General features: G+C 36.0%; 1 protein-coding gene across 2 annotated transcripts; it reads left to right on the forward strand.

The window, feature by feature from the left end:
* The first annotated feature begins 114,773 nt into the window (after positions 1 to 114,773).
* On the forward strand, positions 114,774 to 118,874 carry LOC131148126 (L-ascorbate peroxidase, cytosolic). 2 transcript variants are annotated; one of them, XM_058097867.1, is made up of 10 exons: positions 114,774 to 115,030; positions 115,347 to 115,477; positions 115,589 to 115,763; positions 115,912 to 115,977; positions 117,686 to 117,734; positions 117,843 to 117,925; positions 118,015 to 118,094; positions 118,231 to 118,333; positions 118,489 to 118,547; positions 118,639 to 118,874. In XM_058097867.1, exons 2-10 carry the CDS (start codon positions 115,359 to 115,361, stop codon positions 118,652 to 118,654), a joined length of 750 nt encoding a protein of 249 aa, XP_057953850.1. In that variant the 5' UTR covers positions 114,774 to 115,030; positions 115,347 to 115,358; the 3' UTR covers positions 118,655 to 118,874. The 2 variants fall into 2 exon arrangements, with proteins under 2 accessions (XP_057953850.1, XP_057953849.1); XM_058097866.1 differs by having other exon boundaries at positions 114,936 to 115,085.
* Positions 118,875 to 144,179: the final 25,305 nt, after the last annotated feature.

Here is a 144,179-nt window from a genome sequence, read left to right on the forward strand (position 1 = left end):
AGTGGGATAGTAGGAGTTATTTAGAATAGATCTTAAATTAGCTGTATTTTTAATGTTTTAGAATTTTACGGATGATAATACTCGATATTAGAGACATTGTTTTAATAAAAGGTTTTTAGTACTCTGTAAATATATTTGAGATCTTTCGCTGTGCAAATATTCGGGTCGTCACACTACCCCTCATCCGACAGAGCCTTCTACCATCATTGGTACACTTGAAGTTGTTAAAAAAGCCCCTCAAAATTTCCCCTTGCACCCAAAGCACGTCTATGGACTTCCACGTGAAACCCTAGTTTTTGCATATTATTGTCACACTGCCATGGACTTCCTCATTGCCACCAGGGGAAGCACCCACTCAATTTTTCCCTCTATCGACCACATCTACTATAGTGACAAGAACACCTTTGCTAGAAATCTCACACACAATCCTTGACCCTACTTATTCATCTTCAGTCGTACATACCCATTAAATATGTTTTAAAACGATGTTCTAACATCTCCTTGTATCCCAAGTATATATCAAATTCCTAGATGACTAAATTAATCTACCTTGACCTTCTTTAATCTAGAAACCAAACCATAAGTTTCATTATCCATAGAGGCTAATTTGACAACTTAGGTGGTTGGCCGTGGTTGCTAGTCACATGAACTTTTATGCCTATGATGAGCAAAGTGTTATGCAAACCCTTATATGTAAATAACAAACCCTTGTTAAATAAATCCTTATATGTAATTGACAAAGAACAAGTATGAACATGTCATATAATACCTCTAGGGATGTTCACATCTATTTCTTCTATTTATGCAAACCGAAGTTACAAATCAGTTATAAACAATTAAAGATCGTGCCTTGGAAAGCTTTTCAAGGAAATCCAATAAGAATACCAATGTAAACTTATGAAGACCATGAATACCCCCCAGAAAACCAATAAGTTTTCTCCCAACTCAAACACATGCAACTCCTCCAAGCAATTGAATATGTATATGTCTTTGATGAACTCAATGTGAGCCTCCTTTTTTCCTTGGATGTGAAGCCTCTCTTTTTTCTTTAACATGAATCTTCTTTTGACTAAATGTGTATAGACTTTGTATGCCTCTCCCTCCAATTCAATTTGAATACGCCCCCCTTCCTCCTAACTTAAACCTCCTTCTATAAGAAAAAGGCTAAGGTTTGAAGTTAAAATGTAATAACCCCAAAAATAGTTAAACAAGAATAGTGGAATGATAAAAAAAAAAAAAATTAGTAATAATAATAATAATAATAAATTAATTAAAATTTTAAAAAATAAATAAATAAATAAATAATAATTATTAATTAATATAATATAATATAATATTACAATATTATAATATTAATATATATATATATAAGTATAATATAATAATATTATTATATATTATATATATATAAAAGTGTAACCTGAAGCTTCAATTGAAGCTTTAGGATTTCTCTCTGAAATCCAGAGAGTTTCTGCGCCTCTCTCACTCTCATCTCTCCCTCGTCTCCTCTTTCAGGAATCAGATAAAGGGGTTAAGTTAAGTCAGTAATTTTATGAAATTTGAATCAATTTAATTGATATGTTTATATAAATATTTATTTGTTTATTTATTTATTCATTTGGGAATTTAAAGGCTATTTTGAAAACCAACCGTTCGAAATGGATTTTACAAACTTAGGATATATGGTATGGTATTTTTGAATAAAATGAACGGTGGAAAGCTTGTTTGTTATATGGATATTTTAAAATGTGGAAAATCGTGTGGCAGATGATTTAAGTGGTATGGATTATTGTATATCTGGATTTGAGATTTTAAAATACTAAATTGTTTGAGAAATACTAAAAATGCTTGTGAAAATACTGGAACTGTTTATGAAATGTAAGAGTTTGAACTAATGGCCAGTGGCCGGGTATTGTTTGATTGGCCAAGGGCTAGAATTATTATTTGACGGCTGGGGGCCGAGTTTTAATTGATGGCTATATGCCGGATTGTATTTTGTGGTCGAGGACCAGGTTTTTGGAATAACAGGAAATATATATGAATTAACGTTTTAAATGATGATTTCTATTATCTAAATTGCATGATATGCTTTAGGAACCCTGGGGACCAGTGTATTGTGAGCACGATGCCGTTGCTAGTTAGACCATGTGCACCCACACTGTTCTGGATAGAAGTGTAGAGGGTCCAACTGACTGCTTGCATGAGGTTGAAGTAGGGGCGTTGGACCTGTAGCTTTGCTGTGGATGCCTATAGATGTGTTTGCAGAGGATGTTATTTTTTTTTTGACTTTGTTGGGGCTGATCACCTAGGCTTAGTCGAGCCTTCGGACCGCACAACCTATGCTATGGGGAAGTAAATGACGTGTTTGTTACAGAGAGTATCTCATATGCATATCTGTTAATTTATGTGAATACAGTTAATTAATAAGATAACTTTGAGGGCTTACTGAGAAAGGTGAGTGCTCTGGTAATAATAATGGTACTAGAGCAGAGGGAAGCTACTTGTATGAGCAGGTAATCTTCCCTATCCTTGGCTAATTGTGTGTGTAAGTATAAAATAAGAATGATTTCATAAATGTGTTTATCTATTTAATGAATTGGTTATTTTTTATACACTAAATGCATGCTGGCCACACACTGACATTAACTTAATCTTTCCCTTACTGAGTTGTGCCTCACCCTTACTTTACAAACTATCTTTTCAGGAAATTTCGGGAAACGTTCTTAGCAGGCTAGAGGGGCTGAGACGGTAGTATAGTTTTTTGTATGTGGTGAGTGTAGTTTGAATTGACTTTTGTATAAGTATAGTACATTAGTTTGTATTAAGGATTGTGGAACCTTTTGTATATAAAGGTAGTATAGAACTCTGGTAATGGTTTGGAAATTGTACATTTTTTTTTATTTCCGCTGCATTTTATATGATGAGTTTGGTATTAGGTATACGGACGTCACTAAAGTAGCACCCCGAGCCCATATGGCGGGTCGGGGCATTACATAAAACCTAAGGGGCTGTTTGGTATCACTCTCAACAATTAGTGAAATGAAAACCAAAAACTCGAAACAAGAACTAAAAACTAGAAACTAGCAACCTATTTGGTTAACATTTATAAAACTAATACAAATTAAAAAATTGATTAAAAATGCTCATTTTCATCTTTAAATCAAAATATTATAAAAATATGATTAAAATAATAAAATTATTAATAATGCACATAAAAAAATTTACTATAATAAAAATAAAAAATATTATAATTATTTTACTTAATTGTTCTACTTTCAAAATTTATTTTATAATAAAATTGTTATTAGACATGACAATTGAAAAATAGTAAAAGTATTTTGTAATTGACTTCATTATTTTTTTTAAAAATGTATGTATATTTTTATTTTAATTATATTTAAATTTATATGATCATTTAAATTTTATTTAATTTAAAAATATATAAAGAGAATAATTTAATCCAAAAAAATTATTTGTGGATATTAAAATTTCTAATAATAGGTTGCCAAAACAACCGAAAACCATAAAATATGATTTTCAATTTTTTGCAAACAACCAAAAACTATCAACATAAATAGTTTACTAACAAAGAAACAAACGTGTTTTCATAATATGTTTTTTTACTGTGGAGAAATAGAAACAGAAACCAAAAACAACAATGATACCAAACAAATCATTATAGAAAGTAAAAAGTCAAATGATTGTCTTCCCGAACACAAATCATAACATAGGGATACAATTTAAGTCAATTGGTGCATTATAACCTAGTTGATTTAATAGATCCTGGATGCATAGGACACTTTAGGGCATGCAAGAATGTTTTTTATTTTTAAAATAATTATAATAACAAAAGAATAACTTACGGGAAAAGAATACTATTGACACCTTATTTTATCCAATATCAATTTAGCAAAAATTTGGATTAATTTTTAATCAATTGAGCAAATAAAAAGTGAAAAGCAAATTAGGAACAATAAATTAAGAGTGAGTTTGGACCCTTTTTTTTTATCCTAACTTCTCCTTAATTTTTTTTCAAATATTAAAAATCTATGAAAGCATTAAATATATTATCCATAGATAAATATCTAGTTTAGTCATTTTAAATACTTTTAGACACTATAATTTTTTTTTTATCAAATGCTCAAAGCCAACTTTTTCTTTCTAATAACTCCTTTTTTTCACATTGGCCCCAAACTTTTTTAAAACTATATCAATAAGTTTCTTTTCATTAGCTCCTTTTTAAAAGGTCTTTTTAAAAAGTTATAAAAAAAAAGGGGGGGGGGGATGGTTTTTTAGTGTTTTAGCATGTATATTATGAGTTTGGGGCATTTTTCGATCTTCAATTTCATGTTTTAGGGCCTTTTTGTAACGACCCGGAAAATATTGATATTTCAATATTAAAGAGAGAGGAAAATGGAAACATGAACAGAATGAGGCCGCAGACTTCATCGAAGAATGCTTCGCGTTCGTCGACGACATCGCATTTTGGAGATAATAATAATAATTTTAAAGAAATTTTCAGAATTCGTCGACAAATACAGGGGTTTGTCGACGAGTGCATGAAGGAATTCATCGAAGCATACAGGGGTTCGTCAACGAGAAAATACCAAGAGAGGTTCTGGGGCAACCTGAATTTCGTTGACGAATACAGGGAGTCGTTGACGAATTTACTGAAGGATTCGTCGACGAATCTGGCCCTATAAATAAGGAAAAATTGGATTTTTATCTCATTTTATTGCCCCTCTCTCTCTCCTACGACTCTCTCTCCTTCTCTCTTCGTTTTCGGGTTGTTTTTCACTGGATCGAAGATCTGAGGCTACCACGACGCTCCTGGCGAAGTTCTTTACAAGTCTGCCGGAGCTAATCGTTGGAAAAGTTGGGTTGGATTCCGTCCCAATCTTAGGGTAAGACATTTTATTCAGTATTTGTCTTTCCCTCAGTTAAGAAATGTTGTAGGTAAGAAAATACTGATATTTTGTTCTGGGGGATTGTGTTTTCAGGATGTTGAGTTAGGAATCCTACGGGTATATAGCCAGAGTTTTATAGGGGCTTTTTAGAGTTAAGGTAAGGAAAATATGCTATGTTAGGGTTTTTCATAATGCTATTAAAGATTTCATAGACACATATTTATACCAGTTTAATATACAGTATTTATAGAATATGAGTTTAAATGCTTGTGTGGCTTGAGTAGATTTTCATGTGATGAAGGAATTTATATAGTTTTTATAAAGTATCATACTATACTGAATACACAAATATAGATAGTATATACAATTTATATAGTTTTTCCAGTATATGAGATTACACAAAATATAAATATATAGATTTATATTCATAGAAAGTATACAGAGAAATGTACATGCATATATAGCTTTTATATGGATAGTTTCATGAAACAGATATACATATATATATATATATAGCATGCCATGTTTCCTATTACCATAACATACAGAGTATACAGACAAAGTATATAGACAGAGTATACAGACAGAGATATAGAGGTAGCATCAAGATGCTATAGATACAGTATACAGAGATTACAGTATTTACAGTATACAGAAAGATAGAGTTATGGTAATTTTGGAAATATGATGAAAACAGTAAAAGAGTATATATATTGTATCAGATCCCTGAGGAAAGATTATAGACAGATACAGATAAAGATTATAGAGCACGGTACGGTTGCTAGATACAGATAGAGTACAACCACATATCTCAGATAGTGTGTGGGTACCGTCAACTGTGTTCGGAGAGTATGCTGCTCCCCAGTTCGCTAGGTGGAGGGTGCCTGTTTGACGAGATAGTAGCCAGTCCCAAGCTTAGGAGTGGATGCAGTTTGGCCGGACTAAGGTAGTGTAGAGTATATTGACTTATCTGGAGGGCCGACCAGATGAAGTCTTGCCTACGGGCCGCACAACCTTATCATGAGGGGTCAAATCATGACGTATAGAGTCCCAAGGATAAAACACAGATATGTATATGTATACAGTTTTACAGTATATGATAAGTATAGTATGATATTAGCAATATGAAAAGTAGAAAATACAGATGATACATTTATATTTTAAATTGTGAAAAGAAAGATATGCTTTATAGATTGTTTATTGCATTACAGTTCAGTTGCTATTTAAAAAGTATTCTTAACTTAGTTGCCACACACTAGTAATAGTATATTTCCACTTACTGAGTGTCAACTCACCCCATTACTTTAACATTTTTCATGTGAGCCAACTAGGCGAGTAGATCAAGCTCGCGGATAAAGAGTAGTTTGATTACCCTGGTTATAGGGTGAGTTTTTGACAGAGTTGTGTATAGCTTTTAGTAGATGATGGTGGGGGGTATTTTTGTATGGCTATGGTATGTATATACTAGATTCTAGTATAGTATAGTATAGTATAGTATATATATATATATATATATATATATATGTGAATGGTTATATAATATGTGTTCCCGCTGCTTAGGTATGGATGTAGATGCACATGAAATAAAAAAAAATGGTAAGAATTTTGAGGATATTACACTTTTACTCATACCATCGGTATAGGAGAATGTCCTTAGCCTGTTATAAACTGAGAGGAGTGCCCAAACACTCTTTTTTGGGATACGGAAGGAAGTTGATTTGTTTTAAAATGGTATTTTAAGAAAATGGTATTGTAAGGCCAAACCCTAGCTCTCACTCCATTTAAAGAGGCTCAAAAGGCATTCAAGGTGAACATATATTTTGACATGCATTCAAAGAGAGAGGAGAGTGCACATTCAATTTTTTTTGGGGGGGGGGGGGGGGGGGGCGGAAGATAGAGGGGGAGGGGGGAGTGTTGACTTTTTGAGTCTGATCCCTGGTTTTGATAATGACAAACCGCATGTTACTAATATGTGTGCCTAAGTACTTGAACAAGTTAATCATTCATAACACACATATGAAAGTGAAGTAGATGCCAGAAAGACCTTAAAGAGCACATACTCCTAGCATATTCAATGGGAAAATGAAGAGCAAAAGAAGAAGACATGCTGTGCTCCATTGTATTGCATTTCAGTTTACTTTGGGTCTGTAATATTTATATGGTCTATAATAATGCACCTGCATGCATGATAGGGTTTAAATGCTCAAGAGGCCATAGACTGACTTTAGGTCCCAAGCACTTCATGGAATATCCCTTTTGACTCAAAAGTTGTAACTATGTGAATAAAGGTGGATTTTAATAAAAAAACAAAACCTAAATCTAACTTTGAAAGGGCTTCGGCCGACCAAACATAGAGTGTTTGAAACCTAAGGTGTAGTCCCAAGAAGGGGAGGTGAATTGGGTTATTTAAAAATCCTTAGAGTCTTTTTAAGAGTTCTTGACTTTCTTACAATCCTTTAAAGACTTATTTTGTTCTTATTGATTAGGCAATCCACACAAGCACTAACTTCTTCTATTCAATCCACAACCATCGTATACACAACCAATTAATTAACTGTTCAAGCAAAACAACCACAACACAAGTAATCAATTTTTGATTTGCAATATTCAAAAGCCCTTTATATGAAAGTGCAAATCCTGTAGTTGGCTTTTGAACTGAAAATTAAAATACCATCCAAACACTTTTTCAAGATCAGAATTTAAATAAACTTTTAGCTAATAGGTTTTGGGTTGTTAACCAATCAACGTACTCCCTTACGATTTCCGCAAAATATTGATTAACAAACGTACTTCCTTTCGGTTTCCGCAAGCCCAAGAACAAATTAGGCTTTGGTTTATTTAACTTCCAATTTGCATTGTTTTTATAATTGAAAGAATTACAACATCCACGCAGTTTATATTTTTGCTGGAATTTAAAGAGAGTAAGGGAAAGAAAGTGACACTGCTACTTTTACGAGGTTCATCTTACCCTAGACTATGTCATCGCCTTAGATCAACCACCAAAGGATTTCATTATATCTTGTTCCTTCTAGGTGGAACGAAAACCTTACAATAATCAACCTCTTTTTCAGGAAGAGAAACCTCTTCAAGCAACAACCAATGCTTGGTCCAATGATTCAACAATACCTTGAACCGTCAAAAGATCTCGTAGAAAGGAATGGATATCTGCATATAAAAACATTCTCAAACACAGAGCAAGTTATACAAGTTAAATCTCAAATCGTACTTCAAAACCAAAACTAAATAGAAAATATGAAGCTCAAGGTTTAGAAGTCACCAATGGTTCCTTCTTAAAGATTTTGATGCAACTCAGAACCAAATCCTTATTTTTATTCCAGCAATTTCGTAGAGTTTTCCCTCTAGCAAAGGTGTGAGCAAGAATGAGCTTTAGGAGAGTTTTAGCATAGAAATCGTATATTGCTTCGGTGTATTTCTTCATTGAGCAAGGGAGGTATTTATAGACTTCTTAAAGAGAAGTTTCCTCATTTAACATGGAGCATTTAAGTAAATTTTCAAAAAGATATTAAATCAGAGAGTTAATTTTAAAAATCTTCCCGTAGGTTTGAATTTTAAAAATTCCCCATAGAGTCAGTTGGCTGACTCACTCGACTGGCACTTTTTACACTAGTCAGTCAGCTGGACAGGCGGTTGACACCATTCTGTCTAACATGTGAACAATTACATCACCTAGAATCAAATAAAACTATCGTTTATCCCAAACATAAACACATTACTTGCGCCTCTAGCAATGTTTGCCTCAGTTGGGGTAAGTGTGTAGACATGTGCCGAGCCGCCGCGAGGTACCAAGTTGTTCCTCCGGTTTTGATCAGGAGCGGGTGCGTTGGTCAGTGGTCTTCAACAACTCGGGCTATATGGCCGTATTTGCCACACCGATAGCATACAGTATTCCCACCCCGAAATTCTCCCCAATGCCTCCTATTACATCTAGTACAGTGGGGGCGTGATGAATTTTTCCCGTAGTATCGATCAGCCCTATTTGACTTCTGACCCACAGTATCTCTATCTCTTCTCCATGGACCGTGTTTGGCGTCTGCATGGAAGCTGGGAGGCATGCATTTCTTCCTCTAGTCTGACATCTCTGCACCTCTCTACAGGCTCAACTCTGCTATAGTGGTTTTATCCACCAGCTCTGATAAGTTCTATACCAGAAAGACTTCCACTTGCTCGTGGATCCTCTGTTTCAGGCCCTTTTCAAACCTCCTCACCTTTTGGTAGTCATATGAGATCATAAAGGGGGCGAAGCAAGAAAGCTCCACGAACCTAGCAGCGTATTGCTGAACGGTGAGGTGCCCTTGGGTTAGGTTGAAAAATTCCTCCACCTTCGCATCCCTGGTTATGATGGGGAAGTATCGGTTGTAGAAGACCTCCTTGAAACAACTCCATGTCATAACCGTGGGTACTATCCGCTACTCTTCTAGCAGCTTCACTGCCAGCCACCACTGCTCGGCCTCTCCTATCAGCTTAAAGGTGGCAAAGAGAACCTTCTGCTCCTCAGTGCAAGTCAACACAGTCAGTATATTCTCCATCTCCTGTACCCAATTCTCAGCCATGATTGGGTAGACACCACCCACAAATATAAAGGGTTTTAGAAGAGTAAATTGCTTAATTGAACAACTCTAGTTCACAGATGGGCAGTTCTGTCCCTCGGGGTCTGCCTAATCTCTTTCTTGACCTACCGAGCTATACCTCGTAGCAGTCTAGAGGTTTTAATCTCATCTCCACTGGAAGTCCCTAAATCATTATCCCCTTCAGCGTCCACGTCTTTACCTCTAGGCTCTATCCTGGAGATAAGATAAAGGCAAGTTTAGAATTTCCATATCTTAACATAACTAGTACAGTTATATGGCAAAGAAACTAGTTTAACATTCAAATTCTCAATGTAAACATCAAACATCCAATTAACCTCAGTCATCAAATCAAAACACTTAAATTACCAAAATTCTTTTTCAAAGGCTTATTACTATAATTTAACCATCCTAATCTTCAAGTTCTAATTTCAAGTTCCAGTCTCTCTGCTTGGAAACATCACCGTCGATGGATTTACCATGATTTTTTGAAACTCACGACTGATTTAGAAAACCACAGAAGACCATCAAGGGGGTTTTACTTCCAAGCCACGAAACAAAACTCTAAATTTTCTATCGGTATCTTAGTCTACTCATTCCTATCCTCGTCCTAACTCAAACCTATACTTTGGTATTAATCCGTCCTAGAGTCTACATAACCTAACAACCTAAAGCTTCGATACCACTTTGTAACGTCCCGAACCCACTAAATGGGCTTGAGGTGTTATTGTAAGAACCCGAACCATGATAACTGGGTTTAAATAAATAAAGAGAGGGGCAAATTGGGAATTTGGTAGATTTCGTCGACGAAGCCAGATTTCGTCGACAAAGCCTTTGTTCTTCTCATCAACAAAACTCAGAGACTCGTCGACGAGGAGAAGCCGAGGAGTCTCAGAAAAATCGAAGATGCCAGATTCGTCGACGAGGCCACCGATTCGTCGACAAAGTCAGTGAAAGATTCATCGACGAAGGCACCATTTCGTCAACGAATTGGGCCGGGTCAAAGGGCTATAAATAGGAAATTTCATTACTTCTTCATTAAGAAACTTCAAATATCTCTCTCTCTCTCTAAACCTCTCCCTACACTCTCTCTCTCTAGATTTCTTCACCGATCGTTGATGGAATCGGGAATCTGAAGCTACCACAAGGATCGTGGAAGGATTTTCTACAACTTCTATGGAATGGAATCTCGTTTCGGAGGTTTTCGGGTTTTGGCGAAAAATCAAGGTAAGACTCAGTTTTCATTTCTGATCGAGTAGTTTTGTAGGAAACTGTCTTGTGAGTATATTCTGTACTGTGATTTGTAGGTTTTGGAACTCGGTTCGCTGTTTAGGGGCCTTGGAGTTTGGGATTGACTATTCGAGGAAAAGGTAAGGGGAACTATGTTTGTATTGGTTATTTTTGAAATCGGACTCTGTGGAACTGTGGTTCACGGTCCTATGTGTGTTTTGGCTACTCATTTGGGGGGATCTAACAGGGAAAACTATGAGTTTTTCATTATTATAGTTTTGGGAAAAAAGGGGGCGACGAGCTGCATCCCTGGTTTTGATGAAAACCTATGTATATGTTGATTTATACTTTGTTATTGGGATGGTCGTGCCTTGACTTTGTGTAAACTGTATTTGTTTGGAAAACCATGATTTAGATTACCAAATAGGTGTGGTTTGTTTGGTTATATGAGCATGCATGTGTGTGTGATATGTTGAAATGCTAGTAGGAACGGGGTTCCGAATTGTTCTAGGTACTGAGAGTGTCTAACTCTATATTCGAGGGCGTGTGTTTATCGCTTGCCACGTAGGCAAGAGTGTCCGGCTCTATATCCAAGGGCGTGAGCCTATACCGACAGATCAGGCCGAAGGGTGTGGATCCACCAGTTAGCACCGGTACGATGTCATGGGATTCGGGGACTAGCCATGTGCCGGTGGCGCCGTGCTTCGCAGGTTGGCTATGGGCCAACGCCGGATTGTCGCGGACTGGCTTCGGGCCAAAGGGTGTGATGACACCGAGATTGTTGATCATGTGTTGTGTGTTGTGTGTGCGTGTATGCACTGTGTAAATTAGTACTAGATTGCATTCAACTGCGTGTATGTTACATCATGATAACACTCAAATACCATACACCGATATAACCTGTATTCTTCCTTACTGAGAGGTGTCTCACCCTTGCTTTACGTAAATTTTTTACAGGTCCTTCGAGTAACTAGAACTAGCGTCCTAGTGTAGGGAGCATAGTGGCCGGTGTACTGCGTTTAGCGCTTGGGTAAGTGCTAGGACTGTATTTTTGGTAGGTTGCCATTTTGGGATGTGTTGGACACCCAGTTTGTACGTTTTGATAGAGCCATGTTTTGCTCTTGTATAGACTCTGGTATGGTACTGCATATGTGTATATAGATGATCTTTTCCGCTACGTATATGTTTGTGATTGGATGTGTTTAGGGTGCCTGGGAACCCCACGGGGTCGGACCCTCATCTATTTTACTGTATCTTTAGATGTTTGATTAGATACAGGGACATGTTAGTTACATTTTCACCCTTGGGTCCCATTTCGGGGTTCGGGGCGTGACAGTTATGTGATCCATTAACTAATCTCTGATACCATAAATACCATTCACGCAACAAAAAAATAATTAAACATTCTCAATTAAAATACCAGAGTTCTATACTATACATCCCAAAAAGTGTATTCATTCACTTTATATTACATAACCAGACATTTAAACATAACCTTTATATATTTAATATCTTACAACTACTCACAATATCAAATACTAAACCCCGCCCTAGAACTTGCTAAGCTCAATCACCTGAAGGACCTGAAAAGTTAATACTATGCTAGGGTGAGACACTTCTCAATAAGGGTGTAGTAAATTATAATAGTGTGTGGCAGGTGAGTTTTAGTGTATACAAAATAAATTTATTCGTTAATCAACAACAATATTAGCTAATACACTTATATATACTATAACCACATATACATAACCAATATTTATAGCGAAAGTTCCCGAGAATTGGGGAGATTACACGCCCATACATGTAACGTCCCTTTGCTCTGATACCGTTTGCAACTTTGCCCTTTTTAACTTGGGTGAGGCTACAACTGATACTTGTTAGGACACTCAACTTATTCAATAAGCCTTCGGGCGAAGAGTTTTACTTCGCCCTAAATATTCATACATTTAAATTCACATACATATATCCATACACACACACACACACATTCCAGTCACATCCACACAAGATACTGCATAAGTTCACATCCATACAGGATACCGCACAAGTTCACATCCACACAGGATAAATGCACAAGTTTCATCACAATCAACCTTCACTTTTTCATTTCCCAATGACCTATTCATAGTATATCCGTAAAACAAACTCCTTAGGCCTGCCAATGTTTTACCCCATTTATATAAATGACGATATAATGAACTCCTTAGGCCTGCCAACATTATATCATAATTTATACCTAGACAATATAACGAATTCCTCAGGCCTGCCAACGTTATATCATGATACATACGAATAACCACACCAAACAATTCATCCAAAACATATTGATTCATTCATCACAGTAATCACGACTAGTTTATTGTGAGAAGTTATTCTCATGCCACACAGTTTGGATGTTAATCATACTATTACATACTGTAAATAACTAACACACCCCACTCACATTGGTTTTTCCTTGAATATGAATTATAATCAAAACCATTGTTTTCAAATGCCTAATCCGTTCAAAAAACATACATATATATACATAGGCTTATATACTTAAAATTAACTGGTTCCAATTTAATAAAAAGTTGGTATAATTTATTCCCCTTACTTGTTCTTCGAAGTTTTGCCTAAAATGAACGGGAGATGAAAACCCTAACTTTACAAAATCGCCGCCAAAACTGATTCGGCAACCCGAGAAAGATGATCGGAGAGTGAGAGCAGCTTCGGGTAAGCGTAGATATGAGAGAGAGAGTCACATGAGCGATGAGAAAGAGAGAGATTCGGAACTTAGAGAGAGAGGAGTGAAAAAAATGACCTAACATCTATTTATAGGTAGGATGTCCCTACACGAAGCCGTTGACGGTATCTTGTAACCGTCGATGGTTTCCTATAACCGTTGATGGTTTGCCTTGTGTCCCCTTTTTTAAAAATTCTCGGTAGTTTAAACCGTTGATGATTTTATGAAAGGGCTTGAAACTGTCCATGGTTTGGTGCCAAACCAAACCATCTTCATCCTTTTTTTTTTATTTTCCCTTTCCTTTATTTATTTTCCTTTTTTTTATTTTTCTTTTATTTGCTGAGTTCGAGTTATTACAATACTGGTTGCTCATTTAAAACAAATTAATTAATATCTAGTATAGTTGTTCGAAAAGTTTTAAAATGATTGCTTATACTCTTGACATACTCAGTGAAATTTATCTTGATGAGTATTATTAACTTATTTCATCTAAGCTTGGATTCAAATTGAAAGGGGGAGCATATAAAATTAAGATTCTATCTTTTTATGCTCACCAACTTATTTAGCTTAGATCTATTTTGACTTCATTGTGGCTTGTGCTAAAATGTATTAATTTTATATGTTGTTTTAGCCACAATCATCTGTTTTTGCCATATGATCCCTGTTTTCAATTTTCTAATATTTTTGGGATTTATGTGGTTGGTTATTCTAGTTATATTTTTACATTGTGCTTAAATGTTTAACCAGAATAATGTTGTTTACTTGAGCCCTACAATAAAGTTTCTTTTTTCAGCAAGCAGATCCCCTACACTTTTTGGTAACACCATTAGGGGAAATAATTTTTATTTTGTCTGTTGTTTTATGGCAAGATATATTTTCAAAACTAAATATTTTATCTCTTGCCTTATTATTTATATTTATTTGTTTTTGAATTGCATAACTAGTTAGGTGATTATATGTGAAAATGCGTGTGAACTAGTTAGATTGAAATCATGCTCAAACCTTCTCTTCACGTCATATGTCGTGTGCTTTGCACTAAAACCTTTCACGAGTCTTATGATGTGTTTTAACTGAAGTGGTTTGCATATAATTCTGGTCTAACCTGGTTTATCGTGTCATTTCAATCCTTAATGACCAGTTATACTATTATGGGTGCTTGAAAGTTTTTTTTTGATCAACAATAAAATTCTTTATGCCCAAATGCTTTTATTTTCCTATGCCCAAATATTACATAAAATAGGGGGGTGTTTTGTAAAAGAGGATAATTTTTCTAAGCAAAATTAAAGTTATCTCAAAATGGGGAGTTCTCTTAAGCTATGTTTTTTTTTTAATGACCAAATTATTTTAAACTTAGCTTAACCCTTTTACTGATGCCAAAATGGGGCGAGGGAAAACAAAATGATTAAATTTTGAGATATATTGCGTGCTACATGTATGTGCCTAAACGTCAAAACTAAATGCATGATCTTAGTGTAATGTATTCTTTGGTATATATGCTTGTGCTATATTGTTTATCTTCAAATTATGCATACTCTTAGGGGGAGCCTTTTCAGGCTTAACCCATTTTGCTCTAATGCGCTTGTCATCATCAAAAGGGGGGAAGATTGTTGAATTTTTGAGTCTGATCCCTGATTTTGATAATGACAAACCGCATATTACTAATGTGTGTGCCTAAGTACTTGAATATGTTAATCATTTAGAACACACACATGAAAGTGAAGTGGATGCCAAAAATACCTTAAAGAGCATATACTCCTAACATATTCAATGGGAAAATGAAGAGCAAAAGAAGAAGAGATGCTATGCTCCATTGTATTGCATTTTAGTTTACTTTGGGTCTATAATATTTATATTGTATGTAATAATGCATCTGCATGCATGATAGGGTTTAAATGCTAAAGAGGCCATAGACTGACTTTAGGTCCCCAAGCACATTATGGAAAATCCCCTTTGACTCAAAAGTTATAACTATGCGAACAGGGGTGAATTTTAATCAAAAACAATACCTAAATCTAACTTTGAAAGGGCTTCGGCCGACCGAACATAGGGCATTAAAAATGCTTGGGTCGATCGAACTGGTAAAAAGTCAATACTTTGACTTGACTCGGGCGACCGGTCCAAATTTGAACTAAAAGTCCACGTTCGATTGAACCTTAATGCTAATACTTTTTACTAGCCCTGGCAGCCTGAACCTCTAGTTCAAAATGATCTCGGGCGACTGAATAGCAAGAACTAGAAATCCAAACCATGAACTGGGCGCTCGAACCTATGAAGATTTGGGAAATTGCCTTGGCCCAGCCAACCGATTCTCTCCATAGTCACTCGAACCCAGAATCAACTTTATGTCTGCTCGAGCGACCAACCCTATGAACCAGGCGACTGAACCTCTCGGGTTCACATATTTTTTACCGCGATAATTAGGGTTAATTTTTTATTAAATAAATTCTAAAATCCCTATTATATCCCTGACGATCTAATTCTCTCAGACTCTATATATACCCCTCCATTACACACTTTTAAACAAGAGATTAGATTGCAAATCTTCTGAAAATATTTTTGATTTTTTCATTCCTTTATACTCTCTCATACTTGTTACATTGAAAATCTTTTCAAGAATAAATTTATTTGGACATTTGTTTTTCATAACAAATATCATTTACTCTCATTTGCTATTATTTTTTAAAATCATTCATTGAGAGTATAAGTTGAGTTTCTCCACATATTTCTTTAATAAATATCTTGGGAGAAATATTTTTCTAGCTTGTGAATTTTTCGCAATTTCATTGCAAGATTCATAAAGCTTATCTAGCCTTTGTTGCAAGAATTCGTTTTTGGGCATAGCTCTAAAATCTCCTATATTTCATTTTGAAAAATATTTCTAGAGAGTGCTTTTAGAATTTGAAGATCTTTGAAGTATACTTTCACATTTTTTTTTCAAAGATCATTTATTATTATTTGGGCATAAATTAATTTGAGTGCAAAATTCTAAGTTCCTCTACACTTCATTTGAAAAATATTTTTGGGAGAAAATTTTTATTAAGGTTTGCATCTTTGAAGTGCTTTATCATACATACGTGAGTGTATTTTTGCTTATTTGTACATATATGCTTAGTGTAAGAAGCAATTTGTTTGTACGAAAAAACTATTTGATTATCTGTTATATTTCTGACGTGTGGTCGGAAGAGGGAGGCTAGCCTTGTGAATAGTTCCGAATTTACTCAGGCCCAGTTAGGAGAGCACTAGACTGGTTCTGGTTAGGAGAACTAGGTGCACTATTCTGGTAAGGTGTTGTAAACGGTGTCGCTCCACCCGTGAAATGAGCAACTAGTGGAATTTTTGAGCTGTGACTTAAGGCAGGGACGTAGGCAGTATTGGCCAAACCCCGATAACATATCCTCTGTCATTCTCTTTCCCTGCACTATTTAATTTTTCGCATTTATTTGTTTATATTTCAATTTCTGTGAATGCTTGGGAAATATTGAGATTACTTTAATTGTTTAAATATTTGCTTATTTAATTACCTGTGTGATTGAGATTGCATAGAAAGACCATAGGTTGCGTAATATTGTTGTCATCTAATTTAACCTAAATATAAATTTTTAAATACCCAATTCACCCCTCTCTTGGGAATACACAAATTCCAACAAGGAGAGAGGAGAAGAAGGTTTCACTCTATTGAGGACTTCATGTTGAAGCAAAAAGGGAAGAAAGCTTATTTATCTTTTGGTTCTTCTTGATACTTTAGGAGGTTTTCCATTGGTATTCTAATTCTTGGAAGGAATAAGACAAGTTATGACTCTTGACCCTATCTTTCATATTCTTAGCTTGATATTAATTATTAAGCATGATTAGATGAAGATTAAGGTATTCTTGGATGTTGATTGTATATTTGTTTCAATTTATGTTAAAGATGGAATCTTTCTTCCATGTGTATGTTATTTTGTTACATGGGTATGCTAAAGTTGAAAGATTTATTCCATGATTGCACTAAATTAATAATCTTCATGCCATGCTAGAGTTACAACCATGATCCTTTGTTCTTGTTAGCTTGAAAATTATAGTTTTAATTCCATGTGAAATGATTTTCATTCCTCCATGTTGAAAGCCCTAATTTTTATAGAAAATTCTGTTAATACTATTTTGATGTTCTATTGAAAAAATCAAAAGGGAGAAGAAATAAAAGGGGAGAGAGAGAGAAGAAAAAGGGAATGATAGAAAAAAAAGGAGGGAGAGAGAGTAAAATTTGTGTTTGTGACTGTGCGAGTAGATTCTAGGGATAGGAATTGGCAGTCGAGTAGTGCTCGGTGGCATAAGAGGTTGCAAGAAAGAAGTGCAGGGTGGCGGAAAACCATGGCTACCCATGAAAACAAAGGATCAGGAAGGTGGCTACAGGCATCTTGCAAGAATTTTTTGTTGGGGATATTGGTGTTTGCAGTAGTAGATAGGATCATCAAAGGGCATGGTTAGTCGGCAGACAACTGGGAAGGTCAGTGACAATGCATATTGTTGTGTTGTAGAAACTACCGTTTCAGCAAACCTTAGTGCACCTAAGACGAAGAAGGTAGCCTGTGAATGATTCTAAAGGTATTTGACCAGTCAACTAATTTTTTTGTATTTATTTAGTTTTCATTTCTTTGAAATTAGTTTTAAAATAGTTTTGAAATACATAAAAATTCAAAAAAAAAATGCAAGAAGGTTAGAAAAATTCAAGTTTTGTTTTGGAACTATCTTCATGTAATTTCTATTTTTATTTTTGTTTTAATGGTTGTTAGTATTATTATTGTTATTTTAATTATGATGCACCTTTAGATAATTAAAAAAATAAAAATAGAAATTAGCTTCATTTTTTAGAAGAAAATAAGGAAAAAATACATAAAAATTCAAAATATATATGTAAAAATTTCAAAAAAATATCCTAGTATATTCCTTAATTTTCTCAGGTTTTTTTAGCATCTAGGGTTTTTCTTTTGGTGGTAGATTAGCGTGTTCCATTTTTCAAGAATTATAAAAAAAGGAAACAAAATTGTGTTATGACATAAAAATAAGATTGGAGAAGCAAATGAAAAGTGAAAATCAAGGTTTTTCGCCATTAAGCCGAGATGAAATCTCCAAAGCAATTAACCTTCAATTATTACCATTAAACCAAGATGAAACCTTCGCGATTGAAAAAAATAGTGAATATGTGCCAAATTTAATAAAGGCATGCCATCCCCAACTATAAAAGGGATGCCCGAAGAGAAGGTAAGTATTTCATTCTCATCCACTCTTTCTTACTGTTACAATCTTATCCTCCCACAGTCCCTAGGGGTAGGAAAATGGATTCACAGGTCGAGTTCAGGCGGGGTGTTAATTGGTTTGGTTATAAACAGGTTGATATTAAACAAGTCACACATATGCCAACCCTAACCCACCCGTTTATGAAACAAGGTATTTGGTGAAATGCATTGCCAATTGCAAGATAATAATAACAGAGCATTGTCAGATCAAAGTAAATATGATATGAAAGAATTTATGCAATAGGTGTTATTCTTCTATTGATTTTAGTAGAGTAGAACATAGAATGCTGAACATTCTTTTCATGGATTCTGTCATTAGCACTAAAAACAAAAAAAGAAGGAAAGGGGGGATGGGAACTTAAAGTTAAAGTGATGAAGGGACAGGGTTCCTTTGATGCAGTATCCTCAATAGCCTCAACTTCCAGTCTTCCACTCTAAATTCTTTTTCAACTTGTCCTCTATGAGAAATTTTTTTTTTTTTTAAATAGCAGCTAGTAAGCATAGATTTTGATAGCATAAAAAAGAAATAATAAGATTTATAGCCAAAGAATAAATGTTGACCTTATAGGTCACACCCAGTTTTGATAATGACAAATACTCAGGTATTTGATGGCTTTCAAGTATATGTGCAGGTTCATTTTAGTCGATCAAGTAATGATACATGAAAGTAAAGCATGAAGACCCAAAAGATTATTTCTTGTTGTAATTTATATTATATGAGTATGTAATAGTAATTAGGATATATGGTCTATAATAATCTCTGCATGTCATGCTTGTAGGTGTGTAAGCTCAGAAATGCCATAGACTAACCATAAATACCGAATGACCTTAGGGCTCGGTCGACCGACGCCAGGTTTTTTGGTGTACTTGAAAAGACCCTAGGTCCCTACATAAAATGCACAAAATAGTCTCCATATCATTTAACATATTAGGGAAATTAATCAAAGTGAAAATGAACTTTATAGGCATAAAATGTGGGTGGTTAGGTGACTGAACCCTAGGTGAACAAATCACCTCGGGCACTCGAACTGTTGAGAAGTCAACAGTTTGACCCTTCTTCGGGCGACCGAACCTATGCTGTATACAGTGTCTTGGGCGATCAAACTGGTCAACATGTTCACTTGGTCTTCGGGCACTTGAACCTTTTTTGAACGTACCTTCCTCGGGCACCTGAATGCCTTTCAGGGCACTTTTTAACTACTTGGGCGACCGACTGTTTACATTCAAAAAGAGGTTCGGGTGACCGAACTTACTGGTTCGGTTAACCGAACTCAGCTTTGGGCACCCAAATCGAGGACAGAGAGTTTCTGTCTTTGGTTTAGCCAACCGAGCCCAAACTTGGGCACCCGAACCTTTAAGGGTGACTTTTCTGACTGAGTCTGTTCGGGCGACCGAATCGAGGTTCAGCCACCCGAACCTCGGCAAGTTAAGAATATTTTAATTGTGATAAATTGGGGTTAAGTTGGGTTAATTATGTTTAAGCTATTTGAAACTTTTCTAAGAATACCCAATAGGTCCCAAATGGTTATATTTTTAACTTTGTCTATAAATATGGATTCATTTGTGAGGATTAGAGGAGATTAGCATAAAATCATTAACAAAATCCTCTCTACTTCAAAATCCTATTCTTGCCCAAATACTCTCAAATTTCTATTCCCTTGATACATTTTAGTGTTGTGAGAGTATATTGGTTGTGCTAGTATTGCTAATACTCCCAGTGTGCTTATGTGATTAAGATAATGTTTTTGGGGAGTTTAGCTTAGGTTTATCCCACAGATTTTCATACTATAAATTTTGTGTTGGGATAACCTAGTAAGCTTAGGATATTTTAATTGTTATTGCAAGTGTCCAATAGCTTTGTTTTTGGTTGTGCAAAGATATTTTCAAACAAGCAAATATTTTCAAACTAGTAGTGTGTCTATTTCATTGAAGAAAATATCCTTGAACTAGTTTGAATATCTAATTGATATCTTTGGAATACTGATGTGCTATTGATTTGCGCTTTGCTTAAATTCCAAAGTATTGCTTGTTTAGAACACTCTTGAACATTATTGATATCATATCTTGTTGAGTGTTATTTGCACGTATATACACATAATTGAGCTTACATCTACCTACATTGTTGATGTGTATGTGATTGATTAAGTATACTGTGTGTATCTAGGTACACATCTGCTTTACATGAAAGCATAATCACTGTACCATTTCGTTGTATTTCATGTACTATTGTATTTCCAGGCACGGGTCTGAAGAGGGAGACTAGCCTTTTGGAATAGTCCCGGATTGGCTTAAACCTGGCTAGGAAAGTTAGGTGCGCCATCTTGGTAAGGCGTGTCAGTTAAGGTTAGCCCCTTAATTGACCTGGTTAAGGTTGAGGTCAGTCCTGTGGTAATTGACTTGGTTGTAATCGATGCCGCTCCACCCTTTAAGTAAGCATTAGTGAAATTCTCAGGCTTGCGAGTTAGAGGTGGGGATGTAGGCACAGTTTGCCGAACCCCGATAACATATCGTGTGCCTTATTTATATTTCTACTCTTTATATTTATTGCACATGTATGTTATAATTGGTGAATGTTGCACATGATTTTAATTTCCGTACGTTGTATCTATCTGCACATTTGGAACTACACAGACAAACCTTAGGTTGTTAATGTACTACTGCTAGATTAGTTTAACCTAGGCAATAAATTTTTAAATTCCAATTCAACTCCCCCTCTGGGGAATACACCAAAGCTAACAATAAACTACTTAGCAAACTTACAGATTATTAAGAAGTCTTTTAACAACAACGAGAGTTCCATTAATTAGATTATTGGAGAGTAGAGAGTGGTCTGTGGAGCTGGGGGGGGGGGGGCTTGACGAATGTGGAGGTGTGGAGGACATGATTAGATTCATCAGACGAGGACTCGAGCTCGGCCACTTAGGGAGTGGATCGCAGCAATGCACCAGCAGGAGGCAGCCAGAGCCGTGGCGCCACAGGAATAGGATTAGATGATTAGGGTTTTATGTTTGAATCTTTGATCTCTCACCACAATAGTTAGTAGACGGGTAGGGTTACTAGTTACCACTAATTTATAAGCCAAATAAACTAGGTGACCCAGCCAGAACCTAATTGGACCCGTTTATAAACAAGCGAGTCACGGGTTGATTTCATGTACCCGAACCCATCTTAATCGGGCGGGTCACGAGTGACCCGTCAGGTCATGACCCATTTTGCTAGGTCTAACAGTCCCTGGCTTAGGCATCAGAGTGATCCCCCTGTAGTACACCTTGGGTCCTCCAAGCCTTTCTTGTTCGATTCCTTGCAAGTGGTCATAGTCAAAGATTAGTCTATATAAACTAGCCAATTTTTGGTAGCAACAATTAACATCATCTGTAGAAAACAGGAGGATTTATATCTTCGACCATAACCACCTCACATAATTCCAAGTCGGAACTTGTTGTTAGGTGTCAATCACCTTAATCAATTCATTCTGATCTAGCAAATAACTCATCACTAAGCGTGCTTCTAAGTAAATTTTTGGCTTTTCAAAGGAGGGTGGAAAATATGTTCACTATGATTCTAAACCAAAAAAAAGGATTATATGGAACATGATCCAGAGGCTACTCAAGTAGAACCAGTACCCAATGGGAAGGCGACGATACCACAAGAAATCATTGTAAAGGTATCAGACCTAGCTAAAAAGGTAGAAGATGCTAACTGTGTAGGCATTTATGAGTAGTGATCCCAGGAGTTGGAGAAAAATTTCAGGAAAATTGACCAACTAGAGAAACTAGTGAAGGAGGTGCACAACTATCCCTCTATAGGGAGTCGTCAACCAAATCTTCAGACCCTCCTTTTACTAAAGAGATAATGGAAATTCCTTTGTTAAGGAAGTTTAAGATGCCAAGCATTGAAGAGTACAATGGACCATCAGATCTTTTACACCACCTTGACACCTTTAGAGCATTGATGCAATTGCGAGGTGCACTGACGCAATCATGTGTCGAGCATTTGCATAATATCTAAAGGAGAATTCTAGGGCAAGATATTGAACTCTAAAGCCCGACTTAATTGGATCCTTTTTCGAGATGGAGCAGCATTTTATATGTCATTTTGTCAACAGTCGGATAATGGTGAAAACTTGAGCCCATTTGATTAGTTTTCTCCAAGGGGATAAAGAAACATTAAAGGAGTTCATGCATCGCTTTGTCAATGCAACTTTATGAATCCGGAATTTTGATCAAAGGGTAGCAGTAGTAGCTTTGACAACAACTCTTCAATTAGGGGATTTCTTAAATTCATTAGGAAAGAAGCCCTTAACCAATATGGGTGAATTGATTACATGAGCCCAAAAATACATAAATTTAGAAGAGGTTATCACCACAAAGAGATGCAGGATTGATTTGAAAAGGAAGAGCTCAAGAGACATTGATGAAGTAGCTAAGGTAGATAAAAGGCAGGAGAATAATAAATAGTCTAGTAGTTCAAAGGAGGTGAGATTCACACCAAAGTTCTAGTCCTATACTCCTTTGAATGTCTCTCAAACACATGTGTTAATGCATATCAGGGAGAAAAAAATATGTCTCCTAGCTAGAACCCATGCAAACTCCATCATATAAAAGAAGCACCTCAAAGTTTTGCAAGTTCCATAGAGACCACGAGCACAATACAGAGGAATGTATCCATTTAAAAGATAAAATTGAAGCTCTGATACGATGGGGGCACTTGTTAAAGTTCATAAAAAGAAGTGATCATCGAACTAAAGCGCATAACCATCAAAAATCAGGAGTTGCATAAAAAGAAGAATAAGTTGTAGAAGAACTTGCCATGATTTCAAAGGGCCAACCAGTGGAGGAGATTGTAGAGGAGCAAGGAAAAGGTATGCAAAGTAAGTTTTCCTAGATGATAATCACGTGTAGAATCAAAAAAAGTTGAGGCAGGATAAGGTTATTACCTTTACAAAAGAAGATATGAAAGATGTTCAACAGCCACACGATGATGCTCTAGTAGTATCACTACTCATTGCCAACTATCGGTTAAGAAGGATATTGATAGATAATGGAAGTTCAACAGACATAATTTTTTGGTTGGTTCTACAAGAAATAAAGATAGGAAAAGAACATTTGAAGCCTATCTCAACACCCTTAGTAGAATTTGGAGGGGTATGTGGTTCATCCATTGGGCATAATCACACTCCCACAATGTAACGCCCTGTTTTTTTTTTTTTTTAACGGTCATAGACCTCTGATACCATAACAATAATAATAAAGTCCACTTGAACCCAAGGTGGGGTACTGGGGATACACCTATCCATATCCATATTTTATCTATGCAGCGGAAAATATAGCCTAATTAAACTTTAAGTACAATACTAGAGTACTACTGTCTCCAAAAAATATCCATACCAACCCTAAAAAATCATCAAATCCTCAAAGTCTATACAAACATATACCCAGTCCCAAAATGGAAACATACCCTAATCAACAGAAATCTACTCCTTTTCTATTTTGGAGCTCAGTCCGCCTGACACCCCGGATTTGCTAAAATGTTAAAATCTACAGGGTGAGTCATCTCTTAGTAAGCGGGAATAAATTATTATCAGTATGTGGCAATGAGTTTTAGTGTATCACATCATTTTCATAAAAATATTAATTTAAATGAGAAATCATGGAAATATGTTCTCATATCCATATATATATACATCTGTAACCATATATTATTCTCAAAATATAATCATGCTCAACAAATAATTCTGTGTACAAAGTAATATATCTATCAAAATAAAATCATATGAGTGTATCGCGTTTGTAATGAGGAAACCCATTCATATCATCGTCATGTAATAACTCCACATGATCGGGTTGTGTGCGAAGGCGGGACTCAACCCTGGTTGGCCTACCAGGTTAAGTCAAAATACCTTGGGTGTAGTACAATTGGCCCACCACAGCCTGGTCTGGATCTAAGGGTAGTCAACCTCTCTCTGAAGGCTCAATCGACTTCCATTACTAACATGCTCCTCGAGTTGTGTGGTTGCACTAATTTAATCACTAGCAACGGTACCATGCTTTCATATCACTAAACAACCGGGGTTCTCATTTCCATCACTTGTTATACATATAAGTTTATTTCCAAAAATTTCCATTTCTCATAATTATGCTCAAGCTCATGAGTATCCATTTGTATGTATCACATCTTGTCTGTAACTAATGACTCATTTCTTATAAATATGCACAAGCTCATGAGTATCCATGTGTATGTATCACATCTCGTCTGTAACTCATGGTTGTATATCATATCAAATAAAAACATGTTTGTGTAAAATCTCATTTCATCATGTCAGTGTAAAACATATCTATACATATCTCATATCAACATAACTGTTTGCATCATATTAGTTTATATCTCAACATAAACCCCATTTCATCAAATACAATATTCACAGATTTATTTCTCAATAATTGCCATCGTTTCTCATGCCACACAGATTTTCAATAATATTTAACCATATAATAATTATCCAGTAAAACATTGGATATTTCCAAAACAACCATTTCATATATATACTTGATAAGTCAGCAGATTCACATATAATATTTTCATATCATACTTCAATTTAATCAGTTAAATTTCCGAGAAGTCCTGACATAATTTATTTCACTCACCTATTTCCCAAGGAAACGCTCGCAGGGATCCAAAATCAACGCTTGTGGCTTTCGCAAAAAACCCTGTATTCCACAAATCCTAATTTAGTCAGCTCAACCCCAGCATACATACCATCCTACTATTCTTAAGTCCACACAGATCAAATAACTAATTAAGCTTAAAACCACTCCCTCACCCTAGTTTTGGAGTGGTGTCTGGGATCCTCAAAATATGAATCTGTCCTGGTTATCTTGGTGAGGATCGCCATTGCCTTAAAAATAGTGTCTGATCGTCAATCTGGGGCTTTTGGAGTGAGAAAATGAGGAGAGAGAGAGAGAGAGAGAGAGAGAGAGAGAGAGAGAGAGAGAGAGTTCGCAGCCAAGAGAAAGAGAGGGAGAGGGAGAGAGTTTTAAGTTTACAAATAAAAAATGACATGCAACCTTATATAGCTTTTTGTCCCAGAGTAAAACCGTCGATAGTTTTCTTAGGCTCTCTAAAACTATCAACGGTTTGGTATTTAACCCAACCAAATTTTAACCGTTTTACCTTTACCTGACTGTGGTAACATGAAACCGTCGATGGTTTTCTGAGCTCCCATCAAATTATCGACGATTTGGTCTACACAAAACCATTTTTCCTCTTTTCCTTATTTATATTTATTATTATTATTTTCTAGGTCACTACACACTGGCTATGGGGACACCCCCGCAATAGATCACTTTAATGACAAATTTCCTGGTGATGGACCGTCCTTTTGTCTACAATATACTATTGGGACATCTTGCACTCAATGCAACTTGGGTTGTCACTTCTATCTTTCACCTACGGGTCAAATTCCTAACCTTGAGCAGAGTAAAGGAGGTAAAGGGGGACTAGAAGGTGGCTCGCAATTGTTATATAATGGCCCTAAAGGGCATAATAGAAGGGCGAGAGGCTTTAACTATAGAAAAATCTAGACATGAGTGGTGTAAACCCACAAATCAGCTTACCAAATGAGGATTTAATCAACATCCCCTTAGAGGAATACAACAAAAAAAAAATGTTTCCAAGTAGGGATCCAAATGTCAAATTCATTGAAGAAAAAACTTATGAGGTTACTATGTGAGTATGCAAACATCTTTGCTTGGTTTGCTGATGATATGCTCATAATCAATCCGTAGTTATTGAATACAGGCTCCAAGTGAACCCGAACCATCGCTTGGTGAAGTAAAAAAGAGGAGCTTTGTTCTTGAACGAATCAAATTAATTAAATAGGAGATAATGAAGCTCTTGAAAGCTAATTGTATCGGGGAAATTAAGTACCCTGAATGACTTAGCAAGGTGGTACAAATAAAGAAGTCAAGTATCAAGTGACATGCATGTATTGATTTCACAAATTTGAACAAAGATGCCCTAAAGATAGTTTTCCCCTTCTATGAATTGATTAGTTAGTAGATTCCACATCTGGTTACGAGCTCCTTAGTTTCATGGATGTATACATAGGATATAATTAAATTTGCATGCATTTTGAGGATGAAGAAATGACTGCTTTTGTCACTGAAAGAGGACTCTATTGCTATAGGGTAATGCCATTCAGTTTGAAGAATGCAGGGGCAACTTACCAGCAGCTGGCGAATAATATTTTCAGAGATCACTTGGGAAGTACCATGGAGGCTTATGTTGATGAAATATTGGTAAAGAGTTTAAGATCTGATGATCATGGTAGGTATTTGAGAAGAACGTTTGAATTACTTCATAAATATGAAATGAAGTTAAATCCTACCAAATGCGCGTTTAGCATTTTAGGAGGGAAGTTTTTGGGGTTCATGGTGACCCATAGAGGGATAGAGGTAAATCCTGATAAAATTCGGGCCTTGATGGAGATGTGTGCTCCACATACGAAGAAAAAAGTGCAAATCCTAACCGGAAGGGTAGCATATTTGACCAAGTTTGTTTCTTGCTTAGGAGATAAATGTTTACCATTCTTCAAGGTGTTTCGCGAGGCAGGAAAGTTTGAATGGGGTGAAGAGTAGGATAAAGCCTTTACACAATTAAAACAGTACCTTGGCTCCCCACTTCTTTTGATCAAGGCAGTTATCGGAAAGAATGTGTATTTGTACGTAGCCTTTACTCATAATGCTGTAACCTCAATCTTAGTTTTGGGAAGAAGGCAAACAACACAAACCAATATACTACACAAGCAAGGTGCTACGGGGAGCAGAAATTAACTACTCACCAGTAGAGAAAGTTGCCTTCATGGTTCTGCGTGCAACTAGGAAGCTGAGGCCTTACTTCCAAGCATACAAAGTCATAATGTTGACTAATATGCCTTTGAGACAAGCCCTCTTGAGTCTGAAGTTGTCAGTAAAAATGATAAAGTGGTCAGTTGAATTGAGGGAATTTGACGTCCATTACAAGCCAAACCTGCAATCAAGGTGCAAGTTTTAGCTGATTTCATCATTACGAAAACTTTTGAAAACATGGAAAATGCGAAAGTCTGGACACTTCATGTAGATGGATCCTCAAATGGCATAGGAGGGGGAGCAGTGTTGATTCTTACAACACCAAACAGGTCTGAGGTGCAGTATGCATTGATATTGGAATTTATTACAACAAATAACGATGTATAATATGAAGCTTTATTGGCTAGGCTATAACTTTCTACATCCGTTGAGGTGAAGAAACTCCATGTTTTGAGTGATTCACAGTTAGTGGTGGAGCAAGTGAAAGAAGATTTTGAAGTTAGAAAACCAAAGATGAAAAATTATCTGGAAAAAGTGCTAAAGTATACCAAGGCATTTTCATAATTCAGCATTAAGCATATCCCCCAAATGGAGAACTCAAAAGCTGATGCACTCTTAAAATAAGCCTCGGCCTCAAAGCCAGACTAGGAGAGTGCAATCTACTTAGAGCGTGTGGGAAAATCAACATATGAAGAGGTCACTGTAGCAGCATTAACAGAAGAAATAGACAAGAGGACTTTGATTATAAAGTATCTCAAGGATGGGTGGTTACCCGATGACAAAACTGAATTATTGAGACTTAGTAAAATACACGTTAATAGATAAAGAGTTGTTTCAATGATCCCTCACGCTGCCATACTTGGGAAGGAGAGAAGCAGATTACATCATGAGAGAAATCCATGAAGGGGTGTGTGGTAACCATTTAAGGGAAGGGCATTGGCTTATAAAGCTCTACAATAGGGTTAATACTGGCCAACCATGAGAAAAGATGTGCTAGAGTTGGTAAAGTGATGTGACAAGTGCCAGAGGTGTGCCAATATATCTCACATTCCAACTAATGTACTATCCCCCTTAACCAGCCCATGTCCTTTTGCACAGGGGTGAGTGGCCTTTTGCTCCAAGCTGTTGGGCAACGAAAATTCTTGGTAAATGCCATAGACTACTTCACGAAGTAGGTAGAAGTAGAAGCACTATCCCACATCACAGAATAAAACATTACCAAGTTTATTTGGACCTATTGTCATATGTAGATGTGGGCTGTTCTATTCCATATTGGCAGATCATGGTAAGAAAATTCAATAACCACTGTTTTAAGGCTTTCTATTTTGATTTAGGTGTAAAATTTCTCTTCGCGTTAGTGGTGCATCCGGAAAGCAATAGATAAGTGGAAAATATGAACCGCACCATCCTATATGGGTTGAAGACTTGCTTAGAGTCGGCACAAGGTCGGTGGGTTGAAGAGTTTCCCTCAATGTATCACACCACTTGAAGGATAGCCACTGGGGAGACTCCTTTCTTGCTTGCCTTTGGAAGATAAGCAGTCATCCCGACTGAAGTTGGAGTTCTTTTGCGGTGAAGACAACACTTTGATGATGAAGGGAACAACAAAGAACTCTAGGCAAAGTTAGATCTATTGGAAGAAAAGCAGGACCATGCTCAAGTCAATATGACAGCATACTAGCAAAAAGTGGCTAAATACTACGATGCCCAGGTGAAGGTTCGAGTATTTAAACCAGAAGATTTAGTACTAAGGAAGGTTTAGATTAATCTTGGTGAACTAGGATCAAACAAACTAAAGTCCAATTGGAAAGGACCTTACTGGATAGCAACAAAAATCAAACTAAGGGCATACAAATTAAAAGACAGAGAGAGAAAGGAGACTCAAAACACATGGAACTCTAAAATTTTAAAGAAGTGTTATCAATGATTGTACGTTTTATTTAAAAAAAAAATCCATAAGAAATAGTTACATAATAAATAAAAAGAGCTCATAAGTCAAAGTCTTGCTCCCCATAATTGCCTGTATCTTCTACTTCATCTTCTTCCCCAATAAGGGGCTCACATTGCCATAACTAGTAGAACAAATATTGGAGACATCAATGTTGGGATATTTCATTTTAAACTGCTCCCGACATCTATGAAAGCCCCCACGATAAGACTTGATCCCAAACTTGTTTCTTTCATTTTGATACCATTTGGAGCTCTAATATTCAGCAATAGTAGAATTGATAGTAGTAGGGGTTTCAACATTACGAATCTAGGCAATCTCCTCATGAAGAGCCTTCTCTTGAGTTGCACTAACATTCAATTGCATCTGTAAGTCCACTATCTACTCCTTGGACTCTAAAGTCACCAGTGTTGGAATTGGTGTATTCCCAAGAGGGGGAGGGGGGGGTGAATTGGGTATTTAAAACTTTCCCATGTCAATTCAAATTCCACAAATAGTATTACACAAACCTAAGGTCTTTTTATGTATAGACACCCTATTTTTTATAACAAAGGGGTTACTATATTATTTTATTATTATTATTTTTGTATTATTATTATTATTGTTATAATTATATTATTATTATTTTTAGTATTATTTATTATCATCATCATCATCATTATTATTATTATTATTATTATTATTATTATTATTATTATTATTATTATTATTATTATGTTTAGTATTTTTATCATTATTATTATTATTATTATTATTATTTTTATTTTATTATTGTTACTTTACTATTATTTTTGTTATTTTATCACTCTTATTATTTCTATTTTATTATTACTTTACTATAATTATTTTTACTATTTCTATTTTTATTAGTATTATCATTATTTTCAAACCTTATTATTATTATTATTATTATTATTATTATTATTATTATTATTATTATTATTATTATTATTAGCAATATTAGTATCATTATTATTACTATATTTATTATTACCATAAAAGTATAAAAAGAAAAAGAAAAGAAAAGAAGTGTTTAGGGTTTTGGAAAATTTTTATAAAAGTAGGGGAGGGTGACTCGCACAGCACACATAGGGGCGGAGTGTAACAATCTGCTTAATGTTCATATATATTTTTTCATTATATAATAAAACTCGTTATAATAATTCTACCAAATCATAATCAACCTGAACTCGTGGGTACCAGGGATACAACAGAAATACAGCACGGAAACCTAAGCAGCAGGAAACATAAAATCATAAATATCTCATGATACCATATACAATACCATCCATCACAATACTAGAGTTACTATATCCACTATATTTACATATATACATCCCAAAAAGAAAATCATAGGGTCATTTCCCACAAAAATCCAATCGACCCTATCAAAACTTACCTTTTAGAGAGGGCAGATCAACTATACTATTTCAACGGAGATTTATCTGCTCTCCTATCAGGGGCTCCTGAAAAGTTCATATAATGTGGGGTGAGACACCTCTCAGTAAGGGAAATAAACTAATACTAGTGTGTGATAACATGAGTTTTCCGTGCTATTCATAAACCATATATAGAAATATTTAGCAAACCGTTATATCATATTTGGGAAAACATATATCATCAAAACATGGAAGAACATAATGGATTATCATAGCATGATTCATCTCATATAATAATAATACAAAAACATCTTTGGTAGGTTAACTGGCTATTGTCATATATTACCCCCACATGAATGGGTTGTGTGGCCCGAAGGTGGGACCTAAAAATGGTTGGCCGACCACTGCCAAGTCAAAAGTACAGTCTGTAAGTCCGATGGGTCTGCCAGACCTGGTCCGTACACCAGAGACGCTTACACTTCTTAAAATCACATCGGCTATCCGTCCTCACGCTACTCCGTACAGCAGCATTAACACAATATCATGATGATCATGAACACATAGCAACGGTACCGTGCAAGGGCTAGCCTAAACCAAACCAACTAGGTTCTGATAACATATAACATATAATCAAACTATGATACATGGATATTTCAAACTGATAGTTGCCAGATTAATATCATCACATCATTTTGCATATGTATACATATCATAAAAATCATCATCCCGTACATCGGCATTTCATATTTTATCATAGCTCGGCCCATACACAGGCAAATTACATCCATAGCTTGGCCCATATGTCAGCAAAAAATATCCATAGCTTGGCCCGTACGCTGGAAAATCATATACATATCTCAGCCCGTACGCTGGCAAATCATATACATAACTCGGCTTGTACACCGGCAAATCATATAAAATTCTCGGCCCATATGCCGGTTTTTCATTATAAAAATCTATATCATTATCATATTCCCAGAAAACAGTTATTTATAACAAATTCTACTCATGACACACAAAATGGGTATTTCGTATATTCCGAACATATCATTATTTTTAACAGTATTTTCCATCATAATGCATAAATATATACAAATACATATATTTCCTTGAAATCAAATGCTATAAAACCGTACTTATAATTTTCATAATCAACTAACTTAGTTTATCCCCTTACCTGATTCCTGAAAAAGCCCCTTAAACAATCCACTCAACACGCACTGGGTTCCCCAGTCAACACTCTGAAAACAACATCTCCTAAAACTAATCTTCAGTATTCCATCGTATATAACACTTCTTACAACTATAGTAAAGCCAAATATTGAATAAAAGACTTTACCCTGAATTTTGGATGAATTCCAAACTCGTCCCACCAATGATCCACTCTAGTAGATATGCAGAGAACTTCTTTAGGAGTGTCGTGGTAGCTTCAGATTGTCGATCTGGTGAAGAATGGACCTAGAAACTAAGAGAGAAGGATGAGAAACCGAAGAGGAGAGAGAAAATGCAAGTTGTGTGTGAGTTTTCGGCTAAAAATGAAGATTTGACCTATTTATACGCTAGCCTTCATCGATGAGGTCTAGAAGGCAACTCGTCGGCGAACTCTCCCCCTCGTTGAAGAAATTCAGAGCCGCCCAGATATCCTCTTGTTATCTTCTCGTCAATGAAGCGCGCCCTCATCAACGAGCCCAAAGTGCCACATCGTCGATGAACATGAAGCATTCATCGATGAGGACCTGCTATGTCCCCTTTTTTATTTCCTTTTTCCTTTTCCCCTTCTTTTATTATTTATATATATAATTTCTCTAGGTCACTACATTCTCCCCTCTTTATAAAATTTCGTCCTTGAAATTTACTGTTCATGTAACTCATCATCCCTTAAAAGAAAAAAGGGCCTACTTATTTTATTACTTACCCTCACTTATGGCGGAGGAATACTGTGATTACATTCCGAGTTCTGGGAGATTACATAATAAAAATTTTCGCCAAAACTAAAATATTACTTACTAACTAAATTATTACATGTACCTGCAAAAGAAACATTATATAATCATTTACATTTTCTTGATCAAGATCGAACCTTTTGGAACAACTGCGGGTATTTCTGTTTGATCAGTTCCTCGAGCTCTCAAAAAGCCTCTTCTACCTCATGATTCCTCCACAAAATTTATACCAGAGGAATCTTTTTGCTATGTAACTCCTATACTTTCTTATCCAGAAGCTGTACTGGCACCTCCTCATACACTAGTGAGTCACTAAGCTTTAATTCTCCATAACTAATTACATTAGAAGGGTCTGGGACGTACTTCCTTAGCACACATACATGGAATACATCGTGCATCCTAGATAAATAAGGCGGTAAAGCTAATCTGTAGGCAACCGATCCCACTTTCTCTAGAATCTTAAACGGACCAATGAACCTAGGGCTGAGTTTACCTTTCTTTCCAAATCACATAACCCCTTTTAACGGAGCTATTTTCAGAAATACATGATCACCAACATCAAATTCCAAATTCTTGCGGCGATTATCAGCATAACTCTTTTGTTGGCTTTGAGCTGCACTGATTCTGTCTTTGATAAGCCAAACCTTATCACGTGCTTGCTAAACAAGCTCTGGTACCACAATTCGCCGCTCACCAACTTCATCCAAAAATAAAGGAGAACGACATCTACTACCATACAATATTTCAAATGGTGCTATGCCAATGCTGGTTTGATAACTGTTATTATACGCAAACTCCACCAGTGGCATGAACTGAGTCCAACTACCCCCAAAATCTAGCACGCACGCTTGAAGCATATCCTCTAATATCTGTATTGTCCTCTCATTTTGCCCGTCAGACTGAGGATGGAATGTCGTGCTAAACGATAACTGAGACCCTATAGCGTCCTGCAAGCTCCTCCAAAAACGTGACATAAAGCGTGGGTCTTGATCTGACACAATAGATACTGGCACCCTGTGAGAATGAACTATCTCCTGAATGTAAATCTCTGCCAATCGATTGAAGGAATAGCTGATTTTGATAGGTAAATGTGGGCAGTCTTAGTCAAATGATCAACAACCACCCAAATGGCATTTTGACCGTGTAATGTCGTTGGTAGTCTTGACACAAAATCCATAGATATGTGATCTTACTTCCACTCTGGGATAAATAAAGGCTGCAACTGCCCCGCTGGCCTTTGGTGCTCAGCTTTTACCTACTGGCATGTCAAACACTGGTCTACACACTCAACAATCTCTTTCTTCATACCACTCCACCAATAAGACTCATGTAGATCTCTATACATCTTTGTATTGCCAGGATGAACTGTGTACAAAGATCTGTGAGCCTCCTCTAAAATAGTCTTCCTGATCTCAGCATCAGCAGGAACGCATAACCTGGAACAAAACCGCAAAGTTCCGCCATCTAATAAACAAAATTCCTCCCCCTGACCATTATGCACTCTGACTAATACCTCTGCTAATTTTGGATCTTCCTTCTGAGCAACTTTAATCCTTTCCTGTAGGGTAGGTTGCGCTACTAAACTAGAAATACATACCTGAGGATCACTCTTGACCAATTCGATGTCAAGTCTCTCCAGATCCATCATGATCGGACACTGGATCTCCATAGCCGCCAACGCTGATTCCCCAGACTTCCTACTCAAAGCATCAACTACCACATTTGCTTTTCCTGGGTGGTAACTAATAGTACAATCAAAGTCCTTAATAAGCTCCAACCACCTTCTCTGCCTCATATTCAATTCCTTCTAAGTGAAAAAGTACTTTAAACTTTTAAGGTTAGAGAAGATCTCACACCGCTCGTCATACAGATAATGCCTCCAAATCTTCAATGTGTGTACCATTGCAGCCAACTCAAGATCATGGGAAGGGTAGTTCTTTTCATACTCTTTCAACTGTCTGGAAGCATATGCCACCACCTTGCCATGCCGCATTAATACATAGCCAAGTCCTTTCAAGGATGCATCACTGTAAATGACTCAACCCTTACCCCCTATTGGGATGATCAGTACTGGTGCTATGACTAGCCTTTGCTTCACTTCCTGAAAACTCTGCTCATAGCTGTCGTCCCACTCAAATCTAACATTTTGCCTAGTCAGTTGTGTTAGAGGCCCTGATAGTGCTGAAAACCCCTCAACAAAATGATGGTAATATCCAGCTAACTCCAACAAACTACTAATCTCATGGACGTTCCTCAATCTAGCCCAATTCATTACCGCCTTAATCTTACTGGGATCTATAGAAATACCATCTCTAAATATAATGTTGACTCTACGAGTCCAATCCTGTTTATAATGACAAATCACTTGGTATTTGATATGTGCATTGAGGTTGTGAATAGGAACCATATTAAGTATGCACGGAAAGATAACGAGTCATGAAAGTCATAAAGTAAAGCTGACACATCTTGGCAAGATCCATGGAACTCAAAGAGTACGAGAATCAAGATGCAAGCGGCAAAGTTCAAGAACATCTTGGGAATGGGTATTTAGAACTCATGTACTTACATTTTCATATGATTTAATTTGAGGCTCAACATAATTTAGAATAATTTTAGGATTCATGCATTTCATGTATATCATTAGGGGACTTTCATGGACTTAGAAATATTCTTAAAACCTTGGAAAGTACCTTTATAAAAGAGCCAAGAAAGAAAGTAAAATAGATTTTTAAATTAAAAAAAACAAAGAAAGGAAAATTGAGAAAAAGGGGACTTCAGTATCCTGAACTCACCCTCAGTAGCCTGAAGAATTTTTTCAGGAGCCTGAAGATTAAATTCGGTAGTCTGAAAAATTAATGGGAAAACACAGCAAGAAGGTCAAGGTACTTCAGTTGCCTGACCTTGGAACTTCAGTTGCCTGAAGTCACTTTAGGAGCCTAAACTTCAACATTAGTAGCTTGAAGTCATGGGAAAGTTTAAAAATTAGATTTTTATTAATAGAACTCGAGAGCTTTTTCTTTGATCCAACGGTTAAGATCAATCCTAAGGGTAAGACACTATAAATACTAAATATTTAAACCCTAGAACCAAGCTAAGACACTCAAGAAAGAGAAGAATACATCTTGTTGAAAGAACATTGAAAACTTGCTCCTATTGCTATACGATTTCCTACACTTCAATCTCTAACCATCAAGCATGGGCAAATCAACTCAGAATCTCAAAGGGAACTTGTTTACTCATCTGAATTCTCATTCTAGTATTGAGGTTTGATCATTCAAGTTATTATCTTCAAGAACTTCTCATCTCATTACTTGTTCTTGATTATCTTTAGAAAAGTTTGATCTTGTGTGTGTTCATACATAAAAAAAAATTGTTTTTTGAAAAGATCATTACTTGAGAAAGTTGTTTAGCTATTAATTGATTGTTTTTGATTCAAGAGTATATATATAGTCTTTATAGAGCATATTATTGAAAAATCTATTTTTGATTAGGTATTAAAAGGTTGATCTTGAAATTGCTTATACATATACATATTTATTTTAAACAAGATCGTTACTTGATTAAGGTTGTGTTATTGATTTAATGGTTTGATTCAAGTGTGCATTCAGTTATAGGATTCATATTTTATATATATTAAAACACTTGAGAATATATCCTTGGTATTCAAAAATATCTATTTTATTAAGGAATATTTTGTTTGGAAAATCTTATACTCAGGATTTTGTTCTTTGAATTACATATCATATACATTTACATATTACAAAGATCGAGTTGTGATTAAATAGTTGATAGAAAGCTTTTTGATATAGATTGATAAAATATTCAAGATAAGGCTTTTATCAAGTTCACATTAGATATATGTGTGCATCTTTACAAAGTGAACTAGAACCCTAGTATACTCCAAAGCATTTTAAATATATCATTACGTGCGAGTTTTGGTTAAAGAGGGTTTGTGTGTTGAAGCATATCGTACATAAAACGATTGTATCGTTTTCATACATTCATGAGCTTCAAGTTTAATCATATGTTAATGTGTTAGGAATTTGATTTGTACTTACACGCTTTTGTTAGAAGCATTTTTGAGTGTTATTTTTCAAATTCTATTATATACACGGTTCGGTGTGTGAACCAGTGTGTGAGGAGAGAGCTGTATCTCTTGTAAGCAGCAAAGTAGGAGGGAGCTGTGTCTCTTGTAAGCAGTGGATTGTAAGGGAAGCTTTGTCCCAATTTAAGGAGCAGGGATTTAGTGAAATCCTTGAGTGGTTGCTCAAGGTGAGGACGTAGGCCAAGTCGGCTGAACCTCGTAAAAACCGTGTTTGTCTTCTCTCTTCCCTTTACTTTTTATTTGCAGCACTGCATTTAAATTGTGTATATTGCATGTATAAGTTGGATAGCCTTACACATAAGTAATTGAGTAACAAGAATTCATTGGTAAATATATAAGAAGGGTTTAAGCGGTAAATAAGTGTCAAAGAATTTTTTAAATACCCAATTCACCCCCCCTCTTGGGATTACACCTGATTCAACATATAACATTCCCAAAAAACACAACCTTCTCAAGCCAGAAGTCACATTTACTAAACTTAGCATACAACTTCTTTTCCCGTAACTTCTGCAGAACTTGCCTAAAGTGTGTCTCATGTTCCTCATAGCTCCTCGAATAGACCAGTACATTATCAATAAAAACAACAAAAAACTGATTTAAATATGGACAAAAAATTCCATTCATCAAATCCATAAATATAGCAGGAGCATTCATCTAACCAAATGGTATAACGAGGAATTCGTAATGCCCGTACCTGGTCCTGAAGGCTGTCTTCGAGACATCTTCTATTTTCACTTTCACCTGGTGATATCCTGATCTGAGGTCAATCTTCGAATAAACCCGTGTACCCTGGAGCTGGTCAAATAAATCATCTATACGGGGTGGAGGATATTTGTTCTTGATTGTTACTTTATTAATCTCCCTATAATCTATACACATCCTTATAGATTCGTCTTTCTTCTTCACAAATAAAACTGGAGCTCCCCACGGAGATACACTAGGTCGTATAAAGTCCTTATCAAGCAAATCTTGCAGCTGATTCTTCAATTCTGCCAACTCTACTAGCGCCATTCGATAAGGTACTTTAGAAATCGGCACTGTACTAGGAAGTAGATTAATAGGAAAATCTACCTTACGATCAGGTGGCAAGCTTGGTAACTCATTTGGGAACATATCTGAAAACTCTTTTACTACAGGCGTGCTAGCAAGTTTCAATTCATTCTCTGACATCTCCTTCATAACTACCACAAATCCTTGACAACCACTCAGCAGTAGTCTCCAGGCCTAGATAGCTGAAACTAGCTTAGGCAGGGATTTAACTCGCGACGCTACGAACTTGAATTCTGCTCATCCCGGAGTTTTGAATATCATTTCCATTGAATGGCACTCTATGCCGGAAAAGTTAGCTGCTAGCGAATCCATACCGAAGATCACATCGAACCTATGCATATCCAGCACTATTAGATCAACAGTTAATATTTTTCCCTGAATATCAACTAAACAACCCTGGAGCACTCTACCACACCTCACTGCTGCCCCAATCGGTGTAGATACCAAAAACTTAGTGTCTAACAACTTTGTTTCTGCCCCACATAGTCTAGTGCACTCCGAAGATACAGACGAGTGTGTAGATCTTGAATCAAACAATGCAATAACTTTTAAAGAAAGCACACTAACCATATCTTTCACCACGTCACTAATTGTCTCAGCATCACCCGGCGTCAGAGCGAACACTCTCTCTGGAGCCATATTCCTCTGCTAGCCCCCACATGGTGCCTAGTAACCTCCTCAGTATGGTTTGGGAGCAGGAGCTGCATCTGGTGGTGTAGGGCAGTCTCGCACCATATGTCCCGATCTGCCGCAGCGATAGTAGACCACTCCCCTTACTCAACACTCTCCCCCATGCCTCCTCCCACAAGTCTGGCAAATAGGAGGTCCCTGCACTGCCTGCACCTCACGTCCTCCAGTCTCCTGCCTCCGTCCTCTACCATGGTTTCCTGTTCTTCATTGATTCTGTTTAGGACCCTCCTGGTAGACCGAAGATGCAGATCTCTTCCTTTGTCCCTGCTCCTCTACATCCAAACGCTCACCAACCTCTGCCAAGGCTGCTCTATCAACTAACTCAACAAAATCCTAGATCCGTAGCACCACCACCTCCTTGAATATACTCTGCCTCAAGCCTCTTTCAAATTGTCTCACTTTCTTCACCTTATCAGTGACAATATACGGAGTGAAACGAGAGAGCTCAATTAAATGCGTTGCATACTGCTAGATTGATAACTGTCCCTATTTTAGACTCAGTAACTCTTCCACTTCAGCCTCCATGACAGTAGTTAGAAAATATCTATCAAAGAACAATTCCTTAAATCGATCCCAAGTCATGGCTATCAGCGTGGTTCTCTGCTGCTCCAAAAGCCTCACAGCAGTCCACCATCTTTCGGCCTCTCCTATCAGTTTATAGGTGGCGAAGAGAAACCTCTGTTCTTCGGTACATTGCAACACGACCAAGACTTTCTCGGTCTCCTGCATCCAGTTCTCAATGGTTGTAGGATCGACTCCTCCTGAAAATACCGGAGGATTCATCTTCGTAAACTTCTCTATAGTGCACCCATGGCCTGCAGATGGACCACTCTGCTCCCTGGAGCTCCTAACGATCTCAGCCATAACCTGCCAAGCCACACTTTATAAAACTACGTCAGAGTCAGTCCCACCTGCACCTAAAGGCCCTACCCAATCACCGCCGCTCACATGGGCACTACTTCCTCCTGGATCCATCTTGAAAAACAAAAAGCATAACTTAGAAATCCTATACTTTTAGCTTACACACCTAACATAGTTCCTCACTTAACTTCCTTTACTCATTCCTAACCCCAATCTTACATTCTAATAACACAACCCGACAATAGTTTACTATGGTTTTCTTGAAATCTTCACTCTAGGAAAAACACAGAAACCACCATGAAAGTCTTGCCTCTAGACTGTAGAACAACACCTTAAATCATTTCCTATCCTCTGGTACTGTTTTCACTGTACTCTAAAGTTTACAGAACCTAGCAACCTAGGCTTTGATACCAAACTATAACGACCTGCTTAATTTCCATATATATTTTTTTCATTATATAATAAAACCTGTTCTAATAATTCTAGCAGATCATAATCAACCTGAACCTGTGGGTACCAGGGATACAACAGAAATACAGCACGGAAGTCTAAGCAACAGGAAACATAAAATCATAAATATCTCATAATACCATATACAATACCATCCATCACAATACCAGAGTTATTATATCAACTATATTTACATATATACATTCCAAAAAGAAAATCATAGTGTCATTACCCATAAAAATCCAACTGAACCTATCAAAACTTACCCTTCATAAAGGGCAGATCAACTATACTATTTCAGCAGAGCTTTATTCGCTCTCCTATCAGGGGCTCCGAACCTTGGGGTTCGGTCGACCAAACACACTAAAAGTGTGCATTTAAGTCCTAATTGACATTAAAGTCACCCTTGTTCACATAATTGTAATTTTTAAGTTATAGGGGCCTTGTCATGTGATGTTTGGGGACCTAAAGTCAATCTATGGTCTTTGAGCTTTATAATTAGTCCCAAAAATTCGGCGTTGGTCGACCGAAGGGTGCTCCCTAAGGTTCCAAGGTTCCTTATGGTCAAGCTGTGGTCATTTGAGCTCATTCATATCATCCATGCGGATGCAAATATTACTGACCATAATATTACAGACCCAAATATAATAAATCCAATTACAAATGAAGCACAAACAAGTCTTCTTCTTTTGCTCTTCATTTTCTCATTGAATATGCTAGGAGTATAATCTTTAAGTTCCTTAGGCTTCCATAAATCCACTCTCATGTGTGTGCTGTATTGTAAACCTGCTCACAAACTAGATGCACATATAAGATCCTTGTGTTTTGTCAGCATCAAAACCAGAGATCGGACTCAAAAAGTCAACAACCAGCTGCATCTCGCTAATTTTGTCCTCTAGACTGAGATTGATTGCTGTAAAATAAAAAAAGGTAAGTAAAATATATACACAATATATATATATACGCACACAAATACACACACAAAAATGACATATCCTGCAGGTAGCATGGCAGGCAGTTGAGCTTATGGCTTCGGGGAGCATCATCTTTAACTCGTAAAAGCCTTCTAGAAGAATGGCATGTCGGAAGGAGACACCAGAAGCAACCGAATCATACAAGCCTGATCCCTCTGATACAGTAGCATCAGGTAGGGATAGGGGTGTACAAAAATTACCAAAAAATTGAAAAATGGACCGAAACCATAAACGGTTCGGTTTTTCAATTTTCGGTTTCGATTGCGATTTTAAAAAATAAAAAGGTTCGGTTTCGATTTCGGTTTTATGTTAAAACCGAACCAAAAAAATTGAAAAACCGATTTATATGAGATATATATATATATATATATATATAATATGGTTAGTAAAAATATAGCATGCAATATAGCCATATAGCCACTATAGAAAAAAAATCCTTAATAAATTTTTAAGAACTTTATGAAAAGTAAAGGTTATTTTTGTTAAAAGTGTCTAACATATTTTATTTTGTTAAACTTATGAGTCCCTATAAAAAATTAAAATGTTCAATAAATTTTCAACAACTTGATGAAAAATAAAGGTTTTTTTTTTTTTTTTTTGTAAAAAAAATTGATTTAAAATCGAAAAATCGCAACCAAACCGCCAAAATTTCAGTTTTCAATTAAAGCATAATTTCGGTTTCGTTTCGGTTTCAATTTCGGTTTGGAAATCCCAAAACTAAACCGAACCAAACAGTGTACACCCCTAGGTAGGGATAAAGAAGCCTCATCTTGGGCCTCAAGATTATTATGCATGTGAGATGATTCTCCCTGAGAAGCCTTCTTCTTAACACCACTCTTCCTTTTCTTCTTCTAGGCAATTATTTGTTCGAATTTAGCCTAGTCCATGTTTGCAAAAAGGAAAGATGGAAGTCAAAAATATTGAAAAAATGTGAATCCTAGTTTATGTAAACTAAGGTGCAAAACTAGGAGGAACTAGGCTAAATCCGCAGCAGACAATATTTTTTTCCCTCACCAATTCAGTGTAAGGAATGATTCCTTGATGGGCTACATGATAGAGGTCCTTGATAATTGCCTACTCTATTAGTGACATATAGGGGAGCAGGTGATGCTTGCAGGCTGCGCAAACTGGAGGAAGAAACGTTAAATAGAGGAACGAAATATAAGTGTTGGCCTAACAAGGCTTACGAATCTTATTTTGATGATGTTGGCCAAACTAGGCTTTTCAATCTTATTTTGATGATAACAAATGAAGATGTTTTAACATGTGTTGTTAAGTGACTTTATTTCAGGATTTAAGAAAGAGAATGTGTTAAAAGCTTATATTTCAAAAAAGGAAGATCATATGAAGCTTTAATGGCATGAATTCAAAGACTAAAACTTGAAAATCATGAGAGCATGGATATTAAAGAGAACTCGATGAAAAGCTCAAAGTATCTTAAAGCTTGAAGACAAGTAGCAGATCAAAGCATGAAGACTTAAGTGTTTAAAAATTACAAATAGCTTAGAAGTATTTATGTAAGTGCTTTAATATTTAAATATCTTTTGAAATATTCTTGAAGCTCTTTAGGGGATACATGGACTTAGAGACCTATTTTAAAACCTCGAAAAATGTTTTATGAAAGATCAAAGAAAGAGAGCAAAAGAAAATTTTAAAACTAAAAAAGAAAAACCAAAAAGAGGATTGGTCAGCCAACTGGCCAAAAAAACACTGGGTTTACTTAGTCTACTGACAGAAAATCAACAGCTAAGATAATTGTCCAGTCGATTGACATAATGAACTGAAATCACTTAACCGACTAACAGTGCCCAGTCGACTGACCCATTTTGAACTATGTTGAGCTAGCCAACTAACAATTATTCAGGATTAATTTCTAGAAGACAGAAGGGTGTCAGCTGCCTATCCAGTCAACTAACCTTGTGGAATATACTACCTAGTTGCCTGTCCAGCCGACTAACTCCATGAGATTTCAATTTTTTGAACTTAACGAAAAATTTCTAAAAATTGGTTTTTGAAATATAAACGTTATAAAAACTTGGAGGACACTCCAAGTAACTTGGGGAACAAGGAACAGTTGGTGAATTCTACACTTGAGTTTCAATTCTATTTCTTATTGGTATTTAAATTATTGAAGTACCTAGTGCTGAATTTGTACTAATCTACTCTTTTTTGAGAGTGTTTTTGTATGCAATGATTACTTCATATCTTTTTTAGTTCTTGGACGATTCGAGGTGTTCGGATTGTTGGTTAAACAAGGGGATATCGCTTAGGGAGGCAGACTTTAGCCTTATTGAAGGAGTGGCCGAACGAGGGTATATCGTTTGGAGAGGCGAGTTCTAGCCTACTAAAGGAGTGTGTAAACGGTGTTGTTCCGCCCGGAAAAGGAACTGATTTTAGTGAATTCTTTGGTGGTTTGCCAAAGGCAAGGACGTAGGTTGGATATAAGCCGAACCTCATAAAAATCATGGTCTCACTCTCTCTTTCCTTTACTCTCTTTACTTACAGTATATACGAATTGTGTGGATGTTTTAAATTCCTTAATCATAAACACCATGTGGATTTGATATTAAGTAAACTTAAGCTTAATTTGTTTTTGGGATTGTGAAAATCGAAAGGGAGTATGTTGGTTGATCCATTCTTTGCGGAAACCACAAGGAAGTACGTTGATTGGTGAAACACTCAAAGACTCTTTAAACTGAAAGTTTATTTAATGTCTAAGCTTTTGGAAAGAGTATTGGATTTTATATTGCACCTCATTTTAAGAAAGCAAATACATTAACTAGAGGGCCACAAACAAACACAAGCTGAATCTTCTATCTTAGTTTGAATATTGTGGATGATTGGAAAATTGATTGGTTGATTGATTGGTTAAGTACTTTGTTGGTTATGGATTGAATTTTGTTTTTAAGTATTTATTATTTGAATAAATCAACAAGAAGTTAAGAAATTATTAAAAGAAGAAAAAGAAGTTAAGGACTCTTGAAAAGAATTAAAAGAAAATTTTTAAATCCAATTCACCCCCCTCTTAGGACTACACCTTAGTTTTCAATTGATATCAGAGAGGGTTATAACAAATCCTAACAAGCAGTTAGATAAAGATCTTAATGGCACACTTAGGCGTAGCTCCCTTTGGAGAAGGACAATCCTCAACTCGACCACCCATCTTTTGTGGTTTAAACTACACATTTTGGAAACAAAAGATGAGAATATATCTTCAAACTATGAATTGGAAAGCTTGGGAGGTTGTCACGGATGGTGATTTAATTCCTACCAAACTAGTAGATGGAAAACAAGTCCCTAAGGAGAAAAAGGACATCACAAAATAGTGCAAGTTAATTCTAGTGTTATGAATGCTTTATATTGTGCTTTAGATATGAATGAATTCAATAGAGTCATGGCTTGCAAATCAGCCAAGGAAATATGGGACAAACTTGAGGTAACCTACGAAGGCACTAAAGATGCTAGGGATAATAGGATTGATATGCTTACAAGTGAATATGAAGCTTTTAAGATGAACCTAGATGAATCTATAACTAGCATGTACACTTGGTTCACTCACATAATAAATTCCCTAAATGCCTTAGGAAAAACCTACACTACCTATGAGATGATAAGAAAAATTCTTAGAGGGTTGCCACCTGTATGGGAACCAAAGGCCACTGCAATAATAGAAGGTAGGAACCTTAAAACCACCTCTTTAGATGAGCTTATAGGTTCTCTCCTCACATATGAAATGACAATAAATGAAAAAAGTGAACAAACCAAAGCCCAAGAATCAATAGCCTTCAAAGCCTCAAAAGAAAACTCTAGTAGTGAAGAAGAGATGGATGAAGATGAACTAGCCTTCATATCTAAGAAACTTGCAAAAATCCTTAGAAGGAAAAACAAATTCAAAAGAAGAAACCAAAACTCTGAATCAAAAGAAGAAGAAATTAGCAAAAAGAAATTTAAAAATAAAACTCCTATATGTTATAATTGCAACAAAGTTGGACATATAAAACCGGAATGTCCACTACTTAAGAAAGAGTCTAAGAAGAAAAACAAAAAGGCCATGAAAACCACTACTTGGGATAGTACAAGTAGTTCGGAATGTGAATCAAGTGACCAAAAGGTTGCTTACACTTGCTTTATGGCATGGGACGATGAGGGAAGCTCCTTATCCAAATCGGTTAATTATTATAGTAGTGATGAATCAAATGATAAGAGCATGTCATCTTTTGAAGAACTTTAAAATGATTTATTCAAAGTACATAAGATGCTAATCAAAGTAACTAAACAAAACATATCGTTGAAAAACAAGAATGATGGAATGATGAAAGAGTTAGAATCAATTAAGATCGCTGAAAATGATAAAGATTCAAAACTCAAGAAAATAGAAAATAAGTATAAAGCTGCAATAAAAGAATTAGAAGCTAAAAATCTTGCTGAAAAAGAAAAAGACTTGAAAATCAAGAAATTAGAAAGTAAGAATGAAAAGATGATAGAAGATCTTTGATCCCTATCCTCTATGGGATATGATAAAGACATATATATTTTTGAATTAGAGGATAAAATTAGAAAATTAACTCAAGAATTAAAGAAATTACAAAAGAAGGTTGATGACTAGTAAGATATTGAGATAAATGATCTCAAAAATCAAATTGAAGATAAAGAAAAAATCATTTACAACTTCACAAAAGGAAAGGAAAACTTTGACAAAATGATAGGTTCACAAAGGATAACCTTAAACAAAGAAGGCATTGGAATTAATGAGGTTGAAAATAAAAAGAAAAAGAATCTTTACATGGGTTATTTTTCAAAAGCATCCAAAGATTATGCTAGCACATCTTCTAATGCCTACACTAACACCATATGCTATCAATGTAAGAAAAAGGGACATATAAAGTTTGAATGTCCATTTAAGAGGAAATGTGTGAAAATAAAACAAGTTTAGAGAATTAAAGAAACATCTCTTGTTAAACCATCCGAAACCAAGAAAATATGGGTACCAAAAATAAAATACTAAACTCTTCAAATTCAATTGATATTAAATTAATGGAACATCATAAAAATATATTGAATAAATTGAAATAGAGAATAAGGATAAAATTACTCAAATTTATCTTATTGAAACTCATGAAAATTGTTGGCCTTAAAATCAATGAATGAATCATACAAGGCATAAAATAGAGAGTATAAGGATACATGAAGTTTGGATGTTTAAATGAAGTCAAAAGAAAAGAAAATATGAAGCAAATAGAGTTTATTGATAAAAAAAAAAAGAGCTTGGCCTATTGCACAGTAGAAAAATTGAGTAAAAAGACAAAATTTAAGAAGGATTAAATAGTCAGTCGACTTAGTACAGGTCTAGCTGTCTGACTGAACAAATAAATAGAAAGAAGCATTGCAGTCAGCTGCCTGATCCAAGACCCAGCTGACTGAGTGAGCTGTGGTCTCTGAAACAGAGAGTAGTAAGCCAACTGACCCTGTAATCAACCGACCGACTGACGGAAAAGCCCTAGCTTCGTTTATAAAAACACGAGTCATTCAAGTTGTCAGCCAACTAACCTAGGGTTTCTACTCTCCCTTACTCTCATCCTCTTCGTTTCCTCAACTCCTTATCCTCCAAAAATCACCAAACCCTATCTTCCATTTCCAAAATCCATCACTACCACCTTCATTTTTCCATAGAAAAGCTCCACAATGCTGAGGATCAAATCTGTTGGAAGTAAGAAGCCTTCCACCTCTTCTCAACCCACTAAAGATCCGTCAGCAATGGCTTGTAGCCCCACACGCCAAAAAAATTTATCACAATCATCTAAGTATGACGGAACCAATCCTAGGTAAAGTCCTTGATGCTTCCTTTTTCACATCTGATTTCCTGCAAATTATTTCTTTATTCGAAGCCCTAGGATGGAAAATATTTGTTCTTTATCAAGCTAGGGGACACTTCCTGAACCTTGTCAAAATTTTCTACGCCAATCTTGTTAGAGAAGAACACGGGCTTTCGACCAAAATGATGGGAAAAACTATCTCTCTCACTCTCGAATCCCTTGCCAAAATTTTTAAAATTACCAATGACGATTTTGAATGTCCTACTTTTGGTACGTCTTGGATTCTCGAACAGGACTTCACTTCGAAAGAATTTCTTCCTTTCATATTAGACCACGAACCCGTTTCTTTTGATAATCCTCCACTATATAAACATATGAATCTTCAAGCTCAAATTTTGCAAAAAATCATTACATATAATATACTCTCTCAAGCTGGATCCCATGCACATATCTCTCATACCGATTGCTTTGTCCTCTGGTGCTTGCTCAAAGGCAAGAAACTAGACTTACCAAGACTTATGCTTAAATGGATGCCATCACATGTAGAGGCACGGTGAGTTACCCTTCCTTATGGAGGCATCCTAAATATGCTTTTTGCAAAACTTCAAATATCCTCCTCTTCTGATTTCTTTGTAAAACGCACCCATTATGACATTTTCAGTTCTACAACTCTTAAATTAATGGGGTATGAAAAGTATGATGATGGATGGATTCTTAAGGAAAGCGGAAGTCCAGTATGTCGACCTTCTATTACCGCTCCTCCTCAATGGTTTAATCTATATTACCAGAAATTCACCAACTTCAGCCAAAACATGCAAACAAGGCTCTAATCCCTTCAAACCAACTTCTCACCTCTCTAAGCTAAATATTCTTCCCTTGATGACCGTTTGAGTCACATCGAGAAACACTTTACCAGTTCCTCTCGTCCCACTGATCCTATTGATATTAGTTCCGCTCTTGCTAGTGATGATGGAAGTGATGATGAGGACTCCAAAAATGGTGATGATTATGATAAGGAAGACACAGAAGAAGAACATGGTTCTGAAGAAGGTGAAGATGATGAATCAGGAGAAGAATAAGGGAATTCAGTTGACGAAGAACATCATTCTGATGATGAAAACTGATGTGTTTCTTAAAAATCTGACATTTGTAACTTTTTGATTGTATTTTGGCACATTGTATGATAAAAAACTTAGCTTGGTAGCTTTGCTTGTTTCTTTCCCTTTGTTTTTGAATAATGTCCAAAGGGGGAGAGGTTAAAAAGCAAAGATGGAAGTGTTATACTATGTGTATGGGATATGGAGTATTTATGATGATGTGTGTATGGAATATGAAATATTTATGACTTTAGCCATATTGATATCTTTGACTTTGAGCATATTGAACATTTCCACGTGATATACATATTTAATGTCACATGTTAAAGAATGCATATAGTAAGGGGGAGTTTGTTTTATCCTCATCTTCGCTCCTCATTTGTCATCTAAAAAAGAGGGAGATTGTTGGCCTAACTAGGCTTTTCAATATTGTTTTGATGATAACAAATGAAGATTTTTTAACATGTGTTGTTGAGTGACTTTATTTTAGGGTTTAAGAAAGAGAATGTGTTAAAAAATTATATTTCAAAGAAGGATGATCATATGAAGCTTCAATGGCATGAATTCAAAGACTAAAGCTTGAAGATCATGAGAGCATGGGTATTAAAGAGAATTTGATGAAAAGCTCAAAGTATCTTAAAGCTTGAAGACAAGTAGAAGATCAAAGCATGAAGACTTAAGTGTTTAAAAATGACAAATGACTTAAAAGTCTTTGTGTAAGTGTTTTAATATTTAAATATCTTTTGAAATATTGTTGAAACTCTTTAGGGGATAGATGGACTTGGAGTCCTATTTTAAAACCCCAAAAAATGTTTTATGAAAGATCAAAGCAAGAGAGCAAAACTAAATTTGAAAACTAAAAATGAAAAACCAAAAAGAGGACTAGTTAGCCGACTGACCAGAAAAACACTAGGTTTACTCAGCCAACTGATAGAAAATTAACAGCTAAGATAACTACCTAGTCAACTGACGCAATGAATTGAAATCACTCAACCGTCTGACAGTGCCCAGTCGACTAACCATTTTGAACCGTGTTAAGCTAGTCGACTAACAATTTTTCAGGATTAATTTCTGGCAGTCAGAAGGGTGTCAGCCACCTGTCTAGCCGATTGACCTTGTGGAAATATACTAACTAGTCACCTGTTTAGCTGATTGAATCCACGAGATTTCAATTTTTTGAACTTAACGAGGAATTTCTAAAAATTGGTTTTTGAAATATAAACGTTATAAAAACTTGAAGGACACTCCAAGTAACTTGGGGAACAAGGAAACCAATTCTAAAAAAGCCTATAAATAGTTCCTTAATCTCAAGAAATTATAACTAAGGCAATTACATAGCAGACTAGCATTCAATCTCTCAATCTCTCTCAAAGTTCCATATTGCTCATACTTTTGCTAGAGGGAAATCATCTGAATAGCTGCTAAAACGTCAACTAAGGTTCTCATACTAAGTTTTCTCAATCACAAGGAACACTTGGTGATTCTACACTTGAACTTCAATTCTATTTCTTATTGGTATTTAAATTGTTGAAGTACCTAGTGCTGAATTTGTACTAATCTACTCTATTTTGAGAGTGTTTTTGTACACAGTGATTACTTCATATCTTTTGTAGTTCTTGGATGATTCGAGGTGTTCAGATTGTTAGCTAAGCGAGGGAATATCACTTAGAGAGGCGGGCTCTAGCCTAATTGAAGGAGTGACCGAATGAGGGTATATCGTTTGGAGAGGCAGACTCTAACCTACTAAAGGAGTGTGTAAACGGTGTTATTCTGCCCGGAAAAGGAGCCAGTTTTAGTGAATCCTTTGGTGGTTTTCCAAAGGCGAGAACATAGGCTGGGTATAAGCCAAACCTCATAAAAATCGTGGTCTCACTCTCTCTTTCCCTTACTCTCTTTACTTACAGCATATACGAACTACATGGATGTTTTAAATTCCTTAATCATAAACACTACATGGATTTGATATTAAGTAAACTTAAGCTTAATTTGTTTTTGGGATTGAGAAAACTAAAAGAGAGTACATTGGTTGATCCATTCTTTACTGAAACCGTAAGGGAGTACGTTGATTGGTGAAACACTCAAAGACTCTTTAAACTGAAAATTTATTTAACGTCTAAGCTTTTGGAAAGAGTATTGGATTTTATATTGCATCTCATTTTAAGAAAGCAAATACATTAACTACAGGGCTACAAACAAACACAAGTTGAATCTTCTATCTTAGTTTGAATATTGTGGATGATTTGAAAATTAATTGGTTAAATACTTTGTTGGTTGTGGATTGAATTTTTTTTAAGTATTTATTATTTGAATAAATCAACAAGAAGTAAAGAATTCATTAAAAGAAGAAAAAGAAATTAAGGACTCTTGAAAAGAATTAAAAGAAAATTTTTAAATCGAATTCACGCCCCCTCTTGGGATTACACCTTAGTTTTCAGATGATAACAAATCAAGCGAATTTAACATGTTTTGGTTAAAGTGATGACATTTTAGGAAACATACATTAGGGTTCAAGATCAAGAGTGCATTGATAACCTACATTCAAAACATGTGATCAAAAGAAACCTTAACAGATCAAAGTTTGACAAATCTTATGAAAGCTTAAAGAATATTGAAGCTCAAGGTCAAGAAGGACTCAATAAAGGATATTCATGAAGATTTCACGCTTAGAGAGTTTTTAGTCTTAAGTAAGTCTTATGTAAGTACTTCAATTTAAAATCAATACGGATGCTTTGAAACTCTTTAGGAATGTTTATGGGCTTAGAGACCCATTTTTAAAACCTTGGGAAATATATTTTTCAAATTTCAAATCAAAGTTTCCAAGATTAAAAGCCAAAAGAGTTTTTGGGAACAAAACCTTAAAAACAGTGAAATTGCACTCCCAGGTGATTAACTAAATTCTATCAAGTGACTGACAGCTTATATGTTTTAAGAAAGGCAAATAGAACTGTGATAGGCGCCTTACAAATATTTCTCAGGCGATTGACAGAACACACTTAGGCGACTGACAGAGCACTAACTTTTGAAATACTCTAATTTTTAACATGATAGGTGACTGACATTCGTAATTTTTGAAATAAAGCAGCATTGAAAAGCCTTCAAAAATGTTTGCTTGGGGTCTAAACTTTGTATAAACTTGGGAAATACTCCAAGTAAACTTGGGCAACAAGGAATTACTTTTAGAACTCTATAAATACCTGGAAAACCAAAGGTTTTAATAACACAACTACTTACAATCAAACATTCAAAGTCTCTAATTCTCAACACTCTTCAAAAGCCCTCTTGCTCGCACATTCTTACTAAAGTTATACTGAATTCCTGCTGATACAACCACTCAGGTTTTGTGATCTTATTAAGCTTCTTTCAATCTAAAGAAGAACCAGGTGAATAATTTCTTGAGCTTCAAATTTATTATTTATTGATATTTAAATTTGAAGTATATTAGTGCTCTAACTTGTGCTAATCAGCTCTATTGTGAGAGTGTCGTTGTACACAAGAATTTGTTCTTATTTCTTGTTGTTTTTGACGGTTCAGGTTGTTGAATTGTTGTACCGAGCGTGGGGTATCGCTTGGAGAGGAAGGCTCTATCCTATTGAAAGAGTGTTGTAAAGGTTTGCTCTGCCCGTATAGGAGTGATATAGTGGAATCCTTAGGTGTGTTGCCTAAGGCGAGGATGTAGGTGGGTATAGCCGGAACCTCGTAAAAACCTGGTGTCATTCTCTTCCCTACTCTCTTTAAATTTTAGCACTTATAAACTGCGTGGTTGTGTACTTAATTTGCTAGATATTAATTTGCTTTTGGGAATTGTGGAAACCATAATGGAGTACATTGATTGATCAATATATTACGGAAACCATAAAGGGAGTACGTTGATTGATTAATACCAAAATTCGTTAATATATTTGTTGGTTACATACTTCAATTCAAGATACTTAGTTGATACTAATATCTGAAATTTGGAGGCTTGGTTGGATTTTCTATTGTATTTCATATTGCAATACCAAGCTTACTTCATTGATTAGTTTGAGTGTTGGTTGTTACAAATCAATTGTACTTATGAAGTTAATTGTTGTGATTACAAATTAACTCAAATTGAAAAAGGGGTCAATACTTAACTAAAAGAACTTCTAAAAAAATAATTTAAAAAGAAAGTTTTAAAAATCCAATTCACCCCCTTCTTGGGAGTACGAAAATAGGAAAAGGGATATAATCGGCAAGAGGTATTGGTTAGGTCTAAGGCCCATAAAAATTCAATACCTTAGAGGCGAAGAAGAATTTAGAAATTTCACTATTGAATGCAAGAAGCACCGGGGGTGAAAAATTTGTACTCTGGAAGGCAATTGAAATACAAATCATCCTTCTCAAAAGAATGTTTCTCATCTTATAACATGATCAAAGCAACTTGATTGTGGTTTGGTAACCCTTTTAGATGAGCAGAATGGCAAAGCACACTAGGGTAAGGTAAGAGTTGGGAGCTAGTTGGTTAGGTGATAGGTTGTAAAATCTTAAATTATCAAAGATAAAAGGGTGAAAGGATAGCCTAAGCCCAGTTTTACAATAATTAACATACAAGCAGACCTCATATGGACCTTGATGCAGAGCCGATTTAGAGCTGGAGGGCACTCAGAGGTGAATAGTGTTCGAAATAAAATATGAGGTGCACAAACAGGACCAATCATTTGAGGATAAACAAGATCTAACACTCATACTAATTACAATTGAAGATTGTACCTCAAAGTTTCCATTATACAAGGCAATAAGCTGCTAGAGAAAGAATAACGAAAAAATCAACATTTCTATCCACCAGGAAGATAAAAAAGAAGACTCTTTGACAATTTTGAAGAACATGTGATGAACACAAGAAGGACATGAAGAACATATATATCAATACATAAAACATATGAAGAACAACCAAGAACAATCAAAGGACATCCAAAAGAATTCAAGTGAATATTTTAACCTTCAAAGCAAATATTGCAAAGGAATGAAGAAAACAAAAGAGAGAAGAAAAGAGAGCATACCTTCAGTAAAGCTGCTTTCTTCTAAATGAGAAGAATGAGAAAGAGAAGGAGAAGAAGGTTATTAATAGAGAAGTAGTTGCACAAGTTACAATGCTTTGTGAAATCCTGCCTAATTGATGAGCACAACTCATGAGGCAACCTAAGAGTGAGCACGACTCACCAAGAATGACCCATATGATGAGCACCGCTTATGAGGCCCAACCTCTTACGCACGGCTCGAATTGAGCCGACGTCTCCCCCATATGGCTCGGATTGAGTCGGAACTCGATTGGAGGCTTGGGGGATTATGAAACGACTCGGATTGAGCTAAACATCACTACACGTGAACCTGGCAAAGAAGATCGGGTCAGATAATCTGTGGATGATTAGGCAGACTATCAGGTGAAAAAACATAATCCATATTCAACTTGTTTAAGTAGCAGATTGATGGCAGTTCAAGTCGAATAATTCATGGCGGATAATATGTCAATCTCCAATATAATTTTATTATCATTTTATTAATAATTTATTTTGTGTCATGATAATTTATTTCTAATCCTAGCAATGAACTGCAAAAATTGAGAAATGGGAAATCAAATGTAAGCATTGTTACTAACCAGACAAATAAAGGAAGAATGAACAAATAAGGTTAATGTTCGGAATTGCATACTATGCACCATTGTAAGTTGGAGAGAAAAAGAATTTAATGTTTAGAATTGCATAATCAATCCAACCATGCATAATATATAATTGATTGAGGATGCATGGGGACTATATCGAAAAAGATTAATCTAGAATAGACAAGGTAAGGAAAAAAAAAAAAAGAAAGGGAAAGGGCATGCCATAGGTAAACATAAAAAGAAAAACAAGGAGAATGTCAAACCTTCTCAAAAATATCAAAACCACAAACCTCCACAATTTCACTTTGAATTTTACCTCAATTTTAAAAATAGTTCATGAAAAATACAAAAAAATATAGTAGCCAACATAACTCTCTGAAGTCTCAAGTATCAACCAAAATGCCTCTCAAAAAATAAAATCAAAAGATACATAATGGTCTACATTTTTGAGAATTTTACTTAATTCTAAGAATTTATTTACACCCTAACATTGAGGTGCAAGTTTAATAACCCACCAATGGTGGTCATGTGACTCTTGTGCACAATGTCTCGTGTAGGAGTGCAGTGGGCCTATGTGGGGCGGTGAACACAATTATGCCGTGTGAAAGGGAAAAAGCGTGAGGTGGGTGGTGGTGCCATCAGCTGTGAGGAAGGTGAAGGGACTTGTAGAATTGCCCTAAGATCCGGCTGTAGTGCATATGAATAACAAAAAAAAAATGATCTGATCATGCAAACCCTAATTCCGTGATTAGGATTATACCTGCGAGATCTGTTTGGTTTGATCCCGAATCTACAAGTATGAAAACAAGCTCTTGAAGACGACTAAGAATCTTCTACTGTATTCCTTGAACACGCCTTGCTCCTGAGAGAGTGGACTTGTAAGCGGTTGCTAGGGTTTTCTTCTCTCACGAAAACATCTGCCTCTATGAGAAATCACTCGTCTTACCCTAACTGCTGAATGGAGCGCATGTATATAGGCTACAACAGGGACCTCTAGGCAAATATGACTAGGGCTTCCCACGAAATTTAGAATTCCTAATCTAACCCGAATTCATCCTTAATTATGTTAATTATAATTCATACCACTAAAGAATTATAATTGCACTCCCTGTTATATTCAAAATTAAATTTTGAGCTCCTATTATTAAATGCTTATTTATCTCCCCACGTAAAGATTACAGATACCCTTCTATTAAATTAAATTACTGACAAATTAATTAAATGACATATTAATTCCTTGAGACCTTCCACTTAACTTATTTGATGGGTCAGAATCAAAATCTACCTACAAAGTTTAACATAATCAAAACTTATAAGCTTCCTCAACGGGGTATCATCAATCCCGATACCGGGACGTGGATTCCATCAATAATTAATGTTCACCATACACATAATGTCATCACCCAAATCACTGAGTTTTTTGACCCATAAAGAATGTAGGAACCCAAACCAAGAAAAAGAAAAGAAAAGAGAAAGAAAAAGAAAAGAAAGAAATCAGTTTTCCATAGGACCAAACCGTCGACTGTTTCAAGAGCTTAGGGAAAACCGTTGACGATTTTCCTGAATAGCCGAGAGTGTATATATAAGAACACGGGGAAACTGGTTTGGTAACTAACCAAACCATCGACGGTTTTAGGAAAACCGTCGATAGTTTCCTGCGGGGTTGAGGCTTATAAGTTAAAATTTTTTTATTTCTATTTCATTTTAACTCTCACTCTCACTCTCACTCACTCTCTCACTCTCTCTCTCTCTCTCTATATATATATATATATATATATCTATATATATATATATCTATATATATATATATCTATATATCTCTCTCTCCCGCACGTCTTCTTACGGCCTCCCCGGGCTTCGACATGGTATCTGGTCATCTCTTTCTTTCTCCTCAGCTTGCCGGCGGCCTTCTCCTTGTCGTATTAAGGAACCTGAGTTCGTTCTAGGGAGCGTGGTAGTTGTATTTTTTAGAAACAGGTAAGGGGAATAGATTATGTTAGTTTTTTATTAAATTTGAATCGATTAAACTTGAGTAAATGGACTCGTGAATGTTGTATATGATTTTTTGAATGATTCAAGCATATGAAATTAACGGTTTTGATATTTATACGTATTTTGGGAAAACCAAAGTGAGTAGGTTAATCATCTCTGTTTCCCAAAAAATAGTTATATATTTGAGTTAAATAAAATTATTGAGATGATTTGACCCAGGTTTCAGCAAAAATATATGTTATCTCGGGGAGTTATTACGAATTAACATTCAAATTGTGTGGCATGAGTATGATTTATTTTTATTGCATAATTTAATCTGAGGATTTTCATGGTATTATACAATGAGAACGTGGTATTATAATGATTATGAAAATTTTGGGAATGCTGTGAAATGTGAAATGATGGTTTTATACCGGGCCATGAAATGTAAAATTATGATTTTATACCAAACTGTGAAATGTGAAATGGTAGTTTTATACTAGGTTTTGAATGTTTGGAAATACTGATGTGAGATGCATGTTGAGAAAATGAGATCAGGATATTGTTTTTATTACTTAAATTGCATTATATGGTTGAAGAACACTAAGGACCAGATGTAATGAGAGCACGATACCGTTGCTAGTGAATAAGTTAGTGCAGCCACACTGTACTGAGAAGTGTTGGTAATGGAAAGTCGATTTGGCCATGAAGAGTTGTTGTTCCCCCTTGGAGTTCGGACCAGGATGGGTAGGCAAATTAGACTTGCAGACAAGGTATTTTGACTTAGCTCGGTGGTAGGCCAGCCATGGTTAAGTCTAGTCTTCGAACTACACAACCCGATCATGAGGGGTTATTGCATGATGATGATGTTAGTCCAAAAGGGTGGTTCTTCTACGCATATATGTGAATTATTTAAATGGTGATGTTTATTGGGCCGATTTATGTTGCGAAGGAAAATATGTATTTTCAACTATATAAGTGTGAGTTATGTTTTACTAATGCCATGCTAATCAGATAATCAAATTAATGAATGTGTTGATTTCACTAGAACTCATGTTAGCCACACACTGGTAATAATATATCTTGTCTTACTAAGAAGTGTCTCACCCCAATAATTATATCAAATTTTCAAGGTCTACAGGAAATCGAGCCTAGGAGCTCTAGTGTGGGACTTAGATGATCTCGTTGAGGGTGAGTGTTGGTGGCACACTAGTCTGTTTGTATTAGATGTTTTGAGCTTTCTAGTTGTAATATGAATTTTGGGTATGATATATGTAAAGGTTGTGAGGTAGTACTCTGGTATGTATGGAATGGATGGTCTTTTTGCTTCTGCTGTATGTGTTAAAACTATGTTTTGAAAAGAATGCATCGAGGACCCCCTTTTTGGGTTCAGGTTGTCACAATGGTGGTATCAGAGGTATCGTATGATGATGTCATTTTTTTTCGTTTATTTTGGAATATTTTAAGGGGCATTACCACTTTGGTATTAGAGCCTAGGTTGCTAGGTTTTGTAGACTTTAGAGGATAATGCTACTAGAGTATAGGAATGAGTGGTGATGAGGGTAAGAATGGGTAGGCTAGGTGTTGTTAAGTGGGTCAGGCATAGGTTGGAGAGTGAAGCAGAGTACTTGAGATTTTGGGGTTTTTTCTTGTAGCCTAGAGGCAAAATTCCCTTGACGGCTTTCTATGATTTTCATGAGGCGACGGTTTCAGAAAAATCATGGCAAACCATCGACAGTTTTGTTTCTGAGCGGTAAGGCTGAACTTTAAATTGGGAGTTTGGAGATCAAATGGGTTATTCGTGCGAGAAAAATTCATTAGGGAAAGTCTAAGTATTTTAGTATGAGAATGTAGTGAATTCCATAGTCTTAGTTAATTAGTTGTACTAGTCATGTTCTGACAATAGGATTTTAAGAAATTATTCTTTGTCCTATTTTTAGGATGGACTCTAGAGATAAAAACGTGGGTGTTGGAGGGAGTAATAATATGGAGGCCTCCAGTGAGGATGACATTGATACCTCTACGGTGCTATGGGGTTTAGCACGACAGGTTATGATGGAGATTAGGTAGGATGCCAGAGGGTAGAATCACCCACCTGAAGACCAGGGCTACACCATAGAGCAGTTTACCCACCTGAATTCGCTGCCATTTGCAGGAGGAGCTGACTTGATCACAAAGGAGGATTGGGTTTAAGAGATAGAAGAGCTATTGGTTGTCTTGCATTGCACAGATGAATAGAAGGTTCAGTATGCCACTTTTAAGTTAATTGAGGAGGCTAAGCGATGATGGAGAGCGGTAAAGCTGATTGAGGAATAGAGGCCAGGACCCGTAGCTTTGACTTGGTGCCATTTTAAAGGAATCTTCTTTGATAGATACTTCCCTGCCCATCAGGGATGCTAAAGTAGAGGATTTCATGAATCTGACCCAGAGGCACTTGACCGTATGATAGTATGCGGCCAAATTTGTGGAGTTGTCTTGCTTTGCCCCATACATGGTCCCAAATGAGTTAAAAAAGGTGTAGAGGTTTGAGAGAGGTCTGAGACTGGGGATCTACAAGCAGGTAGTGGCATTTTAGGTCCAGGATTTCTCATAACTGGTGGATAAAGCCACAATATTGGAGATCAGTCTACAAAGGAGTGTGGGGATATTAAATCAGAGGAAGTGACCTATGCCTCCTAGTTTTCAAGCCAGTACCAACTAGGGTCAGTGGGGGAGAAACAATAATAATGCGGGCCAGTGACAAGAAGTGGGACACCAAGTTTCTCAGGGAAATCCATCACGCCCTCCTTGTCCCAGGTGTCATCAGAGGCATTGGGGTGAATTCTAGGCTAGAACAATTGTCTGTTACCGATGTGGTAGACCAGGCCACGTGGCACGAGACTATCGTGAGCTGCCTTGGGATGCACCCACACCTAATCAATTTTGTGGGCACAATTAGGTGCCCTGAGGTGACTACTAGAGGAACACTACCTAGGTGCGGGTGTATTCACTTATGCTAGGAGATGCAGAGGACGTCAGTGGCATGGTGATAGGTACTATTTTAATACTATCACATAAAGTTGTTGTGTTGTTTGATTCAGGGGCGACACATTCATTCATAACTCGAGAGTTTATCAAATTATGTGGAGTTGAAGCTCAACTATTGGATACCGATCTATTGGTGGCTACATCGATAAGAACCGTAGTAGTATGTAGGAGAGTACTTAAAGATTATTCAATCAGTATTGTTGGCCTAACAAGGCTTACAATTCTTATTTTAATGATAACAAATCACGATAAGTTTAATATGATTTGTTTTAAGTGAAATTGTTTCAGGAAGAAGGCAAAGCTTAAAGAAATTCCAAGCTCAAAAGGATGATAAAGCTCATGATCAATATACTATACAAAAGGTTCAAGAAAGAAAAATGATCAAAATCTCAAAGATGATATATAATCATGGAAGAACAAGGACTTACTTGAAGATAAAAAGAATAGAGTTTTAAGGATGTCTTTATGTAAGTACTTCATGTAAACTTCAATATAAACTGAATTGAAACTCTTATAAATCAAAAGAAACTAAGAAATACATTTTTATAAAAACCTTAAAATATGTTTTAAAATCAAAGTAAAAAAGATCTTAAAAGAAGAAAGTTTTTTCAAATAAATATAAATGAAAACTGAGAGTCATGCAACTGCCCATATAGGCAGTAAACTGCCAGATTTTAGAAGAAATAAACGTGGGAGGCGGTAGGGTGCTAGGCGACTACCTGAGCACTGGTAGGTGCCTGAGTGGTCAAGCCAGGTGACTGCTTGTGTTATGGCAGACGACTGTCAGCCTTCTAGGTTATTCAATTTTCTCTATGGCTAGCGATTGCCAGGTCGTGGCAGACGACTGCCACTCAACACAGTTTTTAAAATTCTTAACTGGAAGATTTTTTAAATAGATTTCTTAGGCACTACTCTTTTGGAAAACTTAAGGATTACTCCAAGTAAACTTGGGGGGGCAAGGAATTACCTTTTAAAAATCTATAAATAGCCCCAAACTTCAAAGATTTCAATACCTAAGAAATTTTTCAGCAATCAAAGTTCTCTAAAAGCTTCCAATCTCTCTTATGTTCATCCTACTTCCACCACTGAATTAGTGCTAATACAAATTCTGAAGTAAAGCCTTCAAAGTCTGAATCTTTCAACATTTGGAAGATATATTTGGTGATCTAAATTCAATTGAGCTTCAATCTTTTATATTGATTTACTTTGAAGTATATTTGTGTTGAATATTGTATTAATCAACTCTGTTGTGAGAGTGTCTCTTGTACACAAATCCTCCTCTATTTTGTTTCTTGTTTATAGATGATTCAAGGCTGTAGAATCATTGGACCGAACGAGGGTATATCATTTGGAGAGGCGAGCTCTAGCCTATCCAACGGAGTGGTTGTAAGCGGTATTGTTCCACCTGTCAATGGAACTGAACTAGTGAATCCTTTGGTGGTTTGCCAGGGGCAAGGATGTAGGCTGGGTATAAGTCAAACCTCGTAAAACCTTATGTCTCTCTTTCTTCCTTACTCTTTATTTTTTAGCAAAATTTACAACCTGCGTGGATGCTTTAAAATTGATAAATTCTGAGTGTATGGTTGTTAAATAGACTGGAAGATAATTCGCTTTGGCTTGATCAGCATTGATTGCGAAAACCGAAAGGGACTACATTGGTTGATCATCCTAAACTTATTAAACTAAAAGTTTATTTAAAAACTGAACACTAGGAAGAAGTGTGATTGTGAATTAACACAGGGCTTATATAAATCCAACGAGCTTTTCACTTTGCTACAGGGCTATTGATACAAGTATCAAGATATTGATTATTTTGTTTTTGGTTGTGGTTGATTTGATTTAATTTTGTGATTGTGTTGGAAGTGCGCTTATTGTTATAACATAGAAACATTTAAAAGAAAATAAATTTTTAAAACCCAATTCACCCCCCCCCCCCCTCTTGGGAAGCTATCCTAATTTCAAGTATTTAGGGAAGGACATTGTCTGCTAATTTGGTGGTCCTCGACATGCATGGATTTGAGGTGATTCTAGTGATGGATTGGTTAGCTTCCAGTTATGCTAGTATTAACTGCTACAAAAAAGAGGTGGTGTTCAGACGTCTAGGGGAGCAAGAGTACATATTTGTTGGGTCATGTGTGCGTGCCTCACCACAAATGCTGTCAGCCATGTAGGCTAAAAGGCTACTCTTGGAAGGATGTCAACCTAGCTTGTGTGAAGGAAGCACCAGAGGGAGAATTAAGAGTTGAGGAGATCCCGATAGTAAGGGAATTTCTTGACGTGTTTCTAGAGGATTTACTGGGATTACCTCCTGAGCGTGAGGTGGAGTTTGCTATCGACCTATCTCCGAGAACGGCACCGATCTCTAAGGCTCCATACATGATGGCTCCAACTGAATTAAAAGAATTAAAGGAACAGTTATATGAGTTATTGGACAAGGGATTCATTAGACCTAGCGTATCACCTTGGGGAGCTCTAGTATTGTTCGTGAAAAATAAAGACGGGTCGATGAGAATGTGCATTGACTACCGAAAAATCAATAAGGTAACGGTTAAGAACAAGTATTGGGATGGCACCGTATGAGGCGTTGTATAGTCAAAGGTACCGATCTCCACTGTATTGGGATGAGGTTGGCAAACAATAAATTTTGGGACCAAAAATTATTCAACAAACTTATAAGAAAATCAAGCTTATCCGGGATAGAATTAAAACAGTTTAGGATCGGCAAAAGAGTTATGCTGATACTCGCTGACGAGAGTTAGAATTTGATGTAGGGGCTATGATATTTTTGTGGATTGCTGCGGTGAAGGGAGTTATGAGATTTGGAAGGGAAGTCAAGTTGAGCCCTAGGTATATGGGGTCATTTGAGGTTCTAGAGAGGATTGGTCCAATTGCCTATAGAATAGTGTTAACCCCAACCCTATCTAGGATTCATAACATATTCCATGTGTTTATGCTAAGAAAATACATTCCAGAGCATGTGATAAGCTATAAGTTTTTGGAAGTGGGTGACACCTTATCATATGATGAAGTACCCATCCAGATCCTAGGCAGAAATGAGCAAGAATTGCATACCAAAAGGATACCGTTGGTAAAAGTACTTTGGAAAAATCATGCGGTTGAGGAAGTCTCATGGGAATTAGGAAAGGAAATACGTTGGAGGTACTCACAGTTATTCAACGAAGCCCAACGCTAATTAGGTAAGTGAAACGGTTTAGTTAATAATTTGATTGTGAATGTAATTTCTTTTGTGCAAGTTGTCCAGTTAAGTTTAAGTGATTGTAAATCTATGCGTTTTGGGTTTTGTGTTTTTAGTGGTCTTGGGAGATTTTAATTTGACTACTTGTAATCTCCCAAGGACCGTTATTGTAAACACGATATTCCTTTGCCAAAAGTGAGGGTAATTAATTAATTTGGGAAAACCAAAGTGAGTAGGTTAATCATCTTTTTTTTTTCCTGAAATATATATATATATATATATATGAGTTAAATAAAATTATTGAGATGATCTGACCTAGTTTTCAGCAAAAATATATGTTATCCTGGGTAGTTTATCGTATTATGAATTAACGTTCAAATCTTGTGTCATGAGTATGATTTATTTTTATTGCATAATTGAATCTGAGGATTTTCATGGTATTATACAATGAAAACGTGGTATTATACTGATTATGAAAATATTGGGAATGCTGTGAAATGTGAAATGATGGTTTTATATCGGGCTATGAAATGTGAAATGATGGTTTTTTACCGAGTTGTGAAATGTGAAATGATGATTTTATATCAGGTTTTGAATGTTTGGAAATACTGATGTGAGATGTATGTTGAGAAAATGAGATCAAGACACTGTTTTTATTACTTAAATTGCATTATATAGTTTAAGAACACTAAGGACTAGATGTAATGAGAGCACGGTATCGTTGCTAGTGAATAAGTTAGTGCACCCACACTGCACTGAGAAGTGTTGGTAATGGAAAATCGATTTGGCTGCAAGAAGTTGTTGTACTCCCCTAGAGTCCGGACCAGGCGGGGTAGGAAAATCGGACTTGTAGATAAGGTATTTTGACTTAGCTTGGTGGTAGGCCAGCCATGACTAAGTCTAGTCTTTGGACCGCATAACCTGATCATGTGGGGTTATTACATGATGACGTTGTTAGTCCAAAAGGGTGGTTCTTCTACGCATATATGTGAATTTATGTAAATGGTGATGTTTATTGAGTTGATTTATATTGTGAAGGAAAATATGTATTTTCAACTATATAAGTGTGAGTTATATTTTGCAAATGTCAGGCTGGTCAGATAAGAAAATTAATGAATGTGTTGATTTCACTGAAACTCATGTTAGCCACACACTGGTAATAATATATTTTGTTTTACTGAGAAGTGTCTCACCCCAATAAATATATCAACCTTTCTGGGCCTACAAGAAATCAAGCCTAGGAGCTCCAGAGCGGGACTTAGATGATATCGCTGAGGGAAAGTGTTTGTGGGACACTAGTCTATTTATATTATATGTTTTGAGCTTTCTGGGTTGTAATATGAATTTTGGGTATGGTAGATGTAAATGTTGTGAGGTAGTACTTTGGTACGTATGGAATGAATGGTCATTTTGCTTCTGCTGTGTGTATTAAAATTATGTTATGGAAAGAATGCACCTGGGAGCCCCTTTTGGGGTTTGGGTTGTCACAATGGTGGTATTAGAGATATCGTATGATGATGTCATTTTTTTTCGTTTATTTTGGAATATTTTTGGGGGCATTACAAAGAATCTCACTCTTCTATGAATTAAAGTAATAAACACTATATGCATGTGTCCAATAATCATATCAAGATTAAGAGCATAAGCACTCATAATAACCATGAGATATTAATTGTTTTATATAATTAGTATAAAAATAATTACCCCAAGACGATCCTATTGAATACACACAAAGTGTACTAGCACAAAGACTTGGAACTGCACCATTCCCAATAGTCAAGATAGACTAATTAAAACCTTGTGCTACAGGCCTGCCAATGGCGTGTCCAATTTCATTTAAGACTAAGAACAATAAACTTATATTCTATAAGAACTGATGATCTAATCTTCTATGTATCAGCTATAGTCTACACACTAGATCACCTACTATATAGAATAAAAGACACACATGCATAATCATTAAATAAATAATGTCAGGCAAACATTGCTTACAAAGATTCTCATTAAAATGGAATAACTGAAGTTATTAATAAATACTAAAACCAATTACATAAGCATGCCTTTTAGTATAAATTCCTAACAATCTCCCACTTAGACTCAAAGCCATGCTATTGTACATCTCATTCCCATTCCCTCTACATGACTATCAAAAGTCCTAACTAGTAAGCTCTTTGTAAACAAGTATGCTAGGTTGCTTTCTGATGCAATCTTGGTTCCCATCGCATCACCTCTCTATACGATATCTCGTATCAGGTGATACTTACACTCGATGTGTTTTGCCCTCTTATGGGTCCTGGGTTTCTTTTAGTTAGCAACTGCCCTGCTATTATCACAGTAAAGTGTAATAGGCGATTGTACCAAAAGAACCACTCCCAGATTCAATAGAAATTTCTTGAGCCAAACGGCCTCCTTGGCTGCCTTAGAGGCTGCCACATATTTGGCCTCCATAGTGGAATCAAAAATACATGATTGCTTGATATTCCTCCAACTAATGACTCTACCTCCTAGGGTAAATACATTTCCCGAGGTTGATTTTTTGGAATCCTTATCAGACTGAAAATCTGAGTCTATGTACCCAATGGGTACTAGACTATCTGCCTGATAAACCAACATATAATCTCTAGTATTTTTTAGGTACTTGATTATATGTTTTACCGCAACCTAGTGTTCCCTCCCTAGGTTAAACTGATATCTGCTGACCATGCCTAAGGAAAAATAGATGTCAGGTCTAGTGCAAAGCATAACATACATGAGGGTTCCTTCTGGCCGATGCATAAGGAGCTGCCTTAATGTTCTCTACCCCATCGGTTTTTTAGGACACTAATCCTTGGATAGAGAGATTCCACTTCTTAAAGGGAGTAACCCTTTCTTAGAACCTTGTGTACTAAAACGGGCAAGAATCATATTGACATAAGTAGCTTGTGATAAGCCTAATATCCTTTTCTTGCAATCTTGTAAAAGCTTGATCCCAAGGATGTGACCGGCTTCTCCCAAGTCCTTCATGTCGAACTGTCCAGATAACCATACCTTAACCAAAGATAATACCCCCACATCATTTCCGATGAGTAAGAGATCATCCACATATAGCACCAAGAATACCACCACGTTTCCATCATGCTTTTTGTATACACATGACTTATCAGGGCATTAATCAAAACCATGAGATTTAATGGCTTGATCAAAATGGATGTTCCAAGACCTAGATGTTTGCTTAAGTCCATAAATGGACTTCTTAAGGTTGCACAACATGTGTTGTTGGCCTACTACTACAAAACCATCTGGTTGCACCATACAGATGCACTCATCAAGACTTCCATTAAGGAAAGCTGTTTTGACATCCATTTTCTAAATTTCATAATTGAAATGAGTTGCAATGGATAATAGAATCTGGATAGACTTTAGCATGGCTATTGGTGAGAAAGTTTTCTCATAGTCGATTCCCTCTTTCTGAGTAAACCCTTTCGCAACAAGCCTAGCCTTGAAAGTTTCCACCCTCTCGTCTGCTCCTCTCGTCTTTTTATAGATCCACTTGCATCTGATGGATTTTATCCCTTTGGGTGGCTTTACGAGATCCCAAACTTGATTAGAGTACATGGACTCCATATATGATTTCATAGCCTTGTGGTAGAGTTTTGTATCTTTATCTTGAAGTGTCATAGTAGTTGTAGGGTTCGGTATCTAGTTCATCAGGGATCCTATCATAAGATTAGATCATATACCGATCAGGCTGGTGTACAACCCTCCCACTATGATAAGGCACGTTTTTCTATGTTGATCCTAATCCTTATGCACCATCATTCTGCCCTAGTTGTACAACTGGTGTTTTGATGGTAGCTGCATGTGATGGCTTAAACTCTGCTCAAGTTACAACATTCCTCCCACTATGACAAAGTAATGGGGTGTCAATAACTTTGTCATGTGGTGGTTCTTCTTGCACTATTGGTATAGCTAGTATATCTCCTCTCAACTCTTCTAGAATAATCATACTTCTGAGCCTTTGGTTTATTACATCGTCCTCTTCTAAAAATTGAGAATTGGTGCTAACAATGACCTTCTGATCCTTAGGACAATAAAATAAACCCCCTTTCATTCCTCTAGGGTAGCCAACAAATAAATAGACATCTATCCTTGATTCCAACTTATATGTTTTCCCTTTTAGCATGTGTGCTTGACTACCCCATATCTGAACATGCCACAGACTAGGTTTGTGCCTAGTCCAAAATTTTGTGGGTGTAGTAGGTATTGACTTAGATGGGATCAAGAATATAGGCTGTTGTTTCTAGTGTGTGCCCCCAAAACGAATTAGGCAAATCTGAATAACTCATCATAGATCTTACCATGTCCATAAGAGTCCTATTCCTTTTTTCTGCTACACCATTCTGTTGTGGCATACTAGGTGTAGACAACTACGATTCCATTCCCTCCTCAGATAAGTAATCCACAACTTCTCCTAAGAGGTACTCGCCACCACGATCAGATCGTAGTGTCTTGATACATTTACCCTGACACTTCTCCATTTCTACCTTAAATGTAACGACCTGCCTATTTTTGTAATATATTTTTTTTCCACATAACAACATTTATAATAACCCTGATAACCTACAAAAACTGAACTAATCATGATCAACCTGGACCCATGAGTACCAGGGATATACTTGTCATACATCTTTAATACCTAAGCAACAAAAAACATAAATTATATACATGCCATACCACATCAAATACAATACCAAAGTTTTATTGAGCATGTCATATATATACAATCATCAAAAAAAGTCCAAAAAGTATCCTAGGGTCTCAATCCATAAAAAAAAAAAAAAAAAAAACCATCTGACCCTAGCTCAACTACTTACCCTTCTGACAGGGTGGCTCGATCAACTTTTACTGCTATGGGACTCTATCCACCTTCCTATCTGAATTTCCTGAAATGTTTGTAATGCTGGAGTGAGACACCTCTCAGTAAGGGAGATAAATTAACATCAGTGTGTGGCAACATGAGTAATGATGTGCTTGAACATGAATTATACATAATATAGATCAGGTAAAATTGTTTATATAATTTCTAAATAAAAACATCATTAGTTGTAACATAGCATATCATATTATATTTCTATAACATATAAAACATCTTTTATAACTATACGGATAGCTAGTTGTTGTCATGTCTTGTCCCCCACATGACAGGATTGTATGGCCCGTAAGCGGGACCTAGCAATGGCTGGCCGACCGTGCTAAGTCAAACATAGGTGTGTAAGTACGATGGGTCTGTTCCACTTGTGCCGGTTTATCAGGGGAACTACAACACTCCTATAAATTCACATCGACTGCCATCTCCCACACTCTATTTAAGATGTGTGGTAGCATTAACATAAACATAATCGTGGACATATAGCTACAGTACTGTGCTTCGTGAAACTAAAGTAAGTCATCCTGGTTCTGATAACACATAATACATTTCATGATATTGAAATATAGCAGTTTCAAATTTCAGAGTAAAACATGACATGATAATATTTTCTTGAATCTTGACATAACATGTATAATTACAACATTTGCACGGTCATATCATAACATATAAATCATGGCATTGGTGCTGGCATATCATAATATATTAAACATGAAATTCTTGTACTATTAAACATAATATTCTTAAAACCATAGATCCTGTACTGTGTTTATGGTTTTTCCAAAAACTATTATATCATGCTTATCTTGGAAACATCATAATATTTTAATATAACATAATTTTCATGGAAATATTATACTCATGCCACACAAATGTAAGTAGCCTTCTAAACTCATAATTTGTTCTAAAATGATATTTTCTTATAAAATGTGTTAAAACCATTTCCCTGTTCAACAATAGTATTTCCAAACATAGTTCTATAACATACGTATTTTTCTAAAAATAAATACTGTATGACAATAAATAATTTCATGAAAAATGCTAACTTAATTTATTCCCTTACCTGACTTATTGAGAAGCCCACAAAATTAACCAAACTTGCTACTATGCGTGTTCCCAGCTCAACACCCTGAAATTCACATTTTTCCCACAAAACTCTAGTATTATCTCACCTAAAACATTTTTCTCAATCCAAAAATACCAAATACCTTATAAAACATAAAATAACCAACTTATCCAAATTTTGGGATGGCGCCCAAGTTGGCCTAACCAACAATCTACTCTAGCAGACTTATAGAGAATCTTTCCAGGAGTAGCGTGGCGGCTTCCGAGTGTTGTCCTCGTCGACGAGCCATGTCACCTCATCGACGAGACCAAGAAGGAGGTTCGTCAATGAACACTTCACCCTTGTCAACAAAATTTAGGCCCTGAGAAATAACACTCTCAGTAAACTCTCGTCGATGAGACATGCGTCCACATCGACATGCCCAAGAAGGCTTCTCATCGACGAACACTCTGCGCTTGTCGTCAAGACCCTGTTGAGTCCCCCTTGGAATTTTCCTTTTCTCTCCTTTCTTTTATTATTTAATTACTATAATTTTTAGGGTCTCTACATTCTCCCCTCCTCATAAAATTTCATCCTTGAAATTTACTATCTCTATTGAACACCATCCTTTGATGAAAATGTGCTACTTATTTTATTATTTACCCTCACTTGTGGCGGAGGAATACCGTGGTTACATTCAAGGTTCTGGGGGATATATATATAAAAGAAAAATTCTCCCAAAACCAAAATACTACCTACTAACAGAAAATTATTACATGTACTAACTAACCTGCACAAAAGAAACTTAACATACTTATTTGCATTTTTCTAGATTACTGCTAGTCCCTACTAAATAGGTGTGGGTATTTCTGTCATATTTCTTCTTCAAGCTCTCAAGAAGCTTCTTCCACTGCATGATTCCTCCACAAGACTTTTACTAATGGATTTTTATCACTGCGCAATTCCTATTCCTTCCTGTCTAAGATCTACACTAGTATCTCCTCATAAGCCAGTGAATCTATAAGTTCTATCTCTGCATAACTGACCACGTGGGAGGTATCTGGGACGTATTTCCTTAACATGGAAGCATGAAACACATCATGCGTCTTGGATAAAATTGGTGGTAAAGCTAGCCTGTAGGCAATTGACCCCACGCTTTTAAGTATCTTGAAAGGGCCAATAAACCTAAGGCTCAGCTTTCCCTTCCTCCTAAACCTCATAGTTCCTTTCAGTGACATTATTTTCATAAATACATTATCTTCTATACAAAATTCCAATTTCCGATGGCGAGTATTAGTATAACTTTTCTGCCGACTCTGAGTTGCACTGACTCTATCTCTGATAAGTCGGACTTTATCGTATTCTTCCTGCACTAACTATAATCCCAAAACTCACTTCTCACCCATCTCATCCCAGTATAGTGGAGAACGACATCTCCTACCGTATAATGCCTCAAAAGGTGTCATGCCGATGCTGACCTGATATAGTGGGTCCAACTACCCCCAAAATCCAACATGTTAGACCTAGTGGCTAAGGTCTTTCATTCCATCCTTGTTTTGATGACAACAACCCATTAGCATTTCTTTAAGGTTACAAACAGTTTTCCTCTAGTCCATTCTAGATGCACAGGACAGTTCCATAGCAAGCATAAGAGTTAAACAAGTCTCAAACGAGTAAAGAGCAGATGACCATCAACAAAGTCCAACATATGACATATCCGAAACTTAGCCACTCAACCAAAGCGTTTATGGATCTTGCATAGCAAGCACAAGCTCTGGGTTGTGTGTGTGAGTAAGGGAGATTGATATTGTAATCCTTTATGTATGGTGCGGTTCAAAAGTAGTGAGCAAGAGATGGGAAAATTACATATGCATTTAGCTCACAATAAACTAGAACATAGGCACTAGTCTAACACATACATAACAAGTCAAGTAAATTGCACAAGATGTCTATAACCCTCAAACATATTTTATTAAACCCAAGACATCTTAAAATAAATTAAAGACCATTTCTAAAAAAAAGATGAAAACCTTCTACTTCAACATAAACCAAAGTTTGAACAAATTTAGAAGGAAAAGTAAAGGGTTCATCGACGAATAGAAGGGGTTTGTCGACGAGAACAACACATCACCTCGTCAACGTACATAGGGTACTCGTCAACGAGAACATACAGAGACCACCTAAAAAGTTCAAACCACCTTCATTGACGAATACAAAGGATTCAGAGACGAAGTCTATGCAAAGGTTTGTTGACGTACATAGGGTACACATCGGCGAGAATATACTGAGACCACCTAAAAGTTCAGAGCACCTTCATCAATGAATACAGTGGATTCGGTGACGAAGTCTATGCAATGGTTCATCGACGTACACAGGGTACTCATTGACAAAAATAAATCGAGACCTATCTAAATTTAGAACCAATGGTTCATTGACGAACACAGGGCTTAATTGACGAAGGGACTCATGGGACTCGTCGACGAAGTCATGACCTCGTTGACGAATGTCAAGCTATAGACAGCATTAAATGCACCAAAAAGGCTAGTTTTCAATTTATCTTATGTCAATAAATGTCCAACGGCTCTCCAGTGCTCAGCTCGTCCCTTTGGCCTTTAAAATAGATCTTATGCATTTATTTCAAGTAGTTAAGTATATTGGTTGTTGAGAACAATTATTGTGCATTCATACTAGCGTTTCACTTTGTGCCATCTTACCCTCTTGCTCTTGCTTTTGTTTACACTCCATTGACAAAGAGGGAATAGTGTGAGGTTTGTATTCGGATATTCAGCTCAAAGAGGAGCATTTTACATTGTATCTACTTGTTTTCAAATTCTTTATATTGGAAGGCTCTTTGTGAGCCATTATAAGGAGACTCTAGGTGAGCACTATTGTAAGAGCTCGTTGTGAGTAGCTGGTTGTATAGGCTTTTCTGCCAGGAAGGAGGATCACATAGTGGATTATAGGAATCCTTGAGTTGGTCTCAAGGCATGGATGTAGGCTTGGTGCTGAACCATGTTAACATCGTTGCGTTAAGCTTCTATTTTCTTTTCTCTCTTGTGTTGCTCAGTTATTGCTATTTGCTTTATATATATACTGTGATATAATACTCTTGTTCTTGTCAAGAAATCTTTGTTATTGTAGAAAAAGTTGTATATCTGTGAAAGATGTCTATTCACCCCCCTCTAGATGCATATTCGAACCAACAAGTGGTATCAGAGTGCCAGTCGCTAGACATTCAGAGTAATTTAAAGGCACAAAGATCAAAATGGCGGATATGTTTGCCCAAGGTCAATCCGTGGATCGTCCTCCCAAGTTCTGCCGAATTAACTATCTAGCATGGAAAGATCATATGTCAATCTTCATCCAAGCTTATAACTACCGAATGTGGAATGTCATCACCAAAGGAGACTACATTTTCAAGAATGAGGAAGACAACCGATTGGGAAACTTCCCGAGGCTGATGCAAACCTAACACAACTAAATTTCAAGACTAAAAACTTCCTTTATTGTGCTGTAAACGATAAAGAATACAATCGAATCTGTGGATGCAACACGATAAAGGAGACGTGGGAAAAGCTTCAGGTAACGTATAAAGGAACAACCAAGCTAAAGAAACCAAAAATTTATATTTTAGTTAAAGTATACGAAATGTTTAAAATGGAAGAGGGTGAGTCAATTACTGCTATGTTTACTCGCTTTACATATATTACAAATGGACTAAAAGCCCTTAGTAGAGAATATTCTATGGAAGATAATGTGCAGAAAGTCCTTGGCTCTCTATCGGAATCTTGGCACACAAAGTCCACAGCAATTGACAAGGCAAAGGACCTATCAAAGGTTACTCTCGACGAGCTAATTGGGTCACTCATGACCTATGAAATCAAAAATAAAAACGCTACGGCAGAAGCTGAGGCACCAAAGAAGGCAACCGAAATTGCCCTAAAAGCTGGAAAACAAAAGAAGCTCATGGAGGAAGAAGAAAATGATGATGATAATGAAGTTGCTCTCCTTACAAGAAGATTTAGAAATTTTTTGATGAATAAACGAGGTGGCAAACAAAGGGAGAAAGGAGAATCGAGCATAAGGAGCTACAACTGCAAAAAGATCGGGCACCGCATAGCTGACTGCCCTCTCTTCAAAAATAAAGGCAACAATCAACAAGGAGACAAAAAGAAGTTCAAAGCCATGAACGCAACCGGATGAGATGTGTTAAATGGAACCTCAACTGATGAAGAAATCGAAGAAGAAGTTGCTAACTTGTGCTTTATAGCGGACGAACAAAATGAGGTAAATTTTGATGACGAATACCTTCCATCATATGAAGAATTAGAAGAAAACTGTAGGAAGCTTTACATTGAATTGATAGCTGCCAAAAAGAAAAACAAACTTTTAGAAGAAACTCACGCAAGATGTAAGCAAAAACAAATTTGCTTATGTGACACTTTAAAAGAGGAAAATGCATCTCTTAATTTTGAAAACGAAAAACTTATCAAGGAGTGTAAAAATTACAAGGAGTCCTCTCAAAAAGAAGTTGGAAGTTTGAAAAAACATATTATGAGAATTCTTCAAGAAAATTCAAAATTAAAAAAGAAGGTTGAAGATCAAAATAATACAATTTACAAATTTACAAATGGAAAAGAGAATTTTGATAAGCTACTTGGAGTCCAAAGATTTGGAAATTTTCAAAGAAAGATTAGGGTATGGCTTATCGTTATCCGAATCAATTGAATTCGCAAATTCTTTGTGCTAAAAGAAGCTCCTTGTCAAAGAAAATCCCTGCACCTAAACCAAACCCCTTACATGCCAATAAAGTTTACTTATATTGTGAAAGAAAGGTTCATGTACGCTTTACTTGCCTCTTCAGGAGAACAGAGGAAAAGGCATGAAATACAAATAGGTGATTAAGAACACTAACCCCGTAGGACCCAAGACAATATAGGTATCAAAACAAATCACTTAGTGTTGTGTGCAGGTATGCCTAAAGACCAACTCCACAAGAAATAAATGGTTCCATGGTAGTGGCTGCTCAAGACACATGACGGGAGATGCAAGCAAATTCATCTCACTCACCTACAAGAATGAAGGATTGGTAACATTTGGAGACAATGCCAAAGGAAGAATCATTGGTAAAGGTAAAATAGGTAATTCATCCTTGGCTATGAAAATGTTGCTCTTGTAGATACACTTAAACATAACCTATTAAGTATTAGTCAGTTGTGTGATAAAGGGTTAAGCATTACATTCCAATCCACCCAATGCTTGATAAATGATTTAAATGGAAATACCATACTAGTAGGAAAACGTGAATTCAACATTTACATAATTGAGTTTGATGATATTAAAACTTGTGACGTTAGATGTTTAACTGCAACTAATGAAAATTGTTGGTTATGGCATAGAAGACTAGGTCATGCTAGCATGGATTTACTGCATAGGCTATCATCTAAGGAACAAGTAAATGGCCTATCGAAAGATAATTATGTAAGAGACAAAGTATGTTATGCATGTCAATATGGAAAACAAGTTCAATCATCTTTCAAAATCAAGAAAATGATATCCACTTCAAGACCTTTAGAATTGATCCATCTTGATTTGTTCGGACCAAATGATATTGCAAGTATTAGTAGCTTAAAGCCTATAGTCTCTCCCATACAAAGTTTTGTCATGAAGGATGAACATATGTTAGATGTGCTTAAATGAAATTCATCTTTGTTCGTAAATGCATTTTTGTGTGCTTGAGAGTATACTAGGGAGTTTAAGCCCCATTATTAAGAAAATGTTTAAAATCACCTGCCCCATGGACTCACACTATTATTGTTTTTACTTTTTGAGTCCGAAACCTTTTAGCTACCATGAGCATTATACCCTTTGCCTACTGAATCAACATTTAATATGGATTGTTCTTGGGGCATATGAACACCATGCATGACTTAGTGTTTGATTTTTAGAGCATGTGTGTTCTAGGAAATATTTTATTAGTGGAACACAAATCATTTAATGCATATTCAGTAAAATCTGTTAGGAATGAAAAATAGTATCTCCTGTTTGAACTCTCAATGAACTTTCATAATTAGCATCAGTATAAGTAGTTAAAGAATATAAGCACTTAGTCAAATTGATAGGGGGAGCATCTAAAATTAACTTTTCATCTTGTGTTGCTCACCAACATTTTAGGCTTAGACTTGTTTTTAAATTTTCTATGATTTGTGCCTAAAAGTTATATTTTTATTGAAAATTTCTAATTAAAATATACTACTTAGCCATAGCTCTTTGTTCTACCATGTGATCCTTGTTTTAAAATCACTATAATATTTTTAGGTTCTATATAGTTGGCTTTTTAGGGTATTTATTGAAATGTTTTGTGCGTATCTATATACTAGAAAAACATTGCTTGCTTAAAACTTTCATCTTAAAGTTTCTTTTTTCAGCAAGCATAGCCCCTAGTATTTATCAAATATCATAAGGGGATATATTTTTAATACCTATATATATATATATATATATATATTTACTATACTATAGTAAGAAATGCTTTTTAAATGAAACATACTTTTTGTCTTATTTGTGTGCTGAAACGCCTTCATGACTTGTGCCATTTCGTGTTAAAATCTTGTGTCATGAAATTTAATTTTTAAAAGGGTGTTACATAACTGGTTGATTGACTTTACATGAAATGTATGTGAACTTGTTAGATTATGTTTATGCTCAAACCTATTTTTTTCATTTGCCGCATGTTTTTAAATTCCAATCTTTGCGGGGTCTTACGTTGTGCTTAAATTGAAATGGTTTGTGTATATTTCTGATCTAACCTTGTTCATCATGTCATTTTAAACTATGTTGTGTGTTTAACTGCCATATATCTTTCAAATAGTTACACAATTTTTATGCCCATAAAGTAAACTAAAAAAGGGAGAGTTTGTCTAAGAAAAGTAAAAATTATTTTAAAAAGGAAGAGTTCTCTTTGCTAAGTCTGTTTTAAATACTCAAAATATTTTCTACTTAACTTAACTCTTTTTGCTGATGCCAAAAGGGGGAGAACTTTATGAGCAAAATGTTTATGACCAAAAAAGGGAATTTTCTTTGGGGCAAATATTATGGGGACAAATATATGAGCATATATTTTAAAGCAAAAGTAAATGCATAAAATTATTTGTTATATCTTCTTTCATGAATATGTTAGAGTTATTATGTTTATTTTTGCATTATGCATATTCTTAGAGGGTGCCTTTTCCGTCCATTTTGTTCTTATGTGTTTGTCATCATCAATAAGAGGGATATTGTTGGCTTTTTGAGTCCAATCTCTGTTTTGATATTGACAAACACAAGTGTCTCATGTGTGTGCCTAGTATTTTGAACATATTTACAATTCAAAATGCACACACAAAAGAGGAAGATGGAAGTCAGAAAGGACTTAAAGCTCACATCATACTAGCGTATTCCATCAAGAGAAGAGTAAAAAGAAGAAGACATGTTTCGAATTGTATTGCATTTAATTTTTATCTTTGGTCTGTAATAATGCATGCATCTACATGATATGAATTGAATACTCAGACGATCATAGACTAACCTTAGTGCACCTACACTTCATACAAAACCTTTTCACAAAATGATTAAATCTTACAAAGGTTTTAATATAACTTTAGGGTCAAATTAGGGCTTATAGAGACTTCGGTCAACCAATATTAAACTTTTGGGCTTAATTTAAAAGCTTGGTCGATTGAACTCCTTTAGTTATAATCAGCTTAGTCGGCCGAACACACCATAGGCAGAAAGTCAAATGTTTGAGTAAGTTTCGGTTGACCGACCTTTGGCGTTATAAATACCTCGGTCAACCGACCAAGCAGGAGGTCAAATCTTTGACTTGCCTCGAGCGACCGACCCAAATTTGAACTAATCTTCCACGGTCGACCAAACCTTAAAGCTGACTTTTTCTACCTGTCCCAACCAACCGAACTATGAGTTCAAAGTACCCTTGGTCCACCGAGCATACCATCTCAGCAAACCGAACCCCTTGCCGGGCGACCAAAACCACGAAACCTAAGGAAATTGCCTAGCTCAGCTGACCGACCATTGTCCATGGTTGGCTAAACTAGAAAGTTGCCTCTGGGCCATTGTGAGTGTTTGGACGACCGACTCTAAGTGTCGGGCGATCGCACCTCTCGAGTTGCCAATTTTTTACCGCATTTGACTGAGGTTAATTTTAATTAAACATCATTAATATTTTTCCAAAATGACCTCAATGTCCCCAACGATCACTTTTTTAGAAAAACTATAAATACCCCTTTCATTTGTTCGATTAGTAGCTTTGATTAATTACAAAATCCTTGCAAATTATTTTGTTAATCAAAGTTCCCCCAAACTTTTTTTAATGCAAAAATGTTTTCTTTGGGGCAAAATATTTTAAACTCTCTCACACTCTCTTTCAATATTTATTTTGAAAAATTATTTTGAAGAGAGTACATTTATTTTTAAGCATTCATATTGTTAATCCATAGCTTTTACTCTCACATATCTTTTACCTTGAAAATTACTTTTGAGAGTATTGTTTGAGTTTCTCCCAATTATTTTCTTGATAAATATTTTTTGGGAGATATTATTTATTACATAAACATTTTTTTCAAGCTTAACTACTTCCTTGTCCAAACATTTTCATTGCAAGATTTTTATTGGAGAACATGGTCATCACATTCAGATCTTTGAAAACACTTATTGCATATTTCATTTTTGAAATCAAAGATCATATGAATCTTTGTGTGCAAAAATTGTTTTTGAGAAAAACACCCTCACTCTACTGAGCATTATTTCATATTATATTAGAGAGTGTATTGAGCTTTAATGTGTACATTTACACTTGTATTTTTAGAAGCATTTTGCATGTACCAAAATGATTTTAATGTACCGGTTGGGTTCATCCCGTACATTGAACTGGGGAGTCTTAGCCCCGTAAGTGAGACCGATTTAATTCAACCCGATAAATTGAATAGGGGCGTCTTCGCCCCATAAGAGAGTCCAGTTAGGCTCAGCCTAGTAATACAACTGAGGTTTACCTCGTCCCGTAAGGAGAGGTTGTAATAGCTTCTACTCCGCCCGTTTAAGTGAGCAGGGCTAGTGGAATCCTTAGGGGGTATGACCAAGGCGGGGACGTAGGCTGGTTTGGCTAAAGCTCGTTAACAAATATCATGTGCTTCTCTCTTTCTATCTCGTTTAAATTCACGCACTTTAATTTCCGCACATGTATGCTTGTTCATTTCTCGCTATCATTACTTTTGCATACATGCCCTTTATTTAAATAAGATATGTGTCTTACGTGTATATTTACTTTAATTGCTTAATCATTTTCACATACACGCTTTGAAGATTAAATGGGACATGAAGTGGTGATTGTATGCAAGTATTTAATTTACTGAGAATGTCTTATTTGGCTTAAATTTTTGCATACGTAATTCATTGGGAATGCTTAGATTAACCCTAGGTTTTGAAATACTAGCTATGAATTGAGTTCAACCCAGGAGAAATTTTAAATACTTAATTCACCCCCCCCCCCTCTTGGGAATACACCCATTCTAACAAGTATCAACCGAGGCTCTGATACCAATTGAAGGGACTTGCGGAATAGCCCTAAGATCCAGCTGTAGTGCATGCAGATAACAACAAAATAATAATCTGATAATGCAAACCTTGATTTCGTGATTAGGATTATACCTGCAATATTTGTTTGGTTTGATCCCGAATCTACAAGTACGAAAACGAGCTCTTAAAACGACCAGGAATCTTCTATTGTATTCCTTGAACAGACATTCCTTCTGAGAGAGTGAGGTCGTAAGCGGTTGTTAGGGTTTTCTTCTCTCACAAAAACGTTTGCCTCTGTGAGAGTTCACTCTTCTTACCCTAACTGCTGAATGGAGTGTGTGTATATAGGCTACAACAGGGACCTCTGAGAAAATATGATTTGAGCTTCCTACCTAATTAAGAATTCCTAATCCGACCCGAATTTATCCTTAATTACGTTAATTATAATTCATACCACTAAAGAATTATAATTGCACTCCCTCTCATATTCAAAATTAAATTTCGAGCTCCTATTATTAAATGCTTATTTATCTCCCCATGTAAAGATTATAGATACCCATCTATTAAATTAAATTACTGACATTTTAATTCCCTGAGACCTTCCACTTAACTAGATTTGATGTGTCGGATTCAAAATCCACCTGTAGGGTTTGACACAATCAAAACTTATAAGCTTCCTCAAGGGGGTATCATCAATCCTGATACTGAGAAGTGGATTCCATCAATAATTAATGTTCACCATACACATAATGTAATCACCCTACTCACTGAGTCATAGCTCTTTGTTCTACCATGTGTTCCTTGTTTTAAAATCACTATAATATTTTTAGGATCTATATGGTTGGTTTTTCTGGGTATTTATTGAAATGCTTTGTGTGTATCTGTATACTAGAAAAACATTGCTTGCTTAAAACTTTAATGTTAAAGTTTCTTTTTTCAGAAAGCATAGCCCCCAGTATTTATCAAATATAATAAGGGGATATATTTTTAATACCTATATATATATATTTACTGTGCTATAGCAAGAAATGCTTTTTAAATGAAACATACTTTTTGTCTTGCTTGTGTGTTGAAACGCCTTCATGACTTGTGTCATTCTGTGTTAAAATCTTGTGTCATGAAATTTAATTTTTAAAAGGTGTTACATAACTGGTTGATTGACTCTACAAGAAATGTATGTGAACTTGTTAGATCATGTTTATGTTCAAACCTATTTTTTTCATTTGCCGCATGTTTTTAAATTCCAATCTTTACGGGGTCTTACGTTGTGCTTAAATTGAAATGGTTTGTGTATATTTCTGATCTGACCTTGTTCAATATGTCATTTTCTTTTGACTAGTTAAACTGTGTTGTGTGTTTAACTGCCATATATCTTTCAAACAGTTACATATATTTTATGCCCATAAAGTAAATTGAAAAAAGGGAGAGTTTGTCTAAGAAAAGTAAAAATTATTTTAAAAAGGGGGAGTTCTCTTTGTTAATTCTGTTTTAAATACTCAAAATATTTTCTACTTAACTTAGCCCTTTTTACTGATACCAAAAGGGGGAGAACTTTATAAGCAAAATGTTTATGACCAGAAAAGGAAATTTTCTTTGGGGCAAATATTATGGGGACAAATATCTTAGCGTATGCTTTAACGCAAAAGTAAATGCATAAATTTATTTGTTATGTCTTCTTTCATGAATATACTAGAGCTATTATATTTATTTTTTGCATTATGCATATTCTTAGAGGGAGTCTTTTCCGCACATTTTACTCTTATGTGTTTGTCATCATCAATAAGGGGGAGATTGTTGGCTTTTTGAGTCTGATCTCTGTTTTGATGTTGACAAACACAAGTATCTCATATGTGTGCCTAGTATTTTGAACAGGTTTACAATTAAGAATGCACACACAAAATAGGAAGATGGAAGCCAGAAAGGACTTAAAGCTCACATCATACTGGCGTATTCCATCAAGAGAAGAGACAAAAGAAGAAGACATGTTTCAAATTGTATTGCAATTAATTTTTATCTTTGGTGTGTAATAATGCATGCATTTGCATGGTATGATTGAATGCTTAAATGACCGTAGACTGACCTTAGGGCACCTACACTTCATACAAAACCTTTTCATAAAAAGATAAAATCTTATAAAGATTTTAATATAACTTTAGGGTTGAATTAGGACTTACAAAGACTTCGATCGACAAACATTAAACTTTTGGGCTTAATTAAAAAGCTCGGTCGGCCGAACCTCTCTAGTTATAATCAACTCAGTCGATCGAACACACCATAGGCCGAAAGTCAAATGTTTGACTAAGCTTCGGTCGACCGACCTTTGGCGTTATAAATGCCTCGGTTGACCAACCAAGCAAGAAGTAAAATCTTTGACTTGCCTCGGGCGATCGAACCAGATTTGCACTAATCTTCCACAGTCGATCGAACCTTAAAGCTGACTTTTTCTACCTATCCCAACCAACCGAATTATCAGTTCAAAATACCCTCGGTCGATCGAACATACCATCTCAGAAAACCAAACCCCTCGTTGGGCGGCCAAAACCACGAAACCCTAAGAAATCGCTTGGCTCAGCTGACCGAACATTGTCCATGGTCGACCGAATTGGAAATTTGCGTTAGGGCCATTGTGAGTGTTCGGGCGACTGACTCTAAGCGTCGGGCGATTGAACCTCTCAGGTTGCCAATTTTTTACTACATTTGACTGAGGTTAATTTTAATTAAACATCATTAATATTTTTCCAAAATGACCTCAGTGTCCCCAACGATCACTTTTTCATAAAAACTATAAATACCCCTTTCATTTGTTCAATTAGTAACCTTGATTAATTACAAAATCCTTTCAAATTATTTTGTTAATAAAAGTTCCCCCAAACCTTTTTTAATGCAAAAATATCTTCTTTGGAGCAAAATATTTTAAACTCTCTCACACTCTCTTTCAATCTTTCTTTTGAAAAATTCTTTTGAAGAGAGTTCATTTATTTTTAGGCATTCATATTGTTAATCTATAGCTTTTCCTCTCACATAGATTTTACCTTGAAAATTACTTTTGAGAGTGTTGCTTGAATTTCTCCCAATTATTTTTTTGACAAATATTTTTTGGGAGATATTATGTATTGCATAAATATTTTTTTTCTGAGCTTAACTCCTAGCTTCTCCAAACATTTTCAGTGCAAGATTTTTATTGGAGAACATGCTCATCACATTCAGATCTTTGAAAACGCTTATTGCATATTTCATTTTTGAAATCAAAGATCGTATGAATCTTTGTGTGCAAAAATTGTTTTTGAGAAAAACACCCTAACTCTACTAAGCATTATTTTATATCATATTAGAGAGTGCATTGAGCTTTAATGTGTACATTTATGCTTATATTTTTAGAAGCATTTTTCATGAACAAAAATGGTTTTAATGTACCGGTTGGGTTCATCCCATAAATTGAACTGGGGAGTCTCAGCCTCGTAAGTGGGATCGGTTTAGTTCAACCTGATAAATTGAATTGGGGTGTCTCCGCCCCGTAGGGAGTCTAGTTGGGCTCAGCCTGGTAATTGAGCTGGGGTTTACCTCGCCCTATAAGGAGAGGTTGTAGCTTCTGATCCACCCGTTTAAGTGAGCAGGGTTAGTGGAATCCTTGGGGGGTATGCCCAAGGCGGGGACATAGGCTGGTTTGGCTGAACCTCGATAACAAATATTGTGTTTCTCTCTCTCTCTCTCTCTCTCTATGTCGTTTAAATTCATGCACTTTAATTTCTGCGCAAGTATGCTTGTTCATTTATCGCTATCATTACTTTTGCATGCATGCCCTTTATTTAAATGAGATATGCGTCTTACGTGTATATTTATTTTCATTGCTTAATCATTTTTATACATACACGCTTTGACGATTAAATGGGATATGAAGTGGTGATTGTATGCAAGTATTTAATTTACTGAGAATGTCTTATTTGGATTAAATATTTGCATACTTGATTAATTGGGGATGCTTAGATAGACCCTAGGTTGTGAAATACTGGCTGCAAATTGAGTTCAACTTAGGAGAAATTTTTAATACCCAATTCACCCCCTCTTGGAAATACACCCATTCTAACAAGTATCAACCGAGGCTTTGATACCAATTAAAGGGACTTGCAGAATAGCCCTAAGATATGGCTGCAGTGCATATGGATAACAATAAAAAAAAATCTGGTCATGCAAACCCTAATTCCGTGATTAGGATTATAGCTGCGAGATTTGTTTGGTTTGATCCTGAATCTGTAAGTACGAAAACTAGCTCTTGAAGACGACCAGGAATCTTCTACTGTATTCCTTGAACATGCCTTGCTCCTTAGAAAGTGGGCTCGTAAGCGGCTGCTAGGATTTTCTTCTCTCACAAAAACGTCAGCCTCTGTGAGAGTTCACTCGTCTTACCCTAGCTGCTGAATGGAGCATGTGTATATATGCTACAACAGGGACCTTTGGGCAAATATGATTTGAGCTTCCCACATAATTAAGAATTCCTAATCCGACCCGAATTTATCCTTAATTACGTTAATTATAATTCATACCACTAAAGAATTATAATTGCACTCCCTATCATATTCAAAATTAAACTTTGAGCTCCTATTATTAAATGCTTATTTATCTCCCCACGTAAAGATTACAGATACCCGCCTATTAAGTTAAATTACTAACAATTTAATTAATTTAATTCTCTAAGACCTTCCACTTAACTGATTTGATGTGTCGGATTCAAAATACACCTGCAGGGTTTGACACAATCAAAACTTATAAGCTTCCTCAAGGGGGTATCATCTATCCCGATACCGAGACGTGGATTCCATCAATAATTAATGTTCATCATACACATAATGTCATCACCTAACTCACTTAGTTTTTTGACCCAGAAAGAATCTCACTCTTCTATGAGTCAAAGTAATAAACACTATATGCACTTATCCAATAATCATATCAGGATTAAGAGCATAAGCACTCATAATAATCATATGGTATTAATTATTTTATATAGTCAGTATAAAAACAATTACCCCAAGACAATCCTATTGAAACACAAAGTGTACTAGCACAAGGAGTTGGAATTGTGCCATTCCCAGTAGTTAAGACAGACATATTGAAACCTTGTGCTACACTCCTACCAATGGTGTGCCCAATTTTATTTAAAACCGTGAACAATAAACTTATATTCTATAAGAACTAATGATCTAATCTTCTGTGTATAAGTCGTACTCTACACTCTAGATCACCTACTATATAGAATAAAATACACACATGCATAATCATTAAATAAATAATGTCAGACAAACATTGCTCACAAAAATTCTCATTAAAATGGAATAACTAAAGTTATTAATAAATACTAAAACCGATTACATAAATCATGTCTTTCTGTATAAATCCATAATAGAAGGAGGGTGAGACTGGTGGTGCACTGTGTGTGCAATGACGTGAGGGTTGTTAAGAAGAATTGAACTGTCAAAGGGGTTGACTAGCTGAAGCTGTGAAGCAAGCGCAGGTGTAGTAGGGTTGTGATTAGATAGACCGACGACTATGTGCCTATGGACCTGTGTCGTGTCAAAACCTCAACTGAAATTGAATGAAAGATCAAAACTCAAAGATGCACTGATGACATGATCAAATTAGTGATGAAAGTTGGCTGGGCCTGTTGGCTTGCAATCTAGACTTCAGGCTTGGGTTGACTTGCTACCTAGTTCTGGGTGGCTGGGTGGGTTGGGCTTTATGGGTTTTGACTTTTATTTCTTTTGAATATTTGGACTTTTTAAGCGGGTTGGTGGATATCCGTCGGATAAACCCAACTCAACCCATTTAGGAAGCAGATATTTAATTCAAAACCATATCCGACTCATTTAATGAGCTGATCAATTATAAGTCAATTAAAGTAGGTCAGATTCGATTCGAATTAACGAATTTGTATCTATTTTTCTAGGTTTAACGACACAACTCGAATTGAGCTGAGTCTCACCCATCGGCTCGTAGAATCATGGGACAACTTGGCTGAGCTAAAGTCTACCACATGATTTAGATTGAGTCGAACTTCACCACATGACTTGGAATTAGCCGGAGTTTCTCCAGCGACTTGGCGAAACAACGGGTGGCTCAAATGAGCGAACGAATCCCATATGTAGTTAGGATGAGCCAGAATGCTTCTTCATCTTAGATGAGAAGATAGCTTGGATGAGGCAACGTCCACCTCAAGCGGCTCGTATTGAGCTAGAAACCGTCTAGTAGCTCGGAATGTCAGCCTATGACTCTAGTGAGCCGATCTCCCCCAAATGTAGCTCGGACTACGTTGGAGCTACAAGAAAATCAGCTCAGATGTGCTGATCAATTTCCAAACGGCTCATATTAAGCCATGAACCCCTTAGTTAGCGTGAATTGAGTCCAAAGGTCCAAAATAACAAGATGACTGAGCCTTTTTTTCTCAAATAATATATAAAATACTTTAAATTGAACCAAAGCCATCAACATAAAACAAACTCTCAATTTTTTGAACTAAACTTCTTTGATTCGAGAGTAAAGGTGAGGGACAATTGATATGACATAAAAATAAGATTGGAGAGGCAGATTAATGAAGGTGAAAATCAAGGTTTTCTTCCAGTAAGCTGAGATGAAATCTCCAAAGCAATTAACCTCCAATTATTACTATTAAACCAAGATGAAACGTCCCAAGCAATTAACCCCCAATTATTACCATTAAACCAAGATAAAACCTTTGCCATTGAAATAAATAGTGAATAAATGTCAAATTTAATACGGTCATGTCATCCCCAACTATGAAAGGGATGCCCAGAGAGAAGGAAAGTGTCTCATTCTCATCCAATCTTTCTCACCATTGCAATCTTATTCTCCTACAGTCCCTGACTTAGGCATCATTTCAATCCCTCGAAGTCCACCTTGGGTCGTCCAAGCCTCTCTTGTTCAATTCCTTGTAGGTGGTCATGGTCAAAGATTAGTCTACATAAACCAGCCAATTTTCAGCAACAACAAATTAAAATATCAAAAAATTTCCCTATAAATAAAATTCATGTGTTGGGTTCTCTTTGTCTCCTTACTTGCTTTTTCAAAAAAAAATTGAATCTCATATGTTAGGAAAGTTACATTTTAATTTCCTTAATAGTGTCTTTTAGTTTAGAATAATATTATACTTGCCTCTTTTCATTTTATAGCAATATATAATTTATCATTTTTTACTATTATTGCCTTTTAAGTTTATTTTTTTGAATGATTCAACACATGTTTTTTTTTTTTTGACATCGCCGAGCCCACGCCTACACCAGTCGTGCCCTTGATTTGGACTATTATAAGATATTATGTTTTCCTTATGTACCTTACTTCTTCAATAGCTTTTTTTGCATGGTTGTGTAATTTGAGTTCAATGAATGCTAATTTAACTAATCCAACGATGGATGCCATAGAAGGATGCACTAGCTCTCTTTATCAATTTCTTAAAGTGAATGAAGCCTTGTGTTCAAGATTGGATTACCACAAGGAATATAAGGTGAAACAACATTAAATGGAAGGAAATAAGAAATTAATTAAAGGATAATTGATGTAGATAGAAGATTATACATGGTTTAGTAAGTACTATTCATATAGGGTGTATAGGGAGCGCTATTACCTTCTCTTTGTGCAACCATACACAAACTTGGCTCCCATATGCATATTGTTGACTATCGGTTCGCTAGACCCTAAATTTAATTTAGAGAATAATCAACTTGTAATAATTGAGTGAACTAAACCATACCTAGGAAAATAATGTATTAGTGGTGAAATACAAATAAAAACTATAAATCATATTTTGGATTTGCATCCCCATCAAGGTGTTTGATTCCCCGTTCGCACTCATTGAAAAATATGAAAAGAGAAAAAACCTTGTAAAAGAAATCTTACCAATTGAATATAGACTAGCTTTTGATTTGAAAAATTTAAGGAGAAAACTACAAAAAAACAAAAAATAGTGGCCAATATTTGTGAAGAATAAATAGAAAAAAAAAATGGAGAGAAGATTAAAATACACCACAGGCATATTTGATGCAATAAATAGAAAAAAAAAAAAAAAACATAGAGAAGATTAGAATACATCACAGGCATATTTGATGCAATATTACATATTTTTTTAATTTAGATCATAGATAATAATTTACAATTAAATGCTACAAAACATAACTAAAGAAATAAATGAACAAAATTGAGTTGACACATTTGGTCAATTCATTGAGTACAAACTAATAGTTTTACGAAATTGTATAACGAAAAAGAATAGGTAAAGAGAACAAAAAATATAAATGGATATTACAAATTAAGCTTTTGCTGGCATTAGGAGATAGAAGGGCACAATAAGATTTGCAGCATAGTAAGCCAAAATTTACCAAAAAAGTAAAAATAAAAATTGGTGGGTAGTTTAGAAAAAGAAGCAAACGAAATGCTAAAAAGGAATATACAAAAAATAAAACTCTCAGAGAGAGAGAGAGAGAGAGCCACATATGTTGTATTCACAAATTTCTAGAGCACACGAACAGCCTAGAACATGAAAAGGCATATGTTAGTTGTCTTCAATATTATTTATGTACTTATTTATTTTTATAAAAATATTGATTGGTTGTTTTTTTTTTTTTTAATTCAAAATCATCAAAAATTAGGAATGGAATTCGAGGCCATAGAGAGTTCTTTATTCTACTTTTATATATGTATATAAATTTTACCTTTTTTTTTAATAACATAGGAAGTCCAGTCACCAACAAGTCCTTTTGACCCCCTAGTGCGGCACAAACCTACAGATCGGTGTCCTCCCCCTAGGTCTCGTTGATTAGGTAAAGTTTGGAATGCGAACACAGCTTTTGTACATCAGTTGGACGTTTGGCCAACCCGACCCCCGGGACACATCTTCATTACCATCCACGGTCCGCACTAGCTCACAAAGAACTCTCACCATCCACGGTCCTCGCTAGCTCATAAAGCGAACTCTTACCATCCACGGTCCCCGCTGGCTTACAGAGTAAATTCTTACCATCCACAGGTACCGCTGGTTCCATGAGTGTATATACTTGGAATTGAACCACCGATGCTCCTTCTTATGTGCTAATGCCTTTCCACTGCGCCATGCCCATGGGGGCTAGATTTTACTTATTTCTTTGTGCAATTGGGTGTACACATTTTTTTGCCACAACAACCAAATTAAAAGTTACACTTTAATCCTCTTAACCTAGGACACCTCCCCCTTTCTTTGCCTTTCACCTTAAGGCATGAACTTTAGAACAAGAGGGTTAAAGCCTACCATTGAAGTTATATTAGGGCTTTAACATTTGATCACAATGGTTAATTATATTTATGCTCTATTTAGAATTTTAAAGGATATATGTTTGCATGAAATATGCTTTAAATGGGACATTCACTAATGTTTTTTTTTTCAAATTAAGATACAAATTATGTTTATTTGCATATGTGAGCATCCTCTAATTCTATCTTATTCAATCAATAGCAAACACAATGGTTAATAAGATTCAACAACACAATTGATGCACACACCATCTACTATAGTCTCCTTTACTATCTTCCACGTTTGTCTATCTCTCCTCTCTCTTCCTTTCTCCCACCCTTAATAAACACCATTTCCACTTGATTAGTTGCATGACAAACCTAAATTAGTTGTGTCCAAAGCTTTTTCTGTGAGACCATCTAATGTTCACCTTTGGCTCATCTTTGACCTCTTGCCCTACTAGGGAAATAGAACATTCAACAACATTGAACAAAGCCTTCTTGTCATTATCAAGATAATATTTAAGTAAAGATATGGATTGAACAAATGACTCAGGAGTCCATAAGGGCTAGGACCTTACAATTCAAGTATAAATAAAAACATTGCCATGATACTAGCGTTTCACTAAACTCATTTTATGTTACTTTTTCAATATTTTATCTTCCAAGTATTTCTTTAGTTATCCAATGTAAGCATATAATTTTGTTTAGGATAACTTCGAGTATTAAATTCCTATTTTGAGTGATTGGCATCACCTTCATCTGTATTAGAAGGAAAATTTGATTCAATTTGAGCATTTTTAATTTAATTTAGGGTTGGCTTGAATTAGGCCTCAATCTGGAGACCAACTCCACATCACTATGATTTTTTTTCATTAATTATCTAATTGAGCCTTGACAATCATACAAGTCAACCACTATGATTAATTTTCTTAATGCTTTGATGGAAAGAGTATTGCTAATGTACTTTTCAAGAAAGAGCATCTCCTAAGTTAGGGAAATATGCTTAAACCCTATATCTATATAGGGGCTCGGGGGTGCTTGGAAGCACTCCTTCCAAAGGAGTGATGAGAAAACCCTAACACACACACATGTTCAAGGCTTCGGAAAGACCTAGAGAACAAAACTAAAATTTTGGAGGGAAAATTTAAGAGCTAGAAGACTGCAAGAGAGGTAGGCAACTACTCCCTCCCCTTTTCTCCATTGAGCAAGGGGATTAGTAAAGTATTTTTTTTTTCTCATCTCAACTTTGCATCTATCCATTTTTCATCACCATGCTTCATGATCACAAACAAAACATGATTTCCGTACTCTCCATGGTCACCATTTATTTCCTGTAACCATCATCATCCTTTATCTATCCTCATCCCTTTCATCCATGCAATTGTCATCGTCATCATTATTGTCAACGTTAGCACCGAAGGAGTCCATGAGTGAGCTTAATACACATGAGTGAGTACGAACTTGACCCAAAAGTTTAAGCCTATTGGGTTTTGAGCACAACCATGTATATAAACATCCATCATCCACTCAATTTTTCTAATGTGAGACAAACTTACAAGTGGAATTCTCAACAGTCAACTCTATATTGTAATTGATTTTGCCCACATACATGAAGGAAGTTCGGAGAGAAGGAAGTAACTTTTTGAAGTCTCAAACACAACTATACACACACAACAAAAGAAAAAATACAAGCGATAATAACATGTGAAAGAAAAATAATACACCACAATTAAGGTGGATTATTTTCTATTTTTATATAATAATAAACTTAGTAACATGTATTGTACCAAGGTTTTATCATGTGTTTGAAGTTTAAAGTTTAACCCTTAAATATAGATTTGTATGGTTTTAGATAATAAACAACACACATTTTGATTAAATTTTGTTCAAATTCATACAAATCAAATTCTAAGGTTGTGTTTAGGAGTATAGAGTTTAAGGCTTGGGTTTGAATTTGTGTGGATATGGACAAAATTCGGTACAACTTTGTACAAATTTTATTTGAATTCACACAAAACTTAATCTAAAGTATGAACTCCAAGCTCTTAATCATAAAGTAAAGTTTGAATTTTATACTCTCAAATGCATTCTCATTCAATGTTTGGGGGCTCAAAATGTAGACTTCATATTTAAATAAAATATGATACAATATTATATTAATTTTTATTATACAATTCTAAATTTGAGACATGAAATTTATATCATTGAATACAACTTAAAAATGTGAAGGTGAAAATAAAGAAAGAGAAAATAAAATAGAAAATGTCATTTTCCAAGGAAAAAAAATCAAGAAACTTTTAATATTGGGGTTGCAGTTTCTAAAAATGGTAGCTAGTTAGTAACTTATTATTATTATTATTATTATTTGGCAACATGTATTTCTTAATGACATGTTTGCATTTGTTATTTTTTAATTTAATATTGGGGGTTGCAACTTCTAGACACCAGGTTACGTTTGATCTTAGGGACATCATAAACATCATTGGACAAGAGATCAAATTTAAGTTTTAAATATATTTTTTATCTTTACCCAATCTCTAACGAGGTCCTAGTGTCTCCTAGGAAGACGAACTTCTTACCTGCTCTAAGTGTATAGGCAATGAACATTTATCTTTAGTTATAGAATGTGCTTGGTGGCTCCAATATCTACCACCTACGCTCTTTCTCCTAAAAGCATGCTAACTTTTGAGTTTATCGTTGCTATGAGTTCCTTGACATTGTCAAGTTATCTTGTAGCTTGGTTGAATTTTAGGTCTTCTTAGAATCTATTTGTTTGCATGGTGCTTATGTTTATTGTAGATGAAGCAAATTCCCTTTTTTTCTTCTTGTGCTCCTAGATGCCTAGTCCTTTGAAACCGTTCCCTTGCCCCTTGAAGTTATTGTGGGGTTTCTTGTGAGGAAATCTTTTCTAAGATCTTTTCACTATATAGGAATTTTGTTGCTCTACTTTGGACTCAACTAGATTTGTTTTGGAAGTTTCTTCCTTGGTCTTCTTAGCTTGGTCTTATAAATGATTTGTCTCTTTAGTCTGAATGTCTTGCAAAGTCATGTCTTTGTGCTTATATTACATGATCATCTTATTGTTATTCCAAGATGGAGGCAATTTATTGCCCGACTTCGAGACTTCCATCTATGTTGATCCTCTTTTCTTATATATCATTCACCAATATTTGGTATTTCATGATCTATCTTCTATTATGTTATAATTCAAAAATTATCTATTGCAAACTTTTTAGATTCAACATCTTCGATAATATATTTTTTTAGTAAAGCATTCCAAATCTCCTTAGCATTGTTAAGGGTGCATTAAATGTTATAGAACTAATTGGCCATGCTATTGATTACGTAGTTCTTGTTGGTCCTAATGCAAATAATATGATTCAATTTTGGGATGGTATTAAAAGGCCGTCTATTTTAATATAAAATTAATTTATGATTTTGTGACTAAATATTTAATTATATGTTTTATAATAAATGGGGAACATGACCATTAATTTATTATTTTCAAGCATGACAGTAAACTACAACCATGAAAACTAAAGAATAATTGCTCAAAATGGAAACAATAAGCCCAGAAATAAAACTACATAATTGGATTTTCAAGAACAAAAAATAAAACTTGTTGCAGTGTAAAAACCCACTTGGAAGTTAGTTCAATTAGAAGTTTTGAAAAAAGTAAGGTCTTACAGTAAAATAGGAATCAAGACCCATGTGCACAAAGTGGGCAAGGTGCCATGATCCCACATTGGATATGTACTAGGAAGACCTTGGGCTTATAAGAAGGGTTTGAGCTCCAACTAAGTGAGACATCTTTTATAGGATAAACTCCTGAGGCCAATAGACCAAAATAGACAATATCTCATCGAAGTTTGGCCCAAGACTGTTACATTTGGGGTCAAATCCTCCCTGTGAGTACTATCACGTGAGTGGATCCACCTTGGGGGTACTACCATGTGAGTGGATCTACCCTAGGGTACTATTATGTGAATGGATCCTATACATATGTGTAAGCCACTTTGACAAGGACATCGAAGATCGGACGAGAAGGCCTGTCGCGGTCTCACATCAGATTGTACTAAGGAGATCACATTGAAAATGATATCAAAAATCAGATGGGAAAGTCTGTCAAAAACTCACATCAGATATGTATTAGAGAAATCATGCCAACGAGGACGTTAGAGATTGGACGAGAGAGTCTATCACGATCCGACATTGGATGTGTACTAGGTAGATCATAAGCTTATAAGGAGGGTTTGGGCTCCAACTAAGTGAGACACCTTTTATAGGACAAACCTATGAAACTAGTGGGCCAAAACGGACAATATCTCATCGAAGTTGGGCCTAAGACCGTTACATAGGGCAAGGCAACACACATGTGTTATAAGATAGCCCCAAGGCCCATTCTCTAGCCTACTTGTAGAATATACAAGTATCAAATATATGTATAAGAAGAACTCCTCTCAAAACTAATGTGGGACTAAAGTTCCCATTCAATTTGAAGCACACTTACGTTATATCAGTGCTCCTTTGTGTCAAGATTTTTTTTTTGGTGGATACAAATGAAAATGCTATGAATAATGATTGGATAAAGGATGCACAACAAAATAAAAATGCAACAAGCAAATTAATCACAACCAATAAACAAGAAATAACAAGTACAACAATAAGATTTATGTGGTTCGGCAAAGCCTACATCCACAAAAACAATGACACAAGAATTTCATTAAGGAAATATCAAAGTACAAAATACACTTCACAAAATGATCACTCTCACTATCAATACATGCCCAAAATGACATATATAATAGTCCCTCGGAGGTTTCCCTCCAATTACCCAAACACTCCAACGTTTAAATTCAAAATTCAAAAAACTGCTCGCAGCCCAGAACTACTCGTCGACAAGAACGGTGGATTTGTCGACAAGACAAAGAAGGACACTCATCAACTAGTCTATCCACTTGTCCACGAGCCCATTTTTCTACTCTTGGTATCTCAAAAACACTGAGTTTTTCTTGCTCTCTAGATCTCCTCGTTGATAAGGATAGGGCACTCATCGACGAGTACCTGCTACAACTCTGCACCAACATCCACATGTTTTTCCTCCCTTTGTTTATAAACCTATGAAGTATAAGAGCCAAACCATAAACAATAATCTCCACCTTGGCGATTATACGCCCCTTAGGAAAATCCCTAAAAACATGTCTAACTGCTCCACCTTGAACTTGAACTGCTCGGTTGGGTTTGTCTCCCTTCTATCAATTGTATACATGGAGTAAGTCCAAGCAATGTTTGAACATCTCAAAAGTAACTGATTTCGTCAACATATTAGCTGCATTTTCAGAAGTGTGAACCTTCTCCAATACAAGGTTACCTAAAGTAATCAACTCTCGAACCTTGTGGAACCTCACATCAATATGTTTAGTTCTAAGATGGTATACCTGATTCTTCGCCAAGTAAATGGCACTCTGACTATCACAATGCAACACCACTCCATTTTGCTGTAATCCCATCTCTTTGACCAAACCGATAAGCTATAAGGCTTCCTTTGCAGTTTCGGCAACTGTCATATATTCCGCTTCAGTCGTGGACAACGCTACTAGAGATTGAACCATGAATCTCCAACATATAGGTCCTCCTACAAGGGTAAATACATAACCCGTTGTAGACCTTCTGTCATCCATATATCCTACATACTCAACATCAACAAATCCTACAACTGAAGGACAACCCTATTGTTTGCCAAACATAATGTCATATCCCAATGTACCCCGTAAGTATATGAAAATCCATTTAATGGCTTCCCAATGCTGTCTTCCTAGATTAGAGATAAACTTACTCACCATTCTCATGACATGTGCCAAATCTAGCCTCATACACACCATGACATACATTAAACTCCCCATAGCACTAGTATAGGGAACCTTTGACATGTCCTGAATATCCTCATTAGTACTTGGGTAATCTGTAGTAGACAACTTAAAATGACTCGAAAGAGGTGTACACACCGATTTTGCATCAGCCATGCTAAATCTCTCCAACACCTTATGCACATAACCGCCCTGAGATAGCAATAACCTCCCTGCAGTTCTGTCCCGACGAATCTCCATCCCAAGGATTTTCTTGGCTGAACTAAGATCTTTCATATCAAACTCTTTATGCAACATTTCCTTTAACTGATTCACCTCAGTTAAATCTTTTGCAGCTATCAGCATGTCATCGACGTACAATAACAAGAAAATAAGAGAACTATCATCAAGTTTATTCACATATATGCAACAATCATACTCACACCTTTTGTAGCCATTCTTGATCATGTAGGAATCAAATCTTTTATACAATTGTCTTGGAAACTATTTGAACCTCTAGAAAGATTTCTTTAATGTAGAAACTAAGTTTTCTTTTCCCAGTTCACTGAATCCCTCCGGCTTTACCACATCGATCTGTTCCTCCAAGTCACCGTGAAGAAACGTTGTCTTGACATTCATTTGTTCCAAATGAAGATCATAATGGGCTACTAACCCCAACACAATCATGATAGAAGTATGTTAGACCACAGGTGAAAAAATCTCATCATAGTCTATTCCCTTCTTCTGTGAGTATCCTTTTGCCACTAATCGTGCTTGAATTTCTCTTCTTTTTTTTTCTGAAATTGCATCCATTTTCCTATATACCCATTTGAACCCTATCGGTCTCTTCCCATCTGGAAGCTCCATCAAATCTCATGTTTGATTTTTATGTAGTGATTTCATCTCCTTAATCATTGCTCTCATCCACCTACCTTTCTCCTAGTCGTACATTGCCTCTTAAAATGTAGTTGGATCATTGCAACTGGTAAGAAAAACATAAGATACTAACTCTTTAAACCCATACCTTGACGAAGGCGTGATAGTGCATCTGGATCTCCGCATAGGAAGATTGTTGACTTGTTGGTTTCTCAAACTAGAGCTCCTAGCAACCATAGGACCATGATCATTGCAGTTGCCATGAGCTTCCAACTCCACCTAAAAACATGTTCATCTTTGCCACAGTTTTCTGGCTCCTATATTTGTTCATCACTAGTTTAAGTACGCTTCACCATAGCCTTCTCATCAAAGACTACATCCCTAGTGATCACCACCTTGTTTGCCACTGGCTCCCACAGCTTGTACTCCTTCACACCCTATGGATATCCAAAAAAAATGCAACAATAAGACTTCGGATTAAGCTTAGACCTCTCCTCACTAGACACGTGAACATAGGTTGGACACCCGAATACTTTCAATTCGGAGTAGTCTACTGCACTTTTCATCTATACCTCTTCTGTCACTTTACCCTCTAGTGACGCCATTGGTGATCGTTTTATCAGAAAACAAGTCATACTAACTGTCTCGGCTCAGAAATTCTTTGGTAGCCTTGCATTAAGCTTGAGACACCGAGCTCTTTCAGTCAAAGTCTCGTTCATCCTTTCAGCCACACCATTTTGTTGAGGTGTCCGGTGAACGGTAAAGTGTCTCTTAATGCCCTGCTACTCACAAAACTCCATAAACTGAGAATCAGCGTACTCGGTCCCATTATCAAACCTCAAGTATTTGATTCTCCTCCCTGTCTGGTTTTCCACTTCAGCCTTCCAAATCTTGAACTTGGCAAACGTATCAGAATTAGGCCGCATGAAGTATACCCAGACTTTTCGTGAGTAATCATCAATAAAAATCACATAATACACATCTCCACCCTTTGATGCAACTCTAATCGAGCCCCAAACATTGGAATGCACATAATCAAGAACACCTTTCGTCTTGTGAACAGTTTACTTGAATTTTGCTTTATTTTGTTTTTCAAGCAGTACACAAATTTTGCAAAAATCAAGCTAACATGATTTCAAATCCTTTAAAAGTTTTCTCTTGTGTAATTCTTTCATACCATGTTCCCCTATATGCCCAAGACGCATATGCCACAAGACGGTCTCATCAAATTCAGCATCTACAACTATAGCTCCACCTACAACTGTAGTTCCTTGCAATGTGTAGATATTCCCATCTAACTTTCGCCCTTTCATCACCATTAGATTTCCTTTTCAAACTTTCATAACTCCACCTTCGAACTTGTAATTGAAACCATTACAATCTAAAGTGTCAAGTGATATCAAACTCTTCCTTAACTCCAGTATATATCTTACATTGTTCAAGGTTTTCACAACATCATCAAAGATTTTTATCTTAACACTTCCTATGCCAATGATCTTACAAGAAACATCATTACCCGTAAGAACTAAACTTGAATTTACTAACCTATAAGTGTTGAACCACTCCTTGTTTGGAGTCATATGGTAAGAACAAGTTGAGTCAAGTATCTAAGAGTTTGTAAGGTTATCCGACCCCAATGAAACTGAAAGAACATCACCATTGCTGCAAATAGAACCTCTTTCTTGAATTACATTCGTTGATTTCGAAATCCCCTCATGCTTTTCAACATTTCCCTTCTTCCAACCCGAACACTCCGATTTAATATGCCCCTTTTTACTGCATTTACAATACCGAATTTCCTTTTTCTTCTCAGACTGATTGCGGGATTTCTAACTTGACCCACTTTTGAACTTTCCTTTGTCATGCTTATTATGACCTTTCACCACAAGCCCTTCTCCTTCATCACTTATTTTCAGCCTATGATGAAAATTCATAAATGCACTTGTTACCTATTGGTAACTAGATTTTAATAGGTATGAGTCAACGGCAAGGATTTCAACAACATCAAAGCTTTTTCTTCTTCATCAAACTTAACATCAACTCTCATCAAATCACTTATGATTTGATTGAAGGCACTGATATGTTGATCTAAGTTTGATCCTTCAACCATCTTAAGCCAATAAAGACGCTACTTAAGAAAAAGTTTATTATTGAGTGATTTAAACATGTATTGGCTTTCTAACTTTTGCCATATAGCCGTTGGAGAATCCTCCTCCATCACACGATAGAACACTTTGTCGGCCAAACACAAGCGTATTGTAGAAGCAGCCTTTTTTTTCAAATCTCCTCATGTTGCCTCATTCATTCCATCCGGCTGAATATCAAATAAAGTCTTAGTCATTCCTTATTGCACAAGAATATCCTTGACTCTCTTATGCCATAAACCAAAATTTTTGATTCCATCGAATTTGACAATGTCAAGTCTTGCAGAAGATGATCCCGATGCCATAACAACAATCGCTTTGATACCAATTTGTTGTGAATAATGATCGGATAAAGGATGCACAACAGAATAAAAACACAACAGGAAAATCAATTATAACCAGTAAACAAGAAATAACAAGCACAACAACAAGATTTACGTGGTTTGGTAAAGCCTACATTCATGAAAGCAATAGCATAATAATTTCACTAAGGAAATATCAAAGTACACAATACACTTCACAAAATGATCACTCTCATTGTCAAAAGACGCCCAGAATGACATATATAAAGTCCCTCAGAGGTTTCCCTCCAATTACCCAACCACCCCAACAGTTAAATTCAAAATTCAAAAAACTACTCGCAGCCTAGAACTACTTGTCGATGAGAACATGGGATTCATCGACGAGACAAAAAAGGACACTCGTCAACTAGTCTGTCCACTCGTCGACGAGCCCATTTTTCTGCTCTCGGTATCTTAGAAACTCTGAGTTTTTCTTACTCTCTAAATCTCCTCGTCGACGAGGACAAGGCACTCGTCAACGAGTACCTGCTGCTGCTCTAACCAACATTCACATGTTTTTCCTTCCTTTGTTTATAAACCCATGAAGTATAAGAATCATACCATAAACAATAGAAAAAAATATATATATTTTTTTTAAATGAAAGAAAAATAAACATTGGAACGTACAAAAATTGAGATTCTAAAGAATATTTAACTAGTCTACTAGTTTTCACATTAATGTTGTGTACATTTTAATACTCACTCTATCTCTATCCTTATTGCATAACCACTAGTTCAAAATGCAATGAGCCAAACAAATCCAATAATTTCCATCTAGTTTCACTAGTGAAACTTTCAAGAGAACTTGAGTAACCACTACTTTTAGTAATGCACAAAAGGAAAAAGGGGGAAAATTTTGTATAGGAAATGTATGGTTGGTTCAATATTGTTGAAGAAGCATTCTTTTTTTTTTGGGTATGTCCCGGGTGTCCACTACCATCAACGATGTCCGTTTTACGGTCCGTCGCACCGGCCTGTGACTAATCCCACGCCCTGTAGTATGGCCCCACACACCACAGAGGGGTAAATTCAGGTGCCCAGCCGCAGGAATCGAACCCGTGGTGGGAAGATCACTGACCTCGTGAAAGGCAACCCCTGGAGTCCGCCCTGCCAACTGAGCACAGCCTTGGGGGCGTTGAAGAAGCATTCTTCCTTGATGTTGAGGGTTGCTCAACAAGCCAATACTTGCATTCTCCAAAGAATGACAACACAGTTTAGCAACAACACTAAAGGAGTTTTGCATGAATGTCATCATCCCCTCTTCCTAACCTTGAAAATAAACAATCTATCCTTAAGATCTCCTACTATTTGAACCATACGTCGTCTCAAACTCTCTTAGTTTAGTAGCATCAATTTTTTAAGTACACAATCAGGGAATCTTAACATTAGTAATCCTAAGGCAAACTTAATTTGAAGGAAAATCTTGTCAATTTTGGTGACACTTAGGAAATTGTTTTTCAAAAACACAATTTCGATCTTATTATATATTCTATTTATATTCTAAAGTGATTAAAAAACATTCAAAAAATGAAAGCTCGAAAAGGGATCAAATCCAATGAAAATATATTTAAACTCTACATATTGTTGTAACAAATAAAATATTGCTCCATGTGCAATGTGCACGCCTTAAACTAGGTTTTTAAAAAGAATCAAAAAAATGTAAATTTTTTTTTCTATTTTAGTGGACCCTTTTAGCGAGATTCACACCAATAATGATGCACAACATTTAATAATAATTGATGGTGAAGCTCACTTTATTGGCCAGACAAATACCAACATTTATTACATTTAGACAAAATTTTAAAAAATCTTTATTATATTTTATATGCATCCATGCCTCAAATTTAATCTCATAGTTAAAGTATTTATTGCAACCAAGTCAAAATTGAGAGGAGATTGGAGCAATTTAATCTTTTTGTTTTTGTAGTAATATATTTTTACCTAGGCAAAAAAGTGGGGGCCGGGTTGGGCTGGGCCTAAGCAAGATATTAGGAATGCCCTGCAGAGCAAACTCTTGGCCCAAAAAGAAACCGGGCCAGCTTTTGACAAAGGGACTGATCAGGCCCAAGAAGGCCGGAAAAACATGCAAAAAACCTGCAAATGAAACAAACAAATGTGTTTTTCATCTAACTGGGCCAAGTCCATAATGGACCCGAGGCCCAGATTCCTTGGAGGTAATGAGCAGTGTTACTTTTCATGTACTGTAGCTAGTTGTATGATTTATTATATGATATTGCATAAATTATAAAATATTAAATAATTGAAATAAAAAATTAGAGGGTTTATTGAGTAAGTTTTAGTAATTAATTTTAATAAATATGTATAAATAAACAATGGAAATATTAGAATAAAAAAGCAATAAACGATTAAAATAGGCAAGCGATGAGGTGGGAAAGATAAGGGTCTTTCTAGTTTTTCAAAAATTATAAAAATGCGAGCTTATCAGTTTTTTAATACTTTATTAAAGAGATAGACAACAAAAGGGTTTTTTAGTTGTGAAAAATTTTTGTGGCTCATTTTTGTAACTATTCGAAAAATTATAGATGAAAAACAAAACTCTTTTCCACAAATAATTAGTATCAAACTTTTTATTGTTTTAGTTTTTTTAGTACTAATATTGAGAAAAATAAGATAATTTTTTTGTAAATATTTGAAAAATAAAAACATATATTTTTCACAACCAAACAAAACCTAAGTTTGGAGGGAAGAAGTATTTTTTTTAAGTATCAAACACAACTATATGCACAACATATATATATATATATATATATATATATATATATATATATATATATATATATATATACACCAGTGATTATAAAATGTAAAAGAAAAATAATACACAACGATTAAGGTGAATTATTTTTTATAAAGTTTGAAAAAATTTCTATACTCCCAAATATATCCTCTTCAATGTTTGAAAGCTAAAAAAATAGATACAATATTTAACTAAAATACAATGAAGCTTTTATTAATTTTATTTAAATTTATACAAGTCTGAAATTGAGACATGAAATTTGTATCACTAAACCCAACTTGAAGTATTGTGAAGGTGAAAATAAAGAAAGAGAAAATAAAATAGAAAAATGTAATTTTCCATGAAAAAACAAAGACCCTTTTATTATTAATTAGGGGTAGCAATTTTTTATTAGAATAGCTAGTTAGGCAATAGTTTGTAAGTTTAATATAAACATGATTTAATTATTGGATCTTCAAAACTCATAATTTTATACAAAAAACTTATAACTTGATCCATACTTCCTAGTGAATATCCTTGGACTGTATTTCTATCTCACAATCTTACGTTTTCTTGTTTTTTTTTTTTTTAATTTGATGGAAAAGTAGCACAAGCTTCCTAGGATGAGATAGGACCAACCCCAACCACCTTTATATACTAATCACTTCCATCAAGTGATTAATTAACATTCATAACTTATCATAATTATAACTTCTCAAATTCCGAGAAGTCATTAGAAATCATTATTGTAAATAGACTCTTCATATTTGGAAAACCAATATTATTATAACATTATTATATTTAAAAACCTTTCGTATCATATAAATAAATATAATCATAATTTAAAACCTTTCATATTACTTAAAATAAATATAATCATAATTTTATTTGAAACAATTTATTTATGTCTTACATAATCATCTTCGAAGTTAGGACTACATTGCTAGCTTCAAAATGTGAGAGTGTCCATACCTCTTCCAAGACACTTCTTCTTAAATAAAATTTTTTTCATTAATGTTTTATCATTTTATTATTTAAGTAAGAAATAAAATTATCATTTAATATATAAAAATAAATATAGGGTTTTAGTTATAATTTTTAGAGTGTCAATCGTATTTTTTTTAAATAATTAAATTATTTAAAATTATTATTATTATTATTATTATTATTATTATTATTATTATTATACAAAGCACATAGTGGTGACCCTTGTAACAACGACAACCTAAATCTATGCATCTTATTTGTCTTTCCCTTTACAAGCTTTTTGTAAGTCAGATTCTACATTTTCACATTGAGAGGTGAGACAAATGACAATAAACCTAGGCCTTACCCTGCCGTGATCCAAATGAATAAGTAATATATGAGAATGATTACACAATTTATGTACCATATCTTGAATACATATTTTTAAATTTTATTGAAGGGTGATTGGTCAAAACATGACATTTGGGATCAAGAATAATCAGTGAAAAAGTTTTTGGGCTATCCTAAAAAAAATAAAGGATTGCATATTAATTTGAGAAGATAAAGGGATGTGTAACTCTCACATAAGAGCTAGGAAGTGCTCCTTGTGGTATTTGTGGGATTTTTAGAAGCAATTTATTGGTTTATTAGAGGGAGTAGATTTTTCGATAAATCATTGGTATAGAGAAGGGAACAAAGTGGCAGATGCCTTGACTCGACAAGGCGTTATGGGGAGGAATAATTTGTTTATAAATAGTAGTCAACTCCTTAGAGTTAGCAATGGTTTGTATAAATTGGAGAAGATGGGTACGACTTATATGAGGTATGTTTAGTTGATTTCCTATTGGTTTTAATTTATACTTTATGTTGTTTATCTTTTGTTTGTTTTGTTGCATGAGATTTATTTTGTAAGTCCTGTTTTGTTTTGTTTTATTTAGACTTGTAACTCTATTTTTGGCTGGATGTTGGTGTTGTTCTTTGAGAGACCTTTAATATTTTGTCTTTTGTTATCTCTCATTGCTTGTCTTGTAACCACTGTATTCCTCTACCAAAAGTGAGCGGTTATTAATAAATAAATGGAGGTGTCATCCTTCTTTAAAAAAAAATAAAAAATCCCACATACTGACAATAATCCCCTATTCAATAAGGATGAGATTGAGGCATAATTCAAGTGGGGACAACTATAAAAAGAAGAGGGTGGAACAAGGTAAGAAGGGGCTCATTTTAAGAACCATAATCATAATTTTATATATTTTTTTTCGAAGGTCTCCCAAACTCCATTTTCTCCTTGATTGTAGGTATCAAGATTTGTGGATGCAAAGATAACTTTTGATTTTTGATATCAATAGTTTGTTGTGCTGGAGAGGGGAAGTTTGCTTCCCACATGGCAATCCTAGTATTTTGGGGGAGGGGGGGCGGGTGGGAAAGAAAGGAAGAAGTGGGAAGAGGACACCATGATCAACCTATCAAAACCAAGAATGACTTGGTCCAAGGCTTGATGAGGCAAAAAAAAATAAAGACAAAGTGAGCAACACCTTAGGACTGTAGAGATGCTCAAGGCGCAATTCACGATTTAAATGTGTTGGAAGTCCCAACCCGAAGTATATAGTCTAGAGGGGGGTGAATAGACTCCTTTTTGCGGAATACGTATTTTTCTACAAAATAAAAATTCTTGGCAAAATACAAGAAATTATATCGCAATATAAATATAAATCATGCACAAGATATAAAAATAAAGAGTATAATGGAGAAAAAGAACAACAGCGGTATTTTTACGTGATTTGGCACCAAGCCTACGTCCATGCCTTAACACCAAGTCGAGGATTCTACAATCCACTATAATCGCTCCTTCCACAGCGGAGCAAGCCTTACAAACTTGGGAACAAATTCCTACCACTCACAAAGAGCCTTTATCGATTCGGTTCACAAAGAACCTTACAACTTGGTTCACAAAGAACCTTTCGCAAGAAGATGGAAGATTACAAAGAATGCTCCTTACAATGAGCAAATATAATTTACAACTCAAACCTCACACTATTCTCTCAAGAATTGAATCAAACACAATAAGTGAGTAAGAGAGAATGAGCACATGTAATGAAGAACTAATATGCAATGTGCTAGGTTTTGTATAAAATGATGTTTTTTACTAACAATGATCAAAGACCTTCAAAACCTTGTTAATACAAGTCTAATTGCTTGTATTTATAGCCCAAGAACCTTAGGAACCGTTAACTAGCTGTTGGGGGGGAAAAAATTATTTTATTTGGCAAACTAGCCATTTTCCGCCCGTTGGAGCTCTTCTACCCATAATTTGTCGACGAAATCTGAATTTCGTCGACGAGATACCTGAATCAGAAAAAGTCACCAAAATAAAAGTTGTGGAATTTTGTTTTAACTTTCCAGGGACACTAAGATCATCCCATTTGGACTTTTTATAAAAAAGTTATGCCCAAAATACCGTAAGGTGTTCAGGACTCAAAACTGCACTACGGCAGTGACGATTACTTTGTTTTTCCTTGTCAAAAAGTGTTTTAATGACTCAAATCATTCTTGGACAAAATTATATGAAATATATTAAGTCTAATAAAGATTAAAATTTGTACAAATGAGTTTCCTTTTGAATATAAGATATTTTAATTAATAAAACACGTTTGAAAACTCATTTTGATATCTTATATGCTTAGTATGTCCTTTTGTAAATATACTCGACTTTCTTTGAACCTTTAGGACATTAAGCTTGTTTTAACACAATCGGGACTAAGTATAAAAATGTTCTTAAAACTAGGATGTTAAAAACTTGTCCCTTTGAAAACATATTTGAGTTTTAGGATTCATTTGACAAACTCTTATTTTAACTTACAAAGCTATGAAAGGTGAGTTTGTGTTTATGTCTTTAGTGCAATCCTATAAACTCATGTGTCCTAGTATGCGTGTGCTTTGCTCAACTCTTACTCAGAAATCATGCAAGAAACACACTCGCAAGAGTTACAAAACATACTATCTCACACAACTCTTATTACAAATAATTCTACAATTAAGTTTTCTTTGGTTGTGCTTGGGTCATTCCATGTACGTGTCCATTTAATCTTTCCTTCTTGACGTCTACTCGGTCCGATCTTTGCCTTTGATCCAATAATTCATGTACGAGTACCTGTACTAAACATGATTTGCAAAGATAGGAAAACACTAGGAACAACATATAGGTTAATATCATCAAAACACATTAAACAATGATGGTGTAGCCACTAAGGCTAACAAAACGAATATCTAAAAGATTTATCTAAATGACATTTGGGAAACATATGATTCATTTAAATCCTTGTTTGTACAAGATTGTACCTTACTTGAAACTACATTAAACTATCATTTGAAGAAACTAGATAACCAAATTTTCACTCAATGAAAAATACCATTACAAAATTGATATCAACATGATACAGGTAAGTGCAAAAAAAATATTTATATTCGAGCATAACTTCTTTTATCCAAGTACATGTTTCTTTCTTCATTTCCAAAATTCTTGAAGTAAATGCTTTTGTAGATGAACTTTGAGAGCCTTGTGTCCACTTGATATTTTCTTAGCATGTTAGTTTTATTTGAGCAAATAGATCTACGTTGAGAATTCTACTTATAAGTTTTCCCACATTAGAAAAATAGAATAGAAGATGATGAGTGCTTGTATACATGGTTGAGCTCAAGATTCAGTAGGTTTAAACTTTTAAGTCAAGTTGATGCTCATTCATGTATATCAAACTCACCCATAAGGACTCCCTTAATCCTAACAAGTGGATCAGAGTTGATGGATTTGTAACTTTGGGTGAATGAAATTGTAACGTTGTGGTGTGGAACTAATTCTCTTAGCGTGCTAATAGTTAAAGGATAAAGTGTGTGACTGAAACCAATAAGGATCATCCAAGCTCAGTAAATGAATCCAAATAGGGTTAGGATGTGGGAGGTTGGGTTGATTTGGAGATACGTGGAATGCAATGCGAGACACGTAAAGTACAAGGGTTAGACCCATTTGAGCAACTGTGTTGGAGAATTAGAGTTGCTTTTATGATGGAGAAAATTTTCGCTTAAAGGGGATAGTTTGAATCGGGCATGAGTATTTATGTCTGTGTTCTTGTGAATGTAGACATGTGAAAGATTAACGATGATGAGTGGGCTCTCATGGTTTCACGCCCTTGCCCATGATTGAGTAATGACTCTTAGTTAATTGCATGACATTGAGTGATCAAGAATGACTTCCTTTGAAGAAGGAATGGTTGAAATTCACAAGTGAATGGAGAATGAGTGCTTATATACATGGTTGGGCTCAATGCCTAACATGCTTAGACTTTTAGATCAAATTGGTGCTCTTTATGTACATCAAGCAACCATGCGAGTACTCCCCCAATGTTAGTAATCTCACTATTGCAAGAGTCTACTATGAGATCTAAGTCACAAAATAGTAATGCTTAGGGTAAATAATTATTTATGCTAGATTTAGAAGCACTATGGTTGAATTTAATTAAATTATAACTTCAATTATAAATGTTTGCTAGTTTTAATTACATGAAGTACTAGGAAGGTCTCGTAAGATGATGAATTTTCATTGCTAAAGTGGATAGCATAGAGTAAATTTAAGAACTCGAACGCATCTAAGTTAGAAGACAGTTGAATTTTTTATACATAAATAGATACACTAAGAAGAGGATTTATAAAAAGCACTGTTGTCAAATTGTTGTTTCACTTAGAGGATTCTTAACATCAAATTCTAAGATACTATAAAGTTGAACGATTTTTAGGATTTTTAAATGTACTTATGCTGTGTTTGGGTACATGAATTTCATAACTTAGATTAGAATAGATTTGAACAAATTTCAATAGAATTTTGTATTACATTTTACTCTTATCCAATGCAACTCTAAATCCAAATATTATCCAAACATAGGGTTATAGTACTTGTAAAACGTCAAAATTAAGTTTTAGACATTCAACTTAGTTTTTTTTTTTTTACAAAGGAAGAGAAAAACCTTATTTTGTAATTTTCTTATCTTTAATTTGTTTTTCTTATTATATTATTAAATTTTGGAGAAAATACATTAAAAATAACAAATACAAACAATTCACTGATAAATACATGTTACTAAAACAATACCTTAATGATATTGTGAGAATGCACTTTTATCTTTGAACAACTTATGGGTTGAAAAATACTAAGTAGAAGACTTAGCTCTAAAGGGGTTTTAGAATGTGGTTGTGAAGATTTAATTCTAAAGGACAACATAATGAGGTACAAATTATAAAAGCCTAATAGGCTTGTTAAAAGAATGAATAAAAACAAAAAGACAAATAGGTCCACTTAGCTTGTTCCTCCGAAATCTCGTCTCATTTCTTCCCTAACTTGACGAACTATTCCTCGTAACAGTCGAGAGGTGGCAATCTCGTCCTCGTTGGAAGCTTCCATTTCGCTTCCTCCTCCTTCATCCACGCCTTTGCCTCTAGGATTCATTCCTGAATATAAATATATATAACAAAAGTCATTTAGAATCTCCACGTCTTAATATATCTTACATAATCACAAAACATGAAACCAATTTAATATTCAAATCCTCTTTTAAATATCTGACATCAAATATCCACAGTCATCTTAACTTTCAAATTCAAATTCCAAATTTTAGTTCCTCCGCTTGGAAAAATCACCGTCGATGGATTTACTGTAGAGACCCGAAGAATAAAGTATTTAAATAATAAAAGAGGGAGAAAAGGAAAATTTTAAAGGGGGTCACAGTAGGATCTCATTGACGAACGCAAAGAGTTCGTCGTCGAAGCGGCTTATTGGGATCATCGACGGGAACATGTGTCTCGTCGACGAGAAATTACTGAGAGGGGTAATTTCAGGGTCTGAAATTCGTCGATGAAGGTTATGAGTTCGTCGATGAACTCCCTTCTTGGCCTCATCGACAAAATGACGTGTCTCGTCAACGAAGCCAGTTGTATAAATGGCTCAAATTCTAATTTCAGCAAGCAAATTCACACGCAATTCCTCTTTTCTCTCTCTACTTCGTCCTCCACCCCTTCACTCTTGGGTTTTTGGCTGGTTCTTCGTTGGTTCAACAATCTGAAGCTGCCACGTCACTCCTGGGAAGATTCTTTTCACATCTGTTGGAGTGATTTGTAGGTTAGACCAACTTAGGAACCATCCCAAAATTTGGGTAAGTTAGTTAATTTCAGTTTTATTAGGTTTTTGGTGTTTTTGGACTGAGGAGAATATGTTAGGGAAGATAATACTAAAGTTTTGTTGGAAAGATATCAATTTCAGAGTTTTGAGCTGGGGACCACACAGGTGTAATTTTGGAGTAATTTGTAGGTTTTTCCAAAAGTCAGGTAAGGGGATAAATTAAGTTAGAAATTTCATGAAATTATTTATTATTATTCAGCTTTTATTTTCAAGGTAATTATATATGTTATAGAACTGAATTTGAAAATACTACTGTTAACAGGAAAACAATTTTAACACAGTTCAACATGAATTAAGACTTTGTGTAAATTTTACGAATGGACTAATATTCACTTTTGTGTGGCATGAGGATGAACTTCTATGATTTTATGTAATATTAGAATATTATGTTTTCGAAATAAGCATGTTATTACTGTTTTTTAGGGAAATATTAAAAATGGTACAAGGATTACAAACTATGAGTTTTATATGATATGTCGGCGTAAGGGCCGTGGTTTTATATGATATGTCAGCATAAAGGCCGTGATTTTATATGATATATTGGCGTAAGGGTTGTGATTTTTATATGACATGCTATGCCGGCGTAAGGGTCGTGATTTACAAGATACAAAATGCCGGCGTAAGAGTCGTGAATTTTATATGATATGTTATGCAAAATTTTATGAAAATACTATCATGACAGATATTATTATGAAACAGCCATGTATCATTATTTGGATATATACTATATGTTAGCAGAACTCGAATGACTTGGTTTAGGCTTTCATGAAGCATGGTACCGTAACTATATGATCACGATTATGTATTTGTTAGTGCTACCACATGTCGTAAGGGATAGTGGGAGATCGGCAGTCGATGTGGTTTATGGTAGTGCAGGCGTCCCTTTGTCATCCAAACCAGGAGGGGCAGACCCATTGTACTTACAGACTTATGTTGATCTAGTGTGGTCGGCCAACTATTGATAGGTCCCGCTTTCGAGCCGCACTACCTAGTCACGTGGGGGTAAGACATGACATCGGCCAACTATCCATCCAGGGTGTTATTTCATTTACAGATATATGAGATGATTTTTATGTATAGAAATTCAGTATGTTATACCATGTTATGATAAATCATGTTTTCCCCAGATATGATACAGACAGTTTTACCACATATGATTTATATACTGTTATATGTATAACACAAAAATACTCATGTTGCCACACATTGATATTAGTTTATTTCCCTTACTGAGAGGTGTCTCACCCCAACTATACATAAACATTTCAGGAAATCCAGGTAGAGGAGCAAATAGAGCTCTACGACAGTAGAGTCCGACTGAGCTACCTTGTAAGAAGGGTGAGTTGATGAGTTAGGGTTAGATTTATTTTTGGGAAGTGACCCTAGGCTACTTTTGGTCTTTTGTGGATGATTGTATATATATAACAGTTTTAGTAGGACTCTGATATTGTGGTTGGTTGTATGGTATGTTGTAATTTATGTTTCCAGCTGCTTAGGTATCTGAGTTGTATTTTGGGTATATCCTTGGTATCCATGGGTCTAGGTTGATTATGTTATTCAGCGGTACAAGATTATTATATTAAATGTTATTATGAAAGAAAAAAAGTATTAAATTGGTAAATTAGGTAGGTCATTACATTTATCGTGCTTTTCTTAAACCGTCGACCGATTCATAAAAATCACAGAAGTTCGCCAAAGGATTTCTACCTCCAAGTTACGAAACAAACTTAAACTCTTGTCAACACCCTAATCTACCCATTCCTACACTTATTCAACTCAAACCTATACTCTGGTATTGATCCTTCTAAAGTCCGCAATACTGTTATGCTCTGATACCAACTGTAACACCTCAGACCCGACATGTGGGGCCTAGAGTGTTATGAGACAAAATCGCATCTTTGATACCATTCATGCAACAGAAATAATAAAATAACCTCGAATATAATTTCAAAATTCTATATTTGCACATGCAGATTCATAATAATTACAATCTCATTCTTTTTTAATACAAAACCTGAATAAAATATATTAAACATAAAAAAAACTAAAAACATATCACCTGGATAACTTGAAAATATTAAATCATCGACAGGGTGAGACACCTCTTAATAAGGAAGAAATAATTTATAACAGTGTGTGGCTGAAGCGTTTTATAAATAATTAAAATATCCATACAACCGCATTCATAATCCACTAGCAGCCAAAATAACACACTCATAATCACACCATGGTCAATGTCTGTGTCATCCAATCACATGCCCACATACATAATTATTTTACTGATAATTCTCGAGAATATGGAAGTCTACCCGCCCATACAAGTAGATTCCCTCTGCTCCAGTGCTAACATCAGGGCACTCACCTTTCTTAACAAGCCCTCGAGTTATGTATCCAAGTAAAGTCACCGAGAATAGGGAAGGTCACCCGCCCATACAAGTAACTTCCCTTTACACTGGTATCCATAAGTAATTACCAAAGTACTCGCCTTCCTTAGCAAACCCTCGGGTAGAGTAATCTACTTTACCATAATACATAGTTAGAGTTATTCACAACCATTGCCAATCCTTTCACAAAGTTCCACACAAGATAATCCACACAAAATGTAATCGTCCACACAGGACTGGTCCATATAGGACTGTCAGTTATACAACATATATGTCTACACATGACTGGTCCACACAAAACTGTCAATTATACAACATACATGTCAATATAGGACTAGTCCACACAGGACTAACCAATCACACAGATTACATGGTCCACAGAGGACAAATCAAACCATATAGATTATAGCACGGTAAACACAAGACAAACCAATCACACATCATACATGTCCACACAGGACTGGTCCACACAAGACACAACACAAACCACCCTGTTCATGGTAACTAGGTAAGCAACCTCCTTATACCACTGCCAATGTTTACCTCCTAATATAGACGCCCATATAACGACCTCCTCATACCATTGCCAACGTTATATGACGGATATACCAAGTACAATATAATGACCTCCTCATACCACTGCCAACATTATATCATAATTTACATGAACCACAATACAAATCAATAACAACCTGACCATTCAATCACATTCACACAATTACCACAGTATACACAACATCAGTATCCACAATCAACCAGTATAATCAACCAGACAGAAATCACAGTCAAACAATATTCGTAGTCTCAATGATTCATCATTCCACAATGCTCACAGTCATTTAATTAACAAGAATGGTTTCAACCACACGATTTTTCCCGATATAATATATATATATAATTAGTATTTTCAATACCAGTATGATTTAGAAAAATTATACCTGAATATGTAGAAATTATATCCAAAATAAGTCGTTTCAAAATTATTAAAAAGCTATTATAAAATATTTTCTCTTACTTGCTCCTTAAGATTCGGCCTAATATTAACAAAACGAGACCTTGTATTTCAAAAATTCCAAATTCCTCAAATCTCAGAAAAATACCCATATAATACTTCCTAGGCTCCAAATACCTGAAAATAATAATAAAATCTTAAATTATCTCACTTACCCTAGTTTTGGGATGTTTCCCAAACTTCTCAAATTGAAAATCCACTTCGCCTATATTGCAAAGAATCTTCTCAAGAGTTTCGTGGTAGCTTCTGATCGTCGAACCGAACTAAATCTGGTTTGGAATCGAAGAGAGAAGGTAGATGAGCCATGGTTTAGAGAGAGAAAGTGAAGAAAATGAAATTTCCTCCACTGAAAACTGATTTCTCCCTATTTATAAGCAACTAGTCTCGTGGCCTCGTTGACGAGCTCGAGAACACCACTCGTGGACGAGACCAAGAGCTCGTCGGCGAACTTCAGGTATTCAAAACTCTCTCTCGGTAAACCCTCATTGACGAGACAAGCATACTTGGCGATGAGGCACAGAAGGTTACTCGTTGACAAGAAAATCTAGCCTGTCGACAAGCGCCTGCCAATTACCCCTTAAAATTTCTTTTCCCCCTTTCTTCTATTTTCATTTTTTCCATATTATCCTTATCATTTTAAATAGTTTAAATTTCCCAAGTCGTTACTTGATGGTTCCTATGGTCATTCTAAGGTATCTTGAGCTAACCCAAAAAATCTGGCGTCGGTCAACCGAAGATGAACCCTAAGGTCAATCTATGGTTTAGAGTATAAAAACATATCATGTAAATGCATGCAATATTACAGACCAAAATAATAAAAATTAATGCAATACAATTAAACTCAAATGTCTTCTTCTTCTCCTCTGCTCTTTGATATCATGGAATACACCGATTTTAAGCTTTTAAGTCTTGTCTTGGCTTCTATGTTCTCTTAATCTTATGCATGACGTGAATTATACATGTTCAACACTTAAACACGCATAAGAAATACTTGTGTTTGTCAGCATCAAAATAGAGATTGGACTCAAAAAGTCAACATGACCTTTCCCTTAATGTGTCTTATGTTGTAAAATAAGACAATTACAATTCATCATTATACAAATAATTTTACTGTTAACATAAAATAAATAACAAACTAATTTTTTTTTTTTTGCAAATTCATAAGAAGGAACATGTAAGAATAGCTATTCCCAATTTTATAATGGGAATAATTTTATTAAATTCACATAAATCCATGTTCTTAAGTAGTATTTCCATTTTTTTATTTTATTTTATTTAAAAATAGAAACAAAATACTATTTTTATGAAAAACAACTCTTTTGGTCTACCAAAAATTCATTTCACTTTGAATTTCAGTGGGTGCGCTCCTACTCACCTTCTTGGAGTTTTTTTCCCGTTTTATCTTTATTTTAAAATAATATATTAAATAATACCCTATTTGGGAAAATATTTTCCAAAATAACTCTAACATAATCTCGCTGCTTGGTCTAGTGAGATTTAAACAAATCTCGCTAAACCAAGCAGCGAGATTTAAAGGGTTAGGATAGTTGGGACGATGACATGTGGCAAGCAAATCTCGTTGGACCATCTAACGAGATTTGCCTGAAAATAGTACGACGCCCCTTACCCCCCTAACCATGTTGTCTCCCACCTCTTCGGCTACTTCTCCTTCCTCATCTTCGATCACTCCACTTCCACCCTAGCGGATTCTTTTATGAAAATAACAAGCACGGTGGTTGGGGGTTCTCTACATCCACAAAGTTTCTACAGAATCCTCCATTGTCGTCTCTCTCTGTTCGTCCTGCAGGGGAACATTAATCTTCTTTTGGGTTTCAATCATCAGAGGTTGTTTCCAAGAAGATTAAGCTCACATCCTTTATTAATCCTCAAGTTAATTCCTCTGCATTCCCTCTCTCTGTTTTGCTGCTTCAATTTAATTTGTGTTCAAACCAGCATTGATCTTCTACTTTCTTTTCTTTCTCTATCCCATTTCCCTTTTCGTACATCTACGTTTCTTGTTTCCTGCATGCATGGAATTTAGGAAAATATAGATTTCATCCATTATTGGGGCTCTCGCAATCAACATATATGCATGCATGAACTATGAATGCTTCTTTCCTATGCCATTTCGTTTAGCTACCTTTATATATATTAAATGGCTTAAAAGTAGTTTGATCAGCTGGGATTTTATGCTATGATTTTCCCTTAGTTCTTTTTATTAATTTTTTTATTATTTATTTCCCAGTTTATTTTTATTTCTTCCCTAATCATTATGTTTGAGAGAAATTCAATGATTATAAATTTAGCAAACACCTTTATTTATTTATTTTCTTGGACAACCTTCAATATTTTCTCTCTGGGTTTTAACAAGAAATGGTTTCTTAATTTGCATGACTTTTTTCTAAAAAAATCTTCTTGTTAATTTTTGCAGGATGAAAAGTTAGAAGCCATGTCAGAAATAAAACCTTTGGGTTTAAATATTTTGTTATTGCTTCCAACCCTGGTTGCTCAACTTAGCTGCAGAGGAAATTAGAGAACTATGGCAATTTGGTCGCAAAATGCCACTTTGTGAGGCGAAAATTGGTGTGGGAAATTCCGGAATATGATTTGAAGAGAAAGATGGAAATACCCTAGTCTAAAATATTGACCATTAGAGCTACTACCCAAGACAACCAATCTGGAATTCTAGAACTCGAGATCATCCATATTAAGTCTAAATCCTATTCAACTGTGCTCCAATGTAGCGTCGATTCGATTTGAATTCAACCCAATGCTCATGTGAAGATCGTTCTGCAGCCTCGCCTCTGCATGCTCAGATCGTACGGTTCGGAGCCCGCGGGAGTGGTTAGGAAGAGGCGAGATGGCAATGTGGGCAACGACAATGGAGGATTCTGTAGAAACTCTGTGGGTGTAGAGAACCCCCAACCACGTGCTTGTCATTTTCATAAAAGAATCCGCCAGGGTGGAAGTGGAGTGATTGAAGATGAGGAAGGAGAAGTAGCCAGAGAGGTGGGAGACGACGTGGTTGGGAGGGTAAGGGGCGTCGTTCTATTTTTAGGCAAATCTCGTTGGATGGTTCAGCGAGATTTGTTTATCATGTGTCACCATCACAACTACCTTGACCCTTTAAATTTTGCTGGAACAAGTAGCGAGATTACGTCAGAATTATTTTGAAAAATATTTTTCCAAATAGGATATTATTTAATATATTATTTTAAAATAAAGATAAAATCGAAAAAAACTCCACCTTCTTACCGTCACGGTTTGTCAATGCCCAAATCAAAACTCGATTTCTACGAACGGCAAATGTTATCAAGAATATAATATCTGAATAATTTTTGTAAAATTAAATAATTAAAAAAATAAATTTTTCACAAGTAAGAGGGCCCGCATTAAAGTGGCATGACAGACGAAATATAAGTTGCTTTGATTGTGCTCCGCCACGGTGTCAAGCACGAAGAAAACCCTGACATGGTCAATAATCAAACTGGTCCACGTGGCCTCCCATTTCTGGTTGCGACACCACGCCTACGTGGCACGACGATCGGCCGCTCGTTGTAGTCTCACCAACGTCGTCGTGAGGTGGCTCCTGTAGCCAATCAACTCTAAAATAGATGGTGATCGCGTGCTCGCCTCGTGGTCTTACAGTAGACTTGGGAATGCGGACCGGGAGAATATTACAACCTAATTCATTTAAGTTGCGGCGAGATAAAATAATGATGATGAATAATCTGTTATTCTCATTCTTAATATATAATTTTTACTATCTAATAGACAATTTATTCTTATAAAATAATAAATAATTTTTAAAATTATAAATTAATATATATTAAATATTTAATAACTAATTATAAAAATATAATTTTTTATTTTTAATTTTTCAAAACATAAATTTAAAAATAATCATAAAATAACTGAGTATTTAAATTAAATTTTAATATGGGCATAAAATAGAATTAGAGATATATATCATAGTATAAAAGTTGAGTGTGAGATTAGATTTTGATTAATAGATTTTGTGTTAATTAATTTAATATTTAATAAGTATGAGCATATTTAATTATTAATAAATTTAAATATTAATTATTAGCGAATATGTGGAAATGTATATTCAACACATTTAATGTGCTCAATTTAAAGTTGATTGGATTCGGTTTAGATTAGCGAATTTTTATTTATTTTTCTAGATTTGCTGGACAACCATTCAAAACGCGCGGGTGAGATATGTCCCTGGTATTGCCGGGTGATCTGATCGCTGCCGAGAAGGAATCTTTCGTACCCGGACGCATTCACACTTGCAGGTAAGGTGCATTTTTGGGCGTGGAAAGGGACAAACTGATTGAGAAGTGAAATGTCCTCTTTGACCCTTCACCGTTTCCCTCTTTAAGAAAAACCAATGGATTTCTAGTAAAACCTTTAATGGAGTGCTTTTGATATTTTACCAAAATTGTGTTAAAATAAAACACACCAACTTGATATGTATCATTATTATATTTTATTTTCTATTTCTCCACAGTTAAAAAATAAATTATAAAAATTTGTTTGTTTAAGTTGTCAATTTTATATTTTTATTATTGATTTTTTACTATTTGCAAAAAAAATAAATTTAAAATCAATATTTATTATTTTCAATTATTTTGACAACTTGTTATAAAAAAATTTGATATCTAAAAATTATTTTTAGATTAAATAATTCATTTTATATACTTAAAATTAAAATAAAATGATCATATAAACTCAAATATAATTGAAATAAAAATATACATAAATTTCAAGAAATAATATTAAGCCAATTACAAATATTTTTATTATTTTTTAATTATCATGTTCAATAATATTTTTGTTGTAAAGTAATATTTGAAAGTATAACAATGAAATAAAATAATTATAATATTTTTATTTTTATTGTAGTATTTTTTAAGGTGTATTATTTTTTAATTTTATTATTTTAATTATATTTTTATAATATCATTTGATTTAAAGATGAAAATGAATATTTTCAATTAAAACTTTAATTTATTTTGATTTTGTAAATATTACCCAAACAGATTAATAATTTTTAATTTTTAGTTTTAGTTTTTGATTTTTAATTTTTATTTTTGTAATGTTTGACAATGATACCAAATAACCCCAAAACATTCATGAGTTTTTCATGTGAATATTTTTCATCGGATAATTTTTAGATATTTACAATACAAAATAAAATATAATTAAAAAAATTTATCACAAAAAAGATATAAATTCAGTCATGAATTTGAAAGCTTGAAATTCTAACATTTATCCAAAATAAAAATATAAAAGAGGATGTATTTTGCTCAAATTCAAGAATTTAAAGCAAAATGTTTCAATTAAAATTTAACAAAATTAATTTAGTATAAAATAATATTGTAACGTCCAATAATTAAAGATTAAATATTAAAGATTTTAAGTCCAAATTATGAAATAGGTGAAAAAAATTAAAAGTTCAAGATATTGGATTCAAGGTAGGGTTCACCAACCTAAAAAAAATAAAAAAACCCTTAAAATGGTATTAATTATGTATACATTTTAATTATATTCCATTTAATATGTTCATGAATGGGTGCAAATGTAGGATATAAAAATTCATTTTATTTTTTTCCTATTAATGGAGCGAAGGGGTATTTAGGTCATTTTAAGATTTTAGGATATGCCCAAAAATTCGAATTCATTTCTCCAATGGACCTATGGACTGACTTTAATTCGTTTCCTTTTTCTATGTCCGCCACCAACCACCCAATGCTAACCGCACATCTGTTACTTCAGAGCGATCTACACCGTTCAATCACAGACGCAACAAGGACCGCGAGATTCAATCGATCCTACGGTCGAAGCAGGCTCTTGGAGTCTCCACGTTCATCCAAACTCTTTATATCTCGTCCTCTCTAGCCATCAGTTAAAGGCAGACAGCTGGGGCTTGTGTTCAGCCCGTGCCTCTTTCTTCGAGCTAGGGTTTTCTGGTTCTCGCTCTCTTCCATTTTGAGCTCTAGCACTTGCGGAGGTACACAGCTTTTCTTCACTGGCAGATCTCTTCATTTTCACTTGGATCCGTTTTGGTTTGAATCTGTGTTCCGATTTCTACTTCAAATGCTTATCATTTTCCTTGTCTTTGATCTCTTTGTAATCTGTATATGATTTATGAATGTTTTTTTTTTTCTTATGCTTTTACCATTTCGAACTTCATTTCTCGTGTTGCCTTTCTCAATATGTTAATCGCATCCACAAACACGCACTTCTGTTTATTTGCCTTATTGTTCTTCGAATTGATCATTTGGAATTTGGAGTAAGCTTTTGGTTTATTGTTTTGAATTTCCTAGAAAATCGAAGCCATGGGGAAGTCGTACCCGAAAGTGAGCCCAGAATACGAGAAGGCCGTGGACAAAGCAAAGAAGAAACTCAGAGGCTTCATTGCCGAGAAGAACTGCGCTCCTCTAATGCTTCGTATCGCGTAAGCTCGTCATCTTTGATCTCCACGCTCTATTTCATTTCAAACTTGTCAATTTGGTTTTGCTGCAGTGATCGGTGGGAATTGATTGGCCGTTTGATCACGTGGTTGCAGGTGGCACTCGGCTGGGACCTACGATGTGAATACTAAGACCGGAGGACCTTTTGGAACGATGAAGCACGCTGCTGAACTCGCCCATGGCGCCAACAATGGTCTTGATATTGCCGTTAGGCTGTTGCAGCCTATCAAGGACCAGTACCCTATCCTCTCATACGCAGACTTCTATCAGGTAATGATGACGGTTTATTCTCAATGTTCCTTAATTTCATAGTTTTAACTTTTAAACCTAATGATAGAATTATTTGGAATTTAGTTTCTTCATTTGTGTTTTTGATTTTGATTTTGATTTTAATTGCGTTTGGGCGAATGCCGTGTAGTTAGCAGGAGTTGTCGCTGTTGAAGTTACAGGTGGACCTGAGGTCCCTTTCCACCCTGGGAGGCAGGTAAGCGAAGGCTACACTCTTGTTTCGTCAAAACCTGTATTTATTGTTTTTATTTAGTTTTTGATTCGAATTATTTGCTAAATTTTTCGAATATTGTCACACACCCTATTATGAATTATGTCTCTCTTAATTAAGGCAGCTTGATGAATTATGTGATAATATCCCCGAAACTTTAGGATTCCTGTATCCATTAGTATCTCTTTGTTTTTCGTTTGTGATCTGTTTAGACTCGGAGCAGTGTTCCCTAGTGACAACTACTTCAACTGTGGTTTGGTGCTACCATATGTATTACAGTATCTAATGATTATTAGAATTAGTAAAGGAACACGTGTTTAAAAGCTCAGATAGATTATGGACAAACACAAATAATAATGTCATTTTGATGTTATGCTATGTTTGAATGGGGGAAACGAAGAACAGTAATGATAAGTGATTTCTTTTTAATGTAGAGAAAAATGGGTGTTTTTTACTTGGTTATTGAATTATTATTCTTTTATGTTGTTTGGATTGATGAAGAGACAAGAAAAGAGTTAACATTATTTTACAAATTAGGCTTCACTTTATTATTTTACTTGTGGGGTAATTTTGATATTCTCAAATATATTTTGGATTGATGAAGAGACAAGAAAAGAGTTAACATTATTTTACAAATTAGGCTTCACTTTATTATTTTACTTGTGGGGTAATTTTGATATTCTCAAATATATTTCTTAGAGAAAGTAGTATCTTTTTTCCTTTCAAATAGATCAAGGATAGGGTTATAGGGGGTTGCAATCTCCCTTCATTTCTCTCAATTTATTTTGCAGTGCAATCCCAGTGTGTGGTTTGTACTTAATAGGCTTCTCCAAATAACTCAACCTGAACAAAGCATGATTCAGGCTCTTTCTTGCATTTCTTTTTCTCCCATTCACAAGTGTTTACATGCAATGTCTGTGGCGCTTGGAGTTGGGGATTTGTCTCTACCCTCTGAAATGTTTGGAATGTGTCCTCTAAGTGGATTCATGACTCGTGATTCCATGTCATGAAAGAAATTGAATACTTTATTTTTTCTAAATTTGATGAATTGCTAATGTGGTATCGTTTGAGTTGTTGGGTTTTGTTTGGGGAGATGGTGTCAAGTGTCTTTGTGCTCTCCTCCGGTGCAAAAAGAACAAGGGGGGAAAGGAGCCTTTCCTCGCTTAGGGGATACTTAATGGTGGTGTAACAATATTTGTTCAAAGCTTGTTTCTTGGCTGATCCAAGTTTTGTGTTGCGTCATCTTTAAAATTTTACTAGTGGTAAATTGAGCCATCTAGCATGTTTTCCTTGTTAGCGTGTAAGACAAGATGCTGCTTTCAAATGTACAAGATGCTGCTTTCAAATGTAGGAAAATGAACTTATATTTTCTATGGTAGTTATTTCCAATAATCTAAATGTTTATTCATGGTGTGTGCCAAGAATTGTGTCTGCCTGTAGAATTTTATACACATTTCCTTCTCTCCAGGATTTGCAATCATTATTTTTACTTTGCTGTACTGTATTAAAATGCTGGTAATCCATTTTCCTTGTATATTTTCAGCCTCACCTTGCTGATGTTAAATAGCATAGATGAATATACATGATGTACTTTTTGGATCTATATTTCTTGCTTCCTATTGTCACATTAGATGCAAAAGTGGTTTTGTGGTGTTTCTCGTTGTCTATTGATCATACTCTTAATTTGCGTTAGGACAAACCTGAGCCCCCACCTGAAGGTCGTTTGCCTGATGCTACAAAGGGTTAGTATCTTTGACATTTTTGTATCCCTGCTCTATAGGAATGAAAGAAAAGGAAAAGAAATGAACGATTGTGAAGTAATTGATTTCCTTATTGTAAATCTGTGGCAGGTTCGGACCATTTGAGGGATGTGTTTTATCGTATGGGCCTCAGTGACAAAGACATTGTTGCACTCTCTGGTGGCCACACGTTGGTGTGTATTAAATTATGATATGATGTCATTTTCCATTTATGTAATAGTTGTGAATTGCAAATGTTGATTAGAATGAATTCATTTTGCAGGGGCGATGCCACAAGGAGCGGTCTGGATTTGAGGGACCCTGGACTCCTAACCCTCTCATCTTTGACAACTCCTATTTTACGCAAGTCACTGTTCTCATGGCATTTGTCAACGGGCATATTGCCTCCTAGATTCTGCTGAATTAATTGAGCAATTTGCTTTTAAAATGTTGCTAGCAGAGCCCGCAATAATGCCATACTACTTCCACATTTTGACAGGGTACTTCTGGCTGGAGACCAGGAAGGCCTTCTGATGCTGCCAACAGACAAGGCGCTCTTGACAGATCCTGCCTTCCGTCCATACGTGGATAAATATGCTGCGGTTTGTATTTTTTTCAGTGCTCTTAATTTGGAAAATTTCCACCTTACAAATGATGGTTCAACAATGACATGGGGATCTTCATTATAGTTTTTATTGGGCGCAGTTACTAGCATTGTTCAGTTTTTTTGATTTTTCTTTAAAATTTTCAATGGCAGGATGAAGATGCCTTTTTCGCTGATTACGCAGAGGCTCATCTGAAGCTCTCTGAACTAGGGTAACTTTTATTACTCCCCTGATCTGTTCTTGTATTAAATCTCTGGCAATATAAGAGCAGATTTGAATTACTGGTTTGCATTGTTTTGCAGATTTGCTGAAGCCTAAGGTGTTGGCGAAAAGAAGATGGGTGGGATGGTGGCTGGCTGGTGGGCTTGCCCTTTTCATCGTTTTGTTTTTGATTTTGAGGGAAACCACCCTGGTTAATTGATTGAAGTTGTTGGAATGGTATTTTGTTTATTGTTGGTCATGCAAAAACCAAAATGTTATGAATGCTGTAATGATCGTCTTTAAGAAATAAATTTGTTGAAGGTAGTTGCTACTTCTATTTGAAAAGGGTTACGACTCTTCCCTGTGAGCAGGGAAAGGCTCCCTTGATTCTGAAAGGGGCATTAATGATTTCTGTAAAACCTACTAATAATATACAGCCTTTTGAATCCCTATGTAATAATTTACTCCTGGTTAAAGTGGAAAAAGAAAGGCACGAGGTATGTTTGGTGGAAGACTAAAGTAACGTCGTTTATTTGCTTTATAAGAGTGGAAAAAACGAAAGCACAATGCATTTGTAGCGAACACCGGCGGTGATGAGGGGTCAAGAACTGACGTGGCAGTAGGAGAGTGGAAGGTACACGGACGCGTTCTTTTCTTTCATTTTCTTCTTGTCATGTAGTCTGACAATGTGCTTGATGAGTGGAAAAGGAAGAGCCACAAAGCATGACCAGCTCCGGACGAGTAAATATCTGATGGTATGCTCACGTGACAACTGCCCCGGGGTGGGGGTGGTCGAAAAAGTTGCGTAAAATGGAAAAGATACTTTTGAGGGAGAGGTATCTAGAGTGTTTTTTCATTTTATTATTAAAAATAAATAAAATATTAAATAATACTCGGATTGGTAAAATTTTTTTTAAATTAATACTCATGTAATCTCGAAATTTGATGCTGCGAGATTTAAAGTGATGGACCGTTGGAAGGACGATGCGTGGCATAGAGAAAAACAAATCTCGGAATTTGGTGCTGTGAGATTTAAAGAGAATAGCCAACGGAGAGGTGACGTGTGGTAAGGCTAGAGCAAATCTTACAGCTTGGAGCTGCGATATTTAAAGGGAGCGGCAGAAGGCAATCTTGGGAGGGCCTTCAAAGTTGCTTGGGCGAAAGAAGCGAGATTTGTGAGCGAGGGTAAGGGAGGGTTCGGACTGAGAGCGCAATCGGAGAAAAGCCAAAATGCAGAGAAAAATCGGAAGGGCGATAACGAGCTTCCAGCCGAACTAGAAGGCGTGTCGTCGTAAGGGTAGAGGAGGTGGCTTTTTCGCCATGGCCACTACCAGAGCTCCTACTCTTGCAATTGAAAATTTATGTGAAGAAGAAGATCAAATATAGCAATTCATTTAAGGTTCGGAGAGAGAGAGAGGGAGAGAGGGAGAGAGAGAGAGAGATCACATTGAGGGGGCGTGGAGGGTTTTGAGAGCATAGTTGCAGTGGCGTTGAGTTGGGAGAGGTTTGAACATGGCAACCGGCAGGCCATTTTAAGAGCCCTTTGCAAGAATGAGAAACCAAATACATGAAAACAAAATACAAAAACAAAAGCAAAAGCCAGAATGCCGCAATTTTTACGTTTCCCTTTTAAATTTTTGGCAAAATTCATGTTGATAATGTTATTGATTTAGAGGTGTCAAAACAAAATGCGAGATTTGGCTTCCTGCATAGGTTCTGATTCATTGCGAATAGGGACGAATTCTTGAAGCGAGAGCCCAGGCTTGCTGGGATTTCACCTTGGAGGTTATTGAACGACACATTGAAGTGAACCAAGGCAGAGATGAGTGCAAATTTTGGGGAAATCCTACCCGTCAAGTTGTTCATGGAGAGATCCATAGTCGTTAGGCTCAACAAATTAGACAAAGATTCGGGTATTCCCTCGAAGAGATCGTTTCCGTCTAGCAACAGAGATAACAGGGACGAACATCTAGAGATTTTTTTTGAGATTTCACCCGTTAAATTGTTTCTGCCTAGATCAAGCTTGTTCAAATGTGAAAGGCCGGAGAGGTCGATAGGAATGCGGTCTGTTAAATAATTTGACCACAGACTAAGGATTTTGAGATTAGAGTAGTTGCTAGGTTCTGGCGGAATGGAGCCAGAGATGAGATTGTAAGACAATGAAAGAACGGCCAACGAATGCAGGAACCAAAATCTCGTAGGTCTATCCTGCGAGATTATCCACGTGTCACAACGCTACTGGATTTCAGAGACAAATCTCGCAGCTTGGTGCTGCGAGATTTGTGCCACGCGTCACCTTCCCGTTGGCTGCGAGATTTGCTTCTCTCCATGCCATGCGTCGTCCTTCCAGCGGCCCATCACTTTAAATCTTACAGCATCAAGCTGCGAGATTACGTGAGCATTAGTTTGGGAAAATGTTTCCCAATCAGAGTATTATTTAATACTTTATTTATTTTTAATAATAAAAAGGGAAAAAACTCGAGGTATCTTCCCCTGCTTAGAGAAATTCGTAGGAAAAATTTTGTTATTTTTATGACAACTCCTTTTTGCAGTGAGTAATACTATTTTTCTACTGGATTGTTTTTTAACTTTTTCCAAAAAAATAATATAGATTTTTCTCCATATTTTTTTACTTTAAAAAAAAATATTTTGTTTGGAAATATGAACCAAGAGAGTCGACAAAAAAAAACTCACAACTTGAATTTCAGTTGCATCTGCAATGTATTTCAAAACTCTTATAGCTTGTTTGGTTGCAAAAATATATTGGTGAAGGAATGTAATCAAAATGAAAAGGAATTTGCATTTCCGTTCTACAATTTAAATTCACTGTGGAATTATAATTGGAATGTTCCATTGCATAGAATCGTGGTGCAATCGGAACTAGAGCTGGAGTTGTTGGGATATAAGGTCATGGTTGCCTTGCAAGCCAATATATCTCTACCTCCATCGAATGATGTGTGGATTGCGACATTGCCCAAATTGTCGCACCTTTGTAAGCCTTTGTCATGCTCTTCATTGCACCTTTTATTTGCATCATAAGCCTTCGTTGCATTTCTACAAGTTATAGATTCATCCCTTTGTTTGACCATTGAAAAATGCACACCTTCCTAGTGGAATTCGCAATTGGGAAGTTGTTGGTTGGAGGCAAAAGAGAATATAAGTTGCCTAGTGCTCAAGTGGGAGGAATGGAGTTGAGGCATGGCACGAGGGTTTTTTTTGGGTAGAGAGAGAGAGAGAGAGAGAGAGTACTCTCATCTCCTATTGGATTGGGGGTTATGTGCCCTTTAACTTCTCTTGAGCTGGGTGGGAGGACTGGAGTTGGAGCATAGTGTGGGGGAGTTTTGTTAGAGAGAGAATGCTTTTCTGTCTTATTGAGTTTGGGGGGGTTAAATGCCCTTTTATCTTCTTTTGAGCTAGTATGTACTCCTTTGTTTCTTGGGGTAGCACACAAGCCTTCCTCTCAATTATAATTGATCCCATGCATTATATTTTGTTCCCATCAGATGCTATGCTGCCCCCCCCACCCCCCCCCCCCCCCCCTCCCCCAAAACACGTTTGAGCCTTGTAAGACACTTAGGTTTGGGAGTACCTTAAGAATTAACCCCCAAATTAGCTAATGTTGTTCCAACAACTTGGCTCTGATACCAATTAATGTATACAAAACAAACAATCAACACTCTGATACCAATTGTTGTTGTTGAGTGTGTGAAGCGGAAGACCTCACACAAACTTTCTAAACAGTTAATGGAACAAGCAAGGCAAGCACTCAATGATGAGAATAAGGAAAGCAACAATCAAAGACATAAGAATTTACGTGGTTCGACAATTTGTCTACGTCCACGGGAGCAGCAACTGTTTTTCACTATCACAATGATGCTTACAAGAAGCTCATCAAACTAAGGTTACATAATAAAGATTAAATACTAATCCTATGCATACAAAAGACTTCTGGTAAATCTAAAACATTTCTGTAACAATCCCCCAGAGGAAATTCCTTCAAAAACTCTCAATCTACTGATCACTAGTTCGAAAATCCGTAACATCCGCGAACGTAACTGTCAATGGTTTAGGTCAAATTTTTGACGGTTTGAAGTTGAGAAGAATACCCTGCAACACTTCCTGAATCCATCGACGGTTACACCCAAATCGTCGACAATTTGCCCTCAAACATGCCATCTTGCAAACCTCTCTGTTGTTCCCTGCTTCATGATGCTTTCCCGGTGCATGCATTCTACTCAAATATGAGTCACATCCCCAATAATATCTACCTTGGTGAATATTCACCACTTACGAGAAATTTGAAAACATAACCCCCCAACTCCACCCAAGCCAGTAAATTGGGACCACCTTTCGTCTAATATCTGGAGATGTAAACCAAGTGATTATGCGCCGAAACTGCGTAATTGAACGCTTAACTCGGGCTTTATGGTTTATATTTTTAATTAAATTTTCAAAATTATCCAATATTTTAATAAAGTGCCAAAATCATCATTCTTGAACTTTATTGCACTATTTATGAAGTTTTGGTAATTTTTTGTCGCAGGAAAATTCCCAAGAATCAAAACCGACACCTGTTCGTATTTTGTGTATAACTTTTTCATCCAATCTCCGATCGAGACGATTCAAATTTCTGGAGAAAGAGAAAAGGATCATCTACAACTTTTGTGTTTTGAGTTTTATGAGATACGGGCTCTAGAAGAACAGAATTTGTGATGAACAGAGAATGAAAAAAATGAAAAAAATCAAGTTGACGGGTCAACCCTTTCCCATCCGGGTCTAGGGCACCCAATGCCTCCTATTTAAGCTCCTCTATTTCTTCCCCCTAGGGAGGCAGCCCCCATGGCTCCCCATTCTCCTCTTTTCCTTCTTCTTCTTCTTCTTTAGTTTGTTTTTTTTTGTTCTTTTCAATTCTACTTCTCTCCCCTTGTCTCTCTTCCTTCCCTTTGTCTTTCCTCCCTCACTCTCCCCCTTTCCTCTGTTTCTCTTGGCCTCCTCTGCCCTCTTGCAGTATGGCCAGCCTCCTCCACCATCTTCAGCAGTCCCCAAGCACAGCAGAACACTAGCCGACTCCATAGCAGGACCACCAAAGCGCAGCAGCAATTTCTCCAGCACAGCAGCAACTTCATGGCTCCGTGGATTTATTTCTCTCTCTCTCTTTTCCTTTCTTTCTTTCTTTTATTTACTTTTCTTTGAATCTTGGAATATTGAAGAAAGTTTAGTTTTTTTTTAATGTTATTGGAGTTTTCTTTCTTTTTGTTTAAGTTGAGTAATGTTGAGTATTTCATTATTGTTAAATTAATCTCTTTGTTTATCTAATTGATAGTTATTTTAATTTAGCATTCTTAATTAAATTCAAATATTTTTTTGTTGAAATTCGATTTAGTTAGGGTCTATGATTAGTAAAGGTTGTGTTTTTATTGTGTTCCGTTATTGTTTATGCCTTTTAAATTTCCGTTGCGTTCATGTTTACATTTAAATTGTGAGTCTTGATTTGATCTCTTAATTGTGCTAAAGGTTCGATTTTTAGTAGGTTTGGTTTTTTTTTAGTGTGTGTCTAATTTAGTTTCCATTGTGTGTTTTTAATTCCATGTTCTAGGTTACCATCTTTAATTAGTGCGTGTGTCAATGTTTCCTTAGGTAGATTAGAGTTTCCATTCTAGCGTGTTTTAATTCCTTATTTGTAGTTTCCATTTTAAATTAGTGTGTGTCCCAATGTTTCTTTAAGTAAATTAGGATTTCTATTCTTGTTTCTTTCATTTAGTACATGTTAGTTTTAGGATTTTTTAAATTACGTGCCATCTAATTCGTCAAAAGTAAAATTGAACAACTCTGAAAAACTCCGAATCTGAACCGAGTTCAGTGCAATTTAATTTTGATTGGAAGAACGTTAAATCTGAGATTAAACGCATTCCCTGAGGAGACGATTTAGCCCTTGGGCTTAATATTACACGACGTAACTCCTATACTTGGGATAGCTTTCGAGCTGCTCATTTTTTGAGTGAGTCAAGTTTTTGGCGCCGTTGCCGGGGAATGTTGTTCTTAGTCTCAAATTTGCGTTTTTCCCGTCATCTTTATTAGTTTTAAGAAAAAGAAAAAAAAAATCAGAAAACAAAAAAAGAAAAAATTTCGAGTTTTGAAAAATGGCTGCACCTGCACCGCGCACGATAATGGATTTTATGCAACTTGAATATGCAACTGCATCCTCTCCCACTGTTTTGCCTTATGATGAGCTTAATTTCATGATGCAGCGCGGGAGGACGTCATTGCTACCCGAGTTCTATGGGACAAAATCTGAGTGCCCATATCAGCACTTAGCAGAGTTTATATTAACCTGCAACATGTTTTTCTCTCATGCTAGAGCTGACGAATCTACTAGACTAAATTTATTTCTTGCTACTTTGCAGGATAGGGCACTGATTTGGTTTCATTCCTTAAGACCTCACTTTATCACTAATTGGACTGATATGGAGCGTGAATTTTTGCATGCATTTTGTCCCTCACAGAAAACTCAATTTTTGCAGGAACAGATTCTTAATTTTGTGCAGCAAGATGACGAGACATTTAGGGCTTGCTGGGAGCGATTCAAGGATCTACTAAGCACGTGTCCACATCACGGGTTTGACTCATGGAGGTTAGCTGATTATTTTTATACTGCTCTTACCCCTGATTGCAAGTGTTTTGTCCAGACTATGTCTAATGGAGAGCCCGTCAGCGAGGATCCAGATCAGGTATTATCATTCTTTGATTACTTGGCTGACAATGTCCCACAGTGCAACACACGATACACTCAGGCACCCATGACTGCACATCCTATCAGCACAATTAGTGGTGGTGATGCATATGAACCACCAAACTGCCCGGATATTCCTCCGCCTCAATATCAGCCACAATAGATCCCTTCGAGCTGTACGTCATCAGACCTTTTTGAGGATAGCATAACACAGATGGCGAACATGCTCCAACAATTCATGCAAACTCAAGTCGATCATAATAATGAATTGCGGGACACCATTAATGCGATAGGCACGCAGTTGGATATCTTAGAAAATAAAGAATTGCTCGCAGAACCTCAGCCTAGTCCTCAAGAGTACCAGCAACCACAACAACAAATGCACGATGATCTCTTTGAGGCAGCAGAGGCCGCCATCACTTTAAGAAGCGAAAAAGAATTTCCCCAACCTGAGATGCTCATCGTCGAACAACCAGTTGTCGCAGCACTAGAAGTCATGGCTGAACCAGAAGAGGTCAAAGAAAAATCAGAGAAAACGGGGCTAGAAGCGGAGCATTTAGTTGATGAGGAGACTGATACTCATACGGAGTACCAACCTGTGGTACCTAATACTCCGAACTCAGAAATCATGAAACCGTCACTCCCACCTGAATTAGATGTTAAGGAGCCTAATGTGGAGGCAGACTCTTGCAGTGGTATGATGATATGTACACCCGATAAAGAGGGTGACCAGTCTGCTGAGCATATAATTTTCAAAGAACCAGGTATGACGACTGATCGATTGTGGCGGCTCAAATTTGGAGAACCACCGATGCAATTTATAGACCTGCGGCCACCAGACGAAATTCCTCCAGTGCCTCCGCCAAGACAATTGTGATGTTTTTCTTTCCCTTATTTTCCTTTTATTTTATCTTATTTTATTTTTAGTTAGTTTTTAGGTCTATTTTCTCATAGTTCGATCTTTGTTTTCCATTATTTCGCCACTCAAGTACGCCTTACTTTTCCCGTGCACAGTATTTTCTATTTCCCTTATACTTTCACATTGAGGACAATGTTCCACTTTAGTTGGGGGGGATGAGCATTCGCATGTGACACTGTGCACGTACACGTACCGGGTTTTTTTAAAAAATAAAAAAATAAAAAAATAAAAAATAAAAAAAAAAAAATCAAAGAAAGAGAGAAAGAAAGGAGGAGCACTGAGGAATTACATTGCAATATGCCATGCTTAACACTGACTCATACCCTTCACATACTTGCATATAACTTATGAATGACACTTGAGTCAATCATGCGTAGTTTCTCTCTATATGATCTTATGACTCCATGAAGAATCGATTGGTAGTACATTTATGTTAATTTGACTATATAATTTCCTGTATTTAGACGGCTTCTCACGAGGCTGAATAAACACATTCACGTGATTCATTGCACTTAGGGTTTCCTGTGAGCATTGAGAGAACATCCGTGGAGACTATGACACTTTGTGAGATATTCTTGAGCTATTTATCATCCTTTTGAGCGTTAATATCAAATCAGAGTTCATAGAACTCAATTCTCTTTTTCTGGATGATTCCTTGTACACTAGTCTTTATTTTTGATTTGCTAGCCTAGAGGTGACACCTAGTGGGGAGATAGAAACCTAGGTCTTGTAGCCTACTCAAAATGTGAAGGCTGAGCCCACCCCTAGAGACAAACTTAATTCATGGACCCCTATTCGAGCTCAATTCCCATTGATGGTATGAAGATTACAAAAGAAGTGTCATAATGTCCTTATGGATCAAGAAAAGACAGAAAATGAAGAATGAGCAGAAAAAAAGAATAAGCAACACACATGCACATGAAATGAAATGTCAATGCCGGCCCAAATACATATCACAAAAAGTCAAGGACGCACATATTTTCTACGTATGAAGATTCTTCAACCGGTTAATGCCTCAGATGTATTCACGACAAGTTTGTGAATGAGTTGATTTAGGGTGGTCTCAGTTGGATATGGCGAGTAGGTGAGAAGATACTAGGGTGAAGGACCCGACACCTCATAGATAGGCTAGATCCTTTCAAGACTAGTTCACTCCAACCAGCCGTGAGCCAACAGCCACGACCCCCCCCCCCTGCGACACCATTCTTCTCTTTCCCCTGTTTTATCCTTTCCCGTCCCTTTGGCCTCCTCTCCAGCAGGTACACAGCAGAGCACAGTATCGCTGAAACTCCTCAGGCTCCCTCTGCTGCAACTCCTACCCGCAGCCCCCTCTGCAACTTCATCACTGCCAGCCGAGCACACCCCCTGCCCAGCTCCTCTGCAAGCCCAAAGTCCCTCCTGCACGACTGTTCACTTCATACCAGCATCTCCAGCGGCAGCAGACTCCACGGCTGTCCACAGAGTTACAAACGGCTAGCTGTGACTCCTCCCTCTGTTTTTCTTTTTTCTCTTTTCCTTCTCTATCTCTCTCCCTTTGTTTTTTTCTTTTATGTCTTCTTTTATTATTAAAGTGGTTATGATCAATGTTTTTATTTAGTGAAGTTAATTGAAAAAAAAAAAAATTGATTTTGAATGTTATTGTATTTCAATTATTTATTTGAATTCTCAAGTAATATTAGCAGTGAATTTTATTCGTTTTAAATTAATTATTTTTATTCGTAATTTTTGCTAAAAGTTCGGTTTTTATTGTCTACGTATGTGTTTCATTGAGTTTTTATTGGTGCGTGGTTTAATTTCGTGTTCAAAGTTAGTGTCTTTAGTTAGCGTGAATTCTGATACTTACTTGATTAGACGTAGGATTTCCATTTTTTTTATTGCAAGCATGAGTGGCTAAGTTCGGTAACTCGGGGTGTGGGTCGATGTCGTTTGCGTTCCATGGTTTATTAGTTATCCTATGATATCATTGTTAAACTTTTATTTAGTTAAAACCGAAAATTGAAGGGATCGTTGATAAATCGCTAGCTCTTGCTTCTTGTTTTGTTGTTGACGTTAGGCACATAAAAACCTTGATTTAATCTAAGATTTTCATCAACTAATTTATACGACATTCGGTTGATGCGTAATAAGAGTTTTTTTTATTTTCTTCCGTTTGGATGTGGCCAATTTACTCGATTTTTAGTGACAAAATTTCATCTTATTAATGCCCTGATTGGATTAACAAGAAGAGGAGTAAGACCTAGGAAATTAGTAAATGGTGGAAGCAAGTAGACATTGACCCATAACCCGAGTGTTTGGTAAAACTGTTTCAGTTAATTTGTTTAGTTTTGGTTGCGTTATTAGATTTACATTTTTGCAAAATTGATAAAATTTCAGTTTCATTTTGATAGTTTACTCAAGCATCTCCCACTTTGTTTACTGTTTTCAAAATCATAAAATACCAAAAAGATTTTCAAACCCTATTTTTCAGCAACAGGATTTCACTAAACTTGCATAAATACTTTGATACTCAGTGGTCCCTGTGGAATACGATCCTGGACTCATCCTTGATACAACTTGACACTTCTGCACTTGGAAGCATAACTCAGAACGAGTCACCAAGTCTAAGCGATGCTTGAACTTTTCTGTGGTAACAGAAACTCCACTTAGTTGAATACCCTGCTCCTTGAGCGATCCTTTAAACCACAATGCTACCTTGGTAGCCTCAACCACTGCCTAGAACTCTTATCCAATTTTAACTAGTGTAACCTAAGACCGTACCCTGGATTTCCAACAATCAACATACCCCATTGTAGGCCTCTTGTCATCCAAGTCCCCTATGTAGTCTACATCTATGAACCTCACAACTAATGGATCACTCTGTTGCCTGCCAAAGTACCCCACTGCACTGGCGTAGGAAACCTTTGATACGTCCCGAACATCACCATCCATCCTTGAGTATTGAGCAGTAGACTATTTACTTTGATTCACCAAAGGTGTACCGATGACTAGTTTAACATTAACTATGCTAAACCTCTCCAACACCTGATCCACAAAACCACCCTGAGATAACCACAATCTTCCTGTAGCTTTGTCCACACAACCACCCTGAGATAATCCCATTCTCCCTGCAGTTTTATCCTTGCAATTTTTCAACCCAAGAATCCTCTAGGCAGCACCCAAAACCTTCATGTTAACTTCCTTTCTCAACAGAGTCCCTGACTGATTTAGCTCAGTCAAAACCTTCCCAACAATATGCATGTCACTCATATAAAACAATAGAGTAATTGCCCATTTGCATCCTATCTCCCTATCTCCCTCTAGGAGCTCCACCAACCCCCACATTTGATTCTTTTACAAAAACTCCATTTCCTCCACCATGAAACCTATCCACTTACCCTTCTCTTGGTCATGCGCTACCTCTTGAAAGGTAGTACGATCCTTCCTACTAGTAATGGATGCATAAGACATCAGATCATAAGACTTATACTTGGGCGATGGCCTGATAGTGCCTCTGTAATGACCCGAATAATCATGGTATTTAAATATTAAAGAGGGAGTGTAATGAACCGAATAATAATAATGTAATTTAAATAAAGAGGAAGGAAAATGGAAGTAGTAACAGAAGGAGGCAGTCGACAACATTGCACTTGGAAGGAATAACCAAGGAAAATTATCAGGGCCTCGTCGACGAACACAGGGGATTCGTTGACGAGGGTATAAGAGGACCTCGTCGACGAAGACAAGATTCGTCGACGAGAAGATACCGAGAGAGGGTTTTGGGGAAGTCTGAAATTCATCGACGAAGGTGTAGGTTCATCGACGAACTTTCTACAGGACTCGTCGACGAGGTGACGTGTCTCGTTGACGAATTCAGTCCTATAAATATCAGGATTTAAAAGTCAAAATTAAGAAATCTCTCTCACTCTCTCTCTCTCTCTTCCCCTTTGATTTCTCTCTCCTCTCTCTTCGATTCCGGCTCCGTCGCTCGTCAGATCGACGATCCGAGGCCACCACGACACTCATGGAGAAGTTTTCTGCATATCTTTCGAAGCGGATCATCGGTGGAATTCCGTTGAAATTCATCCCTGAGTTGAGGTAAGACCTTTTATGCCGAATTTGGTCTTACTGTAGTTATAAGAAATGATATTTACGTGAAATTACTGAAATTTAGTTATGTGAGTTTTCATTTTCAGGGTATTGATTAGGAAATCCTACGGGTGTGATTCTAGGAATACATAGGGGTTTTTTAGTTGTCAGGTAAGGGAATAAACTAAAGCGGTTATTTTTCCACACTTATTATTAATATTATCAGAAAAGTAATTTTCAGGGAATATGCATGATATTTGAATATTATTGAGAAAATGTATGTTATTGGAAAAATACTGCTATTGTATGGAGAATAAGATTTTAGAATGAAATGTACGGAATTACTTAACTTTGTGTGGCATAAATGTTATTTTCATGAAAGGTAATGATATGACAAATTTTACGAGTAAAACATGTTTTCAGGTATTATGAAAAGATATAGTATGATATGATAATTTTGACAAATATATGATAATTGATTTATTTTTAGAATGAAATGTACGAAATGATTTCGGCGCGAGGCCGTATATACATGAAATGATTCCGGCGCGAGGCCGTGTATATATGAAATGATTTCGGCGCGAGGCTGTATTTATGAAATATTCGGCACGAGACCGTATTTATGAAATTATGAAAGATGCTATAATATCATGTATTATATGTTATCAGAACCTGGATGTTAGTTTAGTTCAGTTTCAGGAGTTCGGTACCGTAGCTATATAGATCAGATATCTATATTCAGACTTGTGCTAACCACCCCACGAGGGGGTGGGAGATGGATAGTCGATGCAGCTTTTCAGTGTAGAGTTGTAGACGTCCACTTGGCAATCTGGACCAGGGTGTGGCGGGACCATCATACTTATAAACATTTTTGACTCTACAGTGGTCGGCCAGCCATTGTCGGGTCCCCCCTTCGGGCTGCATAACCCATTATGGGGGGTAATACATGACATCAGCTAATTATTCATCCTGAATATGTTTTTAGTATTATCAGTTATAACAGATGTTTTATGTACGATATAATTTAGTAGCAAATATGGAAGTATATGATTATTCAGTACGATATGATGAACGTTTACAGAAATATGAAATGTACTGTATATGTATAATTGTCTTAAATGTTCATGTTGCCACACAACTGTATTTAGTTTATTTTTCCTTACCGAGAAGTGTCTCACCATCGAACCTAATTAATTTTTCAGGAGACCCTGAGAAACCGGCGGGTTGTAGCCGCCGTTGAGCTTATTGAGTTACCCCACTATGAGGGTAAAATTTTGTACTAGGATCAGGATTATTTTGTTGTGAGATCCTACTTATATTTGGAATGTTATGGGAGATTGAAATATATATATATATATATATATGTTAGAATTGGTGTATTCCCAAGAAGGGGTGAATTGGAAATTTAAACTTTTTCTCCTAGGTAGATCTATCTAGTGGCGATATATGCACGACCTAGGGTCTGTCTATGCAATTTCCAAATGCGTAGATAAAAATGATGTGAAAATTAAATCAAACGCATCATTCACACCATAACATACATGTGCGGTAAATATAAAGTATAGAAATATAAACAAGGCACATGGTATGTTATCGGGGTTCGGCCAACTGTGCCTACATCCTCGCCTCTAGCTCACAAGTTAGAGGATTCCACTAATAGCTCACTTAAGGGTGGAGCGGCACCGTTTACAACTAGGTCAAATTAACACAAGGCTGACCTCAACCTTAACCAGGTCAATTAGCGGGGTTGACCTCAATCTACACGTCTTAACAGGACAACGCACCTAGCTTTCCTAACCGAGTCTAAGCTAATTCGGGACTATTCCAAGGCTAGTCTCCCTCTTCAGGCCCGTGCCTGAAAATACAACAGATGTGTATTACAATCAAATGGTACAGTGATTGTGCTTTCGTGTAAAGCAGATATGTACCCAAATACGCGCAATAACATACACCACAATATGATTCAATATGTAAGCTCAGTGTGGTCTAGATAGTTCAACTCTCAAAGGAATTTTCTATTAGTGTAATGCGTACGTGAGAGTGCGAACACTACAATCTTTGTATCACAAGATGTATTCAATCTAAGTGCTCAAACAAAGATATCAACCAAACAATATATATATATATGAAGCTCTAGCAATGTATAAGTTTGGTTTGCAAAAAGAGTTTAATCTTTGTATTCAATTAAAGATATAGATCAATGAATATTGTAACAAAATTTTTTCTCACACAAACAAATATCTCTTCAAAGATTTATCAAGATAAAACACACTAGATATTTGAAAGTATTTTGAATATATTTTGCAACAAAAAAAAATATATAATCTTCTCAAGATGTTGCAATGAAAGTGCAATACTCAGAAGTTTTATAAAATCCTTCTTAGGAGAGACTTATTAACAAAGTCCCCTAAGAATACTAAAGTTTAGCTTTCTATAAAATCAGATCAATCAAACAAGGAAAGGAGAGCAAACCTATGAAAACAAACACTTAATCCACTTACAAATGATGTAGGCACTAATAAATGATAAGCATGAGTGAATGAGGCTAAAAAATGAGTAGTATAGACTTTTGAGTTTTCAGAGAATTCTCCCATAATCAAAGTGGGTAATCCATCGTCATTTTCATAAAATGATCATATATATATATAGGCATAGGAGAAAATATGATCGTTGGGGACCTATTAGGTATTATTAGGGAAGTTTAATGATATTTAAAGCATTTTAATCCTGTTTAAAAAATATTTAACTGTGGTAAAAATCAGGGCAACCCGAGAGGTCCGGTCGACCAGAAATGTTTCGGTCAACCAAGTCTCATATGGTTCGGTTGACTAGGGAAATTTTGAACTAACGGCTCGGTCGACCAGGAGAGGGCGATTTCTTAATTTTCTAAGATTTGGTTGACCAAGCCATTTTGAACTGGTTGGTTTGGTCGACCAGACCGCTGGGATATCTCTTGAGGACCGTTGGTCGACCAGGTAGATGGAGTACAAAAAGTGCTCGGCCGACCAGATGGTCAAAATGTTGACCCAGGGAGGTTTCGGTCGACCAGGAGTTTTAAACTGAAATGGTTCGGTCGACCGGGACCTTGGTCAACAGTTGACTCAGGTCTAGTTTGGTCGACCAGGCCAAAATGAACTGTCTTGGCTAGTCGACTGAAAGTGCATCAAGTGTGCATTTAGGTCCCATTTTGAAACATACAAACCCTATTCAAGTGCCTAATACATACAAGTGCAAAGATGAGTGTCCTAAGGTCACTTGGGGTCCAATTTTGAAGACATCGAAAAAGTCCGGTGTCGTTCGACCCTAAGGTCTGTCTAAGGTCATTTTCATTTTGAGCTTACATATTAAGCCATACAGGTGATGCATGCAATTATTACAATCAAAGCCCTATTTACTATTACAGATCCTTTAGATGATAATGAAATAGAGTACAACATGTATAGGGTCTTCAAGGTCTTTATTTTCCTCCAAGGGTCTCCGAGTGCCATCATATGATACACCAGGATAAACTTGCACATCAACTCGGCAGACATTAAATACCTGAGTATTTGTCATAATCAAAACAAGTATATGACCTATAGGGTTATATATATATATATATATATATATATATATATATATATATATATGTTATTTTGGTGTAAGTAGACTCTGGTATTATGTTTTATGGTTGGATGGTTGTAATTTTATACTTACTGCTGCTTAGGCTTTCACTGTGATTGACAGGTGTCCCCGCTACCCATGGGTTTGGGTTGACTTTTCTATTTATTATGTTTCATTTTATATTAACATTTTTGAGGTCGTTACAGTTTGGTATCAGAGCCTAAGATACTAGGTTCTGTAGACTCTAGAGTGCAGCAGTAATAATACCAGAGTATAGGATAAGGGAATTTGAGGTTTGGTTTTGTAGTTTAGATGCAGGACTTCCGTGGTGGTTTGTGTGATTTGCCTAGGGTGACGATTTCAGGAAATTCATGGTAAACTATCTTCGGGTTGGGTATCTAGGTTGCAAAATTAAACCCTGAATTAAGATCAGGAGGGACGAATTAATTAGGAGAATGTCTTATATGAGTTGTGTGACATATATAGTGATGGGGTTTTGAGTTAAGTTATTTTCTTTTCAGGATGGACCCTGGTAGCAGTTGTGCCCACGCTAGTGGGAATGAGGGTGCTGGACCCTCAGGTACTGCAGGTAGTGATTTGAATGCAGTCTTACATAGTGTGACAAAGCAGGTTATGACCGAAATTGCTAGGAGTTTGAGGGAATAGGGTGGTCTGTCGGCAGGCCACGGTAGCTCGATCAAGAAATTTATAAAGATGAATCCTCCGGCTTTCTCAGAAGGAATAGATCCTGCAGTTGCTAAAAACTGGGTACAGGAGATAGAGAAAATATTTGCAGTGCTGCAGTGTTCAGAGGAGTAGAGGGTGCTGTTTGCCACTTACAGACTGACTGGGGAGACTGAGAGATGGGGGCGGTGGTGAAATTAATAGAGCAGTAGAGGACAGTATCTATGGAGATGACATGTGAGTGGTTTAAGGAGACGTTCTTCGATAGGTATTTTTTCGCCTCATCTAGGGAAGCTAAAATTAAGGAGTTCCTGAATCTGAAGCAAGGACAACAGACCGTACAACAGTACGTGGCGAGATTTATCAAATTATATCGCTTTGCCCCGTACATCATACCAGATGAAGCAAAAAAGTACGACAGTTTGAGAGAGGTCTGAGGAGAGAAATTTATAAGCAGGTGTCAATATTAAAGTTGCAGGATTTTGCTGAGCTGGTGGATAAAGCCACTATAGCGGAGATTATGGAGCGGTTGGAGGCTGAGCAGCAGAGGCAGAATAAGAGATCCGCACCTTCCGATTCCCAACAGGGGATTGGACGTGGTTCGTGGAAGTGAGGTGGCTACCACAGAGATCAGAGGCAGGAGATCGGGAATTGCGGTTTCCAAGTGTGCAGCCATCTCCAGCTTGCCTGACTTGTGGGAAGAGGCACCTAGGGGAGTGTCGTGTTGGGTGAGGTGTTTGCTATCGATGTGGGGAGCCAGGGCATGTGATGAGGGATTGCCAGGCTCATATTGGTGCTGCTCCTGCTCCTAGACTTGCTTGCGGAGGCTACCAGGTGCCACGTGGAGGCCAGCAGAGGAATATGGCCCCAGCTAGGGTTTTCGCTTTGACGCCTGGCGATGCTGAGATGGCCGGCGGCTTGGTGATAGGTATGGTTAACATGTATTTATTTAAAGTTATTGCACTTTTTGATTCTGGTGTCATACACTCGTTTGTGTCCTTGGGGTGTGTTAAATTGTGTGGGGTTGAAACACAATCATTAGATGTTAGGTTATTAGTGGCTACACCGACCGGATCAGTGGTGAGATGTAGTAGGGTATTCCGTGGTTGTCCCGTTGATGTTCAGGGAAAGATTCTATCTGCTGAGTTGGTGGTGCTAGATATGCACTGGTTGGACATCATCTTCGACATAAATTGGCTAGCAGCTAATTCTGCTATTATAGACTGTTGTGCAAGAGAAGTGATATTCAGACCTCCAGGGAAATCAGAATTTAGATTTACAGGGTCACGAGTGCAATCTTTACCTCAGATGGTCTTAGTTGTTTAGGCGAGGAGACTGCTCCAAAGTGGCTGTCAGGGATTTGTGGCTTTTATGAAAGAATGGTCAGGAAATGAATTGAATCTTATCAATACACCTGTGATGAAAGAATTTACAGATGTGTTCCCAGATGAATTATCACGTTTTTTGCCTGATCGTGAGGTAGATTTTCCTATTGATCTACTTCCAGGTACAACGTCGATCTCTAAAGCACCGTATTGAATGACGCTAGCAGAGTTGGTAGAACTAAAAGATCAGTTGTATGATTTTTTTGATAAGGGCTTCATACGACCTAGTGTATCTCTGTGGGGAGCTCCAGTGCTATTTGTGAAGAAGAAGGACAAGTCTATGAGGACGTGTATAGATTACAGAGAGATTAATAAAGTGGCAATCAAGAACAAGTATCCTCTACCCTGTATCGATGATTTGTTTGACTAGCTCCAGGATACATGGGTGTATTTGAGGATCGATCTTAGGTCAGGCTACCATCAAGTAAAGGTGCGAGCAGAAGATGTATCGAAGACGACCTTCAGGACTAGATATGGGCATTATGAGTTTCTTGTTATGCCATTTGGTCTGACGAATGCTCCTGCGATATTTATGGATTTGATGAATAGGATATTTCATCCATATTTAGATCAATTTGTAGTTATTTTTTATTGATGATGTACTGGTCTATTCAAGGAGCTATGAGGAGCACGAGATACATCTGAGGCAGATTTTGCAGATGCTCAGGGAGAAGAAGTTGTATGCAAAGTTTAGAAAATGCGACTTCTGGCTCGAGAAAGTTGTGTTTTTGGGGCATGTAATCTTAGGAGACGGAATTTCTATGGATCCTAACAAGATTGAGGTGGTAGTAAGTTAGGCTAGATCGAGAATGTACAGGAGATCAGTAGTTTCTTGGGGTTAGCCGGATATTACCGTCGTTTTGTCGAGGGGTTCTCAGCTTTATCAGGGCCTCTGACACGATGAACTAGGAAGAATGGCAGATTTGAATGGGACGACAGCTGTGAACAAAGTTTTCAGGAACTGAAGCAGAGGCTAGTCACAGTGCCAATATTGATTATCCCGTCTGGGTGTGAGGGGTATACAATCTATAATGATGTGTCCTTGAAGGGACTTGGCTGTGTATTGATGCAGCATGGTAGGGTGGTGGCATATGCGTCTAGAAAGTTGAAAGACTATGAAAAGAATTACCCTACCCATGATCTTGAGTTAGCTGCAGTGGTACACGCATTAAAAATTTGGAGGCATTATCTGTACGGTGAGCAGTATGAAATTTTCTCCGACCTCAAGAGCTTAAAGTATTTCTTCACCCAGAAGGAATTGAATATAAGACAAGAAGGTGGTTTGAGTTAATTAAAGATTTTGATTGTACTATCAGTTACCACCTAGGGAAAGAAAATGTGGTAGCTGATGCACTGAGCAGGAAATCTGGGGAATCAGCATTGAGGGCTATGGAGATCCAGGATCCGATCATAATGGACTGGAGAGACTCAGCATCGAGTTGGTTGAGAGTGACCCACAGGTATATATTGCCAGTCTAGTGGTATAGCCTACACTGCAAGAAAAACTAAAGCTGCTCAGAAAGAAGACCCAGAATTAGTAGAGGTGATTGACAGAGTGCAGGATGGTCAGGGAAAGGAATTCTGCATTTTAGATGATGGAACTTTACGGTTCCGTTCTAGATTATGTGTTCCTACTAATGCTGGCATTAGGAGGACTATTTTAAAGGAGGCTCACAGATCTTTGTATATGAAGAGGGAGATTGACGAGTATGTAACCTAATGCTTGACGTGCCAGCAGGTAAAAGCTGAGCACTAGAGGCCGGCAGGCCAGTTGCAGCCGTTATTTATCCCAAAGTGGAAGTGGGATCATATTTCCATGGACTTCGTTTCAGGGCTGCCGTCGACATCGCATGGCCAGAATGCGATTTGGGTGATAATAGACCGGTTGATTAAGACCGCCCGTTTTCTCCCTATCAAGATCAGCTATCCCCTTAGCTGATTTGCAGAGAATTACGTCCAGGAGATAGTTCATTCTCATGGGGTTCCAGTATCCATAGTGTCAGATTGAGACCCACGTTTCACGTCACATTTTTGGGGAAGCTTGCAGGAAGCTTTAGGATCTCAGCTATCTTTTAGTATGGCATTCCATCCTCAATCAGACAGGCAGACTGAGAGGATGATACAGATACTAGGAGATATGCTCCAAGCGTGTGTATTAGATTTTTGGGGTAGTTGGACTCAGTTCATGTCGCTGGTAGAGTTCGCGTATAATAACAGTTACTAGTCCAGTATTGGCATGACACCATTTGAAGCACTGTACGGTAGGAGATGTCGATCTCCTTTGTATTGGGATGAGATGGGTGAGCGGTGAGTTATGGGGCCAGAGCTGGTACAATAGGAGTATGATAAAGTTCGACTTATCAGGGATAGAATCAGTGCAGCTCAGAGTCGACATAAGAGTTATGCCGAAAATCGCCATAGGAATTTGGAATTTGATGTGGGTGATCACGTATATTTAAAGATAGCTCCGTTAAAAGGAGTCATGAGGTTTGGTAGGAAGGGTAAACTTAGCCCTAGGTTTATCGGTTCGTTTGAGATTTTACTGAAAGTGGGGCTGGTGGCCTATAGGCTAGCTTTGTCACCTACACTATCCAGGATGCACGATGTATTCCACATATCTATGTTGAGGAAATACGTCCCAGATCCTTCTTATATTATCAGCTATGATGAGTTAGAGCTTAGTGATTCGCTAGTCTATAAGGAGGTACCAGTGCAGATTCTGGACCGAAAGGAACAAAAACTACGTAATAAGAAGATTTCGCTGGTAAAGGTTTTATGGAGGAATCATGTAATAGAAGAGACTTCTTGGGAGCTCGAGGAACATATCAGACAGAAGTATCCACAAATTTTCTAAGAAGTCTATACGTAATTAAGAAATGTGAGAAAATATGCAATGTTTCTTTTGCAGGTACATGTAATGTTTTAGATAATATGTGGCATTTTAGTTTTGGGGGAAATTTTCTTTTGGTATATGTAATCTCCCAGCACTTGAAATGTAACCACGGTATTCCTCTGCCATAATAGAGGGTAAGTAATAAAATAAGTAGACCATTTTGCCTTTATAGGATGATAGAAGGAAATACAGATAGTAAATTTCTAGGACGAAATTTTATAAGGAGGGGAGAATGTAATGACCCGAATAATAATAATGTAATTTAATTAAAGAGGAAGGAAAATGGAAATAGTAACAGAAGGAGGCAGTCGACAACATTGTACTTGAAAGGAATAACCAAGTGAAATTATCAGGGCCTTGTCGACGAATGCATGGGATTCGCCGACGAGGGTATAAGAGGACCTCATCGACGAAGACAAGATTCGTCGACGAGAAGATATCGAGAGAGGGTTTTGGGGAATTCTGAAATTCGTCGACGAAGGTGCAGGTTCGTTGACGAACTTTCTATAGGACTCATTGATGAGGTGACGTGTCTCATCGACGAATCCAATCCTATAAATATCAAAAAACTGAATTTAAACTTCAAAATTAAGAAATCTCTCACTCTCTCTCTTCCCCTTCGGTTTCTTTCTCCTCTCTCTTCGATACCGGTTCCGTTGCTCGCTGGATCGACGATCCGAGGTCACCACGACACTCCTGGAGAAGTTCTTTGCATATCTACTGGAGCGGATCATCGGTGGAACTCCGTTGAAATTCATCCCTGAGTTGAGGTAAGACTTTTTATGCCGAATTTGGACTTATTGTAATTATAGGAAATGATATTCATATGAAAATACTAAAGTTTAGTTCTGCGGGTTTTCATTTTCAGGGAATTGATCAGGAAATCTTACGAGTGTGAGTCCAGGAATACATAGGGGCTTTTTAGTTGCCAGATAAGGGAATAAACAAGTAATTTTCAGGGAATATGCATGAATATTATTGAGAAAATGAATGTTATTGGGAAAATACTGCTATTGTACGGAGAATAAGATTTTAGAATGAAATGTACGGAATTACTTAACTTTGTGTGGCATGAATGTTATTTTCATGAAAGGTAATGATATGACAAATTTTACGAGTAAAGCATGTTTTCAGGTATTATGAAAAGATACAGTATGTAATGATGATTTTGAAAAATACATGATAATTGATTTATTTTTAGAATGAAATGTACAAAATATTTTCGGTGCGAGGCCGCATATACATGAAATGATTCCGACGCGAGGCTATGTATATATGAAATGATTTCGGCGCGAGGCCATATTGATGAAATTATGAAAGATTCTGTTGAAAAATTGGGTATTTAAAAAATTTCTTTGAAACTTATTTACCAATCAATGCCTATTTCTATGTTTAACTAATTAATGGCTGGAATTTGATGTTGGTTTGAATTACTAAATCAATGAATTCCCGTTTACCCAATTAAATGGGTGTAAAGTTATTCAACATACACAAGCAAGCAGGAAATTGAAATATGATGCAAAAAATGAAAAAGATAAGGGAAAAGAGAATGCAACCACGATTTTACGAGGTTCACCCAACCAGGCCTATGTCCTTGCCTTGAGCAACCTACCCAAGGATTCCACTATAATCCCTACTCCTTAAATTGGGACGGAACTTTCCTTACAATCCGTTGCTTACAAGAGGTACACCTCCCTCATAATCCGCTGCTTACAAGAGGTACAACTTCCTCCTAATCCGCTGCTTACAAGAGATACAACTCTATCCTCAACCCTGGTTCACAAACCGAACCTTGAATATAATTTAATCTGCCAAACACTCAATGTTGCTTCTAACAAAGCTAGTGAGTACAATTTAAAGTCCTAGTACATAATCATATGATAAAACTTGAAGTTCAAAATGTATGAAACGATACAATCATTTTATGTATGATATGCTTCAACACACAAAACCCTTTTTATCAAAAACTCCCAAGTAAAGAAATATTTGAAATGCTTTGGAGTATATTAGGGTTCTAGTTCACTTTGTAAATATGCACAAATATGTCTAATGTGAACTTGTTAAAAGCTTTATCTTGAATGTTTTATCAATCTATATCAAAAAGCTTTTTATCAAATATTTAATCACAACCTAATCTTTGTAATATGTAAATATATACGATATGTAATTCAAAGATCAAAATATTGAGTATAAGGTTTTCCAAACAAAATATCCTTCAATAAGATAAATATTTATGAATACCAAGGATATATATTCAAGTGTTTTAATATATAAAAATTATGAATCTTTTAACTTAATACACACTTGAATCAAACCATTCAATCAATCACACAACCTTAATCAAGTAATGATCTTGTTTAAAAAATAAATATGTATATGTATATGCACATCCAAGATCAACCTTTTAATACTTAATCAAAAATAGATTTTCAATAATAAGCTCTATGAACACTATATGTATATACGTATATATACTCTAGAATCAAAAACGAATCAACCAGAAACTAAAAAAAAAATATCTCAAGTAATGATCTTGTCAAAAGCAATTTTTATATGTATGTGCACACTCAAGATCAAACTTTTCTAACGATATTCAATAACAAGTGATGAGATGAGGAGTTCTTGAAAATAATAACTTGAATGATCAAACCTCAATACTAGAATGAAAAACTAGATGAGTAAACAAGTTCCCTTTGAGATTCTGAGTTGATTTGCCCAAGCTTGATGATTAGAAGTTGAAGTGTAGGCAATCGTATAGCAATAAGAGCAACTTTCTCAATATTCTTTCAATAATATGTATACTTCTCTTCCTGTGTGTCTTAGCTTTATTCTAGGGTTTAGATATTCAGTATATATAGTATCTTACCCTTAGGATTGATCTGAGCCGTTGGATCAAAGAAATAGCTTGCGAGTTCTTTTAATAAAAATATGATTTTTTAAACTTTCCCGCGACTTCAGGCAACCGAAGTGGGGTTCAGGCTCCTAAAGTGGCAAGTTCAGGCGCCTGAGGTCCTTAGTTCAGGCGACCGAAGTGCCTCTGCCAGGTTCTATGTTTCCCATTAATTCTTCAGGCTACCGAACTTCATCTTCAGGTAACCGAAGAAATTCTTCAAGTGACTGAAGTTGAGTTCAGGCTACTGAAGTGCCTTTTTTCTCAAATTTTCTTTTCTAACTTAAAAAAATCTGCTTTGCTTTCTTTCTTGGCTCTTTTATAAAATCTTTTTCCAAGATTTTAACAATATTTCTAAGTCCATGAATGTCCCCTACATATATATATATATATATATATATATATATATGAAATGCATGAATCCTAAAGTCTTTCAAAGTTATGTTGTGCCTCAAATTAAATCATATGACGATGTAGGTACATGAGTTCTAAATACCCATTCCCAAGATGTTCTTGAGCTTTGCCTCTTGCATCTTGATTCTCGTACTCTTTGAGTTCCATGGATCTTGCCAAGATTTGTAAATTTTACTTGAAGGCTTCCATGACTCGTTATCTTTCCGTGCATGCTTAATATAGGTCATGTTCACAAACTCAATGCACAGATCAAATACCAAGTGTTTTGTCATTATCAAAATAGGATTGGACTCGTAGAGTCAACAATCTCCCCCTTTTTGATGATGACAAATATACGAGCAAAAATAAATAATGGGTTATGCCTAACAAGGCTCCCCCTCAATTAATGCATCAAATATTCAACGAATGACAATATGCTTATGTTCATACACAAGTATTTAGCCTGAATCCAAATGAAATATGAAATATGCTCATGATCAACCATGACATCAACAACAGTTTATCCCCCTTTGTATATCTCATCCTTTGCATAACATCAATAACATTTTTGGCTCATTCTTCTTTGGTTCTGATTTTTTTTTTTTATTTTTGCTCCTAATTTTTTTCCCACTTTTGACATCAACAAAAAGGTGTATAATAATAAGACATGAATGGACATACCCTTATATTCTTCTCTCCTTTGAAATTTTAAAGTTTTAATCTTGTTCAACCATCAGATTTGGAAAACTTTTACTTCTCCCCTTTTACATCAACCATCCCCCTTGCATAAGTTTCAGCGATTATGTGAGGATACCAATTATTGATTGATGGGATATCAAATGTGAACTAATGTTGTATCAAATGTGAGCAAAATGTTGATACCAAATGTTAATTGATTTGATACCAAAAGTTGATTGATCTGATACCAAGTTATCACATCTTAAGTGACGTTGTTCCCCTTGAATTATGTCATATAATATAATTCTAGGCAACCACACTTATTTTACCTAGAAAAGCTCTCCCCTCTTTTACTTATTTAAGCTTATACACATTACAGATTATGCAATTTAAAAAAATCTCTCCCGCTTTAGTTCTTATCCAAAAATTTACTTTGGTATATATCTCTCACCTTTTCGAATCTTCAAAACAAGTTTTGCTATAGATATTTGCTTTACGTACATTTCGAAAAGAATTGTAACCATAAAGACTAACCATGCAGATCCTCATTATATCAATGCATTTCAAAACCAGGTCATGTGGTTAACTTAAGCAATTTTCAGCAAAGTAATATATTTCTCATTTTGCATATTCAATAGAATCATCAAAATTGAGTGCATGCAACAGAAAGTTCACTACACATCTAAGCACAATACATATTGGCAAGCATAATAAGATAGGAAATCATTTTGAGATGCTCCCCCTATGAATTTTAATCCTTGTGTAGATGAAATGAAATGCTTATACTTATCGAAGATTTATGTCACTACTAGTTCAAAGCCATATAAGCAATCATTGTGAAATATTTCAGACCAACTAGAGTGATACTACGATGTACACGAGTTCTTTACGCTTTTTCTCTAGGAATGGAGCTAAACTCCCCTAAGTATTTTCAAGCATGTAACCAATTTAGTTCATTATAAGAAAAAATCATTTTGGTTAACATGTTGTATCAAATATGCACACAAGGAACATACCATTCATGGCTTGATACCAGATGTAAGCACAAAATATGATACTAAATGTGATTATGCTTATGTTTCAAAGCCATAGTATATTCAAGTTAATTTACTCCCTTTCAACTATGCACTTATCATATTCTTATGTCTTTTCCTTGTAATCATTTTTCACCAGTTTAGCCAAGTGTTCTAAGATCTTGAATGATTTATACTTGACTTTGCCTGCTTTAGCTTAGAAAACCAAAAAGTTATAAAAAATTTTACTTCAAGGTCATAAGCCTATACTGCTTCTTTTCTTATGGATCTCAATGCACAGGTTTCCTAGTCATTTGCATTTTCATATAGATTGAAACCTATAGCATATAACTTAGCCATTTGACACATTGAGACTCTTCTAATAGATT

The sequence above is a fragment of the Malania oleifera genome, chromosome 2 (genome assembly GCF_029873635.1).
Source record: "Malania oleifera isolate guangnan ecotype guangnan chromosome 2, ASM2987363v1, whole genome shotgun sequence".
NCBI lineage: Eukaryota > Viridiplantae > Streptophyta > Magnoliopsida > Santalales > Ximeniaceae > Malania > Malania oleifera.

Excerpts from the sequence above, each read along its gene's own strand:
- LOC131148126 (XM_058097867.1), top strand. The coding sequence starts at position 115,359 with ATGGGGAAGTCGTACCCGAAAGTGAGCCCAGAATACGAGAAGGCCGTG. Across the intron at positions 115,478-115,588 it reads CCTCTAATGCTTCGTATCGC|GTGGCACTCGGCTGGGACCT; the intron begins GTAAGCTCGTCA and ends ACGTGGTTGCAG. Across the intron at positions 115,764-115,911 it reads CATACGCAGACTTCTATCAG|TTAGCAGGAGTTGTCGCTGT; the intron begins GTAATGATGACG and ends AATGCCGTGTAG.